This window comes from Neomonachus schauinslandi, chromosome 1 (assembly GCF_002201575.2).
Source record: "Neomonachus schauinslandi chromosome 1, ASM220157v2, whole genome shotgun sequence".
Taxonomy (NCBI): domain Eukaryota; kingdom Metazoa; phylum Chordata; class Mammalia; order Carnivora; family Phocidae; genus Neomonachus; species Neomonachus schauinslandi.
In genome coordinates this window covers 57,042,306-57,168,497 of record NC_058403.1, presented here as the reverse complement: position 1 = coordinate 57,168,497, position 126,192 = coordinate 57,042,306, and the positions used below count along the sequence as shown (strand labels likewise).

At 37.7% G+C, this 126,192-nt stretch overlaps 4 protein-coding genes across 5 annotated transcripts; 2 read left to right on the top strand and 2 right to left on the bottom strand.

Annotated features, from left to right (window-relative positions):
* Positions 1–10,175: 10,175 nt before the first annotated feature.
* On the bottom strand, positions 10,176–30,073 carry SLC35A5 (solute carrier family 35 member A5). Its single transcript, XM_021692358.2, has 7 exons — positions 29,873–30,073; positions 28,897–29,045; positions 24,505–24,603; positions 23,030–23,163; positions 20,397–20,464; positions 13,192–13,972; positions 10,176–11,647 (listed from the first exon to the last, which is right to left on the bottom strand). The coding sequence occupies exons 1-7, from the start codon at positions 29,914–29,916 to the stop codon at positions 11,579–11,581; spliced, it is 1,344 nt and encodes a 447-aa protein (XP_021548033.1). The 5' UTR covers positions 29,917–30,073; the 3' UTR covers positions 10,176–11,578.
* Positions 30,074–30,207: 134 nt separating this feature from the next.
* On the top strand, positions 30,208–57,880 carry ATG3 (autophagy related 3). Of its 2 annotated transcripts, none has more exons than XM_044914098.1 (12): positions 30,208–30,695; positions 34,222–34,263; positions 37,900–37,949; positions 40,881–40,951; positions 42,448–42,555; positions 46,120–46,169; positions 48,446–48,527; positions 51,909–51,943; positions 52,431–52,586; positions 53,384–53,511; positions 55,682–55,750; positions 57,614–57,880. In XM_044914098.1, exons 1-12 carry the CDS (start codon positions 30,624–30,626, stop codon positions 57,693–57,695), a joined length of 945 nt encoding a protein of 314 aa, XP_044770033.1. In that variant the 5' UTR covers positions 30,208–30,623; the 3' UTR covers positions 57,696–57,880. The 2 variants fall into 2 exon arrangements, with proteins under 2 accessions (XP_044770033.1, XP_044770032.1); XM_044914097.1 differs by lacking the exon at positions 57,614–57,880 and having other exon boundaries at positions 30,208–30,368; positions 30,623–30,695; positions 55,682–55,936.
* Positions 57,881–68,256: 10,376 nt separating this feature from the next.
* On the bottom strand, positions 68,257–69,222 carry LOC110582670 (primary cilium assembly protein FAM149B1-like). The gene is given in 1 exon segment (XM_044919840.1): positions 68,257–69,222. A coding segment is annotated over 1 exon segment (966 nt).
* Positions 69,223–95,520: 26,298 nt separating this feature from the next.
* BTLA (B and T lymphocyte associated) lies at positions 95,521–124,628 on the top strand. The gene is made up of 5 exons (XM_021692587.1): positions 95,521–95,622; positions 111,201–111,524; positions 120,117–120,257; positions 121,773–121,819; positions 124,392–124,628. The coding sequence occupies exons 1-5, from the start codon at positions 95,535–95,537 to the stop codon at positions 124,626–124,628; spliced, it is 837 nt and encodes a 278-aa protein (XP_021548262.1). The 5' UTR covers positions 95,521–95,534.
* Positions 124,629–126,192: the final 1,564 nt, after the last annotated feature.

Genomic DNA, 126,192 nt, shown 5'->3' with positions numbered 1-126,192 from the left:
ACAGCACAGATGTTTTCAGGAAACATCTGAACACATGTAACAAAGGAAACACCTTCTTAACACTTTTGGAAATGTCAGTCTAAAAATGATTGAGATGGCTTTGCTTTATATTGTGAGATTCTTTCATAAAGCTTGATACCATAGGAGTCCAATGATATTGGCCACCAAAGCCAGGAAAAACACCAAACCCAGCTTTGCTATCATAGCCATTTTCTGCCCTGTTTCTCTTATTTTATTGTATTTTCAGAGACAGATCAGAGGGCCAGGAAAAGGAATCCCTAAATCATCACCAGAATCTGGCATTGCAACCAGAGGTGATACTTCCAGAATTTTAGCAGGTGCCATGGAATTCCTGGCACAGAAAAGCTTGACCCCTCACACTTGACACCCCTGTACTTACTAGTTAATGGACTTATTACCATGCTGGCATCTTATATAAGAAGTTTACAAAAAAGGAGAGTATATCCAAGGGTTCTTTCTGTTTTCAGAGGTAAATGTTACTAAGTTACAATGGATAGAAGTGTAGCTGGAGTGCAAAAAACAATATTTATCTTTGAAAAAGAGCATTTATTTTTTAGATATGGCAATTCAAACTAAATATGCTCCCTCCCTCTTTCCCTTCCCTCTTTTTTTCAACAAACATCAAGTAATATTACCAACTAATATCTATGAACTTGCCCTGGGCTGTCAGTCCAATTCCCAGGCATTTAGCATCTTAACCGTGCCAGCCTCTATCGATAATTCTTATTTTTTGTCCCTCTTATTAATAATTAATGCTCTTGGTATTGATTATTAACTCTAATGAGCATAGTTATTAATAACTGCATTCAGGCCACAGTGAATATTAGTTATTAACTTATCTGTGCCTATTTGCACAAATTTGTCTTTACATCATCTGGACTTGGTTATACATAATTATATTGTAAAAGTGGAATTTGTAGCTCAATAAACTTGAGAAATCCCTTATTTTGCCCTTCATTCTCCATGAAGACCATTCATTCTTACCTGTTTTATAGGCAAATGAGGTCGACAATTCAAGTGACTTTAGAACACAGTTCTCTTATTGTGTAAACTATGCTTCCACCCCTAACCCCTCCCATGGTGAAGAGCTTTCTTCCTCTCTCCTTTTAGAACAGTCTATACCAGCTGCTCAAAGTGTGCAGGTGGGAGAACCAGGATGTTGTAATTGCTCTTAAATATTTGCCAAGGTGATGGCTAGCTTAAAATGGCCAATTAAGAAATGGAGTTCTTTACCATTGCTTCTGAAATTACACAGGGACGATTTCTAAGTAAGGGGCCCAAAGAGTCTCAATTTCAGGAAATATAATAATGAGTAAGTTTCATCTCCCAAGGAAACCAATTAGATAATAATTGAAAATTTACTTATAGAATAATATTAGTAAAGTTCTAGCTGCCCACAACCAAAGAAAGACAACACTTTCTCATAACCTGAGATTACTTTTCACTGGCACTGAAATCATAATTAGTAATGTATCTGAACTCTCTTTCCTCCTGTGAGTGGGCCAAGAAGCCATGAATCATCCATTTGCAGTGCTGTAGAATAAGCCATAGCTCAGCAAAGGGACTGAGACACATGCAGAGGAAAATGCCATTGGTAAATGTCCTCAAATCCTATAATGTGGAAAAACACAAAGTACATTTCAGTAAATGGGAAGATTAGACAATGAGCTCACCTGAATCTGTGTCTTCGGGGAGTACAGGTCGGGTCATTTGTAATCTGGGTATTTTGTTTTGTTTTGTTTTGTTTTTTAATGAAAGTGCTTCCTTCCAAACAACAGCAACAAAAAAAGACATAGTTTTTGAGAATTATTATGGAATTACGGTATGCAGAAAGAAAAACACCCAGGAGAGTGAGGGAAACAAAGTTGCTGGTTGTCACAATGCACTTCCATGAATTTCCAGGAATTGTTTTTCACTGGAGAAATTGCAGAGCTCTGGGATTTCACTGGAGAAATTGCAGGGCAGAGAGATCCTTCCACAGAGGCAGAGGGAGGCAGTCCAGACACAGTGGAATCGGTAGAACCCAGCTGGTCTCATTTTCTGGACTATAGTTAACATTGAAGTTCACACCTTCTCAACTTCTAGAGCCTTGGTGATAAAAACAACTCAAGACCAGGGGCAATGATGGCTCAATGAGCACCAATTGATGATCTCAGTATTCAATAATGTATGGAAATTCCAGAAAAAGAGAAGCTTCTTGAAAAGGACCCCTGTCTGTTTTTCTGCCACCACTAACTCCCCTTTCCCTGCAGGATTGCTTTCCTTGCCTTCTTTCTCCTCCTTGGCTGCTCTGTACTTAATGGTTTGGGGGGTGCAGATAGTGGGGTGTGGTTGATGAGTACTCTGAACTTCATGACAAAATTAAGCACAGTTAAATGCTAACTATGTCTCTTCAGTTCTCTCAAAGTTGGTGCAAATCTCCCAAAGCCAAACTTTCTCTTAGTTTTGTACATGTTATTAAGAACTCAGGAACCAAGGTTAGGGCAGTGAGAGGCAAAGGGTCAGGTGTCATAGAATTCAAGGGTGCCATAAAATGGCCACCCGACTTGGGAAAATAGCTGGTCCTCCCTCTGCCACAGACTGACCTGTGTGACCTGAGGTGAGTCATTTTACTTTTGGGACTCAGTACCTCATCTACAAAATGAGAGAGTAGGAATAGATATCTAAGTTATCATCTAACTCCATGGTATTTATGAATCTTTCTTGGCCATAGGGAGAAGGATACTAAACTCAGAGGTTTCCTCTGATTGAACTAATGTTAAATTTATAGAGAACCCAGACTTCATAGTTCAGATTCCAGTTCCAGGTTTTTATGGGAATGGGGAAATGTACTGAATAACTTCTTTCCAATATGGTGCACTGCTGCAGCTGGACCCAATGGGCTCATAACCTCTAACACAGAAACCCTCATCATCTCCATACAGCTAGACTGGAGCTTCCAATGACATTCAGGCTGGCAAAGACTGAGCATCCTGAACACTGACGAAGTCCCTCTGACAAGGCATATGCTTGCTCTCCAACACAATTTCCTAATGTGGCGACCACAGGCATCACCTCTCTGATATCCTGAAGCCTGGACAAACTGGGATGTCCCTGGACAGGCTGCAGAGAACTTAAATAATAGCACTTTCCTTCTAGAAAGAGTGATTCCCCATTCCTCCAATCTATGGGTTGATATATGTGGCAAAGATGCTGCGTGAAGGGAGGGGGTGATTTCGAGTAAGTAAAACTGACCCTGAGCAAAATTTTCTTTGGCTTTCCACCTCCTCCATAAAAATCTTTTTCCTCTCTCCTGGGCCTTTTCCCTTTTCCAGCCACTTTCCCATGACCCATTCTGGCTCAGAGATGGCTACAACTGATTAGGCATAACTGATAGGCTAAAGGTGCCACCCTTTCCAAGAATATCTACAATGCAAAGGGAAATCCTTGAGGGAGAGAGATAGGGAACAAACCACTTCTGGAAGATTGCCAATCCCTGGAAGCAAGCCTCGCTTTCCTTCCCAAAAATGTTAGAGAAAGAATAATTTCCTCCTGCAGACTTTACCGCCATTCCATTTGTCTCCTTCAGTGCTCTTTTCTATCTTTAGCTTACTTCTTTGTGATGAACACTCTTTAGAGAGCCAAAGTAGGGTAGGGTAGGCAGAGGCTGGAATACTCCCAAATTTGGCAAGACCTGATCCACAACAGCCGAAAGCCTTGATGTATGCAAAGAACCATCTGGTCATTCTGGTTCTTAATCCAAGACACTAGCTTGTAGATTAGACTCAAGTTATATGGTGACTCAAACATTTATAGTATTTATACTATTTTCTGTGTAGTCTCCTAGAAACCAGGAATATAAAACTGGAAAAAAAAATTTCCCTGCACAGAAGCTCATAGACTAGTTGAGAATAGTCATATGCACAGTTAATTATAAAATACTGTGCATGGATAATCAATATTGGGTCCTCATGTGGGGGGGGGGTATGGGGTGCAGAGGGAACCAAGGAGAGATGAGTGGTGATAGTTCTTCAGTCTTTTGCAGTCTAGAATTATAAACTGCTCTTCCTGTCAAGTCCACATGACGTGAGCAAGTGCCTCATATTGACTCCATTGTCACCATGGTCAAGGGCTTTGGATACTCACAGTGCAAGCACTGCCTCTCCTGGGAACTTCTTCCCTCTCCCAGATTTAAGAAGTTGTCTAGATATCCATGGGAAGATGGCGGCATTAATTCATTTGTAAACACCACTTTCCCTGAAATAAACCAAAATGGACAAAAAGTAGTGAATTTATAGAAGAAAACTTCATCAAAATTGAAACTAGGGAATGGCCTTAATCTTATAGCACGAACTCTGAGTAATGTGTGCCTATTTACCATCCCCAACTTGGGGAGACTTGGCAAGAGGAAAGATAAGGAAAACACTTGTAGTCCATTGCCTATGCAAGGGTCAGCTGTTGAGAGGCCAAAGATAGGTGACATGGCTGTGTCCTTATGTTCCCCCTTCTGACTCATCTAGCTTCCTAATTGGAGGAAGGAGGCTTGGGGGTGAGGGTGTGTATATGGAGGACAGAGTTGATTTACAGCTAGGCTTGGAAATGCTTTATCTTTATCTCTGGGGAGATAAGGATGTCTGGTTTTTGACCCTTGGCCAAGATTACAGCAGTGGGATTTATGATGTGCTGTTTAAAGTCTGGAACTACTCTGGTGATCCCTAGGGTCAGTTTCTTTAATGATGGTTTCCAACTGGCCTAAGGATTAAGTAAATCCAGCTGATTACATAGCCAGCAAGGCATAAAAATCCTGGAAAATTCTGCTTTGAGCTCTCCCAAAGTCAAGATTCCTCACACAGATCTTGGTAGTTCAGGCAGGAGACAGTGGAGACAGTGTGGTCTGTATGAACAGAAGAGAACCCTGCAGAGCGTAGTCATGGGCTCTCTCTTGGATTGCCAATGTCTACGTTCTCCTTTTCTTGCTGTACTGTATCCTTGGCCTTTAAATAAAAGTGTACTTTGTGGAGTCTGGTGAGTCTTTTCAAATGTATGAACTTGGGAAATTTTTGCAGGGTGGTGTGTTATGTATATATGTATGTATGTGTGTGTGTACAGATATTTAAGTATGTATTTGTATACATATATGTGTATATATAAAAATTTATAAAATATAAAATATAGCATTTTATATAGCATATTAGATGTATATAGAGTATTAAATATAACATATATAATATTATATGATATAGAAGTATACAATATAAAAATTTTAGCAGTAAATTTCACAGCTGTAGAGAAAGTTTGTGTGCTACTTTCAAGGCACTTCGCTTAACCTGACTTCTTAACCAAAGCAGGGTGCTCCACCTAAAACAGAGGAATAAACTAAAACTCCAAGTGACACCCCCTCCTCACAGACAGGAGACAGTTTTCCCCCATCTTTATGGAACTGGCCCTCAAAGCAGAAGTTTCAACCTATAAGAAAAGCATCATCTACAAAATTCCCTCATTGCAATTTTCTATGGTCCCGGCTTCCTCATATCCAGGCAAAGAGCAATTAGGTAAAGGAGATTCTACCTATGCCATTTTGTGGCAAATATGTGGCATATATTTAGCTCAGAGTGTTAAACTTTGTTTAAAGAGGAGTACACAGAAACCTTAAAGAAAGGACCCATACAATAGGCGTTCAATCACCTAGGCTTAGAACACAGTTCACCTATAAAAGAAAGAAAAAATACACAAACACACGTCCATACACAATAAAATAGCAGGGAAACATTTAACTTCTTGCAACCCTAAATGATAAAAAAAGAGATTTCTGATAATAAAAAAAGGTGACTCAAGAAATATTTTCCAGACAAGCTGTTATTCATGTTAAATGACTATAGAAAGTAATAAAAAAATGTAAAACCTGTTTGAGCAATATGACTAGAAAAAGTGTTGTTAGTAAATAATTGCTAGATGCTAAAACAAACAAACAAACAACCCAAAACCTCAGAAAGTGTATCAGCCAAAAGCCCTTTCAGAAGAGAAATATCTATTTCGTGGAAGCTTCCAGCTGAGAGATAAATTAGCATTAAAAAGTTATGAATGAGGAAATTATGTCATGAACAAATTAAGTTTAATTAGCTGTGATAATTGGGATTACTATTAATTCTTGAAAGAAAAGGTACAAAACAACAAAAAAATTGAATGAAAAATTTTACCATGCCTATGACAGCATTAATTCCAAAAGGAATCAGTCACTATTTTATGTCCCCACTAAGAGAGCACACTGTCAATTAAACATATTATTTTTCACAACTTAGAATTTTTACTTTGTATTTCTTCAAAGAGCTCTTAAAGACGAATGTACCATTTTCTGGTTACATAAAAAGGGAAACTGTAACTTAAATTAATTAAGCTATTTCTAAAACATCTTCCCATTTTGAGCCAAAAATCTTTTGAATCACTTTCTGGCGCAGAGCTGCAGATGTCTGAGGTTTTCCAGAGTTCTCTGAGCCCTTGAGAGAACTGATGATGATGCAGCATTTCTTAAGTTTCTCTGTCGCCAGACTTTCAAAAACTTTCAAGCTATTGACACCCATTTTGTAAAATGTAATACTGGCATGTTCCTGATCTTACCAGGAGGTCTCATTGGAAGATTTTCAGACAACAACCAGGACTCTTATCCTCTCCTCAAATGGTTTGGCTTTTTGGGGGGGGGGAGGGGGTGAGGGAGAGAGAGAGAATCTTAAATGAGCTCCACACCCAGCATAGAGCCCTACATGGGGCTCATTCTCACAACACTGAGATCATGATCTGAGCAGAAATCAAGTGTTGATGCTTAACCGACTGAGCCACCCAGGCGCCCTTCTCCTCAAATGGTTTTTAAGTGGTTTGTTGACTGAAACATTGTCCAGTCACACCAAATACCTGCACATGCAAGCAAAGACAACTTCATCATTATGCTGCAAGAAAGGAGCTATTTTAACCTGCCATTGCTTAAGGCATTCCAATTTTAAAGACGGTAATGTGAAAACATAGGAGTTTTAGAGTAGATAAAATATAGTATAGCAGACCTGGATAAAATTCTCGAGTTTATTAGGAAAAACTGGGAGTTGGGAGGAAACATAATATCCTAAGTTCCTCATCTCTTAGTGAAAGGAGTTGATGACTGTATTTTAATTTTTCAAATTGATAAATTTATAAATAAGGTTCTAAATTTGCTTTCTTAAATGTAAAAGTAATGGTGATGAAATAGATTAGAAAGTTTAGTGGAATAAATGTCAAATATAACAAGAAACTTTCAGACTGGTTCAAAATATCAAACCAATACCAACTTTCTCAAAAAAGTTATTGCATACTAAAGGACCAGCCAAATTACACTTAATAATTCAATAAAAATATGCAAACAACAGAAAGAATACAGATCTCATTTTCTAATCAAGTGTATGAAAACCAGGAATTAACAAAAGTATGAATAAAAACCTCAATCCCACAGCCCTTGACTCAAAACAGATTAGTTAGAAAATAATGACAATACCATATTTTAAAGTCTTTGGGGATTGGCCTAGTATGTACTTACTCCAGGAAACATTTCTACTAGTTATAAAAATGTTCATTAAAAAACAATAAATGTATTTCAAGTACATAAGATGGAAAAAGGACATAAAACAAATCTTAGAAAAATGGAACATAAAAGAAATGTCAATAAAATAAAAATTAGAAACTGCTTGTTAACTTATTTAAAAAAGAACAATAGTGAAGCCATTCACACACACAAAACTAAGCAAATAGAACTATAGTAACAGAAGAAATTAAAAGAATTTTGAGGGCGCCTGGGTGGCTCAGTTGGTTAAGCGACTGCCTTCAGCTCAGGTCATGATCCTGGAGTCCCGGGATCGAGTCCCACGTCGGGCTCCCTGCTCAGCAGGGAGTCTGCCTCTCTCTCTGACCCTCCCCCCTCTCATGCTCTCTGTCTCATTCTCTCTCTCAAATAAATAAATAAAATCTTTAAAAAAAAAAAAAAGAATTTTGAGAATGATTCAAAAATTCCTATGCAAATAAATTTGAAAATCTGGATGATTTTTTAGCAAAATATAAATGACAGAGAGGACCCAGAGTAGGACAAGGAGTAAATAGAGAATGTTGGGGCGGGGAGGGGCTCAAAAAGTGCCAAGCCTAGGCAATTCTATTGGAGAGTTCTTTCAAAACTTTAGGGAACACATAAAGCTGACGTTTTAAAAATGTTTCCAGGGCACCGAGGCCAATGGGAGTTGGCAGCTTGACCCACACCACATCCGTATGGGATTGTCAGGGACATGGGCTGATAAATCCCAGCAGGATTAAATGCATTACTAGCAATGTCAGCAGGTTTCAGTTATCTTGGCAGAAGACAGGATGGTGTTTGAAGCAAGTAAAATAGCAAGTGAGGGCAAATGTTCTGCAGGTCGTTAAGGGATTTATTGTGATTTTATTTGAGCAAAACAACCCCTTCTCACTATATTCATATTTGAATTGAAAGTTTATTGCTTTTATAGCTATGTTTCTATTTTAATTTGCAAATTTGTTTTGGTTTTCATATAAAAACTATAAGCAAGGAAGTTTATACTTCATATTACGTTTGTATGAGTTTAAATAACAGCAAAGGAGAAAAAGGCCAACACAGATCTGTGAGAAAAAAAAATTTTTTTTTTCTCTTAAAAGAGGAATATATATTACTCAATTTCAGAAAGTCAGCTGTAAGTGTTAGAGAAGGAAAGCCACTGTCTTTACTTTGAGTTTGGCTTTCTCTGCCTCTTCTCCACACTGGAGTGGTAAGAGTTGGTGGGAAAAATCAGGATTTACATAAAAGGGAAAAGAGCCAAGGAGGACCTGGGCTGTTTTAGGTCAAGTGTGTTAGGCTGTTCGGAGAAGTGTAGGGATGCCCTGCAGCTCCACAGTCTCGTCCAGCTCACATGCAACAGGACTTCCACATGGGGACTGAGAGGCAGGCTTTAGAGCTGTAAACAAAGGAATCTGGCCATGAGTCTCCTCTGCATGTGGACCATGAAAACCTATGGCAGGAGGACACAGCTGGCCAAGGATTTGGGATCCTGGGTCTAGGCCATCTTTCCCACTACAAGCAGCATCCACATCCTGCTTCCCCTCAGGATTAAGCACAGGGCTGGACCTAAGTTTGGTCCTGGGGCCAGTGACAGAGCTGGAACCAGGCTGCTGCAGGCCCAACCAAAGGCTATTCAGAAACTATGAAGCAAGCAGATTCAGCACATCAGTTGTAGGTCATAACTGCTTAGAAGGGCATCTAAAAATTAGAAGGGACTTCAGAAATAGGTCAACTTCTATACCAATGAAGGACTGTCTTCTAAAACATCCTGTTGGTACAACCTCTCCCTGAAAACTTCAGCGATCGAGAATTCACTACTACTCTCTACCACTCTTCAGGACCTTTTCTACTGTTGAAAAGAACCATTTGTTAGGAGTGTCTTGCTTATAAGGAAAGAATAACCGTCACCCTATAACTTTCACTGTAATTTGGTTCTTTAGAGTAGGAAAGACTACTTCTTTTTCCACATGACAATTGTTCTTGTCCCCAGGTTATACACTTGACTCTAAGAGCACTTGAGATGATAAGCTATGGTTTCGGGACCTCTCACCTTCCAGTGATTCTCTTTTTAAAGCATTAGTGCCCACAAAGTACTACAGCGCGTCCACACCAGAACTTTACATTTTAGTTCCAGTTTTCATTATCCTATTAATTGGTCAGTTAACACAAGTAAAGCTGTAATTACAAATAAAGTTGTTGTAAATAAGAAAATCAAGCTCCATGAACTAGTGAAATCTGCTATTTAATGTATGTATTTAATGTAGGCAATACCTTTGCCAATAATATTAATTTTTTCTGTTCCATAAGATAGATGTTTTTATATATTATAGTTCCTAAAAGTGAGGTCTTTCTATACTTGATTTCCTTACCTTTAAAATGAATTGCCATAATGATGTAATCTCCCTCTTTCACAACATGGAGGGGTATACCTATGATAAGGTGATTCTCAGTTTTGCTATTCTCAGAAGTCAAGATCTGTGGAAAAAGGAAGTTTTAAAAGTTGTTTGGATTTCTTGCCGCCTCCATTTTTTGAAATGAAAATGCAAAGAACCCCGTGTCCCACTTCACATGACAGTGATGACTCAAGGCACAGGTTTAATAATTATTTTATTTATAAATTTCCACCAATTCTTGCCTGTCATATTATTCCAGATATCACAGATGGATTATTTACACTATTATCACATGTTCATCTGCATGAAAATTAGGGGAAAGAAGAGATGTACAGACTGCATGAAAATGACACCTTAAAGTTCACATCTACAGTGTAGTGCTCTATAAACATATAGGCCTCTGAGCTAGGCCTGTCTTATCGCCATCTAGCTGCATGACCTTGGGCAAGTCACTTCTGTTTTCTCACTTTTAAATTATCTTCACCTTACTTCTCTACCTCATACTTAATTGGCTGCATGCAAAAATACCTTGAAAAATATCATGCATTTGAAGTGTCAATATTATTACTGTACTTTATTATGATGTTTCCTTGTTTTAGAGTAATACTATTAATGTTTCAGTGAAAGTCATTTGTTTGCAAAGTGACCCTCTTAAAAGGAACTCTCAGGCATTAATCTTACTGACAGTCTGTTATGATTCTGAAGCCAGTGTCTCAATTCTTAGGAATAGGGTATGATAGTAAGAATATAACAATCATTAAGTTCTAATTAATAACTAATACAGTGAAATGGCTTTAGTTCTCTAAAATCTAATAATCCAAGAGTAATGAGGTCAAACTGAGGAGGAAAAAATCCACTGTGGCTTGTTTAAATGATTTAAAATCCAAGTGAGAATCGTGGTAATTGGGAACCAACTTTTACCTAATTGAAGCTTATTTGTGTAGAAAGACATCAAAAGATAATCACTGAAAATCAAATTCCCTATGAATTTCTAAAAATTAAAATTCTAACATTTTCTTTCTGAAAAATTGCTTCTTTGGCAAAACATTTGGTACAGATTACACTGCCCTCAAATCAACGTTGGTCCAGACGGTAAGGTCCTGCCACCAAACTTCTTAGAAAGAGTCACATTGCTTTTTAACTGCAAAGTGAATATCTCCAGGACTTCAAAATTCAAGGGACAACCTAGGTGATATTTATAATGATACATAAGGAAAGACTTTAGAATGCAGAATGGAACTACATAATTGTGAGTATCTGGCAAACTGATCGCTATTTGTGTATTTATAAGGTATAGCCAACGTGATTATTACAAGTTTTTTGGAACCCTGGAGGACAAGGAAGATAACCTGGGAATGTGTCTTGTCGATTTACCAAGTACCATTAATTCAGTCTCCATACTATTACTCCCATGTCAGTTCCTTAGAATGTTTTAGCCTTTGGGTACTCTAAGCCTTGGAGGAACTGTTTAGGGAATGGTTACATATATGCAAAGAGTATAATGCTTTAGAAATGTTCTTGTTTATCAAAGTGAAAAGATAAATATTACACATGCTGAAAATGTGAAAATAAGGTTTCTGAGAGCTGCCAATCATTTGGGTACCAATTAGAAAGTATCTTCATCGGACTCAATATCACTTTTCGGTTTGGTAAGTCTTTCCAGTTCTTCTCCATCCTAAAAGGAAATATGAAATCAGTAATTACTTTAAAACACTAGAAATATACCATTTTTAATGATTACTAAGGAGAAACCCTATTGGCAAATTTATTTCATTAAACTACAACTATAATCTAGTCAAATGAAATTAGGTAAATACTTATGTTCTTGGAAAACTAATTTTAGACACACAATGAGATCACTAAAAATCGACATGCACCTCAGTACTTGAATTTCAAAACTAACAACCGGAACACAGTAAGGAGCACCCTCTGCTGGTCTTGAAGGGAAGTAACTAGTGGTTGGAGAAATAAGTATGAACTAGGCCCTTACCTAAAATCGGTATTTTTTTTTTTTACCTAAAAATTAGGGCAAGCACTATTATCAGACCATTGGAAAAGAATACAGGACTTTTGAAACTGTACTCTGGCTGAGATCAGGGCATTTGAGACCCACTCTTCTAATTTCTTCATCTTAAGAATCTGTTCTGTCTCTACTTCAGAGACATTACTGATGGAAGCTCCACCACGAACTAATAGGCAAGAGATCATTTTTGTGAAGTACTTAATATTTTTTTTAAAAGATTTTAATTATTCGACAGAGAGAGAGAGAGCACAAGTAGGCAGAGCGGCAGGCAGAGGAAGAGGGAGAAGCAGACTCCCCGCTGAGTGGGGAGCCTGACGCAGGACTCGAACCCAGGACCCTGGATCATGACCTGAGCCGAAGGCAGACGCTTAACGACTGAGACACCCAGGCGCCCGAAGTACTTAATATTTTGTATGTTCATGAACATTTTAAGTTTAAAGCTAGTTAGAGGAGTTTCTTTTAAACATATATCTAACTCCTTACTTGAATCTCCAAAAGACCATTATTAATCTGCTAATACCATGACTGACAGACCTTCCTAGAAGAATTATAAGCAACTGGCAGAATACTACTAGAAAAAATTTTTCTCTTATGAAGATCCTTTTGAAAACCACCTTCTTAATGAGATAAGGCCTGCCCCTCTGGCACACTGGGGCTCATGAGTAACTCAGGGAAAATCAAGGAGCCAGGACTTCCACTTATATTTAACAAGACTGACTCATGTCAAAGACCAACTTTTATTATGAATGAGGCATACTTCCCGACTATGGTGGGCTGGAAAGAGTAATGGACTAGGAGTCAAACCTCATGGGTTAAGTATAGTTTTTTTTTTTTTTTTATGTACTATCTATAACCCACTTAGCTTCTCTGAGTCCGTTTATTCATTTACCAAACTAGAAAGACTGGACAAGATAACCTGTGGGACATCTCCCAGCTCTGTGGCTCTAGAACATTCTAAGATACAACTAACACGTAAGGTCCTCAAGACTGTGATTTATGCTCTTTTTCGACCCCTTACAGCATTATCACGAGCCCTTGCACACCAAAGTCCAATGAATGTTTGTTGAATAATTTTTAAAAGTCACAGAAATCCAATACATCCTTTGCAAAATAAGCACTGACCAATTTCTCTTCTTGTATAACCATGTGCTGACTTTGGGAAGAATAGGCAAAAGGCAGCATCCTCACAAACTTACCCCACTGGAGCGCTCCCAGAGACTGCCGCTTAGATCTCGGACTCTTTCTTGCCTAGGTGCGAACTCCAGACCTGGAGGCTTGCTGGCTTTGTAAATAAATATGGAGAGCAGAACTGAGGGCGCTTCTAAGAAAAACTGCAGGGAGGGCCTGAAGTCAAAGACCAGGACAGACACCGTTGTGATGATGACAGTAGTGACCTGGGCCATCAAGACATGGAACATGTTATCCAGGAACTTGAGAATAAAAGCCACCGAGAGGCCCTGGAATGCAGTCACAAAAATAAGAGCGACTGAAAACACGTTGTGGCCATAGAAGACCCCGCAGTTCTTAATCTGATCACGGTTACTGCTCTGAAGGCCCAGCGTCAGTCCATTAAAAAGAATGCCAAAGAAATAGAGTTTGCTGTTCTGTATGAAGATGCTTTCAGCGAGCTGGTTCCCCTCCTTCAGTATCTTTTCATTATAGATATTGGCCATTGAAGAAATAAAACACTGGACTATAATAAGCACATGGCCCAAGCCGAGATGGATGTGACTAAAAACCACAGTTGTGGTGTTCCACTTAGCTTCAGGAAAAGTCCATGCCTTTGCTGTGCAATGGCCTTTTCTGGGGCACTCGCTCCTGAAAAGGAGGCAGGCATTGGATGGGCTGAAGAAGGCATCATGATGAAATCCATGTCCTGCCAGGTTATGCTGTGAAGTCTCCGTCCCGGCAGTAAGGGCCACAATAGACAAGAACAGAATCAAGAGGGAAGCCCATTGTATCCAGCTTAGATGCCTCCTATTCAAAGAGGAAAAACAAGATTTTACTATTGTCCCCCCTGCTCCTTTCCCATATCGACTGTTTCTACTGAAAACTCAGACGCTTAAGTACTTGGTTGAATAAACTATACCCAGTTTTTGCTAGCATTCCCAATTCAAGTTCAAAGGAAACCCGCTGGTGTCTCTGGTGCTTAAGCATGATATTTTTATTCACCTTTGTAATAAATTGTCCCTTAATGCCATTCAGTCACTTCTCCTCATTGTTAAGTTTCCTTTTAACTTTAGATTCAACTAAGTCTCCTTTTTACCTCCAGAGCTGATCGTAGACCTTTGTCAACAATAATTTTTTGCTTTGCTGTGAAGTAAGTATGGCAGATTCTCAACCTGATTTCCATGAACCTGAATTTGGAGCCTTAGAAATCCACAAATCCTTGCAGTAGGTGCCAAATCTTCTATACAGGTGAATTCTCGGCCCTGCCCCCACCAATCCCATGAGACCCTTCAAAGCTGTCAATTTTCAAAGGTGTTCATGACCCAGAAAAGATTTAAGGAGGGAGCCTGCTCCTAGATCCGTGGCTTAATCATTAAAGAATTTTACAGTAAACTACTGTTTGGGACAGTAAGGAAAAAAGTATTTTTAGTGTTTCAGTTTACAAAGTCTCAACAATGCTTTATTTCTTTACTTTTTTGCCTAACCACAAACTTGTATGATACAGAAGACATGCTTTATTGTCAATCTATTTGTGGATTCATTCAGTTCAACAGACATTTAAATAAGCAGCTACAATGTGTCAGGCTACTATGAGCCTGGGGAGATAAGACTTGATCTCCATCCCCAAAGAATTTACACTTTAATAGGGAAAGAACCTTGAAACTAAACAATGCAAACATCATGTCTGACAAGCAATACATAGAACAACTGGGGCACAATAAGAAAGGAACCTTGAGTCTGTAAATGGGAGTCAGATGTTGTTTCAAAGAAAAAAATGACACTTGAGGTGAAACATGAAAAATAAACTGAAATTTGCCAGGTGAAATGGCATTTGGCGATATATCCAGGCAGAGAGAAGAGTCTATACAAAGGCAACAAGAACGTACAATGTTGACTAAGGAAAGAGGAGCAGCTGACTCAGGTTGGGGTAGATACGGAGATCTGAAGGAGAACAAAATCTTCAAGTTTAAAGATTAGTCAGATGAAGAAGAGGGAACACACACACACACACACACACACACATACACACAGAGAATATAAGCAAAGGAAGAAGTGTAAACCAAAAGGTAAGAAATGGAAGTTACAAGAACTTTGGAGCATTTACTGGACACCTACTATGGGTCAGGCAATTTCTGTTCTAAGGAAGGAAAGAGTGCTCTGAGAGGTTAATGGACTTCCCTAAGGTCACATATTTATGAAAGAGCAAGGAAGGGATCTGAACCATGGTTTGAATGTCTTCCTTTTGGACCAACGTGCCTCTCAAGTACAATGAGTTCCCAAGGTGCATATATAGGGAGAGGTGTCTGATTTCACCAATGCTTCCATAGAGCTTCATGAATTAAAATTTTATGTGCACAGACGAGCCTAGATAGCAGCACACACGTGCACACTATCATGTCTTCTCATGTATACTTTCAAATAACCAGATCTAGCATTTAGTTATGAGGCTAGCATAGCCCTAAGCCATGAGGTCAGAACCTGTGTACTAATCACATAAATTTCTAAAGGTGTAGATGGTATGCAATAAGTGGTAGAAAGCAAATTGATTGGAAACAGAAAAGACAGATGAAAAGTATATGCCCAACTTATAAAAATCATTATATAACCGATTATTGGACATCAAGACAAATATATATTATAATTATATATAATATAATCTATAATTCCTTTAGAAGTTTTCAATTCTGACAGCTACAGATTTTCCACTAATACTGACACTGAGAAAAAAGAACCTAATTAAACAAAGCCTTATCCAAGTTAATCGGTACCACTGCAAATATTGCTCATTCAAGGTAATGTTCTAGAAGAAGGGAAAAATTATTAAGGGTTAGGCTGAAAATGGTAGATTTTCAGCAAAGAAAATAAAGCTTAATAAATTATCCCATAAAGTCAGCTGAGGATAGGTACTCTTATAAATAACTGTGCATGAAAGAATTCCCACAGTTTAGTGAATGCAACAGTAGAAACTCACCTAACTGATCTCTCCACTACCCTAGTAAACAAACCATTCGGATTGCTGATTAGAGCTGAACGCTTAGAGCTAGAAGGCCACTCTACCTGAGCGCTTCTGCTTCCAAATGACCTCCATGCTCACAAAGAGTCTCTGCTCCTGTGTTTTTGCCAGGTGACCTCATTATTGTAATTAGATATTTAATGATTACATAAATGATAAATTATGAAAAAAAGAAAAGGATTGCTCTTTTTTATGAAAAGTTGAATGCTTTGGAAGATTAATTAAAGGCAAATTACTCGCAAGATTAACCGGCCTTCAAACTGGGTGCAAACGAGCTAATTGTAAGATTAGGAAATAAATAATAAAAATCTACAATAATCTACACTAAAAGTATTTTTAAGAACTTGTTCTACTTTAAAGAAACTAAAACCAGAAAGCATGGATGATGTATAATGAATGTAGTTTCAAGAAAGAAGCCAAAAAAAACTCCAATCAGCAAATCCCACACATTTCAAAGGAAAGGCCTGAGCTCTTCAAAACATTGATGAATGGACATTTACACATCTTAAGCTGTTTAAAGTATGTGTTTTTTTTTTTTAATGATTCACCACTTTGAGTTTTCCTAATAACTAAAAAAATTAAGTCCAAATTGTGTTAGATAAGAGCATCTCTACCATATTTGGTGACAGTAAAACAGGGCAGAACATGAAAATAAAGTGGAAAGACTCACAGGACTTTAAAAAAAACTGTACATAAAACATTTCTTAGTAGCACAGTGACCAGTGGCATATTTATAACAGGAAATTATGAAAAAGAGTTATCAAGTGAATGATTTTGAAGAAATGCTTGTACCAGTGAGTGGCACTTTTTTTTTTCTTTTGCTTATGTGGAGAGTAACTAAACGTTACCATAACTTCTAAGACACCCATCATGTGTCAAAATGTTTTTCATTGATTTTTTTTTTTCCCAACAGCTTCCTTTTGAAGATATCAGAGAAATTTATATACATTTTTTAGATAAAAGTGCTTGTTTGGTTATCTTTTGCCCCCAGACCTCAATGTTCAGGTTGATACTACTATTTCCTAAAGTCTAATTAAACAAGATAGTACAACTTTGCCAAGCCTTAAGAGCAAACCAGTAAGGCTCCAAGCCATAATGCCTGCCACCAGTTTCCACTGTGGACCAGTGGCTATACTTCAAGGAACAAATCTACACATTCACATGGGGTTTCTCTTGAACATCCGGTAAGATATTTGATTGGTGCTATTTTTCTTTCTACCACTTTCAAATTCTTCCAACTAATTCTTGCATTAGTCACTGGTCTTTTTTCCTACCTGTGTAGCCTTATACTCTTTGTATGAGAAAGGTATTTGATGGCTCTGCTAGAGTCAAGTATAAGACAACAGCTTTAATATTCTAAACGTAGGGGGTTGGGGGGATAGGGTAACAGGGGGATGGGCATTAAGGAGAACACATAATATAATGAGCACTGGGTGTTATATACAACTTGAATTCTACCTCTGAAACTAATAATATACTATATGTTAACTAATTGAATTTAAATTAAAAATATTCTAAATGTAAAATGAGTTATTTATGGCAAACACATTAAGAATATGTAATAAGACTCAAGCTGCTACTCCTGGGTCAAAATTTTATTGTTAAGGGCAAAAGAACATTAAATGGTTCACAAAGAGTAGACGAATAAGGAAAACTAACAACATATGCCACCAACGACAAAAAGATCAAAATAGAACAAAGTTGATTTAAAATGTAGTAATAGATAATACAGTACTTGGAAGACATTCTCATAAAAGACAGTATCAGATTTATTATATTCTTTTAGCAATATTAAAAGTAGCTTCAGTGCTGATTTGTGAATCAGTCAAATTAAGACCCCCTCTAGGAGCTAAGTTAGTGCCTGCAAAAATAATAAAAATGGAGTGATTTTATTGTCTATTTAATTAACTTCGAAGGATTCAAAACAGAGATATTAACAACAAAGCAAATACATGTCTAAGAATATTACTGCTCTGAATATTAAGAGGTAAAATATGGGCAAAACCTTCTTGGAACTTTAGTTCGTAATGTTATTATTAAAACTAGCAACAATATAACAATGTTATTATAATTAAGTTTACAGTATAATTAGATTTAGATTTGGTTATGCTAAGAACTAACTTTCTTAATATAAATAGTTAAATGCTTAAAAATTTAAGAGGGCCATCTCTGCCCGTGTGCTAGCTGTCTTAGCCTGACAGGGGCAGTTCACTTTCAGTTGGTCCCTCTGCCTCTAACCCTGCCGCCCCACATGCTCCCTCCCCTGTGGTCAAAGCCGCCTAAATGCTGCAAAATGCCTGGTGGCTCTGGGCCCTGGGCACAGACTCAGCTTGGGATGAATCTCCTGATGAACCGGGACAATAACTCCTGCCTCCTGGGGTTGTTGTGGAGTTAAGCCTAGATAGGGGAAAGGCCCTCAGCTCAGCCCTTGGCCCAGCCCTTGGCCCTGAGGAGTCCTTATTGTGTTATCTTCTCACTGTCCAGCTGAAAGCCTGCCCGCCCTGTTGCCTACAAACCAGTCAGGCCATCCCTGGATAAGGCCTTTCTGAGAGGCCCTGACCTCTGAGCCACAGCTCATGCTTTGGAGTAAATTAAAACAAACAAACAAAAATAAAAAAAAATATTATATACAATTAAGGGCACAGCTAGAGCTATGGGCCAATTCCAAATCTGGCAATACATATTTTATGTATTTTTGCTTTGGCAAATTCAATTTTAAATTGATATAATCTTGACACAATACTTATGTATTGTATAATGTAAGTATAATACCACGAGTACCCATAAACTGTCATTTCACAGAAAAAAAATTTTTACTTAAAAAAAAGCCAACATGTTTTTGAGACCCCTTTATGAGACTCCCTTATAAAATAATGAACCTTTTATTACATGGCAGGGCCAATTTTATTCCTCCATGGACATGCATCTCCAATTTTATGACAGGAATCAATATAAAGATATTACTGTTTATATATAACATATATATATATCTCAGAAGCCAACTTTTTATCCTATAAAGTGACTTTTATGTTAATTTTAAAGACTTCAAAACATTTTGGAATTAGCATTAACTTGCTAGTTGAATTATTGTCACAATTCATAAATAAAATGAAGAACCTGATGCAAAGCAAATTTCAGTGCACTCTAACTTTTAACCTGGATGAAATATAATGTTCATTTTTTTCATCATCTCTCACATCAACTGTTAAACTGAATGCTTCTTAAACTTATCATCAAAATGCCTCAGGATAAAAGAAAGTCTTTCAAGAACTCCATATAATCAATGGACTGAATCCATCATGGATTCAACAAATATTTACTGAGTGCCTATGTACTAAGCCATTCACCCTTCTGTACACATAAATTATGAAAGCACATACTATGACATGGCACACTGAGAAATAAGAAATTAAAAGGGGAAGTGAACGCAAAATTTAAAAAAAAAAACAATCACAACAAATATAACAAGAAGTTAATTTTATTTTTATCATCATCAAGTAACAAATTAAACTGGAGTTAAATACCCAGATCCCATTACATCTTAGAATGTTCTGGCCTTCGCTTGGTAGCAGAGCCTGTTTACTTAAAAATGTTTATTTTATTCAAAGGTCTTCCTGGAGAAAGGAAACACTGGTGACAGCATTTTTAAAAAAAGTTTAAAAATCTATCATTCTTATTAATTGTACTTTTGACTAGATTCCTCATGCAAATCCTCTGCCAATCAGAGCTTAAATCATGTACCTGTCTCAAGTAGTTTAAGAAGGAATTTGCCACTCTTTATCATATCCAAACTACAAATAACAAATGCATTAACAATATTTAGGAACTCTTGGTTCCTTCCTAAGGTATAGAGATCCTGGGGGGTGGTGGGAGGGGGAAGCTCATGAATTCTTTGTTGAAAATCTGGCACTAAAAATTAAAATAAGCTGGTCAATTATTTACTTATTTATTTTTTTGAGATGCTTAACCTACTAAGCCACCCAGGCGTCCCAGAGACGCTAAGAAAAAACTTTTCATACATCTAGTTGCAAAGATTTAGACGGGCCAGCACTGGAGCTGCTTTCTAGATGGGTTAAACAATTTGTCCAAAACACAAAGCCAGTTAGGAATAAAATCCCGGCCCTGGGATTCGGAGGGCTCAGTGCTCTGGGTATATCATCTGAAATAAGGCTGTGCCGTTTTAAAGTATGATATATGATATCAGAGCTAGTTACTTACTTCAGCACTATCCTGAATAGAAGAGCTGTTGTTATAATGCTAAAATTTGAGAAGATAACAGCCATGGCCTAGAAAGAAGGAGAAGATAGAGTTACAATCCAAACAAAGTAGTGACTTCAGAAATCTCCCAGCTCTCTGGTTCACCTGATAAAAAGAGCTTTTTGGGCAAAAACCTGAGGGGTTATTAGGGCAGCTATTTCACTAGAGGATTAAATTCCATTTTTATTGGTTGTTAAACGTATGCAGATATGACCAAATTATTGTATAGGCTTTGAAAACATGCTTAAATTCAGCAAATGCCCTGTGTAAATAATCTGTATATGCAGATCTGGAAATGCTTAGAAACTCTAAATGTTCAGGTCTAGAACTAACAGCTACCTTGCTTATGAAGTATACTTTTTCAAGCTCTTCAAGTGCTTTATAGACTTTTCACACTATTTCCAGGGTTGGAGGGAAGGCAAGGAGTGTTAGGCCCATTTACACAGTAAGAAAATTGAGGTACAGGTTTTTAAGCATCTTTACTATTGTAGCAATTCAATCAGTTCTCCTGGTTGAACTGCAGTGACTCAGTACCAGTAATTCAATACCAAACTCGTATTTGACAGTCCTTTGATTTATTCATATTGTTCTCAACACTTAGAAATGTGTTAGCCAGATTTCATAAAGGTCTCTTTTCATGAATTCAGTCATATTTCACATATGAGATATTAATCTGAACATGTATATATTTTGGCTCGGAAAGTATGAAATTTCATCATTGCTCCCCATGATTGGATCTGACAATATTAACAATTTTTCAAAACAAATCCTACTTGTTTATTTCACTCTGCCTTTTTCCTTGCTGTCAGTTTAAGGTGACTGAACTCCAAAGAGTATTTTTCAGTAGTCTTATATAACCAGCAAACATGGCTACCGTGTAGGTGAATTAAAGAAATAAGAATAAATCCAATAAAAACCAGCAAAAATTCCAAGAATACAACATTGTTGTTTTTCTATTGAATTTCTTATGGGAAGCACTGTTTTAAGGATTTCTCAGTGTCCTCTGGAGACGAATGTTTATGAACCCCTGCGTAGGAGAAGAGTAAGAGCTGAGGAGGAAAGTAAGTGGCTGGTGAGAGGGAGGGGGCAGTGGCTCTGATCGATCACAATAACGGTGCACATCACCTAACCAAGCAGCCTGGCTGCCCTGGTGAGTTCTGAGACTGCTTTCCATGCCAGAGCAGAGAATAAACAAAACACCAGAGCTCTTTGCCCCAAAACTTCCATGCATCCTAACTCTTTCCAACTAGACTTGGGCACAGCAATATACAGAATATGCCATGTGACTGATTTTGTAATATCTGTGGTTGTGCACAATCAGGAAGGAAGAGCAAAGCAATAAGCTGGAAGACCAAGGAAGCTGCAATCTTGCTTTCATATTGAGGACAGTGGAAAGGGATATAAATTTAGAGCTGATCTAAATAAAATACAACGACTATGTACTCATTGATGCAAATAATTACGTTGTTGGGTAAAGGAATTCTCAGATCTGAAAAACAAAGTGGAAGAATGTTAAGAGAGAACACATTCTAATATTCAAAAGACTTACTAATAACATGGACCACACAGCTGAAAGGAACTTCAGGTGATCACCCGGCCCAGGTTCCTGCCTTTGGGTTGGTATGGTATTCTAATGTTATTCTATTTTACAGATGGGCAACTGACACAGTAGTTGGGGGTTGCTTAATTACACAGCTTCTAAATTGTGCAAAAGAATCAAACTCCTGTTTTCTACTTAGTGCTCTACTGATCTCTCCTTCTTCTCCCACTCTCAAACTGATTTGGCTATATTTAAGAGGCTTCAGATAGAGAACGAGTGCCAATAAAAATCCTATTTATCATCAAAATGCCTGCATATATTCTTTAAAGAAACTTAAAACACATTTTGGCAACAATGGCAATAGAAATTATCATTTTATAAAATATTAGGGGAAAATATACACATGCCCGAAACTGAGTAATATGTAAAAGCAGGAGACCAAATTTTAATTCTGATTACGAATGGATTTCTCAATTGGCATGGAGGATGCCAAGAGGGATGAGAAACATCCCTAGTATTATCAGGTATAGATAGCATTTATAGCTGGGAAAATGTATTTTCTACTCTTAAGGAACTTGTTGGTTAAATGATAGAAAAGACTAATAGAAAAAAAAAAAAAGATCATACAAACAGAATGCATATACTACATTAAAGCAGGTATAGGATAAAGTAGTGCACTGAGTACATGATTTTCTGAGTTAATCATGGAAATCTGTTTGGAGGTACTAAATGCTAAAGTTAATGGAGGCTGGCGACCATAGGATGGCTCAGCAAACAGGCAGACTTAACCAAGGTTACACACAGAGAGATGGCTCCACATTCACTGGCCAGGGACCAGCTCCTGCCAGTCAGCATAGCTTTCTACAGCAATCTTTAACAGAGAGAGAATGTGGCAAGCAGATTGTACCGTATTCAGATGATTCTGGTCAAACCTCAGGAAGACCACTGGGGGCAAAGAGAAACTAACACTGACAATGAAAATGATAAAAAAGATTAGTTCTGGGATTCATTTCTCTGTATTTTTCCAGTGCTATTATCTATCATATTTACTTACAGGCTGAAGGTAGGAAATGACATAGAAGACGATCAAATTATCCAGGAAATAAAGAAAGGCAGGGATGGACCACTTCATGAAATTAGAGAACTCCTTCCAGGAAGCACATCTCAAGTTTCTACTTTGATGATCTTCTAAAGAAAGAAAAACAGCAATAAACAAAGGATCTTGATGAGAATGCCCATATTTTTAGAGTTGTATTTGATTACTGATACAATTCTTTGAAAGAGGCTTTATGAACTTGCTTTCATCAGTGACTATTAGCTTTAAGAAATCAAAGGCAATGTAGGATTTCATATTGTCTCTCTTTCTTCAACCCACCAACTACCCTGCCTCATCACTGACAATCAGCAACACCCTTAGGAATACGTAATTCCTGTTAACTTGAAACATCACTTGGAACATCTCAGGATACTTAAGGTTTCTCTTACTACTATGAGAGCCTAAAGCCAAGAGAGAGAGCTAGATGTTAGAATATAGAGGAAAAAAAAAAATCAAGTATTTATGCTGGGATTTTCTTCCCCCTCGGGTGGGGGGGGTGGGGATCAGGAAAAGAAGATACCAGGCAAAAATTTATAATGTAGGAGTAGAGAAAACTGAATTTTACTAATCCTCATATGAGTTATGATCCCATCTCCAGATTTCCAAAACCTTAGGAAGGTACCATAACAAGAGAATGTAAAATAACCTGCAAAAATAGAAAATTTAAATATAAGCCCTGCAAATAACACATAAATTTCATGAGATTAAGAAATGTATTCCAACTAGAAACTCTGCACAAATTGAAACTTTTAAGAATAAAAAGAACTCTTCCTGGAAAAGACCGTTAATACTTTAAATTCTGTTTACCTCACATGTGAGGGCAGATTAAAGAATAGAATGTGCTAAGGCTCAAGAATTGGAGAACTAAGGTGGAGAATTAATACATAATACATATGAAGAGCCACAAAAGGCCAAATGTTTTAGATGTGAGGAAGGGATGAGTATCTCTGCTCGATAATTGATGAAATTAGAAGTCAGGGAAGTTAAAATAATCTACCCCAGAATATAGTCTCTCTGACTCCAATTCACTATAGTACCTCCCCTGTAGGAAATGGGGGCTGTTTTGGCAATATGCTACATATCAAATCAGACAGCCATGATTTAGAAAATCCTGAATTTGAATAAAAACTAACTCGCTGTGTGACCCAACAAAGGAACAAGTAACACGGCAGAGCAATGGCCAAGACACGAGGAAAATGTGGGCTGGAGTCCTGGCCCTGCCCCTTCCTACCCACCATTGCGTAACATTTTCTCTTTGGGCCTGTTTCTCCACTTGCAAAACAGCAGTAATCATACCTAAGTTTGTTATGTTAGTGTCCTCATATATATAAAATTAGTGGGCTAGACTAAATGACACTGAATGTTCCTTTCAGTTCTAAAATGTTTTGATTCTGTGATTTTTAACAAGTATAGAGTACCACTTCAGGACTTACCTTTCTTTACAACCCAGAATGACACAAGCATGCAGAAAACTAGCTTCACCAATTCTGAGCACACATTCACAGTAGTTGGAAGATAATCATACTTGTTTTCTGAAATGTAACAAATTTTTTTAACTATAAATTTTGTTCTACATAATGCTTATATACAGTTAATAATTTATAGTTTTTTTTTTTAAAGATTTTATTTATTTATTTGAGAGAGAGAATGAGACAGAGAGAGAGAGCATGAGAGGGGGAGGATCAGAGGGAGAAGCAGACTCCCCGCCGAGCAGGGAGCCCGACGCGGGACTCGATCCCGGGACTCCAGGATCATGACCTGAGCCGAAGGCAGTCGCTTAACCAACTGAGCCACCCAGGCGCCCCAATTTATAGCTGTTTTTAAAAGCTAGATTTTAATACTGGTTATATTAAATTTCAATCCAGTTGGCTTTGTTCTCTCTTGGATTTTTTAATCTGTTCACCTAATGTTTTAGCCATCCCTATGACATTCAGTGTTTTATTATTCTTGAATTTGATAAACAGCCTTCTGATGTTTTCATCCAAGTTGCTGATAAATATGTGGAGGAGGTTAAGGCTATGGGCAAAGAAGGCTTCGGGGTATGGCATTAGAGATGGGCTTCTAAACTGACTACTAATTAGCACTCAGGGCCTGACTCCTCAAAAGCTATGGATTTATCTGGCTGAATTAGGACCCAGCTCATGGTTCCTCTTGTGTGATTTGTCTGCCTTGCTAGAATCAAGGTACACAGTCTGTGATATTCCCTTAGAGTAGTCCCATCTGTTTCGTATCGTGGCATGTATAGAAAACGTTATTTGTTTGGCACTCTGGGATAAACAGTACCTTGGGGTAAAAGAAGGAAGCTATTAGAGCCAAGAGGCAACTGCCCAGGGCTCTGGCTACCTCTAGGGCTTGGAGGAAATATCTGACATAATCCAAACCCACTGATGAGTTGGGAAGATAGGTCTTAACTTACAAGTTAATTTAATTAGGAAATGAGGTTAGGTCAGTATGCCTTGGTCTTAGCTGTTACCTCTGTCTATTCCAAATGCTGACAAACAACTTGCTGTACAATTTTGCCAGGAACAAACAAACTTTGTTAGGTCCTATTTTAAGGAATGCATTATCCCCCCTTTCGAAACATTTGCTTGTTTCCCTTGGTCATGATATGAAAAACCAAAACTGGCCAAGTACAGAGGGAAAATGCCAGCTCAGCATTCTTTCTATCCAGAACACCTTTTTTCTTTTTTCTGTGGTTTCCCTTGACCTTCTCAACATAAGCATAGTCAATTCTTTGTTCATCTCGGATCCTGCTGCACTACCTATAAACCTTTATAGCAGTACTTGTCCCACTGTATTATAGTTACTTCTGTGTATGTCTTACCTTAGAATGTAAGCTTCTTATGAGAAAGGGCCCACGTTAGTCATCTTCATATAACTGGCAGGTAACAGTATTCTGCACTTAATAAATGTTCACCTGAATTTAATACTTGCCTGTTAAACTTTCTCCATCATTTGAAGCCTCATTAAAACTTCTCCTCCCTTCTCTGAGCTTAAAGATAGGCTGAGATCACACTCTACTACCTGCTAATAATTACTTTGGACTAATCTCTATGATACACACAAGCGAACATGCACACAACAAGAACGGGGGAGAGGCCTTCAGATTACAGCTCTCAAATTCTTGCCACTGCTCTAGAACTCACTTTGGCTTTTATTTATTTTTAAATTGTATTTCTGTCATGGTAGATCCCAAACTGTGACTCAGCATCACATTGGGCCTCCTTGCACTTACCTTCTGCCCTCATGCATACACCTTATTTACACTGCATCCATCCTTACTGGGCTCCATTTAGTCCGAAGAAAGGGGCCATGATCCATTATGACCCATTCTCCCCTTTAAAACTTTCCTTTCTCTTCAGGAACTTTGCTCCAATAAGTACTTCCTCTGTCTTCTATTAACTGGCTTCCTCCCCTTGGCCTGTAAGTATGCTCAAACTGTCCTATCCAAAAAAACCCAAAATATAAGATCCTACCCCTGCCCCAGCTATACCATACTTTCTCCTTCTTTCCCTAAAATAGCACCAACATTCATTATCTCCCTTTTAGCCACTTTCCATTCAGGTCTTATTCCCAAGCAATCTGGTTTCTGATCCTATCACTTTATTCAAACTACCTAGTCTCTGAGATTACCAAACATCTTCTAATTACTAATTCCAAAGGGCACACTTTAATCCCTATCTTCTTATGATGATACTATTTCCTTTGTCTCCAAACTCATTTCCTTCCCTTCTGTAAGTCATGTGCATTTAGTTCTCTTATTTCTCTAATGATTCTTTCTTAACATCTGAGTGTCGGCATGGCTCTTAAATGTTGGCATTCCTAGTAATTCTATCCTTGGCTTTTATTTTCTCCTTCTGCATGCTTACCCTGAATGAGCTCTCTGCTCCTATGGTTGTAAATGTCAATTTAATATTAATGTCTCCAAATCTGTATTCTGGAACATTTAATGCTCACTAAACATATCCACATGAATAACTACCTTCTTTGTATGAATTTAATTGGTATTTCCTTCACATATGTGATGTGCTAGATAGTGCAGAATATTGCAATGAACAAGGACATAGCTCCTGGCCTCATGGAAGGTACCTAACTAAAACTCTGTAATCTTTCTAAATTCTGGCCAACCTGCTTCTTTCTACTAATAGCTTCCGTCTGAGCTGAGCTGAGAACACCATCAATCTACTTAGCACCTCAAACCAGAAACCTTTGAGCTATAGAGTATTTCATGTTCTTTAGTCTCCATATTCATTACATTCTCGGAGTCCTGGCTTTTCTATGTTTAGAGTATTTTTTTTAATCTATCCTCTCTTCTCTATTTCTACCTCAAAAGCCTTGGTTAGTCTACTTCATCTATGGCTTGAATTTGCAATAACCTCGACTGGCTACTCTGCTTCCAGTCTCTTCCCGAGTCCATCCTCTATCCAGCTACCGTAACAGTCTCTCTCATTTTGTTTATAATCTTCAAGCATTCCCACCCCCCAGACTCTAGGGCCTAGAGAATAAAGTCAAAGTTCCAGCTCCTTAGCATGGCATATGAAGTCCTTAAGTATCTGATCATAACTTTCCTCGCTAGTCAAGCACGCTTTGCCCCTCTCCTCCAAGTCCTTAAACTTTTTGCTCAGTAATTCTGAAGTACATGTTCTCACAATTCATCTTTTTTTTTTTTTTTTTAACGTATCTATTCATTTTTATGGATTGTTGCTTCTGTTCTGAATACCCCTGCCCACTGGTCTTCTTGTGGAGCAACTTTGCCTTATCAGGGAGTGTTCCCTGATCCCTTTGCACTCCATACCATCCTCTCCCGGATAGAATATATCACTTCCTAATCTAAACTATCTCTGCATCTTTGATATAGAACTGCATTTATTCTACCATATTTTCATGATGTTTCACACGTATGGCTCTCCTAATAAACCGAGTTCTTGAGAACAATGTCTATGTCTTACACACTTTGAACGCTGCTACTTAATACTTGGCCTAGTGCCCGAGAGATAAATGTTAACCAAAGTAGAGATTTATATACACATCGGACTCCACAAGCAAACCATTAAGGGTCGTGATGTCATGACTTTGTGTGTCCTCAATAACTAGTGAAAGGTTCTCAATACAGCTTTGTAGAAATAGTTTATCTAAATACAAATTCCTACATTAAAAAAAAAAACAAAAAAAGAGAAGGGGCACCTGGGTGGCTCAGTTGGTTAAGTGTCTGATTCTTGATTTCAGCTCAGGTCATGATCTCAGGGTCTTGAGATCAAGCCCTGCGTTGGGCTCTGCACCACACATGGAGCCTACTTAAGAGTCTCTCTTTCCCCCTTCCTTGGCCCCCTCCCCAACACCATGCACACACAAGCTCTCTCTCAAAAAAACAAACAAACAACAAAAAAAACCCAACCAGAAGACTTCTTGAGCTAATAATTTCAAAGCTAATAATCTCTACTGCCACACTGGTATAGTAATTAAGACAGTACCTCACAAATGCCAAGTGACCATATATATGCTCCTATTTCAAAGTAAGTTATAATTACACGTACTGCTACAGACCCAGAGATATCTGTTGATTAAAGCAACAGTCAGATGTTATTATCTGTTCTCTAAAGGGCTCAGCACTGCACTTGACTAATCCAAATTTCATTCAGCATCAAACATTTTTCTTGCTCAGGAATGAGAGTTTACAGAATCAAATTTAAACATACTTTATCATTTACATGAAGCAGAGTACCTGAAAGTGTATTATCTCTATTTTACACATAAGGAGACCAAACACAGGAGACATAATGTGTGATTAGATAGAAGCGCTCCATATATTCCAAGTCTTAACTTACCTTCATTGGCTGAATATTTTACCAGTAGGATTCTACTTGAGCTTAAAGCAATGAATATGGTGCCTAACAGGAAGGTATACATTGTTGACAAGGAGCAGAACATGGGATGACCACAGCACTTGCTTTCCATTCCACTGCTTTTTAATTGCCTTAAAGAAAAGAATATATTCGTGAGCAACGCTGCAGGCAGAAAAGCATAGAACAAATACCACTGATTAGTGAAGAACAGAAAAGAACTGATGTAGATTTCCGGCTATGGTTATATCAAAACCAAGAAAACTGAGGAGAACAAGAGGAAATGGGGAAAAAATGAAAGAGCCAGAATCTGATAGGAGGGGAAACTCGAGAGACAGAAAAGGCAGTGCCAGATTATAAGTGCTACCCAAAGTAGCAAGTGAGCAACTGACACTTTGGGGCTGTAAAATTCTGCAGAAAGCAATTTTAACTTCGATTCCTATTAGCAACTTTGCTCTAGAGGAAGAGAATTTCAGATTTCTATTGTTCTCTTCAGTAGCAGCACTTCTCTAGAAAGTGGGAAAAGAGCTTGCTGGGAAAGATTTCGTTACAATAATGAGCCAAATGGAAATATGTGAAACAGTTCTGTGAATTTATACTTAACTAGTGGTAAAAGCATAAGAGAGCTTAAAAATCAATGCCTCTAAGGTCGTCTTTTTGATATGTTGAGGAAACCTCTAGGCAGGGTAACTCCTCCACAGCCTCCCACTGCAGGGATGATGCACAGGGCCTAGAACATCGGAGACAGACGAGCTTGAAACGTCAATATGGACAGCCCACCTGCGCGCAAGCGTAGAGGTCAAAGATGTACGCTAGGAAGGCAGGTTTCCCTCAACGGGGGGGAAGGGGCGGGGGGGGGGGGGGGGGAGAATCCTTCTTGTCACATGCGCAGTAGTTATCTCGAGCGGAGCGCCCTCCCCTCATACGCACGCGCACTTGTTTGTCAGCCGGGTGAGGTTACCTCTGTCCGTCCGTCCGAAGGGTTTTTAGTGGAGGAGCGCACATCCTAGAGCTGAGGCAGTAACTGTGTAACTCCGCAGAAGCAGCAGTAGCTTTTAGGGTCCATAGTTGGGGAAGCTATGGGAAGAAAAGAAAAGCCAAAAAGCCTCCGCCCAGGAGCCTCCTACTCCGGAACAAAAAGCACAATAACGTCCCAACTGGGAAAGAGCGGACCTGGTACCCATTGCGCAGGCGCGTTCAGTGTTACGCTTCCGGAAGGAGGGAAGAAGCGGCCTGAGCCCGCCCCAGCGCGCCCTTTCTCGCGTCACGTGTCGGGAGAGTCCTGAGTCACGTGAGGCCCAGGTGGCGGCGGAGCTACGGCAAGACAGAGAAGGGGAAGCCGGAAGGGGCGCGAGTGAAGCAAGGGGGAGAAGACAGCTTCCGAGAAGGCGAGGGGTGCGCGTGCGCCCGCCTCTCCTAACTCTCCCCTTGTCCCCGCCGCCCTCCCTCGCGGCCAGGTGACACCTTGGCCCGGTCCGCCGCGAACTGCCTGGGTGGCGAGCAGCGCGCGCCCTGCCCTCGCGATTGGCGCCGGCCGCCCCTCCCCCTCGTCCGGTCCGTCCCGTCGCGTCCCGTCGCGTCCCGTCCCCTTGGGTGCCGCCGGCCGGGTGCTGATGCGCGTCGGCGGCAGCGGGGATTTTTTCTGACTCCCGTCCCTTCCCTGGCTGCCCTTGCCGCCCCGTCGCGGGGCCGGCCGTTTCTCCGGCCCCAGGATGCAGAATGTGATTAACACGGTGAAGGGAAAAGCACTGGAAGTGGCTGAGTACCTGACCCCGGTCCTCAAGGTAAGCCAGGCCGGGCTTGCCATGGGCTGGTCAGGTACACGCTCAACTCCGCAGGAATTGAGGACCCGGCGCCGGGAGGGACACCGTGTTCTCCGGCGGGGAAAAGTGTAGGAAGGTGGTAAGGGTGGGACACAGGAAAGGGTGCAGCCCTACCGGAGGTCTTACCGAGCTGTTCTCTAGGGCTTTCGGGCTCTGAATTCAGGTAAACTTGGAGCGACGCTGTGTGCGCATTGCTGTCGCCACCCGTCAGAACCCGGCGCGTCTGGGTACGTCAAGTTGGAAGGTGGTCGGCAGCTAAGTAGATTTGAGAACATAAATCTTAACATTGGAAGTCTTTTAAACTTTTTAGTTTTGCTTATCTTTTTAAACACGAAATCAGTATTTGGTAGTAAAATGACATGTCAGTATTTTCTTTCAAATATCATAGAAAGTCTCTTATAATTAGGAGCTTGAAATAGTAAGTTGTGACTGAGGTACCCTCTTGTTAGATTTCAGAGGAACAAGGTGAATTGCAACATTATCTCTGTCAGCATCGTTGAACCCAACTAACAGGCAAAACTTCCCTTTCCGAGTTTTTAAAATAGCCGAAAACTCTTTGTAAATCCTGTACTTCTTTGTTAATAACCAGCAGCTTGATCCTCCTATATTTACTCTTTTTTTTCTTTGTCAATAATACAGTGTTTTTAAAGTAAAAGTAGTAACAGATTAGCTATTTTAACAGTGACTTTAATTTTCAGAGATAAATTTCTAGAAGTACATTCAAGTTTTATAAGTCTTATAAGTTTTTTGTCATTGTAACTTTTTCCTTTCTGATAAGTGAGCAATGAGAATAAATGAATAGGGAGTTCTTGCTTAAGTGCTTTTATTTTTTTAAGCTTTCAATGAAAATTTTACAGATCTTATTGTGGGGATGAAATATCCTTGGATATGGTTGGTCTTCTTTATAATAAGTTATCCTAGTATGCTAAGAAGAATAGTGGATAGTTTTACTTTGCTCCCTTTCCATGACAAAGGGAAATGTTAGTCATGTACTTTTTTTAATATTTATTTCTAAGACTGATTTTAAAATGATACCTTGTTGGGCCAAGTTTAAAACAAAAAAAGAAAAGTTTATAAATGAAAATTCCAACTCTTGCTATGCTTATATATTTTTTACTGTGAAATTCTTTGTAATTAATATTAGTCAACTTTGAAATTGAAAATTATTCTGATGTTTGAATCAAATGATTCTTCTGCATGTCATTTTTCAGAAACATGTCTACCTAGATATGCAGCATTTAAATAATATACGATCGTTAAACTCTTTAGTTTCAGAGAGAAAGAGTAAAAAAAAAGTTCCCAAATTAAATATTAAACTAATGTTTCAGGGGCACCTCGGTGGCTCAGTTAGTTAAGCATCTTGCCTTCCTCTCAGGTCATGATCCCAGGATCCTGGGATCTGGCTATCTGCTCAGCGGGGAGTCGTCTTCTCCCTCTCCCTCTGCCTGCTCCTTCTGCTTGTGCTCTCTCTCTCTGTCAAATAAATAAAGTCTTTAAAAACAAACTTCTGTTTTATTGGCCAGTTGTATTTTATCGAACTTATAACAGAATTATGTTTTGAGAAATCATTTTACTTATTCTCCAAACTGGAAAGTGTTAGTCAGTATATATTTGTCAGTATGTATTTTCAGTAATAAGGAAAGCAGAATTACTGACCCTCTCCTTGCCCGTCCCTGTTTACAGAGAGGATCCTTGTAGTTTCCTACTAGACATAAGAAGGAAAAATTAAATCCTTCGGAAAGAAAACAATGACTTACCTTAGCAAGTAGAAATTAAGAAAAGTCAAGGTACAGTAAAAGCCAAAGTCCTTACAATGATCTTCAAGCCGCTACTTGATGGATAGAGGCCCTTATCTCAATGTAGCTTTGTTCCTTGCTCACTTTTACTTGAGCTAGTCTGACCTCTTTGTTACTCCGTCAAATACTCTCTTGCCTCAGGTTTTTGTACTCGGCGCACCATCTGCCTAAAGTGCTCTTTTACGGCCTGTGCCTTGTTCATTTTTTTAAGGTCTCTGCTCAGTAGTCACCTGTCAGTGAAACCTTTGTTTTCTTAACCATCCTATTTATTATTTATTTGTTTTAGATTTTTTTTTTTTTCAATTTTAGAGACAGAGGTGGGGAGGAGGGAGAGAGAAACTCAAGCAGATTCCACACCCAGCATGGAGCCTGATGCAGGGTTTGATTTCATGATCCTGAGATCAGACCTGAGCCGAAACCAAGAGTTGGACACTAAACCGACTGTGCCACCCAGGCACCCCTATTTTTTTTTTTTTAAGATTATTTATTTTAGAGAGAGTGCGTGTGTGAGCAAGAGGAGGGAGGGGCAGACGGAGAGAGGAAGAGAGAGAATCCTCAAGCAGACTCCCCCCGCCCCGAGCATGGAGCCTGCCATGCCCTGGGCACCATGCCCTGGGCTCCAACCCAGGACCCTGAGATCATGACCTGAGCAGAAAGCAAGAGCTGGCCACCTAACCAATTGAGCCACCCAGGCACCCCACCATCCTATTTTAAATAGCCATCACTCTCCCTCCACCCCTGACCAGTTTCCTAGCTGCCTCATTTTTTTCCTTGTGGTTTTCATTACCATTTGGCTTTTTCACTCCACTAAAGTTTAAACTCCTTATGAGGACAAGGCTGAGTTTGGTCTATTTTACCTACTCCTATATCCCCCTTACTTCAAATAGTGCTTGGTACATAGTGGTTATTCGGTAAATACTTGTTGAATGAATGATGTTCATCAATGAATCCTTTCATTTTTGTAGACTATACTACAAAATCTTAACATTTAACTTAAAATTTAGAAATATTTGGTAACTAGCATCTTTGCTTTAGAGGAGAAAATATTGTATCAATATCTTGGAGATAATAATGGGAAAGGATTGGGGTACCTGGGTGGCTTAGTTATTAAGCGTCTGCCTTTGGCTCAGGTCATGATCCCGGGGTCCTGGGATCAAGCCCCGCATCTGGCTCCCTGCTCCGCGGGGGGTCTGCTTCTCCCTCTCCCACTCCCCCTGCTTGTGTTCCCTCTCTCCCTGTCTCTCTCTCTCAAATAAATAAATAAAATCTTTTAAAAAATTAAATGAATAATGGGAAAGGATTAAATGATTTATGACTTCTAGATTTTCTAGTGTTACTCAATTGAAATGAGATGTTGGAGATGTTGGCTGAATAGTAAAATTTCCCTAAACATTTTTAAGACATTTTTACTGTTCTGTAAAATAAAGACATTTGGTCATTTCACAAAATCATTGTAAGGCTTAATGTTTTTCCAAAGAGCTGTGCTCTATTATAGCACTGATCAAATTGCATTGTAATTATTTTCATGTCAGTTACCTTCATTAGACTTGTATATTCCTTGGGGTCAGGTACCAGTAATAGATTCTTTTTTGTATGTGCTCTGTTGCCTGGAAGGGTGCCAGACGAATACTTGCCCACAAACATTTTTAATTTGAAAGTGAAAAATAATATGTTATTTTTGCTTTCTTTAGGAATCAAAGTTTAAGGAAACAGGTGTTATCACCCCAGAAGAGGTGAGTGTTAAAGATATTCTGAAGCTATTATATTTTATATTTATCTGGGTGGTTTTTTTGGCTTTATAAGGAAACATCTTAAACTTCAATCTTGATTCTTTTGACTATATTAGCAATTTTATAGGGATTTCTACTTCCCATAAGAGAGGATGTAACTTCTCTCTCAGTTTGCCACTTCTCATATTTCTTTATAGTTCCTCTTTATTTAGAAATGGAGGTGGGAGAGGGAATGGAAAAGATTCTGATGGTTGTTTATCCTCCACTCATATTTGTGTTACAATTGAGGCTATACAATGGGCTCTGTGGTGTTTGCTGTTGTCTTGTCTCTGTCTATATCAAACATGAGTTTTTGTGGCTTTTCATTTGGAAACTTTGGCTCTCTGCTTGGATATTAAATTTTCTTTCAGTATTTAGCTTAAATATTTTATTGCTACATACTTAATGCTGATTTTTTTTCTCACAATTCTTTCATTTTTTCTATTAACCAAGTAATGTTGAATCTGCTTAATACTGAAACTGATGTCTGTTTTATAGATGAGTTGTGTTTTATTGAACTTTTAACATAGAATTATTTGAAGGAATAATTTGAGGAATCACTTTACTTGGTCACCAAATCTATATAATAAGTGTTCTCTTTCCTTTAGGTAGTTTGTTTTGTTATCCTTAGAGAAATAAATACTGTTCTAAACATCCTTTTACATCCCAGTTTCATGAATAGTTATGGTTGCATCAGACTTATTTTTTAGTCTTAATAAATAGCAAAGAATTTATTTTAAGTTTCACCTTTAACTTTCATTAAAAATACCACTTATTTGGCAATAGAATTTTACTTATTGTATTGAAAGAAACATTTTGAATTGGGGCATATTTTATGATCTGGCTATTGCCAGATCTAAGACCTCAAGCCTAAGAATTAACTGATCTTTCAGTTTTCAATTGTGATGGAATCTTTTGAGTCCCAAATCTTTGTGAGTTCTGAGGATGGTGCGCTGAATTGATCTTTTATCTAAAATTATCTTTATTTTTAATGAAGACACATGGTGGTATAGAAAGAACATAGGGGATTTGCCTTCTAGGCCCATTTCTCTTAATTTCTCCTTTTCTGACTTGGGCAAATCTAAGCTTTGACAGTCATGTTTCCTTGTTTGTAAAATGAGGGATTTTGGCTAGACATTCTCTAAAGGACCTATTCTACCTTAGGCACCATGAGTTTAATACCTTGAATGCCACATAAAACTAAGTTTTGATATTGTTAACTTTCTTGCCAAACAGAGGTGTAATTTAGACTTGGCTCTTAAAACTATTTGAAATCAGGAGCAGGGATGAAAGTATGCTGTTCTTCTTGCACTCTTTGGCTTTATCTATGGGAAGATGACTAATTGGTAAATAGATGGTTGGAGTTAGAGATGCAAGTCTGTGGTCATTGGATAGACTGAAGCTGTTTTAAAACAGCTACTAACCATAGAATGAATAACACTTAACTGTATCATTAAGTGGTTTATGAATTTCCTCCTTTTTTAAAAAAAATGCAAGGCAAAACTAGCTTAGCTGGGTACCAACCACATAATGCTGGATTGAGATAGAGCACGGTTACGGGATTGAGTTAGATTAGAATGAGTCTAGAGGAGGAAAACAAGACATAATTTGCTTTGGATAAAAGATCTACTGAGGTGATCTATTTATTTGTTTTCTCTTACTGTTTCTGGGCTTCTGGCTCTTATCCTCCAGCTCTCTCTGTGTTTTCATTGGGAGCTGTTGGAAGTACTGTGTTTAAAAAGAGGGGTAGGCATTATCTAATACAGAATTGCCTGACTAAAATTACTTTAATATACATATGTATGACTTAAGTAGAGTATTAGTAGTAGAATAGCTTGAAGGATAAAGTTGCTGACCAAAATGTTAATAACTGGTTCTATCTTGGAGTTATTCAGTATTGTATAATATTTAATCACTGAGAGAAAGCTACTGCAAGGGATACTGAGAATTGAGAAATTTGAGTCTGCCTTACATTTTGTTTCATTTGAGCATATGAAGCCTGCAATAATGGCCACTGTTAAAGAGGGCAGATATACACATGTACTAATTATCTGTGCAATTCTATGTTCTTCTATAGTTTTTCTTACCTTCTAGTGGTTTGTTATTTTTAAAAAAATTTTATTTATTTTTTAAGTAATCTCTACACCCAACATGGGGCTGAGACTCACAACCCCAAGGTATAAGTTGATGCTCAACTGACTAAGCTAGCCAGGTGCTCCTATTATTTTTTTAATAGATGCTACTAGAGGTGCCAGAGAATAAAATATTAGAGTCTTGTGACAAGGCAATATCATTAAAGAATTTATAAATTTTTAACTCTTTGTTTGCTTGCATTTTGTTGAATTAATACTTTTTTGGTGGTGATAAATTAGTTCCTGGTAACCACAGAGTTAAAGGTAGCATTTGGTTACAATGACCTAAAATGCTTAAAACTTTGGGAGGGAGTATTGTTTTTATTTGGGTTTTTGTCTTTACCTAACTAGTTGAAATAATAATAAGATTCTTTAAAATACAAGAATAGAAACATTTGAAAAGTTGCTGTTGGGAATATGCTGTTAAATCTTGTTAATGTATCTCTTGAAAGAAATTACTCTTAGAAAACTTACTTTATAAAATTTTTACTCTCTTAAATGAAAATAGAGTATTATATATAGAAATTCTTTTCTGAGACAAACTTTAGAAGATTAAAGATACTGTATTTTTTTGCTGTGTAATTAACCATGAACAATACATGAATTTAAGTTAGAGCTATTATGAAATAGAAGTAATTAGGAAAGTATGTGTCTGTATTGCCTGAGTTGGGACACTGCAGTCATGCTTAAGAGACTTTCTTTCATTTTCTGCTCTCAAGAATAAGCAGGATTTCTGTCTTACAGTAAGGTCAGTTCATGCTCATGTATAATGGAAATTCGCAAAAGGTTAAACTCTTTCTTCCTGAGTCTGTTTTTGATTTCTGAAGAAAAACAAAAACTTTTGCAATGTTCAGCCTGCCCAGAAAGTCTAAGGTGTTAGAGGATTCAATTTCTTAACTGTGTTGGTATTTTCTGAGTCAATCCAAAAGCTTCTGACTTTCCCCATTGTTTGGCATTACATTTTTCACTCTTGTTAACGTGAAAAAAAGAGAGAAATGTGCACTGTGATGTCATAAACTCCTTACATCATAGGCCTTTATCTATTTAGTAATTTTTCTCAAAGATCTTCATTGAGTTTTAAGCCCCTAGCAGGAATCTGTCTTCATCTTATTTATCCATAAAATGGTTTTGACATTTTAAATCCTGCAGTGTTATCTTTATTCATTTCATAATACTGTATCCTTTTGGCATTATTTAATCCAATGATAAAAATTGAATTTAAAATAAATAAATAGCACTCAGTGTTTTTTCTTGCAAAATTTAAACTTTATGGATGTAAAAAATTTTGCAGTGTAATAATCAAAAATCATCAGACTAGTAGAGCAAGTTTGGTGCTGTTTGCATTTGTATGATTATTGGGTATCAAGCTTACACAGGATGATCACTTCGGTTTTTTATCATCTTACACTCAGTGATGTTCAATTTTTTTTTTCCTTTTTCTTTTATATTCCTTTTCAATTCTAAATAGTTTGTGGCAGCTGGAGATCACTTAGTCCACCACTGTCCAACATGGCAATGGTAAGTAATCTTGAGTGAGGAATAGAAATTAGTAAAAGGTATGACTTTATAATTGTGGCAGTTTGCAAAATGGATGAGGGCATGAACCTTAGAATGACCAATTTAACTCTGTTCTAGTAGATTTTTCTGTTAAGCAGTGTTCCAGTGATACTTAAGGTAAAATAAAGGCTGACAAATTGGCTGTTATACCTATTTTGTTTTGCTCTGTTAGAATAAAAGAGACATTTTTAAGATAAATGCCTTTACTTCTTCATTAGTACTCCCTCTCTCTATAGTGTCTAGGTCTGATTTTGTGGTGGATCTTTAAAAAATAATGTTCAAGAGTTTAATAAATTTGACCAGCTCATTTTTTTCAAACTGAAATGTTTACTGAATATTTTTATAACATTAATAAATGCAGATATTTTGCAAAGTCTTAGGTTTTTTAATCATAAGACCTTCTATAAGGTTCAAAAGTATGCTCGCACTTTAGGAATTAGTTGAAAGGGAAAGTTCATGATACTCATTAAAGGCCGTAACTGGAAATCTGCTGGTAATAGACTTTTTACATTTTTGTTTTTTTCATAAACTTTTTTTATTGTAAAAGTTAATTTAAAAAAAGTAATTTAAACAACTTAGCAGATCTCATAACATATTTTAAATATTCTGAATAATAAGAGAACGTTTTAAAACAAATGCTGTTTCATTATGTTTAAGTACTTAGGGTAAAACCACCTGACTGTGGCTGAAAAAGTGATCCCAATACTGGCAGAGCTATTTTAATTAGGCTAGAATTGTTTTGGAATTATCATCTTGTTTGGATATAAGTGGTTCAACTTGTTATATCCTTTTTTCTTTTTATTTTAATTCCCTTAGTGACACTTTTTCAGTTGTGGTTGAAAGGTACAGTTTTAATTTGGGAGCAGGGTTTCTAAATAAAGTTAGAACTGATAATGTTTTCCTTCGTATAAATAGCTAAAACTATTTTAAGCCAAAGTTGGAACTCTCTTTTAGATGTGGCCTATTCTCTTCTCAATTTTTATATTTGACTCATAACCAAAATTGTTTTACAGCTTTTTATCAATTGCGCTTTATCTTTTAGAACACTATTTCTTAATGTACCAAGAAAGGCCAAAATGTCAGGTTCATTTATTTTTATGCCCTTGTCTTCCTTATATGTATTTCTGTTTCATATTTAAAATTGAGTTAATATCATAGCAGCTCTCTGATGATTTAGTAAGGGTGATTGATTTTTTTAAATTATAAATTGTCTATTAAAATTATATTTAGCTTTGTTCTAGCCTATAATTTTTATGTATTTGAAGTCAAATAGGTATATAAAATTTAAAATAACATCCATTTTATAAAAGGAACTAATTTAGGATTTTCTTCAATATAATAGATACACATTTCTTCAGGTTTCTTTGTGATAGTCCTTATTTTGTCTAATTAGTTCAGACATATGATTTATAATATTGTTACAGGAATATGTGTATATGGACAGGATCTTTTTTTAGCAGGTAGTTTATAGTTTCACTTTATGAACTGTGATAGTTGAAATAATTTAGAACTCAGTTATACACTACTCCAGCGTCCGCACTTCTGGCTGAACTGGGGCCAAAGGAACAATTCATTTTATTTATTTATTTAAGATTTTATTTATTTGACAGAAAGAGAGCACAAGTAGGCAGAGCGGCAGGCAGAGGGAGAGGGAGAAGCAGGCTCTCCGCTGAGCAGAGAGCCCAATGTGGGGCTCCATCCCGGAACCCTGGGATCATGACCCGAGCTGAAGGCAGACGCTTAACCGACTGAGCCACCCAGGCGCCCCGGAACAATTCATTTTAAACCAGTGCTAGAAACAGGTTATTTCCATGTTACAGTTTTGTGTCTACAAGTGCCATCATGACAGTATTGTATATTCTTCACTCAGAACTTCAGGCATTGCCATGTCATTATTGAATTTGACACTTGAGAATGGTTTAAAGAAGCCTAGAAGGTTACTAAGATAGTAGGTCATTTTCTGGCTTTATCTTGTGCTCGTATCTGTGGTTTAAACTTTAGACTGAAGCTTTGATAAAAGGCAGTAGACTCCAAGTTTTTTTCAGATGTTTGTGACAGATAACACATGCCACTCCAGCTCTGGCCAGTTCCATTAGGTGACCCATAGAAGAATCTTTGAACAAATTCTTAGTTAGATAGTCCAGGGTAGCTATGAAAAATCAGAAGTGGTATAGCTGGTCTGACCCACAGAGAGAGTAGTGTTTAAGAGCAGGAGCCCTGGATTCACTTGCTCTTCTATGTTCTGGTTTCCTGACCTTGAGCAATCTGACTTCTTTAAGCTAAAATGGGGATATTAATATTACTCACCTCTTAGGGTTCTGAGGAGTAAATAAAAATAATGCATGTTAGAGTTCTAAGTAAACACTCAATGAAAGGGTTTTTTTTTCTGTTTTCAGTCATTATTTTTAATATCACCATCTTGCGATTCATAGCATCTTTTTTCTCTCCGTTCCAATTTTAGGGATCTTGCCAACCACCTACTTTGTTATGTAATGTCCTACAGATATTTTTCTGCCTCTTCTTGATCTGAAGATGAGCAGTACTTGAGAATTAAAAGTCTGAGATTATACTCCCTAGGGAACAACATTTTCTTTTTGTTTAGAGGCAAACATAATAGTTGCTTAATAGTTCTATATTCTGTCTTTTTTATCTAATATTTAATTTAAATTCTCTTAGGTCTCTCTGCATCTCTTAGTACATTTCACTTATAATGCTATGCTCTTCCATGCCCTAGCATACATCACTTAATGGCATCCTTCCAAAACTAGTCCTAAAACAATTTTCTCAGGAGTGTGGATTGTGTAGTTTTGATATTTACATGTGATATCTTCTGTTCTGTCTTTGCCTTTTAAAATAGTTCTTATATTTTGGTGCTTTTTGCTCTTTTTAAAGGGCTACAGGGGAAGAATTGAAAGTGAAGGCATACCTACCAACAGGCAAACAATTTTTGGTCACCAAAAATGGTAAGAATTACGTTGCATATATTAGTGAATTTTGCACAAAGAGTTGTATTAAAAAAAAAACAAAAAACCTTAGCATTTTTTTAAAAGTTGTTTTTGAAGATTTATTTATTTATTTGAGAGAGAGAGAGCAAAAGAAGCAGGGGAGAATCTCCAGCAGACTCCTGCTGAGTGGGGAGCCTGATGTGGGGCTCCATCTCAGGACCCTGAGATCATGACCTGAGCTGAAACCAAGAGTCAGATGCTTAACTGACTGAGCCACCCAGGTGCCCAAAACCTTAGCATTTACTGATCTTAATTTATGCTTGAAGCCATACAGAAATTTGGAAATTTGATGAAACTCTGGGTTTTCTATTGCTAGAGTATTTTTTTCTGTATTTCATTTTTACCTCCTTCCTTTTTGTCACTACTTTTTGCCAAAAAGGTCTAGTTTTAAGATGTGGAGGGAAAGGGCCCAAGCAAATTTGGAATTTGGAATTTTGATTGCCTTTTTTTAAAGTTGACTTCATAATTATAAACTTTTTGGTTATTTGATTTTGATCTTCTTTAGACATAAACATTTGTCATGAAAAATGAAATTGATAACTACCTTTGACATTTAAAAGTTCCAAGCTAAAGATTGTGTCTTTGAAAGATTGCCTTTAGGAACAAAAAATGTTTTTGAAACTGCTAGTTTGTCATTTATGAAGTTAATTTTGAAAACAGCATCAGAAGGTTGTTATAGTCCCTATCTAATCACATAAAGTGCATTGATTTTTGTCCTAATTTATCTATTAACAGAAAGGGAAAATATATATAACAAATCAGTTTTTTTCTTTCCTACAGCATATGTTTTATTAGAATTGATCATTCATATCCTGCTTTTTTTTTTTTTAAATCAAGAGGTTAATAGCCATTTCATCATGTTTTTACATTATAATTGTTAAGTTTTAGGCTTATATGAATAATACCTGTTAATTGACACATATACTGTATGAAAAACTTGGCTCCAATATTGTGTAAGATGGTAAAATGTAGCAATTTAGTGAATTTTACACTGGCTTATCCATTATGAATAGCTGGAACTTAAATAAGAATTATGAAATACATATTAAAAGTTACTATAGCATTGCAAACTGGAGGTCACCTCTACCACCCCTGAGAATGACAGGTGGTGCCTTCCTGTTTTGAGAGTAAAGCTGTTAAAATAAGGTATTCATTAGCCTAAAGTTGAACAATGTTATGTCTGGCTCTAGCCTGCTGTTCTTCACAGACCATCAGGGTAAAGAATACATAGAAAATTTCCAGTAGAGCCTTTCTATTTGTGTTCTAACAAAGCCATTAGGGAAAGATAAATGTGGTCATTTATGTGTCTGTGGACTGCATACAACTCTTTAATCACTTTTATTAGAAGTGAAATATAATATTTCCTTAAAATGGACTAAACTGTCTCTTTTTTCTAATAGATTTATAGGAAGCAGATTATGTGCTAGTAACTGTGTTTGCCATTTATTTTATAGTGCCATGCTACAAGCGGTGCAAACAGATGGAATATTCAGATGAATTGGAAGCTATCATTGAAGAAGATGATGGTGATGGGGGATGGGTAGATACTTATCATAACACAGGTAAGAGGAAAATAGAATACCATATATTAGTTTAAATTGTTTTAAATGTTTTTACAATCTTTTATTACAGTGTTGATTTAAAAACAACAAAAACAAAGGATACATAAGGTACAGTTGTCCCAATAGACTTTTATCTGAAAAGAAGCAGGAAGACAAATTGGAAAAAAAGAAAAAATGCCCTTGGAGTATACCAAATTTCTATAGTACTGCTACTTCAGTTGCAAATTGAAAATACCCATATCATTTTCTTTATTTCTAAAGAAAGAAAGACAGAACTGCTGCATAGGCATACTACTTTGCTTTAGAATTCCTTATTTACGTGTCATTCCATTGCTGGATGATAAGCTTTAGGACAGGAACTATATGTATGTTTATTTTACTCAGAGAGCTGGCATTTAGAAGTATTTAATATTTATTTGTTGAATGACTGTAAGAGGATTGTAAGGACCACACTCCTTAGGTTGAGAGTCACTGTTGAATCCTCAGTATCTGACATAGTATCTGGTACAGAAGTTGTTCAGTAAATTTGTGTTAAAAGAATTGACTAAATTCAAGCCTTTTGTAAGTGTATGTTTGCAGAAGTTATTTATAAGCCTGAAGATGATTTTTTATTTCAAGTCCTAAAAACCTATTTTGCCACTATATTTATATAACTATGTAAATGCAAATTAGCATATGCTGCTATGGCTATATTAACTTAGCCATGCTAACTTAGCTATACTAACTTAGCTATAGCAGCGTATACTAATCTGCATTCACATAGTTATATAAATATAGTTATATACAATACTATAAATTAATGATAGTACTTAATTATTAGTTAATTATAATAGTTAATTTATGTAGTTATATAAATGCCATTTATGACTTAGTTTTAATGAAGAAAATGTGTTCTAAGTTTAAATCTAGAATACTAAAAAATAAGTTTTCTCCCACGAAGTCCTAGAAAGTAGCAGGTATATCAGAAGTAGTACTAGAGCAAGGTTTCTTAACCTTAGCCCTACTAACATTTTGGGCTGCATGATTCTTTGCTGTAGCATTTTCTGTACATTGCAGAATGTTTAGCAGCATCTCTGGTCTCTGCCCACTAGATGCCAGTAGTATTCACCCAGTTGTGATAACTCAAAATGCCTGCAGACAGTGCCAGATATTCCATGAAGGGCAAAATTGCTGCCATCGGCTGAGACCCACTGCAGTAGTCAGAGAGCTAAGTAATCTGCACAGGAAAAAGTACCTTGTTAGGTCAGTTTTCTCTCTACTTTTAAAAAGGGACATTGTCATGTGTTTATGATGATATAGGCATAGATTCAGGACTTGGGCTTCTTGATTTGAAACTTGTTTGTTTCTTGATGAGTTGAGTTTAACGTTAATGTCAAGGCCTTGGGAAAATAGTGGATTGAACAACTTTTTAAAATGATTTAAAGAATTATCCTATTTCCCCCACTGAGAGTGCTGGTAGATGGACTTCTTTATTTTTTGATCTTTCCAAATTTGTTCAGCTGCTCTGCTTTAGTTTTCCTGTGGTGGAAGATGTGGGCAGCACATGTGTAGGAAACTGTTGACTAACTAGAGACATTAGTTATAGCACTGTGTTTCTGATGTCAAGTAAATGACTTATTTTGATGTCTGGTTGTATTCAATTCCATAATCACTAACTCAAAATCTAGGTGCATATTTACAGAGGCATTCGTTACGGAGATAAATAGGTATCAGTGTGATTGGATTGATGAAAATCTATTATAGAAATTCAACAACTGAAAAAATGTTTGCCCTGCTGGAGAGATATCCTTAGAATTTTAGTTTAAACTATATTGTGATTTGATTAAAACACTGCTTCCAGTTGACTTAGAAGGTCTTGTGCCTGGGCCTTATTCACCTCAGTTCTCTTTGCTTCATCTTTACTTCTCATAGGTTTCTTTTATTTCTCTTAGCCCTTGTATTGGTCATGGTTCTCCAGAGACACAGAAAAATTGATGTATATATAGATACAGGTATTAGGTATAGATAGATTTATTTTGAGAATTGGCTTACATGATTGCAGGAGCTAGCAAGACGGCAGTTTATAGGACGAACTGGCCAGCAGGCTGAAGACCCAGATAAGGGTTGATTGTTTCAATTCAAGTCTGAAGACATTCTGAAAGCAGAATTCTTTCTTTTTACTGAGCACCTCAGTTTTTCCTTATAAGGCCTTCAACTGATTGGATGAGGCCCACCCACGTTATAGAGAGTAATCTACTTTATTCAGTCTTTGGACTTAAATGTTAAAATCTACAAAATAACCATCACAGCTACATCTACATTGGTATTTAACTGAGCATCTGGACATGATAACCTAGCCAAGGTGACATAAAATTAACCATCACAGTTCTTGAGAATATTACCCTCATTAGAGTCATTTGAGCTTTTCTTTTCTTTGCCAGTATGTCCTACTTTTAGAAGAGTCTAGTTTAGTGGAATACTACTACATTATTATATTGGGATGGATTGAAGAGGTTTATTTTGTTTGTATCTAAGTACTGGATTCATTGATTGTTTTGTAATACCAATTCAGCTTGCCAAGATTTGGGTTTTATTGTTATGAAATAATCATATTTATTATGTAGTAATTTGTAGAAAAACTGTGAAGTAAAAGCTTTATGTTAGAGCTGTGGATTGTGACATTTTCTATTAGTGAAAGTAAGTTACTAAGTTTGGAGATGTTGAACAGATATATAAAGGTTTTAGAAGATTAACAAAGGGGCAAAGCTTATTTTGTATGTAGGGTGTTTTTTTTTTCCTCTTTAGTGTATTTCATCCTGTTGAACTATTGAATTAAAAACACTGACATGTATTTTGAATTAGAAATATTATTTAGCTGACTTGTGGTGCCCCTTCTGCATAGTGCCACCTTCATTGAGACAAGTAGGTTCAAAGTAGTTGCTTAATGAGGTGTAGTGGACAGAACATTGAACTAAAAGTTAGCACATGTGGATTTGAATCCCAGTTTCTTCACTAACTGTGAGACTCAAGTTATTTCATCTTTGGAGACTTTATTTAGTCATAGGGAGAAATGATTTATTAATTACCTCAAAGGATAGTGTTTGTAAGGCTGAAATAAGCTATGGAAACAATAAAATAGAAAGCCCCATATAAATGTGGTGTGGTATTACTACTTCTGGATGTCCTAGATTTCTGAAACAAATAACATTAATATCTTCTTGAGAAAATTTCAATGTGGTTTTGAATAAAAATAAATATGAGTCCTGTAGTCTCCTAATGTGTTCACTTTGAGAATGAATATGTTGGGTAGAGACTCACACTGGGAAAGTAAATGAGGAATAGTGAATGAGTGATAGAGTAGAATAATCATGGTAAAATATCACATTGGTATTTTTTTTTTTTTCAATTTGAAAAGTGTTTTTGGTGTTATTCATTTTAGAGTTCATTTGTAAAATGCTACTAACATTGTCTCCTCCTTTCAGAGAAGTTGTGAGAATTTAGGTAATTTTAAGTGCTTATATGTTGCTTGAATCTGGTAAATAGAAGATGTTTACAATTTCAGTTATTTTTTTAAACTTTAAACAGGTATTACAGGAATAACTGAAGCAGTTAAGGAGATTACATTGGAAAGCAAGGTACTGGTTAATTAGTTACATTTCTAAATTTCAATGACATAGTTATTTGCATATATATATATTCTTCTTCAACCTGATTATTTTCAAGCTTTTTAAAATTCCAGTTGTTTTTTTCTTCTCTCACTTTCCTATATCCAAACTGCTGCTGCCCAATGCTTATTTTCCTTAGTCTGTTGTATGGTTAAAAAAATTTTTTTTGAGATTGTAACTACTAATTTTCACCAATTGGGAAGGCTACTAGGCTAGTTTAAAAGAAATAGCTTTTTATTCTTAAGTGTAAGTACCAGATGTTCTGTAAATCGAGGTTTTTGAGGTTTATGTACTTGCTGATTAGTTGCTAATGATAATATTGTTTAAATTTTATAGTTTCTTAATTCACTGCTATTTTGGGTGGAAGTTTTTGTTTTGAAAATTTAAAGGTAAACTTTAACATCATCCAAAATACATATTTTGACTGAGTGGAAGCTAAATCAGTTAGGTTTTATTGTATGATTTATTGTGGGGAGGGGAGTAAAAATCTATAACTGGGTGGAATTTTTCTGATTGAAAATTTTCAGTTAATTCAGACTGTCTGTATTATATTAGCTTTTCATTTCTAGAGAGAAAATGATTGCAGTTGTTTTCATATATTTGTTTGAAAAGAATACAAAATGCCTTTACCCTTATCTTTTCTTAATTATTTTTTAACAGATCTCTTAGAGGATAGGATATTTGGACAGAGTAATTGAGTTTCTTTTGTCCTTATAAAACATTTACTATAAGAGTTACTAGTTTAAGATACTCTCTTCTGTGTGTTTTTGTCATTTGGATCTTTTGGGATTTATAACTGGGTCTTAACAGGAAGTGTTAGAAACTAAAACAAGTTTTTTGGTTTTTTTTTTCAATGTACAATTTTATGCTTGCTGGGGATTAAAGTTCACTTCATTGGCCTGAAAATTCATTCTTTTGAAATTCTACTTTTTGGAGAATTTGAACGACTAAAGAGAAATCACCAAAATGGCTTTTGCTACTTTAGAAAATCTTGTTTACTCCAGCCATTAATTGTATATGCTTCACACTTTGGGAATGATAAATGGCAGAGTAGTGTGGATAGCATTTTTTGATAGGTTTATGGTAATTCAAGAATTTTTTTAAAATGCAGTAATGGTTAATATGGTACTTGTTATCCCACTTAACATCCTTATGTCAGACTAAAAGATGACTCCTTAGAATAATGTACAACTTGAATGTCTTTCCTGTCATTTCCTATTTAATATAGAATTTACATTATTTTTTATAATTTCTTACAATACTTGTTGTCCAGACCCAAGTATTAATCTTTCTTGTGGATTTCTACTGTGTTTTACTGTTTCAGGTATGATCACCATAACATCAACATGATTAAAATTTCCCTTAATGATCAGTTTGTTAGATATTCGCTCATCTAATAATTATCTAGATACTATCTTCTAGTATCACATTTGGGTGTGGTAATAAGTAATTTAAGTAAAAATTAAAAGTAATTTAAGTTTCTAGTGGTAAATAGAAATCTTCTCTAAGTAAAACTGTAAATTGGGTGAAACTAGATGTCCAGTTTTTTATACTTTACTACATTGACTTCAGATTTTTAGAATATTGATTTTGTAAAATGATAATTGTATATTAGGTTTGTCTTTGGTTAGTAGTATTCTTTTATTCTAGTGCAAATATAGCTTAAAAATTTAACTGAAATCTTACATGTTATAATAACTGTAAAGTCTTGATAATTTTACTTAAGTCATCCTAAAATATTGTTAACAAATTAGAATATGTTTGATTTATAATAATAAATGTGATTTACAAATATATACATTTTTTCTCCTTTAAATTATATGATAAATTATAACTCTGAACCAATTTTCTAATATTGGTGTTACTCCTTTTAGAGTTCATTTGTAAAGTGCTACTAACATTGTCTCCTCCTTTCAGAGAAGTTGTGAGAATTTAGGTAATTTTAACCAATGAATTGGTTAAATAATACTATTTTTTGGAAGTGCAAAAATCGTTAAATTTAGCTTAGGTGATTCTTGGTGCTTCTATGATACGTTTTATATTTTTCAGTCACAGCACTTAGCACATCACTTTTAATATTTGGTTTATGGATTTGTTATCTCCACTGGAGTAGGAGTTTCTTGAGGATAAGAACTGTCTTTACGACTCTTATTTTCACAGTGGTTTGCATTGTGCTGACACATGAGTGTTCAGTGTTTGAACTAATGGACATATTTAAGTGACTTTAACTATAATTAATTTCAAAGGACAGTATAAAACTTCAAGATTGCTCAGCAATATGTGAGGAGGAGGAAGAAGAAGATGAAGGAGAGGCTGCAGATATGGAAGGTATTTATGTTGTAGATTTTCTTTAATCACACTAGAATGTTGATTTTGGAATATTTGTAATTGATGTGGATAAGAATTGTACTCCATTTTTAGATTTTAACATTTAACAGCTTAGAGAGGATTTTATTTAGTTTAAATTTAGTTAGTGCAGAACGTACCTTGGTCTTGGACTGTTGGGCTTTACCTAGGACATAGTCTGTATAGCATTATTTCTAGTGGGATACATCTTAGTCATAAATCTTTAATGCAGTTAAAAGTTCGAAGATACAGATTCTTAAGCTAATTCTTTTTTTTAAGATTTTATTTATTTATTTGACACAGAGAGACATGGCGAGAGGGGGACACAACCAGGGGGAGCGGGAGAAGGAGAAGCAGGCTTCCCACCGAGCAGGGAGCCCGATGCGGAGCTCGATCCCAAGACGCTGGGATCATGACCTGAGCCGAAGGCATACGCCTAACAACTGAGGCACCCAGGAACCCCGTCTTAAGCTAATTCTTAAAAACTATTTCAGAGCAGAACAAAGTTTGCTCATGTATTATGTATTTTCTTTCTTTTTTTTGACCAAATAGATAGAATTTATGGTGAGATAGAAATGTTTTATAGCATGCAGTACTGGAAGATGGTGCCAAGTGGAGTTGAAGCACCATAATAGCAAGTGGTGTTTGCTGATGAGGAGGTGATGCATAGCCAAATTGCCAGAGTAGCCATGACTCAAAGTACCTTTTCTTTTTGTTTGTTTGTTTGTTTGTTTGCTTGAGAGAGAGAATACAAGTGAGGGGGAGGGGCAGAAGGGAAGGGAGAAGCAGGCTCCCCGCTGAGCAGGACTCCAGGCTCAATCAGATCCTAGGACCTGGGGATCATGACCAGAGCCAATGGCAGACACTTAACCAACTGAGCCACCCAGGCGCTCCTTTTTTTTTTTTTTTTTTTTAATTTTATTTATTTATTTGACAGAGACAGCGAGAGAGGGAACACAAGCAGGGGGAGTGGGAGAGGGAGAAGCAGGCCTCCCGCAGAGCAGGGAGCCCGATGCGGGGCTCGATGCCAGGACCCCGGGATCATGACCTGAGCCGAAGGCAGGCACTTAACGACTGAGCCACCCAGGCGCTCCTTAAAGTACTTTTCAGTTTTGTTTCCTAAATTACTTTTAAGCCCTCATTAAACCTAGCTGTATATCTGTTCCTGAATTCTAGTAAGAGTTTTGTCCTTATTTTTATGGTAAACTCCCATCCTTTGAAGAAATCAAAATGAATTACTTGTAACCAAAATTGCTTACAGCAACCTCACATACCATCTCTGTGATCAACTTCATATCTAAACCTCCAGTCCAGATCTGAACTTCAAATGTACTTGTTTATTTTCACTTGCACCTGAATGTCTTATAATTGTCAGCACCACCTCCTTGCACAAATACTTTCTGCATTCCATCTGTCTGAACTGTGTACAGTTACCCAAGCTGGGGTGGGGGGTAGGAAGAATACTATGAGTAAAGCACTGTTTTTAGAGTACAAGCTGTGGGACTGCCTTAAATATCTGACAGCCTTTTATTGTGTTTGTTACATTCCCTTGGAAAGAGCTAAAGAAAAAATTGCTTTATATGGAATTTTGCTTAAAAAAATAGTGTTGATGGTATAGCAGGTAATATAACAATTAGTATAACGGGCAATTTTCATTCCTTACTCAACAAACATTGGGCACTATAGTATCTATATATCAGGTACTGTTCTTGGTGCTAGAAATAAAGCAGTAGACAAGATTTTATGGAGATTATATTTTAGTTATGGGAGAAATACAAAAAATAATAGATAAGCAATATATATGCTATATTAGATGGTTATAAGTGTTAGGGAGAAAAATAAAGGAGGGGAATGAGACAGAGAGTCTTGGGGAAGGATGAGTGTTATTTTAAATAGGTTGGTCAAGAAAAACCTAATTGAGAACATGAGTTTTAAGTAAAGCCTGGCAGGAAGTGAGTGAGCAAGCTATTTGGCTATCTAAGGAAGAGTGCAAAGGAGCTGAGGTAGGAGCTTGTGTAGCTTATATAAAATACTGTGAGCAGGGGCGCCTGGCTGGCTCAGTCAGTAGAGAATGTGACTCTTGATCTCAGGTCATGAGTTCAGGCCCCACACTGATTGGGTTTAAAAAAATAAATACCTGTTCAGAGAGGAGCAAGCGCAGAGGCGGAGAAGTAAGGCATGGAGTCAGTGAGATAACCTTGGGATCAGATCATGTAGGGCCCTGGCTCCAACTCAGTGAGATGAGAAGCTATTAGAGGGTTTTTCTAAGTAGAAAAGAACTTAGAATGAGATTTAACATTTTAACAGAATCACTGTGAGTGCTGTATTAAGAACAGATAGAAGAGGTTTAGGGACAATAGTTAGGCTATTTTGATAATCTAGGCAAGAAATGATAACACCTTGGGCTCAAGTGGTAACATTGAAAGTGATGAAAAACAAAATTCTGGACATATTTTGAGGGTAGGGTCAAAAGGATTTGCTGCTGAGAGGGAGTAGCATGAGAGAGACAGAAATAGTCAAGTGTGACTCCAAGGATTTTTGACAGTGTCTGGAAAGGTGTCTTAACTGATACAAGGAAAATTACAGGACCGAATCGCTTTGGAGGGGGAGTTTGGGAGTTCAGTTTTGGATGTGTGCTCTTTGCAATGTACATTAGTCATTTCAGTAGAGCCATAAGTAAACAAATATCCAGGTTTGTAGCCAGGGATAAATTTGGGAATTATTAGCATTTAAAGCCATTAAGACTAGATGAAATCATCAAAGGAGTAAGTGTGGATAGAGAAAAGACAAGGTCCAACAACTGAGCCCTTGGTTACTGCAGTGTTTAAAAAAGTTGAGATGAAGAAGAATCAAGCATAGAAGATAGTAAAGGAGAAGCCAGTGAGGTGAGAGACAAAGGCAGGAAAATACAGTATTTTAACAGCCAAGGAAAGTGTTCAAACAAGGTGGGACTAAATCATCCAGATGGCCCTGTGAGAGATCAGTTAAGATGAAAACTGGGAATTTACCCCTGAATTCAGCAACATGGAAGCCTATGATGATTTTAATGAGCACATTTTATGCAATTATATAAATAGCCATGTGTATGCGATGGAGTCACTGAGTGTTCTACAGTATCATTATGCTGTTCAGTATTGCTGATAGGCTGTAGTTTGGACCAGGTGTTGGCAAGCTAACTTTCTCTGGCTCTGTCAGTTAAAGAATCTGCTGCTTTGGAGGTGTAAAATTCGGTCCCTCATACCTATTCAATATCTTCAGTTAAAAGCAAAAGCCCAGGTTTTGAATGATACTCTGAAGTGATACATAGTTTGGTTTGGGAAATTTTTTTGAACTTGATTAATCTTCTGTTGCTTTTTATAACAGAATATGAAGAAAGTGGATTGTTGGAAACAGATGAGGTTTGTAAATTGAGTTTTTAGTTAACTTTTAGTGAATAAACTTGGGGATTAGTATTTCTAATAGTATCTTGATATTTCCAATAAACCTTTATTTATATGTTTGCATTGGTTATAGCATATAATATTTTAGCTTTGGCTTTTAAGTTCTGTTTGTTTTTGAAAAAAAAATAGAGAGTGGGGAAAAATATTTTCTAAATTGTCAGATTCATACAGATTTTATTTTATTTATTTATATATATATATATTTTTAAAGATTTTATTTATTTGACAGAGAGAGACACAGCGAGAGAGGGAACACAAGCAGGGGGAGTGGGAGAGGGAGAAGGAGGCTTCCCACTGAGCAGGGAGCCCGACGGTGGGGCTCGATCCCAGGACTCTGGGTTCATGACCTGAGCTGAAGGCAGACGCTTAATGACTGAGCCACCCAGGTGCCCCTGTCAGATTCATACTGATTTTAATGGGTGTAAATTTCTCCCCCTATTGCCAGGCTACCCTAGACACAAGGAAAATAGTAGAAGCTTGTAAAGCTAAAACTGATGCTGGAGGTGAAGATGCTATTTTGCAAACAAGAACTTATGACCTTTATATCACTTATGATAAATATTACCAGACACCACGACTATGGTTGTTCGGCTATGATGAGGTAAAAACAGAAAATATATTTTAATGTAAATGTTTTAAATTGTTGGATTTAATTCCTTTGTCATTTGGTCTGTGGGTATATATTGTGGCCTTCTAAATTTTAGTAATCATTTGTTTTACAATTTCATGATTAATACTGAACTTGATTCTTATTTTGAAGAAACTATGAATTATTCAGTGTGACAGTAACACTATAAAGAATCAAACAGAAATAATCTGTTACATATTTATTGCTTGGTCCCAGAGGGTTATTCCTTCAAAATAAAAGGGAAATTAAACTTAGTTTGTTGTATTAAATTTGTTGAATATACAAGGAGGCATTTACAGAATGATCATATTGGCATGTGTGGTTTTTTCTTTAAGACAGAAAACCCTTTTTTTTAAAATTCATTTACTTAATTGAATTAAAGGATAACAAATAAATTTAACTTGTTTTAACCTGTCATTCTTATGATTATGAATGGGAAACAAAAAAGTGAAACAAAATAGACCCACAATATGAGTTGTAAAGTTATAAAATGCTTTGACAGCCATGAACTTGCTTTTTTTGTGGGATCTTTATTGCATTAGATGGTGGCTGAAGTCACATAGCATTGATATAGAGACTTCTCCTCTCTCCTCCGTTTATTGGCATAAATGGATTGTAAACTCTCCCCCAAACAGTCTGGTAATTCTAAATAGTCTGGAATTCTATATTACAAGTGATATGGGAGGTGGGGATAAATGTATTTTAAACATGGAAGTTTAGGTCTAAAAGTTTTTAAACAGTGATTTGAAAACATTTTTTTATTGTTTCAGCAAAGACAGCCTTTAACAGTTGAACACATGTATGAAGACATCAGTCAAGATCATGTGAAGAAAACAGTGACCATTGAAAATCACCCTCATCTCCCACCACCTCCTATGTGTTCAGTTCACCCCTGCAGGTGTGTGTGTGTGTGTGTGTGTGTGTTGTGTGTTGTGTGTTGTGTGTACTTCATGGATTTATTACTTGGCAATCTGTAAACAAAGTGCCCTAACAGAAAAAAATATAATAAGCAAATACAGTTCTCTTTTGTCTTTCTTAGAAATGTTCTTGTGTTTAAATGTATAAGAAAAAGCAAAAGGTCACCAATTTATTTTAAGTTCAATTCATTAATATTTTTTGCTCTCTTTGTGTGTTTAATTAGAGTATAGATCTTTGTGATTTTACTGCTATTTTTAGCTCCAAGAATAATTTAGAAGATGCTTTTTAGATTTTAAAAAATACCCATCATTTAGACATGGTTTGCTCTGTTGTGTTGTAGCCTTCTATGAATGTGGAGTATGAAGTTATCCTTGTGTTTTTCTCTGTGACCTATTTATCTCTTTTTATTGGTTAGTGAAGAGAGATGTATGCAGAGTTCTCTTTTCCTTTACTCTTCAGTTGAGAGATGTTCAGCCCTACTAAATCAAGTGCATTTTATAACTTGGGATTTTCTTTGTATTATTGTGTTTCTTCAGGGCCAAATAAGTGAAGCTGAGTCTGTATGCATGATTTGTTCAGTTATTTCTAATGGGTAGCTTTCACAAAACATTGAGAAATTCTGGTAACAATATTTTTGAGATGAAAACTTTAGTATTCCATTGACTTATTGGATGCAACATTCTAGTTTTTAAAAATTCTTTAATATTTTCTTCTCATTTTTTACAGCCTCTTGATTCTCAAACTTTACTGTATAGAAAGCCTAGTTCATTTTTCCAGTTTTTTTAATGTCAAGAGTTGTTAATATTGCTAACTGAAAAGTAATTCAAGAGTCATTAGTTTTAGTTTTGTATTATCTAAAAAGTTTTCATTTTATTTTGTCAGCTCCTGTGGTGGTTTGAGGTTTCAGGACAGTGCTTATCAAACTGAGGCATGTCTCTCTCTTGCTTGTAAATTTTAGTCTGGAAAAGAAATAAGTAGTTTAACTGGTAATTAATGTGAAACCTTTTAATAAATGACTGTTATGCAATGTAATGTAAATAGGGCAAAAAAGTTGAGGGTCTATAAGATGAGATTTCAAGTACATTTTAGGCCTTGCCATGGGCCATCTCAGGTTATGTTTTCGGATTCGCAGAGTTAATACTTTTACTCTCATCTTCTAAGTTGACAGCCTCTGTCATGAAGTTTATATTCATAAAAACTGAAGCACCATTATTTAAGCCAGAGTGTACCTAAAAGATCATTCTTTTGTGCACGGCCTTTTTCTCAGTTCATATACTTAGGCAATTACTTTGATATCAGAGCAAAGACACTGGTTGACTATGAAGAGATTTGTGGATTGGACAAAAACTTCAGATAAACATATTTCTTTATATAAAGCCAAAAAATTATTTCTAAATAGAATCAGATAGATGGTGCTTGGGTGGCTCAGTCGGTTAAGCGTCTGTCTTCGGCTCAGGTCATGATCTCGGGGTCCTGGGATCAAACCCTGTGTCAGGCTCCCTGCTCAGTAAGGAGTCGGCTTCTCCCCTTCCCTCACCCTCCCGCCATGCTCTCATGCGCTCTCCTCAAATAAAAAAAAAAAATCAGATAAATTTTACAGTATGCATTAGGACAAATTAAAAATATATAACTTGGTGACTCTAACCAACTTAGCTTTTTTAAAACCCAATTTAGGCTTATTATCTGTTAAATATTTGAATAGTCAAAATCACAGCATTATAAATATGTCTGTTTTTTTGATTAGCTGTTACCATGTAGCTTTTTTGAATTTTCCTGGTCTGATTCTTGTTTGTTTCTTAGAGCAGAGAGCTCTTGCTCTGCAATTACACCCTGGCATGATTTCCCTTTCTCTGGCTTTCTGCTGCCCTAACCACCCCCCCCAACTCTTTTCCACCCCTGTTATAGGGAAACTAGTGCTATTGTGTTTTGACTACCATAGCTTTTAAAATTTAGCCTGTGTTCCAATAAAACTGTACATGATTCTCAACAATCTGACTTGTTGGGGAGTAGGGAGGAGAATATTTTATAATTATTATGTTAAAATTAAATCACAGACACTAATAAGGTAGATTTCTTCACAAAAACTTGCTTTTCCAATTTTGATCTAATTACTCTATGCTAATAAGATTTATTTGTTCTTTTGCTTTTAGGCATGCTGAGGTGATGAAGAAAATCATTGAGACTGTTGCAGAAGGAGGGGGAGAACTTGGTGTTCATATGTATCCTTACCTATGTATGTCATTAGTGGCATATTGGCTCCTAGGATTTTTTTTTTCCTCTTTGGAAAATGTTGGTACAACGTTAGTGCCACAGTACCTATAACTTGTTTTAGCCCCTCATATGTGGAAGTCTTAGTAGGACTTTATTTGGAAAATGTTACATTGTGATAGTTCTGCTTTGTTCATGGTTAGCACATGTCCCTGTGTGCACCAGTCAGCTCTGCCTTGTTCCAGAGCCTTCGATCAATAGGTACTTTTCTAGGCAGCAGCTTGTTGCTTTTTGTTTGTCCAAGAGGCAATGGCTAAGAGCATGTGAACATAAAACCATTGCTCTTCATGGAAAAGAAACTCAGTGGGCATAATTTATTGATGAAAGAAGAGTAACCTACTAATTTAGAAGATAACACATGAGTATCTTTTCCCTAAGTATATTTCCAATTTAACTGTTATAAAAAATGTGCTTCCCATCAGGTAAAGTTAGGTTGTGTCATTCTAAGGTCTCTGAAGCAAAGAATTCAGCTTAACAAATAGGTTAATTAAAAAGTAAAACACACAAAGTATATTTCAGATATTCTTAAAGTATAGTATTTTTATTTTTCTCCAGATAAAAGCACCCTTCTTATATCTTACTATGGTTTTCCTACTTAGTTCTCTGTGGTTGACAAGAGGAATAAACTAAGTGAACTGCTGGATCCTGAAATACATGTACCCATAGCATGGATTCATCAATAGCAGCCAAAATCAATGATTTAAATGCCAAATAGTCTGAATTAATCTGGTGCTAGGTTGATGTTACACTTGGTAGTTCATGCCACTCAGTGTTAGATGTAGACTGAGGGGTCACCGCTGTCTTGGAATTACAAATAACTTAAGAATTGCTAATAAAGTGTGTTCCTCAGAGGAACACTGGTCCTGTTTGGCATTAAAAGAAACCAAGAACTTTTGGGGGGAGACGAACCATGAGAGATGATGGACTCTGAAAAACAAACTGAGGGCTCTAGGGGGAGGGGGATGGGAGAATGGGTTAGCCTCGTGATGGGTATTAAAGAGGGCACGTTCTGCATGGAACACTGGGTGTTACACACAAACAATGAATCATGGAACACTACATCAAAAACTAATGATGTAATGTATGGTGATTAACATAACAATAAAAAATTAAAAGAAAAAAGAAACCAAGAACTTTTAATCCAAACCAGATTTACTCCTGAAACCCCATGATGCATAACTTGAGCGTTCATCTCTCTTATAGGCTAGGTAGCAACTTGGAAGACTCTGTGTTTAATAATTGACTCATCAATTCCCCCAATAAAAATTAAGCTCTTAATATATCCAAGAACAGTGGAACATAGGGAAAAAATCAGGATTTTATTAAAGACAGTCCGTTGTAGCAGATTCTATGGCAAGTACACGCACTAACTTAAAATCAGTCCTTACAGAGGGTTTCCACTTTATTTTTTTCTCTTTTGCTTCAGTGCTTTTATATTCTTTACCCTGCCTTATTTTCTAACATACCCTAGCAAACTAACAGGCACTAAAGGAACCATTTCCCACTCATTTAAATATGCACAACCTTGTCCTTATTTTTATATCAAAATAATTGGGCTCCTGTGAATTCATACTTATTAGGAAGTTTGACATTCAGATATTAAATGGGAATGGGTCAGGCAGTCTTAAAGTTATAGAGAACCTCATGTTGAATAGAAACAAACTTGCATGAGTGAATTTTTTTAATATACTTGATTTAAGATTTTGTCTTCCATATTTTTTCTGAGAAATCTTTGCTTAATAAGGATAATTACAATGTTAGCTTAAATCATAGTACCATTTACCAATCTGTTTTCCTTAGCTAAAGACCTCTAGGTATCTTCTAATTTTCTTGAAGTTTGTACAAGCTGTCATTCCAACAATAGAATATGACTACACAAGACACTTCACAATGTAACGAAGAGCATAGAATCTATCCTAATTATTGTTTCTGATTTTTAAACAATTAACCCATAGATGTGACCATTGACCATATTCACCAATATGTACAATTTCTCTAATAAAGAGACTTATATGTTTATGCATTAAATAAAAAAAGTTCCACTACCAGACTTATTTGTTTAATAAAAATGAGTGTAAAGAAACTGTTCTTGCTTCTTATCAAAAGGTGGTAACAGTATTTTCTTTAAATAAGAACTCTGAAAGTGAAGAAGTATCTCCTATAGGATGATAAAAGAGTATTTTTGGTTCACATTTATGAGGAAGGCATTAAATGTATTGTAATAGTATGAACTAGGGCTAAAAATTACTGCAGGCTAGACATACCTTCCCTTTCTCTTCCTCTGTTCTTTTTATTTTCTGTCCCCTCCCCTCTTCCCAAGTCTCCTACCTGCTAATGGCCAATATTTATGAAGAACTTACTGTGTGGCAGGAAATGTGCTAATACTTACCTTGTTTCCTGATTATTTTAGTAAGTTGATACCACCAAAATTACTTAAGGATTCAGGAATATTTCTCCTGTTGTGATTGCATAGTAGAATATTAGCCTTTAAAAGGATCTCTTTGTTGTATCACATCAGTGTGTAGATCTGGATGTAGGAGTTCAGAAAGGTCAAATGCATTCTATGTGGGACAGCCAAGCAGTAGGACCAGAGTGCCCATTAGGACATTCTCTTTATACATTGCCTCTTGTCCCTGTTCCTTCTATTCTGCACATAATGGAGTGACTAACCTTGTTTTTAAGGAACCTTAGTTGTTGTTTTTTTTTCCCTCTTATCATCATTCAAGAACACTCTCTTTACTTTCAGTGCCCCTTTACTTTTCTCCTTTTACCAATTGTAGTTCAGTTCTTGTATTGCAAGGAAGTCTCCATAATAGAGATAATGACCAAGTCAGAGTTAAGGTGCTGATACAGTGTAATATGGAGATACAAATATGGGCATCATCCTCTAATACACTTTAGGTATCCTGCATGCTCATAAAGCCAGCAAGCTCTCTTCCTTTCTTTATTTAATCTTCCAAACTGATTTTACTGATATATTCTGGTTTTGAATACCTTCAGTCTAAATGATATCCATTATTAGATATTACCACATTGTCCACATTTTTTTCCCAGTTAAATCTTTCTTACCAAAAGTACAAATGACCTCAAATCTTTTTAAGTTATGAGTCCTATCTATCTCCGTCACTGCTGGGGGGCATAAAAATTTTGCTGGTCAAACCTTTTTAGTTTCAGATGTTTTTTCCAATTGAAATCTTTGTAGGGATCCTTAATACATACAACAAAAATGGATTTGTTAATGGTATGTGTTTTTGTAAGTTCATAGGAGTTTATGACAACAGTGGGTTGTTTTGATGAAATTCAGATTATGGATGACAATCTTAAAAGCCTTTGCAACCAGTTTACTTTTTATATTAGCCTGATGGTGTTTTTAAACATCTGATTTGTATAAATAGTAGCAAATGGTAATAGTTTTTTTCTTGCTTTTTTTTTTTTTTACTTTTTCTTTTGAAATTTATATTTATAGAAGCATCACAAGTCCTGTATACCCTTTCCCAGCTTCCTCTAATGTTAATATCTTACATAACCATGATATGTTTATCAAAACTAAGAAATTAACATTGATACCATACTATTAACTGCATGTTTTATTCACATTCCCTCAGTTTTTCCACTTAATGTCTTTGTTCTGGAATCCAATCCAAGATACTGCATTGCATTTAGTTGTCATGTCTTAGTCCCTTCCAATCTGTGAAAGTTTCTTTGTCTTTTATGACCTTGATACTTTTGAAGAGTAATTGAGGTCAGAAATTTTGTACAGTGTCCCTCAATTTTGATTTACCTGATGTTTGCTCATGATTAGACTGAGGTTAAAAATTTTGAGAAAAGACGCCTGGCTGGCTCAGTTGGTTAAGCGTCTGCTTTCGGCTCAGGTCATGATCCCAGCATCCTGAGATCAAGTCCCACATCGGGCTCCTTGCTCAGCGGGGAACGTGCTTCTCCCTCTCCCTCTGCTGTTCCCCCTGCTTGTGCTCTTTCTCTCTGACAAATAAAATCTTTAAAAAAAAAAATTGGGGGGGAAGAATACCACTGAGCTGGTGTGCCCTTCCTTCTCTTTGCATTATGTTAGGAAGCAGTCGGTTAAGGTGGTGTCTGCTAGGTTTCTTATTTTCAAATTCTAATTGTTTATTGCTCGTAATGGGAATACAACTGACTTTCATATAATGATGTTGTCTACTGCATCCTTGCCAAATTCATTTTTAATTCCTGGTGTTTGTTGCAAGTCCTTTTAGATTTTCTACATAAATAGTCATATCTTCTGCAATTATAGTTTTACTCCTTTCTTTCCAATCTGTGTATCTTATATTTTTCTTAACTCATTCAACTGGGTAGGACTTCCAGTACAGTGTTGATTAGGAGTAATGTGAGTGGACATCCTTACCTGTTCCTGATCTTTGGGAGAAAGCACTCAGTTTCTCCCCATTAAGTAGGATGTTAGTTGTATATGCCCTTTATTAGGTTAAGGAATCTCCCTTCTGTCTCTAGTTTGCTGAGTTTTTATTATAAATGTTAGATTTGTCTTCTGTATCTATTGAAACAATCATATAGTGTTTTATATTATGTCTGTAATAGAGATTACACTGATTATTAAGACAGCCTTACATTTGTTAGATGAACCATGTATTACTTTTATATGCTGCTGTATTCAATTTGCTGAAATTTATTGATGAATTTTACATCTGTGTTTATGAGGGATATTGTCAGTAGTTTTCTTCTCATTCTTTGATTTTGATTTTACAGTAATGTTAGCCTCATAATATGAGTTGAGAAGCGTTCTTTCTCTATTTTCTTGAAGATACTGTGTATAGAATTAGAATTTTCCTGTGAGACCATCTGGGCCTTGAGAGTTTTTGGAAATTTTAAAATACAGGTTCAATTACTTTCTTTATACTTAACTATTTATTCTTGAGTTTGATAACTTGTATTCTTGAAGGAATTTTGTTCTATAGTGGAGATAGAGGGGAAAGGTCTTGGTGGAGTTTCTGCCCCTTTTGCAGAGCTGCTGTTCCCTTACCCCGGATCTGTACCACAGTGGATACTTCTTAAGGCTCCTTCTGATCTTTTCTGTGAGTGCCAGGTAGAATTCATGGAAGAAGAGCCTATGAGACAATGTGGACTCCCCCCGGTATCTTTGGTCCAAAGGGTTCACAGTATTCTGCCATTCTGGAGTCTGCCTTCCTGTTTGCCAGCTATACCAGATGTACTGCCTCAGGTGGGCTTGTGTCACCTCTCCTTTTTCCTGCAGGGAAGACTTTGGATCAGTTGTTTCCTTTGCAACCTTAGGTCTCCTGTGGATTCACATAAAGTCTTAAATTTGAAGCTAGTTTTGTTCTTTTTTTTGCTGCAAGGATGGAAGAAATACTTTTTCCTGGTCTCTACATCTTGAGGCAAAAGTCTTTATCTTTTTTAAAACACCAATTTCAAGATATATTCATTTAAGCCAAGTGGTGGAAGAATGTTTATTCTGACCTCTGCATATAAATGATTTAAACTGGAAATACGTGATAGTGTGATAAAGACTTGAGAGCTCCCTTCAGTTGTCTAAAGAATGTAGTTTATTTTGTAGGATTTGGACTTCTAAGGAGAGACAAGCAAGAAACTTGAACCTAGATTCTCCTAAAGTATTAGGTAAGTAAGAAAAACAGGCTTATTAGAAGGAATTCTTTTATAAGCACATGAGCTCTAGTAAGTTGATTCATAGGTAAAGCTTATTACTCAAGCCACAGGATGGAAAATGCTTTGTATTTATAATTTATACTCTTTCTATGTCCAAACAAGGGAGCATATTCTTTTTTTTTTTAAAGAATTTTTTTTTTTATTTATTCATTTGAGACAGAGAGAGAGAGAGAGAGCAGGAGCAGTAGGGAGAGGAAGAGAGAGAAGCAGAATCCCTGCTGAGCAGGGAGCCCGACATAGGGCTTGATCCCAGGACCTGGAGATCACATGACCTGAGCCGAAGGCAGATGCTTAACCATCTGAGCCACCCAGGTGCCCCCAAATAAGGGATCATATTCTTGCAGTGAAAAATTATATATGCCTGAATTGAGGTAAACCTGGTCTGATGAGAGTATAGAAGTAGGCCAAAAATACCCGTAAAGGGTGAAATTAAAAACTTCCTAGAAGAAAATGTAGGAAATACCTTGTGACCTAGGATGTAGAAGTCTTAAACACCAGCCCTTCCCCCTACCCAGCATGAACCATAATGCAGAAAATAGATGAATTTTACTATATCAAAGTTTCGGATTTATTTTAAGAAGGCAATACAGACAAATTTAATAGACAAATGGTAGATTGAAAGAGGATATTTATAAAGTCTAAAACTGACAGGAGACTCATCTTTTTAGACTATGCAGGGAAGTCCTACAAATCAACAACAGAGAGCAATCAGGGTGTCAGTAATCTTTTGTATAACAAATTACCCAAAAATGTAGTGACTTAAAGCAGTAATAAGCACTTACTATCTCTTACAGTCTCTATAGGTTAGAAATTTGGGAGTGACTTAGCCCTCTTTCTGGGTCAGGGTCTCATGACTTGCAGTCAGCTTGTTGGCCATGGTTGCAAATACTTGAAGGCTTGGCTTCAGGTCCTGGAATATCCACTTCTAAGACAACTCATTCACTTGCCAGATGACCAGCAAGTTTGTGCTGGCTGGTAGCTATTTCTCACCTTGTGGACCTCTCCATAAGGTTCTTTCAGTGTCCTCAGGACATGACAGCAGGCTTCTCCCAGAGCTCAAGTCATCTAAGAGAATAAAGTGGAAACCACAATATCATTTATGACCTCAGAATTTACACACCATAATTTCCTTAATACCCAATTGGTTACACAGATCTGCCCTATCCAGTGTGGAAGGAAACTACCCAAAGACGTGAATGCCATGAGGCAAGGATCATTGTGGGCCATCTTGTAGATTCACTAAGTCCACAGCCAGGAATTCTAATTTCTTTTAAAAAGATAAAATATGTATGAATAGGCAATTTATGGAAGAAAAACCCCAAAAGCTAAGGAGTATTAAGATAAACTTACCAGAGAGATTTTAAAACAAGATGCTTCTTTATATCTGTTTAGTTGGCAGACATTTGGTTGGATAAATGACAGGCATTCAAAGACATGCGAAGATGCTGGAACCAACCCTGTGCACTGCTGGAGTGTAGACTGATAACAGCCATTTTAGGAAAGAATCTGGTAGTACTTCATCAAATTAAGAATGTCTCACTCCTGAGTATAATCAAAGGAGTGGATGCAGAAGACCTTATAGGGATGTATTAGACAAACTCAGTTTTCTACCTGTTTCTCATGTAGAACACTTTACTTCTAGTTACCAAATGTGTAAAGGTTTTTCCCCACACCAAGCAGTTTTCTGTGACACCAGTTGGGTGTCCTGCAATTTAACTTCATTCTCACTGCCTGGAGATAGTATCAGACCCACAGGTTAAGGGCTCAGTCGCACAAAACTGTGCCCACCCTACTTCAAATCCCAATAGCAAGTGATAGGTCCCCAGGTTACAACTTACATCTGATTTGGTTACAAAATTAAGCGTTCCCACGATATCCTCCTCAGATTCGATTAATTTGCTAGAAGGGTTCACAGAACTCAGAGAAACACTTATGTTTACTGGTTTATTAAAGGATATGATAAAGGATACAGATGAACAGCCAGATGAAGAGATACATAGGGCAAGGTCTGGGAGGGTCCTGAGCACAGGAGCTTTTGTCTTTGTGGAGTTGGGGTGTCTCACCCAGTGTGAATGTGTTCGGCTGACTCGAAGCTCTCTGAACCCTTTTACTACTGAGATTTTGTGAACACTTGCTCACATACGCATGATCAATCTACTCTATTTCTAGTCCCTCTCCCTTCTCTGGAGGATGAGGTGCGGTATTGAAAAACCATGAGAGACTATGGACCCTTGAGAAACAAATTCAGGGTTCTAGAGGGGAGGGGTGTGGGAGGATGGGTTAGCCTGGTGATGGGTATTAAAGAGGGCATGTATTGAATGGAGCACTGGGTGTTATACGCAAACAATGAATCATGGAACACTACATCAAAAACTAATGATGTATGGTGATTAACATAACATAACAAAATTAAAAAAAGAAAATTCCAAACTTCTAATCATGGCTTGGTATTTCTGGTGACCAGCAGCCAACCAAGAACCCACCCAGAATCACCTCAGTAGAACAAAAGATGCTCTTAGTGTTCCTTTTAGGAATTTCTAAGAGTTTTAGGATCCCGGTGTCAAGAACTGAGGGCAAGGACCAATCTATATATTATTATTATTTTATAGGGAACAGTTGGGAGGATGCCTTTGCTATATTGTTTGTGGTAACAGGAGTTGGAAGCGATCTGGCCATTTTCATTGTTGGGTTACAAGATACTATACAGCAATTAGATAAACATGACACAACATGGATCTTAAATACAGTTCTGAATAAAAAAAAAATGGGTCTGTTATTCCTTTTGCAGTTTCTGTTTTCCATTTTTATTTGGCTACCTATTAGACATTACAAACATGTCTAAACCAAAACTCCCAGTTCTGTATCCACTACCAAACACCCAACTACCACAACTGAGCTGCTGACAATAAAAACCCATTATCTTCTTCCGATCTTCTATCTCAGTTAATGTCATTACTACCAATCCAGTTGCTAAGCGAAAAACCCTAGGAATCATCTTTGCTTCCTCTTTCTGTCAACCCCTACATTAGTAACACATATCATGTCTCAGTAACAGGTCCTGTCCTCTCTACCTCCACAATGCATCCTGGTGCCTGGGATTCTGCACATTGAACCAGCAACTCACATGATTCTAATGCAGGAGATTCATGGATCACACTTTGAGAAGCCCTAAGAAACACTTTGTCCTCCTCTTAATTGAGTAAACTCTTCCTTTTTGAATAATTTTAGGGCTTGAGAGGGAAAAATTAGAAGATACTTATTTGGGCTTTTTAGAATAAAAGTCGTTTTCTTGATTCCATTATTAATCAGTGAATCAGCAGGTCTCAAATGATAATACCTTTCCAGATTTATCTCCAGTACAGTTGAACAGGGAGTTTAGTAAACAGGAGATAGCTAAGAACTGGGCTCTAGAGTTAGTATTTAATTCCCAGTTCCCTTACTTTAGTTGTGTAAACTTAGTCGGTTTGCTTGCCTTTGAACCTCCAGGTTCCTCACCTATAAGAATTGCATTTTCTAGCCATAGAGTTACTAAGGGGATTGAATAAGATAGTACATGTAAAGCACTTAGCACAGTGCTTGACCTTTAATGCTGCTGCTAGTATGATGATAATGATCACTATTGCTACCACTCTAGAACTAGTTTTGAGGTGACAAGTATCACATACATCCGGCAGAGGGCAGTAGAATAGCACAAGATTTAAGTACTTAAGCATACTGGAGATGCCAGTTACTGAAAATCACTTCTCCCTCTCCTGATATTTTTTGTTGTAATGGAGGAAGGAAATGGATGATGTTGGTGAACCTCCAATATGTGAGATTCTCATCCCTCCATTTACTGAAGAACAGTGATACACCCAGTTTATTTTGGTTATTAACCCCTTATCAACCATGTGGTTTACAAATATTTAGATTTTGTTTTTGTAATTATTTGCAGTTTCAATCTCCTAACACCTCTCTTGTCCTTCATATTAAAATGAGGGAAATGGACTAAAATTGTTTTTGTCTTATCAAGGTATAAATGATCAAATGATGTATTTAAAGCGTACAAAGTGGAGGTGCCTGGGTGACTTAGTCAGTTGAGTGTTCAACTCTTGATTTCGGCTCAGGTCACTATCTCTGGATTGTGGGAGCAGGCTGCACCTGGCTCTGTGCTCACGGCAATCTGCTTGGGATTCTCTCCTCTCCCTCTGCCCCTCCCCTTGCTCATGTGCTTCCCCCCACTCTCTTATTAAATAAATAAATAAAATCTTTTTAAAAAATGTATACAAAGTGATGATTTGATATATAAATAAATGGTTAATGGATTCTCACAACACATCCATCACCTCACATATTTCCCTTTGTGGGAGGTGATGAAAACATTTAAAATCTACTCTCTTACCTAAATTTCAATTATACAATAAAGTATTAACAACTATAGTCACCATACAATACATTAGATATTGATACATTATTCATCTTATAACTGAAAGTTAATACACCTATTCACCAACCTCTCCCTATTTCCCCCACCCCCTGGCAACCACCAATCTACTCTCATTCTAGGAGTTTGATTTTTTTTTTTTTAAGATTCCACATATAAGTGATAATGTGTGTTATTTGTCTTCTATCTGGCTTATTTCACTTGGTGAAGTGCCCTCCAGAGTCATCCATGTTGTTGCAAATGACAAGATTTCCTTCTTTTTGAAGGCGGAATAATATTGTGTGTGTGTGTGTCTTACATTTTCTTTATCCGCTCATCCGTCAAAGGACAGGTTGTTTCAATACCTTGGCTATCATAAATAATGCTGCAATGACCATGAGAGTACAGATATCTTCTTGAGATAATGATTTTGTTTCCTTTAGAATATACCCAGAAATGAGATATATGGATCATATGGTAGTTCTGTTTTTGATTTCTTGAGGAACCTCCATGCTGTTTTCTGTAGTACCTGTATCAGTTTACATTCCTACCAACAGTGCACAAGGTCCCTTATCTCCACATCCTCATCAACATTTGTTATCTCTTTTTGATAATAACTGTGTAACAGATGTAAGATGATATTTTATTATGGTTTTGATTTGCATTTCCCTAATGATTAGTGATGTTGAGCATCTTTTCATGTACCTGCTAGCCACTTGGATGTCTTATTTGAAAAAAAAATGTCTTTGTTTTTTGTTTTTTGTTTTCTTCTTGAGGGGCCTGGAGATGGGCAGAGTGGGGAGGCACGAGGGAAGAGCAGGTCTGAGTCGGGGGACCTGGGCACCCCATGGGCCAGAGGGCTCTCTGGAAGCTGGAGCAGGGCAGGCTCGGGAGGGACAGGACGGTGGGGCAGACCCCAAAGGGCATCACAGGCCATGTTGCAAGCAGCACAGTGACATGTCCGGAGTGCACAGCGCTTTATAAAGGCCACGGGGAAGGACAGGGCTCTTTTTGAACCCTTCTTGTCTGCTGCCTAGGTCAGACACAGCCACTCTTGCCTGTGTCGCTAGCCCAGGCCGGGGGAGTCGCTTTTCAAGTGGGGGGCGGGAGTGGGGGCCTCGGGTGGAGGGTGTCAGTGAGCTAGGACCATAACGCTCCAGCCCAAGCGCGTGTAGAGCGAGACGATATGGGGCAGCGCTGCAGCCGCCTGGACTCTGCGAAGCCCGGTGGAAAACCAAAAAAACAACGGAGAGGTTTGGAGTAGCCATTACAGCAGGCCCAGTGGGACTGCTCTGCCCGAGGAAGGCCCGATCTTCCCCTTCCTTTGCCCTTTTTTTTAATTGGGATATGGGGGTGGGGGGCTTTGCTATTGAATTATAGGGGTTCCTTATATAATTTGGATATTAACCCCTTATTGGATATGTGGTTTGAAAATATTTTCTCCTACTTCATAGGTTGCCTTTAACTTTTGTTGATGGTTTCCTTTGCTGTACAGAAGCTTTTTATTTTTTTATTTTATTTTATTTTTTTAGATTTTATTTATTTATTTGACAGAGAGAGACACAGCGAGAGAGGGAACACAAGCAGGGGGAGTGGGAGAGGGAGAAGCAGGCTTCCCGCAGAGCAGGGAGCCTGATGCGGGGCTCGATCCCAGGACCCTGGGATCACGACCTGAGCCGAAGGCAGACGCTTAACGACTGAGCCACCCAGGCGCCCTAACCCCAAAAAACTCTTAATACAGTAACGTGCAGACCAGCTTTACATGTAATAGTGCCAAAGTGAAAACAATCCAAATGTCCATGAAAAGGTAAATGGATAAATTATGAAACAATGGAATACTTACTAGGAATAAATTGCTGACACAATTACATGGATGAATCTCAAAATGATCATGCTGAATGAAGGAAGCGGACAAAAAGTAAATACCATGATTCCATTTATATGAAACTCTACAAAATAAAAACTAAACTATAGTGACAGAACATTTGTTGTCACTTGGAGATGGTGGATCAGGCATGGGCAGAAGGGAAGGATTACAAAGGCATGAACTTTTGGGGGTGATGGATATGTTCATTATATTGACTGTTTCGTGGTTTCATGTTTGTATACATAGGTGAATTTACCAAATTATACACTTTAAATATGAATGGTTTATTGTATATCAATTATTCTTAAGTAAAGCAGTTTTTAAAATGTATTTGCCACTTGTACATGTTTTTTCTCACAAATAATTATATTCAAAGAAAACACAGTCTAGTCATCATAGAATAGGCCTTGTTACTCATCCACTCATTCTCAAAATTTTCTCAATATCTGTTAGTGTCTGTGGGAAATACAAATATGAATCTTTTACACTAATGAAGCATATAATCTGATAAACTAGTTAGTTAGGCTTTGGAAATCATAAACAATTATATTTTTTACACTGTTTTCACAAAGATCCTTACCAGAAGCCAATCCCTCCCAATGACAACGTGTCAGCTGCTCCATATAGCTCAGAACCTTGCTCCACATGTCGTCAAACATGTGAGCAAGGATATCCTCTTTCATGCAGTAAAATAGAGCAATGGGAGGGTACCCTAATTTCTGTTTCTCTGGAGCTGCTTGTAATTTCTTTCCTTGAAACCCCTCTTCCATATCAGTGTGGTCGAATGCTAGGTATTCCTCTATTATTCCTTCAGAGAAGATTACACAGTCTTTCTTTTCTCTTTCCATAGAATACAAGCTAGGGGATTTGGCAATGGAAGATGCTTTATGAGCATAAGAAGATGAAAAATGTAACTTATTTCTCCTAATACCAAATATAGTAGAATCTCTTTCTTAAGAAAGTGTTGCCTCATATGAAGCTGAAACAACAGAAGGGGATCTAGGATACAGCCCATAACTTTCACTTGGAGTGATTATCTGCCTACCCCAAATCCTGAGGTGAGGAAAGCTACATGTCCATTTTTGGCACTCTTCTTGTAGGCTCTTAGTATGCACACTCAACTTCTGCTCATACAAGAGCTCATCAATGGCTGTGAACATTGCCTGGACTTCTTCAGTGGCATTTTGATCAAGTTCACTATAGGCCCAGGAGAAGTCCGAGCTACCTTCTGTAGAGATCCCTGTGCCTGTATAGCTTGGAAAAGCAGATCTTGAATTCCCAGTGTCAGTTGATGTAAAAGGTGATTCTTGTGTGATGACAGACTCACTTTGGGAACTTGTGTCTTTTTCATGGCTGTCATTGGTAGAAGAAATTTCATCCAGCTGCCCTGGAAGAGGATGGTGATTAATAGCATGTTTTGTTATTCCTTTCAGCTCCAAGCTTTGTGGCACCGCCTTCCGAGTGTATCTGGAGATCATCCTCCTATTCCTCTTCTGTCGTGGAGGGGGTGGACACGCCAGTGTCGGGGCCTCCAGGCCTGGCCCTCCCACCGGCTCCTGCCCGGCCCCCTCCCGCCACCTTCCGGGCCCGTCATGCCCCGTCACCTAGACTCCGGACCGCCCACACTCCCTGGGTCCAGAAGCTTTTTAGTTTGATGTAATCCCACTTGTTTATTTTTGCTTTTGTTGCATTAGCTTTTGGTGTCAAATCCAAAAAATCATTGCCAGACCAATGTCAAGGACATTACCTACTATGTGTTCCTCTGAGAGGAGCTTAATAGTTTCAGGTCTTATGTACAAGTCTTTAATATATTTTAGTTGACTTTTGTGTATGGTATAAGGTGCGGGGGGTCCAATTTCATTCTTTTGCGTGTGTATATCCAGTTTCCCCAATATCATTTATTTATTTATTTTTAAGATTTTATTTATTTATTTGAGAGAGAGGGAGGGAGAGAGAGAGAGAGCAAGAGAGCACAAGCAGGGCCAGGGACAGAGGGAGAAGCAAACTCCTCGCTGAGTGGGGAGCCCGACATGGGGCTCGATCCCAGGACCCTGGGATCATGACCTGAGCCGAAAGCAGACACTTAACCACTGAGCCACCCAGGCAACCCCCTCCCCCCATATCATTTCTTGAAGCAACTCTCCTTTCCACATTGTTTATTCTTGACACGTTTGTTGAAAATTAATTGACCATGTATGTATGGTTTTATTTCTGGGCTCTTGATTCTATTCCATTGGTCTGTGTATTTGATTTTATGCCAATACTATACTATTTTGATTACTATAGTTTTACAATACAGCTGAAAGCAGGCAATGTGATGTCTCTAGTTTTGTTCTTGCTCAAGATGCTTTGGCTATTCAAGGTGTTTTTGTACTTCCATATGAATTTCAGGATTGTTTTTTCTATTTCTGTGAAAAATACCATTGGAATTTTGATAGGGATTGCATTGAAAATATGGATTGCTTTTGGTAGTCTGGACATTTTAACAGTATTCTTTCAATCCATAAACATAGAATATCTTTCCATTTATTAGTGTCATCTCCAATTTCTTTCATCAATATTTTATAGTTTTTGTGGGTACAGATCTTTTATCCCCTTGGTTAAATTTATTCCTAAATACTTTATTGGTTTTGATGCTATTATGAGTGGGATTGTTTTATTAATTTCTGTTTTGGATAGTACACTGTTAGTGTATAGAAGCACAACTAATTTTTATATATTAATTTTGTATCCAGAAACTTTACTAAATTTCTTTATTAGTCTAATAGTTTTCTGGCAGAGTCTGGGGTTTTCTATATATAATATTATATCTTCAGACAGAGGAAATTTTACTTCTTCCTTTACTATTTCCATGCCTTTTTTCTTTTTCTTGCCTAATTACTTTGGCCAGGACTTCCACTACTATGTTGAATGGAAGTGGCATGAATGGGGATTCTTGACTTGTTCCTGCTCTTAGAGGAAAAACTTTCAGCTTTTCACCATTGAGTATGATGTTAGCTGTGGGTTTGTCATAGATGGCCTTTATTATGTTGAGATGCAGTCCATCTACACCCAATTTGTTGAGAGTTTTTATCATAAAAGGATGTTGAATTCATCCAATACTTTTTCTTCATACATTGGGGTGTTCATATTATTTTTATCTTTCATTTTGTTAATGGGTTGTAACATATTTGTTGATTAGCATTTGTTGAACCATTCAGGAATAAATCTCACTTGATCATGGTGTATGATTCCTTTAATGTACTATTAAATTTGGCTTGTTAATATTTTATTGAGGATTTTTGGATTTATGGTCATCAGAGATATTGACCTGTAATTTTCTTCTAGTGTCCTTGTTTGGCTTTGATATCAGGATATTGTTGGTCTTGGAAAATGAGTTTGGAAGTGTTCCCTCTTTTTTTTTATTTTTTGGAAGAATGTGAGAAGGATTGGTATTAATTCTTCAAATGTTTAATAGAATTTACCAGTGAAACCAGATAGTTCCTGAACTTTTCTTTATTAGGAGATATTTGGTTACTGATTCAATTTCCTTATTCATTGTTGGTCTGTTCACATTTTCTATTTCTTCATGATTCAGTCTTGGTAAATTATATGTTTCCAGGGGTTTATTCATTTTTTCTAGTTTATCTAATTTGTTGACACGTAATTGTTCATAGTAGTTTTCTATGATCCTTAGTATTTCTGTGTTATGAGTTGTAACATTTCCTTTCATTTGTGATTTTGAGTCTTCCCTGTTTTTTTCTTAGTGTAGCTAAAGATTTTTCTATTTTGTTTATTCTCTTGGTTTCATTGATCTTTATAATTGTCTTTCTAGTGTCTATTTCATTTTTTTTCCTTCTCTGACCTTCATTTTGCCTTCCTTCTGCCAACGTTGAGCCTAGTTTATTCTTTTTCTAGTTCTTTGAGGTGTAAAGTTATTATCTATTTGTGATATTCCTTCTTTTTTAATCCAGCCGTTTATTACTATAAATGTCCTTCTTATTACTGCTTTTCCTGCATCCCATAGGTTTTGCTATGTTTTGTTTTCATTTTTGTCTGTCTTGAGATGTTTTTAAATTTTCTTCTGATTTCCTTTTTGACTCAATAGTTCAAGAGTTGTTTAATTTTCATGTATTTGTGAATATTCCTGTTTTCTTGCTGTTACTGACCTAGTTTCATTCCATCATCTGATGCATACATGAGAGAAATCAGGGAAGGGCATTGTATTAGTCTGCTTGGGCGGCCATAACAAAACATCACAGACTGGATGGCTTAAGCAACAAAATTTAGTTTCTTGCAGTTCATGATCAAGATACTGACAAGTTCTGTTTCATGAGGAGTCTTTTATTGGTTTACAGATAGCTGTCTTCTCGCTATATCTTCATATGGCCTTTCCTCTGTGGTGTGCAGGGAAAGTGAGAGAGAGAGATTGAGAAATGTCTTCCTCTTCTTTTAAGGGTGCCAGTCCTATCAGATTAAGGCCTCATTGTTATTACTTTTCTTACCCTTTAGTAAAAAAACCCCTATAGGTCCTATCTTCACATATAGTCACATTGGGAGTTAGGGCTTTAACATATGAATTTGGAGAAGGAGGAGGGACACAGTTCAGTCCAAATAGGCATTTTTTAGAGATGTGAATCACAATTCCTTTAGCAAATGCAGGAAACAGGTAATTTCTTCACAGAATAAATGCTGGGGGACACTGAATAAAGAAAAAGTTAGTGTCAGCCTGGGGTGTGGAAGGCTTTTAAAGGATGTGAGGCATTCACATTCGTTCATTTACTTGGGAAAGAGTTGTTGGGCATCTACTGTATGCCTGGCACTATGTTTGGCATTAGCATATAAGATGAACAGGATATGGTAAACGCCACTGACCATCTCAAGTTGACTGGGGCACGTGGAAGTGCACACACTGTAGCCTGGAATCCTGAGCTGGTGAATCATGGATCCTGTTACGTAAATTGGGCCTGTGGTTCAGATTACGGTTTTTGTTTTAGATTTCCTGTAGGTTTTGATGTGGCATGATTAGAAACAACTACAGATTAGCTCAGAATAGTTTTGCAGAAAACCTGGCTCCTTGAAGTCCTTCTTCCTGACCAGCCTTCCAGCCTCAAAACACAGTAATACACTTCAAAACATAAGGAGTGGGGGAGGCTCCCAGGAATAGAAAATAGTTCTTTCTCACTTAGGCATGAAAAGTGAGTATGGGCAGAATGATAATTTAGGCCATTTCAGTGTCAACTAACATTTAAACACATACAATCTAGACTTTGTGGGGCAAATGTAATCATCTTACTTTACAAACAAGGGAATATAAGCCCAGAGAAGTTAAGAGGCTTGCATATAGTCACAATGCTAATAACAGAACTGGAAATAGTATCCTGTCTTTGTGTCAGTTCCTCTTAGCACTCCTTGGATATATTGATATTTATACTTACCACAATCTAAGTACAGAAATTGAAAGTAAGCTTTCAGAAAATTTCACAGCAGGCTGACATTGCCAAAACATCCAAGCTCTTGATCATTTGTTTTTTTCGTGATTGACTCATACTGATTTTACAGAAGTATTGGTTCCAACAAATCGGAAAGAAAAAACTTGTCTTTCATCACAGGTTGTGAAGCACTGCTGTGCAGTGTGCCATCTCTCACAAGTAGTGTCTGGTGGTCTGGTGGAAAGGGTAGGTTGATATAATCTATACTGTGGGGCAGCCTAAGCCCTGGGAGACGCTGGCATATGCCAGAGAGTTTGCACCAGGTCCCTGCCCTACTCTCCGTTGATTCCTCTTGCCCTCGCCAGATGTCAGCCTCTCCCAAGGGCCTGTCTTCGATTCCCTTCTTTTCTTCCTCTGCACACCCCTTGAACTCTCATTTATCCCCTCCCACCCCCGAGTTGCATTATGAGCCTGTCTCGCAAAACTGTTTCCTGCCCAGCCCCTCACTGTTTCCAGTTTCTCATTTCAATTGTCCTGCTCCTCCCAGTCAACATAGTTCAAGTTTAGGAAGCACAAAATTCTCTCTTCTCCAATCATAGTTCTCTCCAATCACGTAGATTCAGTTATCCTTACCTGCTTCAAGTTTCTCAACTCCTTAGCTAATCATTTATCCAAAATCTATTTTGAGTTTTCATTCAAAATATTTCTGGCACCTCCTTCCTTTCCATCCCCACTGCCACCATGGCAGCTCAGTTCTTCAATGACTGCGATGGCCTCCTCACTGGTCTCTCTGCTTCTGCATGCTCTTTCTTTGAATATCTTTCATGTACCCTAAAATGCTCTTTAGTTGGTAGAACTTTATCCCACTTGAAAAACTTTCAGTGACTCTCTCTTAATAAGATAAATTTCAAAGCTTCACAGTGATGATGAAGGCCTGTCCAGTTGCTTGGTCCCAATCTATCTGCCCAGGCTTGTCTCTCACTCCTCCATCACATACGTTCCTCTCCAGACAACTGGAATTTCCTATTGTGATTTAAGACAGTCCCTGTACTTTCCTATACTGCATTTCTGTTCCAGCTATTTCCTATACTGCATTTCTGTTCCAGCTATTTCCAGGCTAGCATGATCTCCCTCTCATCTCTGCCCACCACATGCCACTCATTCTTTAAAGACCAGCTCAGATCTTATTCTTCTCTCTCACCATTGTCAGACGTGATATTTCTGTCTACCGAACTATAGAATTTTGATTGTGTCTCCATTGTGGCACTTAATTTCTTACCATTTTACATTATAGTTATTTGTGTACATGTAACATCTTTCCTAGATTATCCACTCCATGGGAGCAGGGTTCAATTTTATGCATGTAACTGATACGTTGAATAAACAAGTCACATGGATTATAATCAAAACTTCACTTTATTTTTATCCTTCATCATTCCTTCCATTCCTTCAAACTTTATTTAGTAGCAATAAGCCTGCCCTGACTGGGTAAAGGCTTCAGCAGGCTCATGGATGTTCTGATCTTTCCTGAGTAATAGATTGTCCTAGATTCATGTTTGCAAACACAGTCATGATTCAGTATCATTATGCTTGATCCACTGTAGAAAACTAAACCCTCAAATTGATATGAAGTTTTCTCTCTTTGTCTTGCTAGAATGGGCACCCTGCTTTCTATTCTCTCCCTGCTCACTTCTTTCCTCACGCTTGAGAGATTTTAATAAATTGCAGTTATCTATTTAAATGCTCAATTGTCCCACTGTTGGCCATTAGGAGCCTCTTCAAGTTTGCTCCAGATCTTTCTGATATAACCTAGTAATCTTTCATAGCTTCCTTGCTCTTTTTCTGACAAGATGTTCTAGATTTATTTTGTACATTTCCTGTTCCAGACCCTGAATTAACTGTTTCTCCAACAGGCCCTGGTTTTGCGTTGTTGTTTTTGTTTGCTTTGTTTTGTTTTTAATTGGGAAATTGTATGTCAAGACCACAATTCCGGTAGTAGAGATGCTCATTGCTACAGGGTTGGTCACAGTTTTTAGGCTTATTGGGTGGATAGAGCTTGGAAAGATCTCCCTCCTTCCTTCTCTCCCTTCTGTCTTTTTTTCCTTTCCCCACCCACCTTTCTTTCCTTTTTTTTTTTTTTCCTATCCAACTTTCTCCTAGCTCTGTGCTTTTATATATATATATATATATATATATATATATATATATATATATACATACTTTAGGATAAAATATTTAATACCTCCATCCAAAATTTAGGAATGCTACAGAGTCTTTGACCTCCACATTACATCTGTATCTCCCTTCTTTCACGGAGACTCATGATTCCCAGAGACATAGGAATTGGTAGAATTAGATTATCCTATAAATACATATTTACTTTATCCTACATTACACACATAATAGTCTTAGATGACAATATTTTGTCCATTTCAGGAAAACTGTTTATGTTTTTAAGTATTTTTTCTCTTGCTTTGTTTTTTCTTCATGAAGGATTTATATTAATCCCATATTAGATCTTTTTTTGTTGTTTTGGGGTTTTTTTATTTTAATTTTTTTATTTTATTTTAATTCTAGTGTAGCTAACATGCAGTGTTATATTAGTTTCAGATGTGCAGTATAATGATTCAACAGTTCTATACATTACTCAGTGTTCATCATGGTAAGTGTGCTCTTAAATGTCCTTCACCTATTTCACCCATTCCCCCTACCCACCTCCTCTCTGGTAACCATCAGTTTGTTCTCTGTAATTGAGTCTGGTTTTGGTTTGTTTCTTTTTTTCCTTTTGTTTCTTTTGTTTCTTAAATTCCACATATGAGTGAAACCATATGGTATTTGTCTTTCTCTGACTGACTTATTTTGCTTAGCATTATACTCTCTAGATCCATCCAGGTTGTTGCAAATGGCAAGATTTCATTCATGGCTGAATAATATTCATATATATATATATATATATGCCACATATTCATATATATATACACCACATCTTCTTTATGCATTCATTTGTTGGATACTTGGGCTGCTTCCATAATTTGGCTATTGTAAATAATGCTACAATAAACATAGAGGTGTGTATGTCCTTTCAAATTAGTGTTCTCATATTCTTTGGGTAAATACCCAATAGTGTGATTATTAGATCACATGGTAGTTCTATTTTTAAATTGAATTTAAATTTAAATTTTTAAGGAACCTCCATACTGTTTTCCACAGTTGCTGCACTAGTTTGCATTCCCACCAGCAGTGCACAAGGATTCCTTTTTCTCCACATCCTCGCCAATACTTATTGTTTCTTGTGGTTTTGACTTTAGCCATTCTGACAGGTGTGAGATGGTATTTCGTCGTGGTCTTGATTTGTATTTCCCCGATGGTGATTGATGCTGAACATCTTTTCATGTGTCTGTTGGCCATTTGTTTGTCTTCTTTGGAGAAGTGTCTGGGTTTTTTGGTGTTAACATTATATCAGTTCTTTATATGTTTTGTATACTAACCCTTTATCAGATGTATCATTTACAAATATCTTTTGCCATTCAGTAGGTTGTCTTTTAGTTTTGTTGATTGTTTTCTTTGCTGTGCAGAAGCTTTTTATTTTGATGCAGTCCCAATAGTTTATTTTTGCTTTTGTTTCCATTGCCTCTGGAGACATATCTAGAAAAAAGTTGTTATGGCCAATGTCAGGGAAATTACTGCCTGTGCTATCTTCTAGGATTTTTATCCTTTTAGGTCTCATATTTAGGTCCTTAATCCATTTTGAGTTTATTTTTGTGTATGGTGTAAGAAAGTCCAGTTTTATTCTTTTACATATTGCTGGCCAGTTTTCCCAACACCATTTGCTGAGGAGACTGTCTTTTTCCCATTGCATGTTCTTGTCTTCTTTGTCAAAGATTAATTGACCATATAATTGCAGGTTTATTCCTGGATTTTCTATTTTGTTCTATTGATTTATGTTTATTTTTGTGCCAGTACCATACTGTTTTGATTACTACAGCTTTATAATATAATGTGAAATGGAATCATGATACCTACATCTTTGTTTTTCTCTTTCAAGACTGCTTTGGCTATTCAGGGTCTTTTGTGGTTCCATACAAATTTTAGGATTGTTTGTTCTAAACCAAAAATGCTGTTGGTATTTTGATAGGGATTACATTAAATCTGTAGATTATTTTGGGTAGTATGGACACTTCTAACAATATTTGTTCTTCCAAGCCATGAACATGGAACATTGTAATTTCTTTCATCAATGTTTTATAGTTTTCAGAGTACAGATCTTTCACCTCCTTGGTTAAGTTTATTCCTAGGTATTTTATTATTTTTGGTACAATTGGAAATGGGATTGCTTTCTTAATTTCTTTCTGCTGCTTCATTATTAGTATATAAAATGCAGTGGATTTCTGTACATCGATTTTGTATCCTGAGACCTTACTGAATTCATTTATCAGTTCTAGTAGTTTTTTGGTGGAGTCTTTAGGGTTTCCTAAGTATAGTATCAGGTCAAAGAGTGAAAGTTTTACTTCTTCCTCATCCAATTTGGATGAGTTTTATTTCTTTTTCTTGTCTGATTGCTGTGGGTAGGGCTTGCAGTACTGTATTGAATAAAAGTGATGAGAGTGGACATCCTTGTCTTGTTCCTGACTTTAGGGGAACAGCTCTCAGTTTTTCACCATTGAGTATGACGGTAGCTATGGGTTTTTCACAGATGGCCTTTATTATGTTGAGGTATGTTCCCTCTAAACCTACATTGTTGATGGTTTTTATCATGAATGGATGTTGTACTTTGTCAAATGCTTTTTCTGCATCTATTGGAATGATCATATAGTGCTTATCCTTTCTCTTATTGATGTGATGTGTCACATTGATTTGCAAATATTGAACCACCCTTGCATCCCGGGAATAAATCCCAATTGATCATGGTGAATGATTTTTTTAAATGTATTGTTGGATTCCGTTTGCTAATATTTTGTCGAGGATTTTTGCATGTTTGTTCAGCAGAGATATTGGCCGGTAGTCCTCTTTTCTTGTAGTGTCTTTATCTGGTTTGGTATCAGAGTAATGCTGGCCTCATAGAATGAATTTGGAAGCTTTCCTTCCTCTTCTACTTTTTGAAATATTTTAAGAAGAATAGGTATTAACTCTTCTTTAAATGTTTGGTTGAATTCACCTGTGGAGCTGTCTGGTCCTGGAGTTTTGTTTGTTGGGAGTTTTTTGATTGCTGGTTCAATTTCATTGCTGGTGTTCAATTTTCTTTCTTTTTTTTAAAGATGATTTATTGTGGTGGGGGGACATGAGCGGGAGGGGAAGAGGGAGAAAGAATCTCAAGCACACTCTGCAACGAGCACAGAGCCTGACTCAGGACTTGATCTCAGGACCCTGAGATCATGACCTGAACTGAGACCAAGTCAGACGCTTAACCAGCTGTGCCACCCAGGTGCCCCAGTCTGTGCAAATTTTCTATTTCTTCCTGGTTGAGTTTTAGAAGTTATCTGTTTCTAAGAATTTATCCATTTCTTCTAGGTTGTCCCCTTTGTTGGCATATAATTTTTTATAATATTCTCTTACAATCCTTTGTATTTCTGTAGTGTCAGTTATTTCTCCTCTTTTCATTTCTGATTTTGTTTATTTGAATGCTTCCTCTCTCTCTCTCTCTTTATGGGTCTAGCTAAAGTTTTATCAATTCTGTGGATCTTTTTGGAGAACCAGTTCCTAGTTTGACCTGTTCTATTGTTCATTTAGTTTCTCTTGTTTATTTCTGCTCTAATCTTTATTATTTTCTTCCTTCTACTGGTTTGGAGTTTTGTTTATTCTTTTTCTATCTCCTTTAGGTGTAAGATTAGGTTGTTTGAGATCTTTCTTCCTTCTTGAGGTAGGCCGTACTGCTATAAGCTTCCCTCTTAGAACCACTTTGGCTGCATCCCAAAGATTTTGGACCATTGGGTTTTCATTTTCATTTGTCTCCCTGTTTTTTTTTATTTCCTTTTTGATTTCTTGGTTGACCCATTCATTGTTTGGTAGCATGTTATTTAACCTCCATGTATTTGTGTTCTTTCTAGATTTTTTTCTTATGGTTGATTTCTAGTTTCATAGTGTGTGGTCAGAAAAGATGTGTGGTATGACTTCAATTTATTGAATTTGTTGAGACTTGTTTTATGGCCTAATATGTGGTCTATTCTGGAGAATGTTCCATGTGTACTTGAAAAGAATGTGCATTCTGCTGTTTCAGGATGGAATGTTCTGAATATATCTGTTAAATCCACCTGGTCCAATGTGTCATTCAAAGCCACTGTTTCCTTGTTGATTTTCTGCTTGGATCATCTGTCCGTCTTGTCCCCTACTATTACTGTATTACTATCAATTACTTCTTTTATGTTTGTTATTAACTGTTTTATGTATTTGGGTGCTCCCATTTGGGTGCATAAATATTTATGATTATTATATCTTCTTGTTAGATTGTCCCCTTTATGATTATATAGTGTCCTTTGTCTCTTGCTATAATCTTTGTCTTAGAGTCTATTTTGGGGGCGCCTGGGTGGCTCAGGTGGTTAAGCATCCACCTCTTGGTCTCAGCTCAGGTCTTGATCTCAGGGTTGTGAGTTCAAGCCCTGCCTTGGAGCCCAACTTAAAATAAATAAGGGAATGAATGAATGAATAAAGTCTGTTTTGTCTGATATAAGTATTGCTACCTCTGGCTTTCTTTTCACACTCATTTGCATGAAAAATGTTTCTTTATCCCTTCACTTTCAATCTGCAGGTCTTTAGATCTGAAATGAGTCTCTTGTAGGCAGCATATGGATGGGTCTTGTTTTTTTATATATTCTGTCACCTTATGTCTTTTGATTGGAGCATTTAGTCCATTTACATTGAAAGTAATTATTGATAGATGTGTATTTGTTGCCATTTTGTTACTTGTTTTATGGTTGTATTTGTAGTTCTTCCCTGTTACGTATTGGATCTTCTTTGCCTACTTTCAATTGTGTTACTTTCTCACAAATCCTTTTTACCTATTGATTTCTTTTGAATTTAAAAACTTGTCTCAGATTCACCTTCTATTTCATTAAGGCATTCTGTTGTGCTAATTCCCTCTTGCGTTCTTTCTTGTTAGGTCTTTGTTTTTGAAATACATTTTGTTATTTTATTTCTAATTATTTTTTGAATTGTCACTTCATTTGAGTTTTTCTGATCTAAATTATGTTGTTCTTTCATGTCTTATGTTATATAATTTCTTTTAGCTCTTTTTGAATCTCTTCTGCAAACATATCTTTTGGTTATGCAATGCTTTCATTGTTTGTGGTGAAGTTATTCTGTTTTTTATTCTCTTATAATTTTGTATGGGATTTGACCTCAATACTTTTTTCTTGTTTTTAATTAGTTTTTCCAAATTTTTAAAAGGAAGAATGATTCAGTATAGCTTTTCTAACTTCAGAATGCTCTATTTTCTTTCTCTTTTTTATAAAAGTCAAAAATATTGTGGCTTGTTTTTTGAATTCTATTTCCCTTCCCCACCTTTACATGAACTTTTTTCTCTTCATCCTCATCATCTCTGTCCTCTTCTGCTCTGATGTCACTCCTAATAGCTACTACTCAGCAGAGGGCCCTGTTGTGGGAAGGAGCATGGGCCCTGTTTTGAAAGTTCATGGGGACTTGACTTCTCTAGCCCTCTAACAACTGGGCTCCTGTGGTTACCTGCTGATGGAGTGGACACAGCCATCCCAGTTTCAGCTGCTATTTTCCATTTGGCCTGCTGCATGCTCCAATGATTTAGTTCTGTTAGCTATGTGGGGATTCTCTTATTCACATATCTGAGAGATGCCTATTGCATGCCTCTTATTCTTCCAGTACAGAGTTGATACCATGTAGATTTATGCCTGTTGGTAGTTTGTCTTCCTCTATGGTCTGTGGATCAGTTTGTTATCTAAGATTTTTGTTTATTTGGGGTGTGTGTGTGTGTGCGTGTGCATGTGTGCATGTGTGCATGTGTTTTGGTAACTATTATTTATGAGTTTTGGTTTTGCTGTATAATTGCTCTATTTGTTTTGGTGTGGGGATTTGGAAGGATTCAAAAACATGCTGCTGCCACCCTCAACTTCCCAAAATGAACTATGAACTCCTGAATCATGTTAAGAACATAACATTTTCCAAAATTTATTCTGTTTCTCTTAATAAATCTCATTCAAAAGGAGGGGGCTCCTTTGATTTTTCAGAATTATCTCCTTTTTTAAAATGATGTTAAAAAAATGGTGGCTTGCTTTTTGAATTTTGTGTCTTTCCTCCACCTTTATGTGAATATTTTCTTGTGTGTAAACATTATCTTTACATAGATATCCTATGGTTTTTATCCTCTCTTCCTCCATTTCTGCATTCTTTTCTTTCCCTCTTAAAACAAAAACTAATAAAAGGATTGTGCTCTCTAATTATTGACATATCCAAGAAGAATTGCAGCAGATGGTGTCTGAGCCCCACCTATATCCCTCACCCTCACTGTTTTGGTGAATACTGCCCAACTTCCAATTGCTGGCACCTATATTTCTTTGCTTACAGGCTTTCCCTAGCCATAAGAATCTGCTTGGTTTACGTGAGCAGCAGGCTAGAAATGCCAATGCCCCTCTTGGGAGCAGTCTTCAACTAATGACTTATGAGAGCAGATGGATATAATAGAAAAATGGCCCACTCAAAGATGTCCATATCCTAATCCCCTAAATCTACAAATATGTTACCTTACCTGGCAAAAGTTATTCTGTAGGTGTGACTAAGTTCATGATCTTTAGAAGGAAGATTATCTTGGATTATCCATGCAGGCCCAGTCTTATGACATGAGTCCTTAAAACTGAAAGAAGGAAGTTACAGTCAGAGAGCAATTTGAAAATGCTATGCTGCCGGCTTTAACGATGGAGGAAGGGGACACCAGCCAAGGGATGCAGGTGGTATCTACAGGCTGAAGTGGTTCTCCTTTAGACCCTCCAGATCCAGCCCTGCTGTCACCCTGATTTTGGCCTAGTATGACCCATTTTGGACTTCTGACCTTCCGAACTGTAAAATAATAAATTTGTGTTATTTTAAGTCACCAGGTTTATTATAGGAGCAATAGAAAACTAATAAAATGGTTACATGCCCCAGCTTCCTCAGTCCTTGAGTGGGATGACTCTGAGGCATTTTTCAATTTTGGCTCTCAGGTGTTCCCAGAGGAGAGGATTAAGGGCCTTATTCACAGCAGTAACTTGCTAGAAAACAAACCACTGATTAGTTTCCTTCTCTTTCCTGTCTTCTTCACTCCCCTACTACATTGGGAACAAATCCAAATAAACTGTGCTTGAGTCCTCAAATTGGGTTTTGCTTCAGGGTGAACCCAATCTAAAATGGACCTTGAGATGGCTTTGTTGAGAGACTGGTGTAGGTACTTGTTCAAATTCTTCAAGTTTGAATCAAAGAAGAGAGTTTTATACTTATCATAAATTTTCATCATTTCTAAGATGCAGTAATGCAGGTTCCTTGGGAAGTGGGGTGGAAGCCTGAAACTCAGGTGGTCACAAAGCATAGTCCCTATCTTTGTTACAGAGCCCCCCCCCCCTTTTTTTAAGACATGATCATTGTGTGGTTCTTCAGTACTTAGTGTAAGACCCAGCATTCTGAGTCTCCAGAAAGGATTTCTAGGTTCTCCACTGCCCCCAGGGAATATGAATCTAAGGAGGAAGTTTGAGGCAGATACTGCAGATTGGTTCCTTCTGCACCAGTTTCTCAACCTTGGCACTAATGACATTTTGGGCTGGATAATCCTTTGTTGTGAGTTCTGTCCTGTGCATTGTAGGATGTTGAGCAGCATCTCTGGCCTCTATCTACTAGATGCTACTATTATGCCTACCCCAGTTGTGACAACCAAAAATGTATCCAGACATTGTCAAATATCCCTAAGAGACAAAATTACTCCTTGGTGAGAACCATTCCTCTATACAAATGCAACTGCTTTGTATCCTGCCTTCCAGTACTCTGGAGACAAGCAAGCTGAGGACCACATTCCCCAGACCCTCTTGTAGTTAGGATTCTGTGGGTCACACTTGGAACGTGGAAGTGAACATCATGAGGCAGCAGCCATGTGACTTTTCTGACAAACACCATCATGGAGGTATTTGTTTTGTTTTGTTTCTAGAACAGCAGTGGGGAAGGCCTAGTCTCTGGCTTCACAGATACTGAGTAGTGGCAGCAGTGTGATTCTGTCATAACAACCCTATTGGATAACTAGATATGGTTTTTGGTATTTCTTCTCACTCTGTAGCCCCTAAGTTGGTTTTCTGGTGCTTCAAGAAATTTGAAATGAGTCCTTTTTTGATTAAACTAGCTATAGACAATTCTGTTATCTAAAATACAGTCATTCCTCTCAGGACAGTGCACAGAAAGTGTCACAACCCTAAACTGTAGCTTTGGCTATAAAAGGGAAGTAGGGAGAAAGATTCTAAGGATTTAGATTTTATAGACTGGAAAACTTGTGAACCAAGTTATATATCAAACAATCCTTGAATGGCAGAACCCATGCTAGCTATGCCTGTAACATTAACCAAAATGTTAGGAAAAATTCAAAATATTAGTGTAAGTGTGCTGATTCCTGCCGCTTTTAGCAAAATTCTGCAAGGTACAGATCAACTCAAGGTGGTGATGGAAGGAAATAGCACTTGGCTACGAGAGGCCATGGGCTTGTGGCCTGCAATCTAAGTAGACTAAACCTTCAGTAATTTGGAATCTTGCAGAGTTAAAAAAAATCCACCTGTGGCATTTACCCAAAGGACTTAAAAACTTATGTTCACACAAAAATCTGCACAAAGATATTTATAGCAGCTTAATTCATAATTGTGAAAATTTGGAAGTAGCCAAGATGCCCTTCAGTAGGTGCTTGGATAAACAAATAGGTACATCCAGATAATGAAATATTATTTGGCAGTAAAAAAGAAATGGGCTATCATTTCCATTTTCATGGAAAAATATAGAGGAATCTTAAATGCATATTAAGTGAAAGAAGCCAATCTGAAAAGGCTACACACTGTATGATTCCAACTACATGACATTATGGAAAAAGCAAAACTATGGCCATGGTAGTTACAAGGGGGTAGAGAGGAGAGAGGCCGGGATGAGTAGGCAGAGCACAGTGATTTTTTAGGGCAATGAAATTAGTCTCCATGATACTATAATGTCATTATACATGTGTCAAAACCCATAGAAAGTACAACACTGAGTGAATCCTAATGTTAACTATGGGCTTTGGTGATAATGATGTGTATTGTAACAAAAGTGTTGCTCTGGTACAGGATGTTGATGGTCGGGGAGGCCGTACTTGTGTGGGGGAAGGGAGTATATGGGAACTCTCTGTACTTTCTACTCAAATGGAAAAAGGACCGATTGGTGGAGGCTGTGATGCACTTCCAGATTCCCTTCAGAACCGAAGCACTAATTTCTCCAGCTGCTGAGAGTGTTCCTAGCTGAGAGTCCTCAGCTGTCAATCTTGTCTTGGAATTTGCTAAAGAGAAGTACTTCACCAAAGGACCTTTCCTAGAGACAGCTTATATCCAATGATTGGTCAATGCAGGTACATAAAGTCCGTGTCTTCTTAACCAAACTACTCTAAGGGGCTGAACCAGTGTCAGACCTCCCTTGGGTGGCTGAGGACTTTGCTGAGACTGCATTACAGTCTGGGGGCTCCCTCTTCTTAGTCCTACTCTCTTCTCAGGCCCTGCACTCACTGATCCCTGGAGCACTCTCCAATAAATTTCCTGTACCCTAAACTCTGCCTCAGACTCTGCTTCCCAGGGAACTTAATCTTCAGGGACTAGGAAGAAACTGCAGAGGACAGAGGCTGGGGCACCAGATGCACTAAACAAGGAATTTGTCCACTGTTGTAGCAGGGGACACTCACTCTTGACCTTCCTTTTCTTTATAAATTTTTCTGTGTGTGTGTCTGTGTGTGTCTTTTTCCTAAAAACTGAAAAGAAATCATACTGATGTTTTTGCCCTTGGCTTCAAGTAGTCTTTACATAATATGGAGCACTGATGCACCATGGCCTAGAAAAAAGATGCAGAAACATGTTATTTTTATCAAAATGGACCAAATATTATTCAATTAGAATTGATTACTATCATAGAGTAATTTAAGCTATGAATACTATATTCTTTCCTCATTTTGGCAGAGTAGTTTTAAAAGTGGGACTCCCTTATGTCTTATTATTACAAGTAACACTTCACTCAACAATCAAAAAATTGCATATGAAAAATTTTAAAAATACCATCATGGGAATGTTGGGAACATATAGCTTGCCTTTCGGGTCATAGATCATGGAACCATGAGAAGCTACATACAAATCTGATGGGGAGAATATGTGTCTTCCAAATATCTTGACTTGAACAAGGTAGCAAGGCGAGATATTGGTATTGTCCCTTTTGGAGAAGAAAATGTGTTCTTCATAGATATTTAGGTGGCCAAAGTGGTGGATATGGTAGCGACAGCTTCAGCCCATCTTTCTCAGTAATGGAACCTAGAAATATAGTTGGGCATTTTTCCTGCCTGAATAGATGCTATTTACAAGTCTTCCTTGCAGGAAGATGGGATCATATGATTAAGTCAGGGTTAGTGTGTTGTAGGTGAAAGGTTGGTATTGGATTTCCAGAAAAGGTCTCACTCATCCCCATGGGCTGCTTCTTTTGACCTTCTGCCTCCCTCTTTGAGCCCGCAAGTCAGATATGATGACTGGAGCTGAGACCATCCAACTTGGACCATGGACTTGACCTTCTGCCTCCCTCTTTGAGCCCGCAAGTCAGATATGATGACTGGAGCTGAGACCATCCAACTTGGACCATGGACCCAGAAGACAGATGTCAAAGTTAAGAAGTGAAGAAAAAGACAGGAGACATGGTCACTGAAGAAGGAGAAGCCAAGATGTTAGCCCTATCCTGCTTACCTCTAAACCTCTTTTGCATGTGAACAACAATCTTGTATTTTATTTAAGCTATCACAATTTTGGATTTTCCTACTATATACGCTGAACTTAATTCAAACTGATACAGAATTCAAGTGAGGTAATCCTAAAACAGCCTCTTGAACTGTCATCACTCTTCCAAGGGAAGTTGAGGGATGGGCTGCCTGGTGTCCTTAATAGTTATTGGGTACACTGAGATTCATAGGAGATAATTAGGCCCTAAAACATCATAGCTTCTTATAGTTCAGCCACATCGTACTGTTTCTAAAAGAAATTCCATGAAGGTTCTATAGTGATTCAAGTTTTCTCTTGTATTAGTGTAGAATATTTGCTAGACATTAAACATTTTTATATTTACTGGGAATTTGTGTGATGGAGAGCAAAATAATGTCGCTCATTACTTTTCTATTACCACTGTAATAACCACAGATTCAGTGGCTTAAAACAACACAGATTTATTCTCTTACAGTTCCAGAGGTCAGAAGTCCAAAATGAGTCTTACAAGGTTAAAGTCAAGATATCAGCCAAGCTGATTCTTTCTGATGGCTCAGGGGGAGAATCCCTTCCTTGTCTCTTGCAGCTTCAGGAGACTGCTGACGTTTCTTGGTTTGTGGCCACATCTCAATCCCTGCTTCTGTTGTCACATTGCCTTCTCCTCCATCTCTGACTCCCATATCCCTCTAAGGATTACATCAGGCTCATGGGGATAACCCAGGATAATCTTCTCCATCTCGAGGTCCTTAATCAAATCTGCAAAGTTACTTTCGCCATATAAGATAGCAGAGGGTCCCGGGTTCCAGGTTTTAGGATGTGGACACATTTGGGAGGTTGTTTTTCAGCCTACCACACTCACTTAGACATCTTGATTTAGAAATCATCCAGGAAAGGTTTTTTCTAATTTAAAGGCAACAGAAATTATTAGATATGTTTACTTTTAAAAAGGTAACTTCTATAAATCAAAAGCTACTATTAAAATGTTAAAAGGAAAAAAACAGACTATTTGCCTAAAATATAACAGGCAAGGTGACAAGAGTTTAATATAGTCAATATATGCATTATTTAATTAATTAATGTATGTATGTATGTATGTATGTATGTATGTATGTATATAGTGTTCCATGATTCATTGTTTGCATGTAACACCCAGTGCTCCATGCAATATGTGCCCTCCTTAATACCCATCACCGGCCTAACCCATCCCCCCAACCCCCTCCACTCTAAAACCCTCAGTTTGTTTCTCAGAGTCCATAGTCTCTCATGGTTCGTCTGCGCCTCTGATTTCTCCCCCCTTCATTAGCGCTCACCATAGCACATACCCTCCCCAATGTCTATCACCCGGCCACCCCATCCCTCCCACCCCCCACCACTCCAGCAACCCTCAGTTTGTTTCCTGAGATTAAGAATTCCTTATATCAGTGAGATAATATGATACTTGTCTTTCTCTGATTGACTTATTTCACTTAGCGTAATTCCCTCTAGTTCCATCCATGTCATTCCAAAGGGCAAGATTTCATTTTTTTTTGAAGGCTGCATAATATTCCATTGTATATATATACCACATCTTCTTTATCCATTCATCTATTGATGGACATCTTGGCTCTTTCCATAGTTTGGCTATTGTGGACATTGCTACTATAAACATTGGGGTGCACGTACCCCTTCGGATCACTACATTTGTATCTTTGGGGTAAATACCTAGGAGTGCAATTGCTGGGTCATAGGGTAGCTCTATTTTCAACTTTTTGAGGAACCTCCATACTGTTTTCCAGAGTGTCTGCACCAGCTTGCATTCCCACCATCAGTGTAGGAGGGTTCCCCTTTCTCCACAATATATGCATTATTAAGTTAAAAAAATAGTAAGAAAGCCACTGACTCCAATATCTTGATAAGCAGTTAATTGCACATGACAACTCACAAATGATAAAATACCCCAAAATCTGTTCATCTTCATTAAATTTAAAAACAAGAATAAATTAAATGTTGTACTTTTAAAAATATGATGATCAGAACAAGACATTTTTCATGGTAAGGGTGCAGTTAACCTAGATCTGGATAATCTCGTAACTTGTCTCTAGGAATGTACATTGGTCTTTGAAGTTATGTAGCCCTAGATATAAAGAATACTAAAAATGTTCATATGTTCAACCCAGTAATTCCATTTTGAGGAAATCAACCAAAATGTGGCAGAGCAAAAGTGTTCATCTTTATGTGAAAAATTGGAAAAACCTAAATATCCCATAATAGGAAGATGGCTAAATAGTCCCATAATTATAAGATGGCATATTATTCATCTATTTAAACATATGTTACTAAAGTATATTTTTTTCTAAGTCATTTGGAGAAATGCCTATGATAAGGGCAGGAAGAGCAATCTTGCCAGGCAGCTGAGAAAGAAGCTAAAAACCTGCGTAAGGATCAGGAGCGTGTGCCTACCTCCCTGGGCTCTCTGAGTTTCCTTTCAAACCATTATGTTGGACAATTTAGAGTTGAAGTTGACCCTTGAAAAACATGGGTTTGAACTGAGCAGGTTCACTTACATGTGGGGTTTTTTTTTTCAATAAATATATTGGAAAATGTTTTGGGAGATTTGGGACAATTTGAAAAAACTCGCAAATGAACCCCATACCCTAGAACTATCAAAAAAATTAAGAAAATGGTATGTCATGAATGCAGAGGTGCTAGTCTAGTTTATTATTTACTACTATAAGATATACACAAATCTATTATATAAAGTTAAAATTTATCAAAACTCACAAACATTTAACAGGCTGGACATAGCACCATGCACAATTGAGAGAAATGTAAACAAACATAAAGACATAGTATTAAATTGTAACTGAATAAAATATACTGTAGTACATTCTGCAGTGCTGTAATAATTTCCTAACCACCTTCTGTTGCTATTGCAGTGAGCCTGAGTGTTGAGAGTATCCACTTAAAATGCCCTGTGAGGCTAGTCATCTCTGTGTGAGCAGTTCCTCTCTCCAGCAAATTGTACATTGCAGTAAAGAGTGGTCTCTCCTGGCTCTCACTATTAATAGTTAAGTTGTGGGAGTGTCAAAAGTTATATTCAGATTTTCGACTGTGTGGGAGGCTGAAACCCCTAACCCCTATGTTATTCAAGGATCAACTATATAGTTATTTGGGTTTATTAACACCAACTCTAATCAATACTAAAGGGATAAATGACCAAAAGGTAGTCAGTTACCATTGGCACAGCTCTATCAGAGGTTAAAATATGAATACTGCACTTTTGGACCAGTTGGTGAATGGCACCTAGTTTGCTGCCCTGAGCCCTCAAGTACTCCCTGTTTCTTCCCTGACTTCCTGCAATCTTTCCTTGGGACCTCTCATTTTGGATCTCCTAATCATTGAGCGACTAAAATGACTGCCCCAGCTGGGGCCTCCAGAAAGCTGTTCCAGCTCTGTAGCCAGCATTTGATCTAACTGGTACCATACTGGTTATGAAGTGTGTGTATATATATATATACATATATATATTTCATTTCAGGACAAACTTCTCCCAAATTTATTTCTTCGAACTTACTCCAAAATAAAGCTAACTCCATTGTGTTTTGCTTTAAATTACTGCTTACTTCATCTGCATGGGTTTTTTTTTTTTCCCCCCTCAAAAAGCCACATAAATAAGGAGAGGACCTTGCCGCTAAGATAAACGTGAATGAGTATATGCAGTGCAGTGCTGAAAAAGCTTTTTACTTTTTTTGGTTCCGATTTCCACAATGCTCTTAGCTACTTTCACTGTTATAGTTAAAAGAATGTGAATTTTCCACATTTCTGCCTCTTTTGCCTGTGTTTTCAATATTTTCTCCATTGATTGGCTGATCTTTACAGTTTCTCCCAAATTGACTAACTTAATCCTGCTATTTTTACTAACTAGCTTTCATGCCTTCCTACCTTCTACAGAATAGATCCCCCCTATGAAGAATACTACTCCCTGAACAAGGGGTAAAGGGAAGCAAAATAAGAAACATATTCCATATTATCATAACTATGCAAAATTAATGTGTTAGACTGGGTTCTCCAAATGCAGCCTCCAAAATAGGATGGAAATTGTAAGGATTAGATTAAGAGAGATGCCTGTGAGAAAAAATGGGGAGGTATGAGAGAAAAATGGAGGGGATGGAAGAAAGACCACAAAGTAAGCTTGATCCCTAGTGATGGGGAGAGGGAAGTAGTTTGGGTGGAAGTATCCTAGACTACTGTGTACTCTAAGGAAGTTTTGGCAAGGCTATATGGGAGTCCTTAAGCCATAGTTTGTCATTAGAGGAGTCTTGTTTCTCAGAAATGAACCTGCCTTGATACTTCCATTGTCTTTGGTCACTGGCTGAAAGTCTTGGCCTCATGGCACAAATGGGGTGATGGATTTTGGCATGCAGACCCTGGGGCTCCTGTTCTATTACGCTCCTTGTAGTTGGAAATCTACAAGGTATGCCACCCTTCTTTTCCAGGTAGCCCCCCCCCAATTCCTCCTGGAAGAACAAGTTAATGGCTTCAGACTCTAATATTTGGCTGAGATCTGAAGCTGCAGGCACATCAAAGCATACACACATTCACAAAAATAAAAGATAAAACAATTTGCAAAGCTATGATGGATCCCCAAGTTGGTTTCATGAGGAAGCAATGAGATAAACATACACAATAGCACAAAAATATAGTACAAGTAAGTACTATAAGCACATACAAATATAGTACACACAGGTGCATAGGATATAAGGGAAGTCAACTTTCTCTTTCTGTCCAGGCTGCAAAGATACCAATAAACCAGACATAGGAACAATACAGTTTTCTGTCTGAGTGGGAGGAAAGAAAGGAAAATGCATTTGTCAGGATCTTAGTTTTGTGCCAGGCACTGTGGTATGTGGTTTCATGTATGCTAACTTCAAATATATAGTACTATTTAAGTCCCTTATTGAATACTCATAACAACCTTTCACGTAGCTGTTATTATTCCTGCTTTACAGACTAACGGGTTTCAAGGAAATATTAGATTCAAAGTTGAATAACTTGTCTAAGATAACGCATCTAGTAAATGAGAGATTCAGAATACATTCCAAGTCTGTCAGTAGGAAAGTAAAGGGGAGAAGGTCATTCTTGGGCATTCTCTGTACATACATTTTTATTTATTTTCCCCCAAATCATCTTCAGTCTGCTAAGTTTTGCAGCTGAGGGTATTTTATATTGTGTTTTGGGTGAACCCTATCCACCTCACAGTGCAGGACAATCCTCTCACCAAAGGGACACTTCAAGGAGTAAAGGGGAAAGGTGCAATACCAAGTTGGTCTCTTTGCCTGTCTCGGGGTGTGGGGCCAATGACTGATCCTTTTCTGCATTCCATTTTCAGGGAATGGTCCCTGCCTTGGTTACCTGTCCAGCCCTCTAGTGCTGCTGTGACAGCACCACTGTTTTGACCCCTTCCAGTCTTTTGGATGTTTAGAGCGCTTTCCCAATGTGGGCCCTTCTTTATATCTCCTGCTCTTCTTTACATCTTCTGCCCTTCTAAAACTTCTAAATCTTTCTGCCCTTTACTTCTGAGGCCTCCCTGCATGGCTGATCCATCCTTGTGAACTTAGGGGGAATTAAGACCATCTTTAATCTGCTACATTTCTTTGCTAATCAAAGCTTTGTTACCACACTTATTCAGAGTCTCAATCTCCATGCAACAAGGACTCCCGTTAGCAAATAAACATATTCAAATTGTTCCGCCATCATTACTTCTTGGCTTATGAACATAGGGCTTCCTGGTATCCATCTTGTCCAAATTAAAGCCCATCTTTGGTTTAGGAATAATTATAGATGTAATTTACTGATCACTTTGCATACATTATCTCAGTTCACCAACATAACAGATGGATGTTATTACCATATGTGTTCTAGAGAACAGGAAATTGAGATGTGGAATAGATTTAGTTCTCTGGAAGCAGACATTGAGATAGATTAGTGATCAGCACCTTTGAAAGTAAGGGGGCAGAAGCACGACTGGGCAGAGGAAGAAGTCAAACTGTGATATAGGCCTGACATAACCTTGGCTGACAACCTGGAGCTTTGGGTTGAGTATTGCCCATCAGCATCCCATGGGAGCCCCAAATGGCCAGCCATTTTTACATTTTCCTTTCTCCATCACTGGATGCAGACTGTCGTGGAATAGCATGACCTTGGACAAGGTGAGTCTCAACTTGGCAGTCACTAACAAAGTTTATACCTGGAAGCTGTCTGCCAACTGCATTCCCCACAGCCAAGAGCAAATCTGTCCTTGAAGGGGCACCCAAGTTGTACATCTCTGTGTCTAGAATAAACTCTAAGAATCCAGGAATTTATTAAAGGTTTTACAGCTAATAAGTAGCAAAGATTTGGTACCAAGTCTTTTGTGACTCAAAATCCGTGTCTCCCACCAATTCATTCTTGGTTTCCAAATATCCATTCAAATCAGCTACCAGAATCACTTTGGGGGATTTCTTTAAAATAGGGATATGTGGCCTCAATCCTGTGAGATTCTCATTCAGTGGACATAGATGGGATCTGGGAATCCCAGACCCCTAGTGTATAAAAAGTGCCCAGACTGATTCTCAAGTACAAGCATATTTGGAAACCATTGCTACAAGAATATTGATGAAGAGACGACACCAAGCAGAAGAATGGAAAAAGTTTTAAATGCTGGACTACATATGTGGCAGAAGCTATGCAATGTTTTTGGGGGTGCTAAAATTTTTAAAACCAAGGTTCATCCCTCTGGGCTGATGTTGTCTAATGTCAGTGGTAAGCTCTCTCTAGGGTCCTGCATCTGTTCTGTGTTTGCTGTTTCTCTGACCCTCCTGATGTAAAAACATTGGAGAAAGTACAGCTGCTTCATGATTCATGAAAGCAACTGAATCTGTAAGTGAATTGAAGAATTTGCTCTGTATGTAGCTCCTAAAATATTTGGAAATGAATTTTAAGAAGCCCAACTCTACTTTGCTTTTTGTCTTTCACAATAAAATTGGAGATAGATTGATGCTTTTAAAACTGATTCTAAAACACAATGCAATCACTTTTTTAAATGTAGTAAATTCTTCAAAAATGTAGTAAATTCTTTAAATTTGCCCCATTTAAATAAAAAGTACAATTTTTTAATCAAACAGTACTTAATTATAATGGGACAAGGGTCAGAATAGAAATGTAATTGCTAGATGAAGTAGAAATTTAAAGCAAAATTGACTTGTAACTGAGCTAACAAACTTTGGAGCCAGGATTCTTTCATTTTTTTTTTTTTTATTATTAGAAGGAAGACAGGAGTCAGATTCTGAGGGAGAGTTCTGTCTTCAGCGGGACTCTCAGGACTCCAGCTGTGGAGGAATAAAGAGCCAGTCATGGTGATAAAAGTAACAAAATAGATATCTTTAAAAATACACTAGATGTTACATAAGGTTTTTGGGGGTTTTTTTCCAAATTTTGTCTCATTAGCATGGGCTTTTTTAATATGAAAAAAATCCTTAAAATAGTAGATCAAAAAGGTTTTATGCTGAGATAAACAAAGTGTATATGACTTGTCTCTGTTTTGGGACAATATCTTGGGATCCTTGGCTATATGACTTTTGACTTCTGGGACCATTTTAAATGGATCATGAGCCTTGCCTCAGCTGCCACAGGAAGTTTGCATTCCACCTTGAGCATGGGAAAGAAAGTTGTGTAAATGCTGGGTAAATATTTCACAGGATGTTTCCTCGGTAAGTAATGGATGTCCTAAGGTACAGTTGCTCTGTGTTAAACTGCGGTGGTTGAAATACATGAATATTTCAGTTCCAACACTAAAGACAGATACGAGGAAATTATAGTACTGGTTCACTGAGCTCTTTAAAATCATTCATCTGGGGGCCTCCAACCATCACACAGTGTCTGTTTGAATCAATAAATACAATGATAGCTGTTTTTTTACTTTATTTTATTTTATTTTTTTAAAGATTTTATTTATTTATTCATGAGAGACAGAGAGAGAGAGAGGCAGAGGGAGAAGCAGGCTCCCAAGGAGCAGGGAGCCCGATGCGGGACTCGATCCCAGGACCCTGGGATCATGACCTGAGCCGAAGGCAGACGCTTAACCATCTGAGCCACCCAGGCGCCCGATAACTGTTTTTTTAAACTTATGTACTTAGAATCATTGAAGTTCGGCCTTGGGAGAAAATCACCAGCCTCCAGGAGAAAGACTTACAAAATCAGCTTCTGTCAATGACCACAGATATCACAAATCTAGATTTCCCATTTGGAATCTCAAATGGGTGAATTTAATTAGCTCCCATAATTAGAAGCACAGGGGTGCCTGGGTGGCTCAGTTGGTTAAGCGTCTGCCTTCGGCTCAGGTCATGATCCTGGAGTCCCGGAATTGAACCCCAGGTCCAGCTTCCTGCTTGGTGGGGAGTCTGCTTCTCCCTCTGCCCCTCACCTGACTCATGCTCGCTCTCTCTCACTCTCAAATAAAAAAATAAAATCTTAAATATATATATACATATATATATAAATATATAAAATTAGAAGCACAGCTAATTATTACAAGTGGCCTTGGAGAAAACAGTCCACCTTGACCCTGAGCTATTTGATCTTGAACTTTTCCATTTCTTCCTTTTATTGCTTCTCTTCTATTTCATCCAGACAATACCCACATGAAAAATGTTGAAAATGAAAGTTTCCTTTAACTGATATTCAAGATGTCATTTAGCTCGGAACTTTATTATTTAGAGAGAGAACATGTAGCTAATATTAACGATGATCTTGTTCCATTGATATTTATCTACAGATTAAAGACACCTGCCCTTCCCTCATCTGTTGAGGAAGTGCTTCCTGTCACTCATATTCTCCATAACCTCAGATAAATCACTGGTATAATCACAATAAGCATTCTAATCTTGCCATGACATGATGTTTAGGAAGAAAAATCTAAAACCTTTTACATAAAAGAAGTTTCATAATCTCAAGCTATGAAAAGGGGGAAAAGGCATACTTACCATAGGTACTTTTTACCATGAATTCCCTGACCTTAATTTGATTAAAATCTCAACCTAAAGATTGCAACAATATAGATTTCTTTAGAGTTTGATTTTTCATGTCACTCAACTTTGAATGAGAAAAACCTCAATGTGGGGCAGAAAGGGTGGTAAAGCGGAAGGAGAAGTTAAGGACGGAGCCGCTCTGCAGATCAGTGTTTGAAAGTGAACAGCCGATTTGACGAGCAGCAAAAACCACAGAATATAGTACCACATCGTCTTTCTGTTCACTTCGTTTCACACACGATTCAGGCTCTTCCTACTGTCTTCTGCCACCTCCTTGCTCTTCTTTACTTATTTCACTGATGTCACTGAGGTAGGTAACCTGGTGCAATCCTGAAGAATTCAAGGGAGGAAGAGAAGTCTACCTGTGAAGTTTTTCTGTCCCTGATATGCACAGGAAATGAAGACGTTGCCTGGCATGCTTGGAATTGGGAAATTGTGTGGGGTGTTCTTCCTGATCCCACATCTGGGCATCTGGAGTATCAACGGTAAGGCACCTATGTAGATAATCTCTTGTTTTTTTCCCAGGGGGTGGTGGAGGGACTGTCTCGCTTGCAATGTCAAGTGGATAATGGTGGATGAAACATGTAGTGAGATTTGCTCACTGAGCACGTTCTAGAACATCAACCAAACAAGAGCATGGTTTTCAAGTCATAGCTTGGCTGATTTTCTTAAAAAACATGTTCCGATGGTGAGGAAAGAGAATTGGGCAGATGTTATAAATAAGGTACAAATTTATCACTACTTCTAGCAAAAATGCTCTGGATGCCATCCTGATGATTGAATAGCTTGGCTTTTCGAGACGGAGGCAAACAGAGTGCTGTAGTGTTCAGCTGGATGGGTGTTGGATAACTGGGCTTGTACCTGACTCTGTGGTTACTCTTGAGTAATGTCACTAAATAGAGTTGCCCTATTTGCCTCAGTGGGGTGTGTGCCTGGAGAATACCGAATGAGAAAATGCTCAGAAATCGAGGATTAGAGCATTCTGTCATTGTTTCTATTAGGCTCAAAGAGAACGGTTGCTACTTGGGTGTCATGTGGCATAGAAAACAGCTTGAGGTCTGCATAGATGATGTGTGGCCACCTCTGCAAAGATTTTATGAGGGCAAAAAAGCAATTTCTTCCTTCTAGTGAGTTCATTTCCTCCCTTACATGGACACAGGGGCCCATATATTGAAAGACTGTAAACAGCTAGCAGAAGTTTCTGATTTTCTCAGGTCTGATTTCAAATCTTCTGCCTGGTTATTCCCACAAACACACATACTCTTATCAGTTTGTGCGCTGTGGTTTTAAGCTGGAAAATATGGTGACTGAAATCCTCTAGAATGTCATCTTAAATTCTGGAACTTCTTTGGTTTGGAATTTGTCTCCGTGGATGTTAGGATGACACACAACCAGGTGCAGAATAAAAATTCCCAGGCACCTAAGCATTGTTATGTGTGCGAGTAATTTACATTGATGAGGTTCTTAGATGGCTGGCTGGGTTTTTAATTTTCATTAAGATGCCTAAAATCACACAGCTATAACTGGAGTCATATATTAAATAGAATTCATACCAATTTGAAGAGCACATAAACTATCCTCTGTGAAATTGAGGAAAATAATGTTCAGTGCTGGGGCGCCTGGGTGGCTCAGTCGGTTAAGTGTCTGCCTTCGGCTCAGGTCATGATCCCAGGGTCCTGGGATTGAGTCCTGCATCGGGCTCCCTGCTCAGCAGGAAGTCTGCTTCTCCCTGTCCCTCTGCCCCTTCCTCTGCTTGTGTTCTCTCTCTGTCAAATGAATAAATAAAATCTTTAAAAAAAGAATGTTCAGTGCTGTATCACACTGGGAGTGGGGTACAATTTCTATTCCCCTCCCAATGTGTTTACAAAGCTAGACTGGGGCCAGGGAGGTTAAGACTGGGTTTGTTTACTGGCTCTGCCACTTACTGTGTGACCTTGGTGAAGTTTCTTATCCTCTCTTAGCCTTAGTCTCCTCACTTGTAAGATAGAGATAATAATTATACCTAAAATATGGGCCTATTGTGAAGACTATAAATGCAATAATATGAGTGAAGTGCCTGGTATAATAAGTGCACATAATAAAAGCTGGTAAATGTTAATGGTGTTTTGCTGATATTATTTTCACCAAGCACCCCCCACAAAATTCAGTTAAATGGGAAATAAGTGTTAATGTTATCGTTTTAAATAGTTGAGCTTTTAAAGCTTAAAAAAAAAAGTAAATAAATAAAATACACTGCACAATATATTTGACCCCAACTATAGAGAATCAAATTATTTGGAAAATGAAATGGAAAGCCTCAAAGTGCCAACCAGGTTTACTGTAAAGCAGTTGATAGATTGAAGCATTACTTGCATTAAATTTAAGATATAGGTTGAGATAAATGTTTAGTGAGAATTGTTCTCCCAGACAGAGCTGATGGCTCCATTCCTTAAAACCACATTAATTTTAACCTATTTATCTTGGGGATTTTCTGTGATTTACTAAATTATTGAGTTCTTTACACTGGCACGGCTTCAAAATGCCTAAATATTTTTTTAATTTTTAATTTAATTTTTCTTTAATTTTTATGGATTTCTTTCCCTCCACTTAAAAGCAATATGAGATCTGTGTGCCTCTTCTCAGGAATGAGGCTGCATCTACCATAAGGTTGGAAAAAAATGTTATATTCCTATAAACTTCTTGTTTAAGGTCCTTCTTTATAATAAAATTATGCTTGCTTGCTTTTTGTGTTTCTCAAAAAAAAAAAATTAGAGGGAACTCTGCCCCTTGGTATCTGGCTATGATTTCGATCTCTGTCTTGATGAAAGGAATAAAGGCGTCCGCACCTTCCTTTCATGCACAGATGGGCAGATTATACTGGGAAGAACGAGGCCGCAAGTGGAGATGCATCACCAGGGAGCAGCTCGCAGCTGCGAGGCTTTGGACCACTTGTTCAGTTGAGGATCAACCAAGGATTCTGTCTTCAAGCAGGCCGGAGTCCTGCAGTTAATGTCTGGGTACCACTTGGCACTATATATGGCCTGAAATGAAGACAGTAGGAAATCTTTGACTGACCGCTGCTTATTGTGATAAAAAAAAAAAAAATCCTAATCTGATCTAGTACCAGAGGCCACTTATGGTTTGGCTCCATCAAGAACACATTAGTTAGGTCTGAGTCTCCATTTGGCACTTGTCTATGTCCTCTTTCTCCTTCACTATGATAGTTGAGTATGGTCCATGGATCCATACCCCACATCCCACTCAGATTGTCCCTTCACTGGGAACTGGCCATATCCTTGGGTCAGAGCAAAAACAGGGCAGAAAGTGCTCCGCACCTATCATTTTTTGAAGTTCCTTTTTGATAACACAGTGTCTTTTTCAGGCTTAATGTCATGGCTCTAGCTATTTGTTCCTATTGAAATGTGTACCCGGTGTGCTGGAGGTAGAACTCATTCTTCTGCCAAATGCTTGTGTATTGTTATTACCAAAATGCCTGCCACAAAATATGATTATCTTTTACGTAAATGTCTAGGAAAATAGTCTGCAGCTAAAGGACTTCTTGGATTAAGGCATGAAAAGATTAACCTGTGTGCTGATAAGAGCCTTGAATAGGCTTTCCTAACCCTGAGTCTTTAATTGTTGCTTCCTCTGTCCCACTATCAAAATTTCCTCTGTTGTAGTGTTGAAGTCAAATGCTGCTTATCTTGCTCCCCTGGGGCTTTCCTACTTAATTTTCATTATTTGTGAGTTTCATCTTTACTTACGAGTTCCAAATTGTTGAAGGAAAAATGTTCAAAGGTGTTCATAATCATGTCGCCAAATTAAATCCATCTTTTGCTGTGTTTCTTGGAAAGGCAGTGGCAGAGTAGTTAGGATCAGGGACTAGAGCCAGACCGCCTGGATTACTGTCCCCTCTCTGCCATTTACTGTGACTGTAACCTCTCTGGTTCTGTTTCCTCATCTCAGCAATGGGGACAATATTGACACTGATCTTATGGGGTTGCTGCAGTAAGTGAATTAATTCTATACAACACTTAGAACACATTAATTTTAACCTTTATATCTTGAGGACTTCCTATGATTTACTTGACACATCATTAAGTGCTGTGTCACTTTAGCTAATAATGTTCTTTTAGTCCAAAATTTAGCTTGATAATTCCCTTCAAGTAGGCTTGGGAGGCCATCTCTTGTTTGGGGTTGAGAAAAGTTGTCTATAAATAACTCTTGATATCATTATCTACAATCATCCACAGTTACCAAGCGATAACAAAGCTTTGGTCGTCATGTGACTCCAGTGACATTGCCTTTGTGAGCTGTTCTATCGTATGCACTTTGCTTCTCTTTTCTAATAGCCTCCATTCCCTTACCTCAAAATAAGCTCAGTCTTACCCACCTATCCTTTCATGGTCATGGCCTCTGATTTACATGCTTGTCTCTATGGAAGCAATTACGGTGTGCTTGTGCCCACATGTGCAGGGGTATCATTCTCAAATGCTCAGAATCTAAACTTGTCTAATTTGAGGCTCACTTTGAACAGAGTCCAGGAGAGTGTTGGAACGGCCATCTGGGCCAGTCATAGGGAAACCCCAAGTTTAGCTGGTAGAGCTAACTTCTCCTTTTCTCCTTCCTGTTAGCCATATTTATCTTGTGAACACAGCCTGGAACTCACAAATGTCATTAGCAGCTCATTGTCCAGAAGTGGTTATAAGGCAGGCTGGGGCACTTAGGTTCTAGCTGGGTGGTTGTGGCCTTATTTAATTTTCTTCTACCATTTAGAAGAGGAGAATTAATATTGGGGAACAGCTGGCAGTTTCTGCTCACATGGATATTGTTAATTATCTTCTAGGGCTTTGAAAATGCCAGTGAATCTCTGTGATCTCTGTGGTAGAGTGCATTAGGAAGGGGAGGAAGTACCTGAGAGAGAAGTAGAGGCAGACGTTCCCTGTGTCTTTACAGCAACACAGAACCCATGCTTACCCTGAGCATCCCAAGTAACCACATTATCACTGAAGGCAATATTTAGAAATACTTATGTTGATTTCTGATGCAATGACAAAGTCTCTCTTTGATGCTACTGGCCACAGCTTCTAAGGTATGCTTCTAAGTTTTTCTGTGCTGCTTTTCTTCCAGAAGGCACTGTGATCAAGGTAGAGGGCCTAGCATTTCTGAAGGACAGGGCCTCCTGGGAGCAGGTGGTCAAAGTCTTCTGGAACTATTGTCTAAATTGTCGATATGAATCATTGTTCTTTAGGGCTCACTAAACTGGCTAAAAACGTTTGCTACTCCACAGAGAGAATTGCAGAATTGGCCAACCAACACTCTACTAGATATTCATTCTTGTCAAATGGGGTGGGCAGAACTCTGCAGAAATGGAACACGTGTGAATCCTTTGGCTGTGGTCAGTGACCAGTAGGGTAGAACCACAAGGGGACATTTGTCATTTGGTAGAGATGTAATGGAGGAGTTACTGAAAGAAAGCTTGGAAAAGTATATAAAGACAAAGGTATTTTTACTTCCCACTTTTGACCAAGGCCAGCCTTGCTGGTTAGAGTAATTCTTTCTTCTTTTTTTCTTTTTTTCTTTTTATTATTTTTTAGATGGGGGAGGGGCACAGAGAGAGAGAGAGAGAATCATAAGTAGGCTCCATGCCCAGTGTGAACCCCGACATGGAGCTCGATCTCATGACCCTGAGATCATGACCTGAGCCAAAATCAAGAGTCAGACACAACTGACTGAGCTACCCAGGCGCCCCTGGTTAGTATAATTTTGTAGGATTTCATCTATCATACAAAAGGACATTTTTCTATGGGATATACTGCCTTTTCTATGTCTATTATATTTGTTTGCCCAATGCATACGCCAGTCATTATGCATGACTGCTGATCCTTGACTCAGCTGGGAATAACTGCTCAGAGCAGAGGTACTTGGGGCAGACCTTCTGGTTTCCATCTTGTCTCTGCCACCTGCAGGCTTTGCTCAACTACTGTGCCACTTCCCTAAATCCATCCTAAGGAATAATAATATCCGGTATTTTTTTGTTGTCTATTACGAGCCAAGCACAATGCTAAGAACTTTTGCTATGTGTTCTCATTTACTTCCACAACTACCGGCAGATAAGAGCTTTCGCTTTGGAGTTAGCCAGGTCTGGGCTCAAGTCCTGGTCTTGGCTCGGACTCCCATCAGCTGGTTGTCTTCAGCAAGTGGCCTAGCTTCTCTAATACTTCGTTTTTCCAGCTTAAAAATTAAGATAACAACTCTAAGTGCCTGATAAGATTTTAAGGATCAAATGAAACGATATATGTATGGTACCTAAGAGTGAAAATCACATTATAAGAACTCAAAAATATTAGTTACGTCCTTATCTTCCCCCCCATCAGGAGGACCTAGGGTGGGTCTGCAGCACTTTGATAATATGAGGTGCTGTGTGCCTGTGAGCAAGTGACAATGAATGTGAAGCAGTGATTCTGGAGGTGATCCCCCAAATGTGAGTTATGCCGCTATCCATGTGCTGTGTGACTTGAGGATGGCTAATGCTCTCTGTGGGTCCTGTCTTTTAATATCTCAAGGAGAGGAAATGGCACAGGTACTTTGTGAGCTTTGCTGACTGTTAGACAAAGCTATGGCAAATACTAAAATGACTATTTCAAGACAAGACAATTTTAGATTTATCCCAAACTAGATAAAACCAAGAAATGGCTTAAAGTCTTATACTGCTCAATAAAACGAGATTGAAAAGATAGTCTTCAAATTTTCCCCCAAATAGTCATATCACAGAATGAGAAATTCTAGCCCTAAAAGAAATTGCTTCAAAGTGTGCTAAATAAATACCACATGAAAGCAAACTTAAAGTTTTCACATACTGGTACAATGAGACTTTTAAGGAGGAAATGGTAATAGAGATGATTGTGAAAATCCTCTCAATTTTCTCATTTCTTGTCCTTTGTTTTTTAAGCCATGGGAATGAATTTGGATTCATACCATGTGCATTCTTGTCGTGAAGTTAATTCTTTAATTCTTTCCAGTTCCATTTTTCTAAAGGAACTTTACATTAATGTGAGTCTCTCTCTCTCTTTCTCTCTATGTGTGCATGTTTGCATGTGTGTTTTTAGACAGGGAAGAGATGCCCATCCCCTTCTAAAGACCAATACCACCAAGAAACCACTGACTTTTGTTTGTGTGTCTGTGTGTCAAGTATTCAATTTGGCCTTTTAAAGTTCTTTGGTTTTTTGAGTAAGATTGTAAGCACTGAGATTACTAGCAATTAAGAGGTCCACTATTCAACAAAGCTTCTCTTCCTGTAAAAAAATAAAAAAATAAAGACCAATATCAGACAATATCCGCAGAGAAGAAGAAAAACCTGAACTATTATTTCATACTATATCTATGTCTTGGATCCATATTACATGGCATGTTGTTTGTCAGGTAGATGTATGTGAATATCTCTCATCCATGGTAGGGACTGAGGCTCTCAGTTTTCATTGTACCCCTGAGATCATGACACAGGGTTTGGCTTAGATTACCAATGGTCACTCTTTACAATAGAAGCTCTGTTTTAATCTTGCACGCATACATCAAGTTTCCCAGGTGTTCCTAGCACTTCTGGGGATATCTGACTTATGTAGGAGGTTTGTTTACCAGAGTTAAAGTGGTAAGCTTAATGCACACTGCAGAATACATGAAATCAGTGATGTCTGCATTTCAACACTTCATCTCATGTCACCTCATGATTTGCGGAGTCTATGCCCGCTAGTTTATGGTCAGGAGTGTACCACATGGGCTTTCTGATGCAGTGCATGTGATTCCTTAAGGTGTCCAGGAACCTTTCAGAACCTCTGCTGTGTGATTCCATGGCTGCCATTGCTGTGCATGAGTTGGTCTTGACTTTGTTCAACCTACTGCCCCAGGGGACCCCTGAACCTATACCAATTTGCAGGGGAACAGGCACTTGCTTCCCTTCCCTGGGGGTCATCAGATCTCCCCTGCTGTCCACCACTCAGGCCCTCGAAAGTAAGGCAGATTGTACCACCGGGAAAGTTTGTTTTCCTCCTCGGGAGACTTGTTTTCCTCCTAAGTCTGAAGACTTCCCTCCTTCTGTAGCCTCCTCACCATGTACCTAAGTTTTGGAGTTTTATCTGTGTTTGTCTATCATGGTATCTTCTGACAGAAGCTGAAATCCTGCTTCACACCACAGAAAATTATTGATGTATTACACCTTTCATGATCATTGTGGTTTTCAAAAATTATTTATTGACACTTTTTTAATTTAATTTAATCTTATTATGTTATGTTAGTCACCATACATTAATACCCATCACCAGGCTAACCCATCCCCACCCCTTCCCCTCTAGAACCCTCAGTTTGTTTCTCAGAGTCTATAGTCTCTCATGGTTCATCTCCCCCTCCAATTTCCCCCTTCATTTTTCCCTTCCTTCCCCTAATGTCCTCCATGCTATTCCTTATGTTCCACAAATAAGTGAAACCATATGATAATTGACTTTCTCTGCTTGACTTATTTCACTTAGCATAATCTCCTCCAGTCCCATCCATGTTGATGTAAAAGTTGGGTATTCATTCTTTCTGATGGCTGAGTAATATTCCATTGTATATATGGACCACATCTTCTATTGACACTTTTATGTTTAACTCTGTCATAGCTCAAATGAAGGCAGTCTGCACTCATTACAGTCATTCATTTCTTTCAGTAAATATAATCGTTTTGAACTTTCCATGCATGTGTAAGAATTTTTCAATGGAGCAAGAGTGAATCTCAGTTGGGATTTTCCTCGTGGTAACAGTTATAATCAAGGTGCATGGTCTTTAAAAATTAGAAATAATTGTACTTCACATATGATTCATAATCATGAAGCTATTTTTTTTATGAGCTAATAGCTTTCACAAATTACCTACCCTCCCTGGCTCCTGATGGTATTTACACCTGCAGCTACACTTGCTCAACTGGAAGGTACTGGCCCGTGGGGTTATTTGTGGCTGGCATATCTTTCTGATTGGCTGGCTGATCCAGGTGTCTGGATGACCACAGAGTATCACTTGTTAAATATTTTGAATATCACCCCTCAGTGGACATAAATCAGGCCTTCCCACACTGTATACTTGCAAGGTCTAGTTTTTCTTTAGTGGTTATAGCTTAACCACTATGGTGTATGTTGAGATGCATACATTCTTCACCTCTGCCCTGTAGGCCACCTTTGTAATAGCTCAGATGTATCTGCTCTGCTCCCTTAGTGCATAGATAGCATTAGTCAGAGTTGTGAACAGGAAATTTTTCTCTTCCTGAGCTCTCTTTGTTCAGTCTCAGGCTACTTCAGGCCTTCTTCCTTTCATACTAAGCCCACCTCGTCCTGCAGAGACAGGTACTATCTCATCAAGAAAGTCATGGACCTGATAGGAGGACAGATGCATAAACGCATATTTAATTATAAAGGAATGCTGCATGTCACATAGAACAGCATGGGACACTCACAGAGTGGGGGGATGTCCAGTGGACTTGGGTTGCTGAAGGATGGGGGTGGGGTGAGTTTGCAAAAGCAAGTAGGGGTTAAATTTTATTTTTTTTTATTTTTAATTTTTTTTAAGATTTTATTTATTTATTTGAGAGAGAGAGAATGAGAGAGAACACATGAGAGGCGGGAGGGTCAGAGGGAGAAGCAGACTCCCTGTCGAGCAGGGAGCCCGACGTGGGACTCGATCCAGAGACTCCAGGATCATGACCTGAGCCGAAGGCAGTCGCTTAACCAACTGAGCCACCCAGGCGCCCGGGGTTAAATTTTATTTGATGGAATCTGGACACTTCCTGCAGGCATTGAAGAGTCTCTGAAGGGTTTAAGGCACAAAATCCTTCTATTGGATTTTCATTTTGAGAATGAAAACTGTGACAGTGATGTGGAGAATAAATGGGGTGGGGGGGAGGGGAACAAGGCCAAGTTTGGAATGTAGAAGACTAGTTGGTGGGCTGTGAAATAATCCACATGAAAGGAAATAAGACCCAAATTAAGGCAGTTTTATGGAAGCAAATTGGCAAGACATTTTAGATGCTGAATCAATTTAACTTGATGACTGATAGAATGGGACAGGAAAGAAGAAAGAAACCAAGAGGGCTCCCAGGTTCTGGCCATGTCACAAATAGAGCTACTTTTAATTATCACCACATACCAGCAATTCTGAATAATATCAGCGATAAAATACTCCTCCCCTCAAAAATATCTTTGGTCTAAATTCTAAATAATTACTATAGTTATTCCTGGGTTTGAATGATATGTATGTAAGTTTCAAATTAGCACATTTTTAGTACTTCCCCTTTGATAAACATTGCATTCTACACAAAAGCTAAGTCAGATAATTTCCCAGTTACAGAGTTGGCTCTGGACACACATACAGATTCGTGAGTTCATTTCATGAGTAAATTTATAATGTCCAGAATCACCTGAGTTTGCTCAGGTGTTGTGTCTCTGATCCCTGAGCCCCTACATATTTCTTCATTTCAACAGTAGATTTTAAATAAATAACAACACCACAGTGATATGGAGCCAAAGAAACAGAATGTGAGCCATTTCATTGCTTTCATTCTGTGCAACCACTTTGAATATTTATTTGTTTAAAATCTAAAAGTGAACAGGACAAACTGTGTGGTGTAATTTGTTTTCAGGTATGAACTGTAGTTTTGAAGTTTAAAACTTCATGTTTTATTGAATAATATTTATACAACTGAAATGTGTTCTCCTCAAAGTGTTGTTTTAAAATTAAAGAATGAATCAAAATAAAACTTCACATTTGTGGTACAATTTAGTAATTGCCTAAATTGTATCTTTTGTAGAATTTCAGTTTTAATAAAATTCATTTATTAGCTACTGGAAAATTATTTATATGGACTACTGTATCAGACTGTAACTAAAGGATGAAAGTTCATACTGTTTAAGTAGTTACAAAACTATTAAATAACTTGGTGCATTTTTCCCTTTTTGATTTTAATATTTTAAACATTTTTTATCTTCCATGGTTTTATGTATGAAGTTCAATGAAAGGAAATATTCACTGTCTTCATTTCTTTTCTGGCCATTTTATTGTTCGTTTCAACTCATGATCTCTGAAAACATTTTTCCATATAGAGGAGGGGGGTTGCTAGAAATGGTGCACTCTGGGCATCAAATATGCTAGGTATACCCTAGTCATGGAATATGCATGCTATAATACACAGTCATGGCTTTCATAAAGATTTATAAAATGTAAGTCTTCCAGGGCACCTGGGTGGCTCAGTCAGTTAAGCGTCTGCTTTCGTCTCAGGTTATGATCCTGGAGTCCCGGGATTGAGCCCTGCATCAGGCTCCCTGCTCAGCGGGAGTCTGCTTCTCCCTTCACCCCTCACCTCGCTGGAGATCTCTCTCTCCCTCTCAAATAAATAAATACAATCTTAAAAAAAAAAACAAACTATAAGTCTTCTGAAACCTCTAGTGACTTAAAAAGAGATACTTCATCATACAAAAGCCAGAGGATGATAGAGGTTTCATCCTTTTACTGAATATGTTTATTTGAATTATTTTTGGCATTGAAAATTCCCCACCATTAGCTATGAATGTTTGAGAATAACAGCAGGAACAACTAACGTTGGCAGATACATTCCATCCAAAAGCAACTGTGTTCCTCACCTCTGTTTAGAAAATGCTTTTTTTACAAGACAAACCCCCCAGGGACAGCTTTTGATTTCCTGAATGTCATGAAACAGCCATGCGTGATTCAGGATGAGCGAAGTGTCAACATGGATGTCTGATGGAGAATTCAAATTGTGCCACTTAGTTCTGTGTAGCTTTCCTGAGCTACAAACATCCGTTTGAGTCTCAAGGGGATGGGAAGTGTTAATACGCTCTTTGAACAAAGAGCGAGTCCTCTTGATGACTTTTAATGCCTGTTGGCAAGACTGCATTAATCTATTCATTCCCCCATTCAAGAAAAATCCCTGTCCAGCCAATGTGGTAGCCAGTGATCCTCACCCTGCTGATAAGAATATGCAGGAACCCCAGTGATGTTTCCACAATGCCACTGGGAGTCAGTGATGTGGTCAGGACCATCAGCTGGCTCTCCTCCTCTCCTACCCCTGCTCTGTGCACTCCCCCCATGCACATAGCCACATAGGCTGGGACTAGAAGAGATGTTCACTTGGGCTACTAGCATTGGGTGACAGCCTGATGGCTAAATGGAAAGGCAACATAGACTTAGAGCTGGTGTTATCGTGTCAGTCACACACTGAGGGAGGTGAAGTTGTGGATGAGTTTGTGTAGGGGAGGATGGTGGGTAAGGATTTTCCTGTTTTCATCCTGTTTTACAGAGATTGAGGTCCAGGGAGACTGGGTGGCTTTCTCAACATCACACAATATGTTAGTATTTGAGAGTATTTGAGCAACCATGTCTGAACGGTTATTCTAGTTTTTAGGTATTTACATGACTTTTATAGATATCCCAGAAGAATCAGACTCTGTATTTTCTCATGGTGAATAAGTGGAGTTTAAACATGGCCCATTTAATGCTTACTGCATTTATTCTGAAACAACCTGTGGTCTCCACGTCACTATGTGAGAAACCCATGATCCAAGTGTGTATCAATTCCCTGAATCTGCCATGAGATTCCTCCTTCTCTGCCTTTGCCCTTCCATGTGCTCAGTCTTAAAATACCTCCCCTGTCCCTTTCACTGCTCTGATTATCGAAGGGTTACTCGTTCACTACTGTTCAGCTCAAATATAACTTTTCCATTAAGCCTTGTCCCAATAGTCCCAGCTGAGGTTAATCCTCTGCACACCCAAACAAAGTCTGCACCTCTTTATAGTGTTATTTCATTCTCCCATCTGTCAAGCATTTTTATTTCCCATTGGAAAGCAAGCCCCTTGAAGGAAGATACCTTGTCTTATTTATTTCTATACCTCCCCCCAACAACTAACATACGAGGACTTCCAGGGTCCCTCTGAGCCCTATTTTCAGCTCAGATGAATTTGAAGATAAAAAGAGTGGTAAGGTAGATAGTAAATTTATTCTGGGAAAGTGGCTATGTTAGTTACTCTCATCTCATCAATTAAATGCTAAGCTCCTTGAGGGCGGGAAGGCCTTTTCTACAACCATCTTGTTGTTTTCCACAATGTTGGCACTGAGTTAGTTCTAGGCTCCATAACCTCTGACTGACTTATCTAGATCCAGGTATATGAAAAGCAAAGTTAGGAGGCTGAGGTAGTCTATTAACTTCAGGGGGAGGAATGGAGTTCTGGAAATGTGAGTTTCACTTGGCTTTTCAGCCTCTGGCCTCTTAGCTTTCTTGTTGCAAGTCTAACCACATCCAGGTGTTATATTGTTAGGCACTTCCTTTTGGTAAATTACCTTACCCTTTCTCTTCAAGTTTTTGAAAACTTCATCCTTATAAATTGGCTTTTAGTTTGCTTTCATTTTTATTTTGAATTTTTGGAAGCAACTGAATTAGCAAGTCTTAAAGTGAACTTGTTTGAGGTTTCAATGCATTTATAAATATAAAAATATTCACAAGTTTCTGAAAGTTCTCCACAGTTCTCAATCTGGTTCCTGGAAACTGAATCAGGTTTCTGAACAGAGGTTGATGAAATGTGAGCAGAAATTATACTGAGAGGTTTTTTGGAGGTTAGGAAATAGCTTAAAATGAGAATAGTTATGCTGGCAAGGGTGTAGAAATAAAGTGGAACATTCAGCTAAGTAGAGCAGCGTGTGCAAGGCAGGGCCAAAAGCTGTCTTTCACCTCAACATCCGAGTTGCCCTTAGCCTGCTTTGTCCTTAAAAGCTAGTTTAGGCTATCACCTCAGTTATGCTGATGTAAGACATACATCTGTTCAGAAGAACGCTTGGAGATGAGTGAAAGAAATTAATGAAGGGGATGTATTGGATATATTGCTGAGAGGGTAGTTCAAAAGGGGGAAAGACATCCAAGAAAACAAACATAAGGATGTAGAGAAAGGAACTTAAAGAGAAAACACTCTCAAGACCTTAGCTCTAATGGAAAAACAAAAATGTATGAACCACTATAGCATTCTTAACTAAAAGGAATCTGGCTGATTGTAGTTATTGTTTTACCAGCACAGGGAGTCAGTTCAGTAGTAGAATATTCTATGATTTATATACACTCATGATGTAACTGATACAAAAAAATTAAGTGGTTGTCATAAATTGGTGCCATTTTTCTTGCTCATGTGCATGAGTCTCCAAAGGGACAATATAATCCAACAAATATCAAAGAATGAATACTTCTACATAAATATACATTCTAAGTAATTGAAGTTTGCCCCTTTTGAGCCAAAATGTTTTTTGACATGACCATTTCTGATGAAATTCTTTGTAAAATGGATTGAGCTCTTCTTTGTTTCAAAAAATAGATATATTAAGCCTTATTGAAGGTTTTGTTTGTTGATTCAATCTTCTCATTATGAATATAGTTATTACTCTGTATTATATAACACAATTATGCCCTCTAAGCTAATTAGGAAATGATAATGGAATTATAAAGATTATGTATAAAGTCAGATGAGTTTGGGTTCTTGCAATATCTATTTTGCTTGTTTAGGGAATAATTCTTCTTCATGTATCTTGGTTCACAGTTACATCCTAGATGTTGAGGTTTCCAAGTAAATACTTTCATGGTAAGTTAAGGGTAACAGAACTTATTCAACAGTAATAGGTCATTTTAAAAGTTCTTTTTTCTTGGCTGCAGATTTTATATGCAACTGACAATTACTAACAGAAGGTTCATAGACGATAACAGAAAATCTGTTTCCAGGGAAAAGCTCTCCCCACCAAAACAAAAGGAGGCAACTTCCTGTATGTTAGGCCAAAAGACAGAACTTCCAAAAGAGATGCATCGCTGTTCCTCCCCCTTTGAAGACAAAACATTCATGTTATGTCAGAACATCCTATCATCCAACAATTATCTTGAGTTGCATGTGTCCTACATAGAAAAAGTCATGGAAAAAATTGCAAGGCAGCACTAAAGCCTTTGTGAAACAAGTAATGAATATTTCTAATGCCAAGTATAATAGGGAAATAATTGTCTACAAAAGTTCCTCTCTCCCACTTATTGGAATATATCAGAGCTAGTAATAGAAAATGTGATTATTACTCAAGAAACAATAACAGAGTAATGGTTAATGATTTAAAGAGTAATGAACTCTAGTATGAGTTTGAGTCTTAATTCCCCTATTTATTAGCATATAACTCTAGGCAAATGTTTTACTACCTCTGTAAGATAGGTGTCATAATAATATATTTTTTTGTTGTGAAGATTAAATGGGTTAAAATATTTAAAGTGTTTTTTTTAAGATTTTATTTATTTGAGAGAGAGAGGGGATGAGAGAAAGCATGAGTGGCGGGCAGGCTGGGAGAGGGAGAAGCAGACTCCCTGCTGAGCAGGGAGCCTGATGTGGGGCTTGATCCCAGGACCCCAGGATCATGACCCAAGCTGAAGGCAGACGCTTAACCGACTGAGCTCCACCCAGGCATCCCTATTTAGTGTGTTTTGAACAGCCCCTGGAATATAATAAATTATTGACCAAAAATTGTTATTATTATTTGCTACCATTGGAGTAGCTACAAAATAATAAAATAAAATAACATTTTATAATAATAAAAATGTCAGTAATATTTTGGAAATTGAGGAAATTATTCAACAATTGAAATTATTTTTTTCAACAAATACGTATCGTGTGCCTACTATATACCAGACACTCTGCTAGTAAGGGTTAATATACTAAAAAAATGTTATCTGGAGTGGCTGGGTGGCTCAGTCGGTTAAGTATCTGCCTTCAGCTCAGGTCATAACCCCAGGGTCCTGAGATTGAACCCCATGTCGGTCTCCCTGCTTGGTGGGGAGCCTGCTTCTCCCTCTGCCTCTCCCCCTGCTTGTGAGCTCTCTCTCTCTCTGTCAAATAAATAAATAAAATCTTTTTAAAAAAATGTTATCTGGGAAAATTATAAAATCATACTTGAGAAACCTTTGGCAGAATCTGCTGAGTGGCAAATATCTGGTCTTTCTAGAGCATATTTGATTTTAATTTTGTTTTCATCTTTCAGGGGAAAAATCATGTAACGAACAACTGTATGTAAAGAGATATTCCATATACACTGTCTCAGCAGGGAATTCATTTGATCTGAAATGCCCTGTGAAATACTGTACTAACAGACCTAATGTGATCTGGTGCAAGCTCGAAGGAAAAAGCTGTTTATCTCTTGGGTATAAACTTCAGGGATACACAAGCTGGAATGAAAATGAGAATATTTCAGTTTTTATTCTGCATTTTAATCACATGCTGCCTGGTGACACCGGGTCATACCGCTGTTCTGCAAATTTTTCATCTGGACTTGTTGAAAGCCACTCAGTAACCATTAATGTGACAGGTGAGTTCTACACCAAGACTATCTCATATTGGAGGACCCAGATTCTCAAGCATTTATGTTACACACTGAAGTCATGTAAATCGGAAAGTTGCCACACTCCTCAGATTGTGATCTGTGTGAGCAAGTGTGTGTGTAATTTTGGGGTGAGGTACAGAAAAATAGAGAAAAAATATAATAAAAGTTATTGTTCTTGCCTTTAAGGGGTATAGCATTTATTTGATAAATCCAATACTAGGCCACTGAAATACGGAAAAAATTACCAAGTGAATACCAATAGTAGTAGACAGCTCTCTATTCTTTGTCCTCTTTTCCTTTTATTTTTTTCTTCTACTTACCAATCCTTAACTTTTATTGATAATAAATCCTTGAAATTATATTTGTGGTGCTCAGACAATTATACACTTGTTAATAATTCATAGATTGCACAGAGAACAAACTGCACACAAAGAAACCAGACTCCCTGATGAGTTTTGAGGATGTTCATAGCTTTAGCTGCCTCCCCAGTCTCTCCCAGAGGCCCTCAATAGGCTCAAACATCAGGAAAACAGGTTGAGGTTAAGTTGGGCCAAACCAAACTGAATAAAACAAACAGAGAAGAGTAGAGGAAAATAAATGAATATGTTTAATTTATGAAACTCCCACATCATACTCCATGGTAAAAGAGTGAAAGCTTTTCCTCTCAGAACAGGAAGAAGAGGAGCCTGGGTGGCTCAGTTGATTAAGCATCTGCATTTGGCTCTGGTCATGGTCTCAGGGTCCTGGGATTGAGCCCCACATCCAAACCCACATCCAGCCCCACATTGGGCTCCCTGCACAGCCTGATTCTCCCTCTCCCTCTGCCCCTCCCCCTGCTCATGCTGGCTCTCTCTCTCTCTCTCTCTATCTCAAATAAATAAAGAAAAAAATCTTAAAAAAAAAAAGAACAGGAAGAAGAGGCTATCTGCTTTTGCCACTTTTATTCAACACTGAACTAGAGGTTCTAGCCAGAACACTTAGGCAAGAAAAAAGAAATAAAAGGCATCCAAATTGGAAAGGAAGAAGAGATAGTTTCACTTCTAAAATCCACAAAAGCTAGTAGAGTTAATAGATGAAATCAACAAGGTTGTATGATCAGCTAAAAAAAAAATCAATGGTATTTCTATACAATAGCAATGAACAATCTGAAAAGGAAATTAAAAAAACAATTCTATTTATAGTAGCCTCAAAAAGAATAAAATAAATTTACCTGGGAGATTTAAGACTTATACACTAAACAAAACATGGCTGAAAGAGATTAAAGAAGATAAAAATAAATGGAAAGACATGCCATTCACATTGGAAGACTTAAAATTGTTAAGATGGCAGTATTTCCCAGGGTGATCCACAGGTTCAATATAATTCCCATCAAAATCCCAACAACCTTTTTTTTTTTTTTGCATAGATGAAAAAGCTGATCCTAAAATTCACAAAAAGTTAAAATTACCAAAATACCAAAAAAAAAAAAAAAAAAAAAAAAAAAAAAAACTTGCAAAAGAAAAGCAAAGTTGGAGGATTCACACTCCTTCATTTAAAAATTTGCTATAAAACTACAATAATCAAAACAGTGTGGGGCGCCTGGGTGGCTCGGTCGTTAAGCGTCTGCCTGTGGCTCGGGTCATGATCCCGGGGTCCTGGGATTGAGGCCCGCATCGGGCTCCCTGCTCCACGGGAGGCCTGCTTCTCCCTCTCCCACTCCCCCGGCTTGTGTTCTCTCTCTCTGTCAAATAAATAAATTAAAAAAATTAAAAAAAAAAAAAACAGTGTGGTACTGGCAAAAGATATATATACAGATCAATAGAATAAAATTAAGAGTCCAGAATAAATCCATACATCTTTGGCCAATTGACATTTTTTTTTCTTCCAAGATTTTATTTAAGTTCAAGGTAGTTACCATATAGTGTAGTATTAGTTTCAGGAGTAGAATTTAGTGATTTATCACTTTCGTATAACACCTAGTGCTTATCACAACAAGTGTCCTCCTTAATGCCCATCATCCATTTAACCCATCCCCCCCACTTCCACTCCAGCAACCCTCAGCCTGTTCTCTGTAGTCAAGAGTCTCTAATGGTTTGCCTCCCTATTTTTACCTTATTTTATTTTTTCTTCCCTTCCCTGATGTTCATCTGTTTTGTTTCTTAAATTCCACATATGAATGAAATCATATGGTATTTGTCTTTCTCTGACTGACTTCTTTCACTCTAGTTCCATCCACATCATTGCAAATGGAAAGATTTCATTCTTTTTGATGGCTGAGTAATATTCCATTATATATATATACCACATCTTCTTTAACCATTCATCAGTCAGTGGACACCCTTTGATCAGAATTTTTGTATCCTTTGGATAAATACCTAGTAGTGTGATTGCTGGTATGTAGGGTAGTTCTATTTTTAACTTTTTGAGGAACCTCTATACTGCACCAGTTTGCATTCCCACCAACGGTGTAGGAGGGTTCCTCTTTCTTTGCATCTCACCAACATCTGTTGTTTCCTGAGTTTTTAATTTTGGCCATTCTGACAGGTGTGAGGTAGTTTAAGATAAAATGCTTCTGCACAACAAAAGAAACTCAACAAAACTAAAAGGCAGCCTAGGAATTGGGAGAAGACATTTGCAAGTGACATATCTGATAAAGGGTTAGTATCTAAAATCTATAAAGAACTTACCAACTCAACACCCAAAAAATTAATAATCCAGTTAAGAAATGGGCAGAAGACATGAATAGACATTTCTCTAAAGAAGACATACAAATGGCTAACAGACACATGAAAAAATGCTCAACATCACTCATCATCAGGGAAATATAAATCAAAACCACAATGAGATGACCAGTTGACTTTTAACAAGGCTGCTGGGACCATTAAAATGGGAAAAGGATAGTTTCTTCATTAAATGGTGCTGAAACAATTGGATACCCATTGCAAAAGAATGAATTTGGACCTCTACTTCACACAGCATACAAAAATAAGTAAAAATGGATCAAATATTTAATATAAGAATGAAAACAATAAAATATATGCTTGCATAAAATTTTAATACTATGTTTCCCTATGGAAAACATAGAAGTAGATCTTCATGATCTTGGATTTGTCAATTTTTTGTTACATCAAAAGCATAAATACATAAATAAATTGTACTTCATAAAAATTAAAAACTTTTATACATCAAAGGACACTATGGAAAGAATAAAAAGACAACCTATGGAATGTAAGAAAATATTTGCAAATCATATATCTGATAAGGGACTAGTACCCAGAATATATAAAGAAGTCTTACAACTCAACAACAAACAGACAAGCAACCAAATTAAATTGGGCAAAAGACTGAATAGACATTTCTTCAAAGAAAATATATAAATGGCCAATAAGCACATGAAGGAATGCTCAATGTCATTAGTCATTAGGGGAATGCAAATCAAAATCGCAATGAGACACCACATAACACCCACTAGGATTACTAGAATTTTACTTTAAATGGAAAATTACAAGTGTTGGCAAAGATGTGGACAAATTGAAACCCTTATACCAGCAATGGTGGGAATGTAAAATGATTAAGCTGCTTTGGAAAAGGTCTGGCAACCTTTCTTAAAAAGGTTAAACATAGTTGCCACAAGACCCAGTAATATCCAAGTGAAATGAAAGTATATGTCCACATTAAAACTTGTACTTGAATACTTATAGCAGCACTATTCACAAAAACCAAGAAGTGGAAACAATCCAAATGTTCATCAACTGATAAATAGGTAAAGAAAGTGTGTTATATCCATACAAAGGAATATTATTCAGACATAAAAAGGAATGAGGTACTGATATATGTTACAAAATAGATGAACTTCAAAAACATAGTGCTAATTAAAAGAAGCCAGACACAAAAAGATTACTACTGTATGACAGTTTATATGAAATACCCAGAATAGAAAAAATCCATAGAAAAAGAAAGTAATTAATGGTTGCCAGGAACTGGTAGAAAGGGGTAATGGGGAGTAACTACTTAATGTGTAAGGAATTTCCTTTGGGGATGACGAAAATGTTCTGAAACTAGATAGTGGTGATGGTTGCACAACTGTGAATGTCTTAAATACCACTGAATTGTATGCTCTCGGTGATTAAAATAATAATAGTAATGTTAATATGTATTTCACCAAGATAAAAAAATACTTGGATCAAAGAAGATCACCCTTTAATTAAAAGAAATGAGATGGAGCTTGTTTTGTGGCCCATAAACTGACCTTGAAGATTATTACAAAAGAGAAATTTCAAAGAGCTTTGGTGCACTGCAGCATGTCTGAAATCTACATGCAGACTTAGGCAGTTACTTCTTCTGTGGACACCATTCACTTGAATGCATACACTGTGTTTTTAAAAAATTAATTTATTACTTTATATGCACACTTTGGAGTCAGTCTTTTAACTCCCTTAAAGTAGCCCAATGAAGGAATCCATTTAAATCCCTTTAATATCTTTTAAATAACTTTAAGACTTCTGAAAGCAGCCTAGTAAGGGAATGTACAGTACTCTAGAGCTAGCTGCAACCCTCTATTATGAAGCATAGAAGTGTAGAAGGGATTTATGGCAGAGTTAGAGACTCTGCTTTTGCAAATGTGGGGTCAAAGACAATGCTAATTGCCAGCGAATATCCATGCAATGGCTTATAAACCTCTTTGGAAAGGAAGCTGTGTCTTAACCATCTTTGCTTCTCTACAAATAGAAGGCATAGTGTATAGCACATGGTAGGCACTCAATAAATATTTCTTTATAATTCTTAAATGAATTAAATGACAATCTATGCAAAGTGAAACAATTGCCTTTAATAATCTGGAGAAGCTTATACTGAAGATTATGGAAAGAATGCTTTCTGGAGAAAATTGCACTATTAATTCACATAATGAGATATTGAATTTTTAAAGAAGTATTAATTTTTTAACTGGCAAAACAAATGATAAAAATAAGCCAAACTTGCAAAACATTACTCCCAGGATATTAATTACATGATGAAATATACAATAATTGAATGCCATTAGATTATTTATATAATGTGTGTTAATATAATGTATAATAAAATTAAATGCAGTGGCATTGAGTTCACATTCCTTGGAAAAGCTGCCTTCTTGTGTAATTCTCTTTTCCTTCATGGGAACCAATACCCTTCTATACAAGAGAGAGGAATTCAACCAGTGTCAGGGGCAAGCCAATAAATACTTCTGACATGGAAGTGTCCCAGGGGGTATTACTGTGTCTCCTCTGTCCCATATTGGGGTCATTCCATGGCCACTACAGATGGTTGCACAGTTTGTAAAGTGGTAAAGGTGCCTGTTCTAGGAATCAAGTTGGGGCTAAAATTAGGATCGACAATCTGTCTCCCTTGGGGAGGAGAGGGCTGAAGAGAAGAAAAGCAAGAGGGGCAGCTTCTCCCTCCATCCCTGTGATCCCTGTGTCTTGGGGGGATGCGCTTGTTAGGATCATACTGGAGAGGAGAGGTGAAGATGGAGTGGTGAGAGGGAAAACTACATAGGAGACATGAAGGGCCTTTTAAGTTTTCCTTTGGAGATTTCTATTTGCCTAATTTCGTACTCTCCTACCTTTCTTATCACTTTGGGAACTAATGCTCCTGACCAAGGGGATTCCCCAGGACTTTTCTTTGGCCTTCTACTCTTGTCTGTCGGCAACCTTCGGTCTGGGATTGCCTCCCTGCTCTAGCTTCATGAGCATCTCAAACCTTCATTATCTTCCTTCCAAATATTCCAATCAGCCGTATGGACTCTGTGGCTTTAGTGTTTCCTATTTTGGTCCATTTCAGCCAAATATCTTCCTAATACACTTAATTTGCCTAATAAATTTCTTCCATCATGCCACTCCTCTATTGAGTCTTTGGCAGAGCATCCTCAGGGTTTCCAATGTTGGGCTCGCATTTAACCAGTATTCAAGGCCTCCCACAGTCCATGCCCACCTGCCTTTCTGGATTGTTTCTAGACTCCACTTTGAGTCTCTGCTCCAGCCCAACAGCCCTACCTGCCATTGCATGTCTTCACCATGTCCTCTCACCTTTCATAGGGAACCCATTCATCTGCCTCCACCCACCACAATTCTGCCCTTCCTGTCAAGCCCAGCTCATTTCCCAGTTCTTAATGAAGCCTTCCAGGGCTCACCCTAAGCGAAGTGATTTCTCTTTTCTAGCATATTTCATGTCATTTAAGCTCTGTGCCTCTTATTTATCAGACAATTCCTTGTACTGTAGTAATGTGTGGAAATGTTCTTTATCTCATGAAGAACTATAATGTCCTGGGAAGCAGAAACTGTGTCATATTTTTCTGGGTCATCCTTGCTTCCAAATGAATTATTTCAGAATTGGCTTTGAACTGGGCACGTATTTTCCTTTCACGAAGTGATGAAAACAAACATAATAGGGAAAAAGTCAAAGAAAAATTCCTTTTCCTTCTGTACCTGGGAATACTCCGTGAATTGAGTACTGAAGGAGAAAAATATAATCTGAAATTATATTTAAGGATGATGCTTTTCATAAAAACAACGTCAAAGTATGATAAAAAATATCTCATTTTCTCCCCTTGAAATATCTCTTTTAGGGGCTATTGCGAATTTTCCTGTTTTCGTATCTGACTCTCCTTTTCTTTTTATGGTCAAGTTAAGAATTGGCCCATGTAAAAAAAAAAAAAAAGAAAAGAAAAAAAGAGTTGGTCCATGTAAGAACAGGGCCGTGGCAGAGTCAGGGCTTGGATGCTATTGGGAAAGCAATATTCTCCCAGAATGAAGAAAAAATGTTTTGCAAAGCAAAGCTCCAGGAGAAAAGTTGACAGCTGGGAAACAGTCACTGGAATGTACACTGACCTGCAGCTCCATCCTCCCCAACTTGCCCTTGGTCAGTCCCCCATTAGGAAATTCACAAGGGCAGGTTGTCATCCTCTCAGCAGAAAAGTGGGGGTGGAATGAGTGGGCACGAAGTGGGAGGCACCATCTGTTTCAGAATGATACTCAGCATGTCATCAGAAGCATCCTTTCCTCGCACTCACTTGGAGCACCTGCTGAATGAATATCTTGTTTTTCCAAGCTGGAAGGTGTCACACAGGCTGTATTCTATCTTTATACTTAAGTAATGGGGAAGAGGGAATCAAACCAGACAAAGTTTGTCTTGTATGTACAGTCTTTCATCAAGCCTCAAATTAAACCGAGGGACTTATTTTGTGTCCGTGATCCTGAGGTGATGATTTGCCAATTGTGCAAATTCCCGTGAGCTGGGTTACTGGGTTCTGTTGGTGTGTAAATGTGGGCATCCCCTCAGATATTAGCTCTGACTCTGGACACGCTTGAGTATTCTTTTTACAACCAATTTCACTTCTTTATCTTGATTTTCTATTTCAGAATGGACTAGAAATAATTCAGAATACCCTCTGATAAGTAAGTATCAAACTAGTCGGATAAAATTAAGGAAACTAGATTATTTGGTGGTCGGAGAAATAATAAAAGTTGGATTTTCCTAACTGAGTGGATTTGTTCGTATTTGGTTATCTATGTGGGAACTTTTGTCCCTATTTCTATTCATAGCCTTCCCCCAGACAGCTGTGTCTGTCATCATTGGTAATGACTTGGCAGCTGTCCTTGCCCAGGCAGCAGCTGCAGCATAAACAATGCAGGATTTCATACCAGTCTGAATTACATAACCACTGTTTGCCCAGCCTCAGTATCTCCTGACCATCTTTACAAGCCAAGCACATGTGGAAGCAAATGGATAATGATGTTAATATATTTAGAAATAAAAATTTCCTGCATAAAAAATTTAACATATATACAAAATTAATGATGTGTGATACATTCTGTTAGTTTTCTCTTCTGCTGCAATTCATGTTTCTAATTTTTTTGTGCTCTATTAAATTGTTTCATGACTCGTCGGTGAATTGCAACCTAGCATGGACAAACAGAACCTTAATGCATGTTAACATTGATCATAGCAATGACCACTGGCTGTATGTCCAGCAAAGCGTATTTGGTGATAACAAAGGTATCTTGAGATAAGAAAAATACTTAGTATTTGGAGATCCCGGGGAGTTATGAGACGACAAAAAGCCTTTGTGTTAAAGGAACTGGAATTTAGTATCAGAAACATGTTGGCTTAAGTCCCAACAGCAACTCACTAGCTATCTGACCTTGGGCAAGTCTTGGAACAATAACACTTTTATCAAGGCATGAAAATGGATAAAAATAATGGCTTCCTTACTTTCCTTTAGGAATGAATATGAGAGTTAAGTAAGACGATGTCAATGAAAGAGCTTGGTGAAGTGCTTGCTGAGAGCTGTTTTGGGTATTGTTTTAGAGGGGATTAACCCTAGCAGAATAAAAAATTCTTACAAAAGATGAATTATAACCCAGAGCCACCCACATATGCTCATCAATAAAGCAAGAGGTGGGTGAGAACACTGAGGCCCAGGGTTCTTGGGGAAGGCTTCTGGAGGAGAAAGAGAAGCATCACCTGGAAATCTTCATTTAAGTTGTGACGGTGCAGAAGGTATTACCGATCCTATTATATCTCCAATTTCCTAACTGTTTTTAGCATTGACTCACATTTCAGATACAACCAGTGCCTCAGGACCACCCTCCACAGAAATGACGGATGATAGACAATGGATGCTTTATAGTTTGCTTCCTTTGGGGGCATTGCTTCTGCTCATTACCTGTTTCTACCTATTCTGCTGCCTTAGAAGGCACCAAGGTGGGTTCCATCTTCCATCTGTTGCTATGTGCCACACATTTGGGGTTCAGTTACTAGAGCTGCTTAATTTTTAGTTGGTTCCTGTTGTTTTCTTTCCCAATATTCTGTGAGGAACCATGGATAATGATTTCCATGGGGACAACTCATCCTTCCACCAGAAAGACAGATGGATTAATTCAGGTCCCTTCCAGTCATGGTGAGACACGGCCCCCACAGCACCGTGCTCTAGGCAGGGGTTGTGATAAGGAGGGCACATGGCTGGGACTTACCCATTCTACTTGTGTCAATCTTAAGTTAATGGGACAAGCAGCTCTTCTAAACTTTAAGGGTATTGAAAGGGAGGTTTAAAATAATCTCTCAGATCAACATGTCTAATTTGAATTAGTCTCATTCTCTTTTTCACAGCCACACCACATCATGCCAATCATACACACCCTTGTCTAAACGAAGACCAAATGTCCCCAAAGGAAATTCCTATGTCTGTACTTTCTGATGCCATCATAAACATGCGCCTGAACTGAACCATCACCCAAAATTACAGCACTTGAAAAATGTGGGTTTGGCTAGGATGGGAGAGGTGTGACATCTTAGAAGCAATTCCTTTCTGCTTTTCTACGAATTCCTTCAGAGTCATGAGCAGGCACTTAATCAGAGTAAGAGAGAGGTGTGGGGAGAATGCTGATGTCGCTCTAATCTGAAACACCCCAGCTCTCTCTCTGTCTTTACTGTTCCCTCTGCCATCTCCTCCCACCATTTGCCACACTGGAAGCTGCAGTGTAGCTATAGAAATGAAGCTAGACAGAGCATCCTTTATTTCTGCCACAAGAGAAAGCTTTGTCTGGGCAAAAGTACTTCTGGTATTTTGTGGTAAGGACTTCCGGAGCCCAGAACCTTCTCAGAATACTGAGGGAATCCTCTGTAACCCTAACTTCACATCTGCAACTCCAAGACTCTTGCCATGGTCCCTCCCCAGCTTTCACCATCTTTATTGAGGCTGCTTCAGAAAACTTTAGAAAAAGAGGCAGGGATAAATCCTTTGACCTACCACATCTGGAGTGAACTGGGCCAGAGGAGATCCTGGCCTCTGTAGGTGAGGGAATAGCAGTGTGTCTGACATCGAGTATAGCATATCCCCAGCACAAGGATATCCAGCGTGTTTAAAGTGATGTACTAGATCCTGCCCCTTCCTCTTGGATATGCTGTAGGGCTCTCTGGAGTAAGAAGTAAAGAACCAGTGAACAAAAGGAGCAGCATGAATGCACACAAACTGAGGCATATGTGCCTTGCTGGTCACAGCAAATAAGCCAAAACTAGTAATAACACTGCCAGGCCATGCAAGTGGGTGGACATGGGTGGGGAGGCATCCCACCTCTGCTCTAGACACTGAATTTCAACCTAGCAATCAGATTCCAGAACGCATATTCTTACCACAACCTCAACTTACAGGGAATTGGGGAAGAATTTTGTGTTGTTCTTTACTCTTCTTGGTTTCTTATTTTTCTTTTTCAATTCCAGCAGAACAAAAGAAGCCTTCTGATACAGCAGGAAGGGAAATTAACCTGGTATGTTCTATGTATTTGTTAAAACAAATGCAATCTATGTTGTACCATGTTCATCTTAATATATTATTTTAAATTTAATAAGGCTATGTAACACTCACCCTGTGCCAGGAACTGTCCAAATGCTCTCCGTATATTGACTGGCTTTAAAAAAATGTGTTTATTTTACATTTACCTCCATCTGCAGCAAAGATTCTTCAGGATTAACAAGACTCATAATAAGTGGCCTTTTGGAAAGGCATGAGTGGCAGTGCAGACCAGAAGTAGAAAAGTCAGAGAGTGGATTATATAAACCTTGGCTCTGCTCTTGGCCTGTTATGTAACCTCAGGTTCTTCATTTATTCTCACAAAAAATACCTTAAAGTCTTTCTGGAAAAGAGTTGAGAGTTAATGAAAGAATGAACCATAAATTATCTCATAAAATAATGTGTGATTTCTTCCTAGATCACCAGCAGATAAAGAAGCTTGACCGGAAAAAGTTATTATGCAAAAGTCTTTCATAATGTGTGTGGGCTCATCAAGGAAGAGACCTCCCAGGCAAAGCCTAGGGCATTTTGGAGGCAGGGCCAAGTTTTCCTACAAGTTCTTGGAATATAAAATTAGGCTTTTTCTTTTGGGTTCAATGTTGTGTAAATATTGGAACTCAAAAAAAAAAAAAGCAAGCTGAGGCAATACATTTCTGAAAACATTTTATGAAGTTCTTTAGTTAAAAGCAAATAGTCATAATTAAGATACTGTAAAGGAGCTTTGTGTGTGAGTGCATGTTTCAGGGTAGAAGGGTAGAGATAAAGATGTAGTAACCTTCTCAAAAGTTCCAGAAGTGCCAAAGGCAAATATCACCAATGATTTTACATATAATATTAAGTGACACTCAGCATCCCCACCAGGTTGCCCACTTTTAAATCAAACCAAATGCATTCAACTTCGAACTCATATTAAGTTTTTAGTAAGCGGCAATAGGCAACATTGTGTTGGGTGCTAAGGTTTTGTTTCTTCAAGCAGGAAAATTTTCTTAAATGTTGTTTTCTTACTTCCTGTAGTGAACACCAATGAACTACATTCTGTTACCATCAGGACTGAGATCTATGAAACCATTTAAAATGATAATCTAAATAGTTCCTTGTTAAATTAAGCCCAGGTTGGTTAAAATGTAGTCATAGTTCTTCCTGTGTAGGCTGGACAAATTATTTATGATCTGAAGTTGAATTCAAGAGGGATTCTGTGTGTGTGTAATTATTAGGGAATTTTGTTTTAAGATGTCTGTGTCTTTCACAGGAACTCAGAGCTTTGTGCCATTTGAGTTGGCCAACATTTCAGAAAATAAAGTGGTGTAATATTAAATCTTTGAGACTAAAGCTTTCTTAGGAAGGGACTTGCATTGGAACCAGTGGAATAGAAATCCAAAGGAGAGAAAGGAACTGGTAAAAACATGGCAGGTACATATAAAAGCCAAGGTTCTTGTCTTATTCCACAATGGTCCCTGGAGGGTATACTAAAAAACACTGAGCTGTGTATTTTTTTAAAGTGCTTTGTAAACTGCAAAATGCCATACAAATATAGAGTAGGATAGCTGCTTTGGTGTTTGTCATCTCTATCAACCACAGTGTGGCACACCAGCTTGTGGTATCTGCCCACTTGACTGAGGTGCCATGGGATACAGTCAGCCACAGAGCGCCATGTTTTCTTTAACCTCATTCATTTTAATTAAGGTTTCCATGGAAACCAGCCATCTTTTGGGAAGGGAGACAGAGTTGACAGGGACAAGGGAGTTGACAGACATATATATTGTAAAAGTACAACAAGGATCTTGTTGACATATTGAGGATTTATGGCTACTTATTAGGTCATGTGACAGTTTTATTCTTCAGCGCTTCTCTGGAGACTTTAACCAGGCTCCTTCAAGTGGAGGTTGGGGCACTTTTCAGCTGAGTCAAGAGACTGGGGAGGGTAAAGCGATTCCTGCTTTGTTCAATCATTCAGCCTTAGTGTTATTTTCTGGACAGCCACCTCATCAGAGGGAAGCAGGATACTCAGCAGCTAATACTTAGCTTCTCGGGATAGGGCCAGACAATAACTTGTGGTAGAATTCTGCCAAGGAGGGGTAGGAGATGTACTACTTCACATACAAAATGAGGATGACAAAGGACCTGACAAGGCATGTAGACTGTCAAAGACAGTGGACTTCATGCCTTCAAGGAGTTAGGCCAAACTTCAAGAACATAAACTGACTGACAAAACTGGTATTTAAAAATTGAAATAACACCTCTTAGCATTAAAATGGTATCTTCATTTTTACCAGGTAAGGTTCTTGTAGAGCTAGAAATGTTCTGTGACTTCAAAAGTGACTAGTAAGAGCACAAAATAACTACTTGGGAGGAACACAGTGGTTCTAAGCCTTTCATCTTTCAACAAGTGAGAATCTGCTACAGATGTAGGTGTCAGCAGCAAAAGTGAGGAAGAGTAAATTATCTCTGTTGGTGTATTAACTCAATTTAGCATCTACTTATAGTTTGCTAATTGTATGCACTATCACATCCTTAGGTGGTAGTTAAAACAATCTTTTTTTCTCTTATAGGTTGATATTCCCCAGCCCTTTAGGAGTGAGCAATCAGAAACTTGTACTTATGATAATGACCCCTGGTTCAAGGTCCAGGAAGAGTCTGAAGTTTATTCTAACCCATGTCTGGAGGAAAACAAACAGAGCATTGTTTATGCCTCCCTGAACCATTCTGTCACTGGAATAAACCCAAGACAAGCAAGGAATGTGAAAGAAGCACCTACAGAATATGCAGCCATATGTGTGAGGAATTAAATTTGATCTTGATCTCCAACAGTGATCACTGAATGATCAGCATGTCAATACCATTATCTGAGCCCAACAAAATGTCCAATAATATTCCTTGACCTGAGAAGTTTCACTTCAAGGAGGTTCATGTTGGTGCTTGGGTCTTAAGGGTCCATAGAACAAGTGACTAAAATTTCTCCCAAAATACTGCAAGGGAACTTTTTTATATTATAGCCTTGAACAACACAAAAACCCTTCCCTCAAAAACTGACTGGTATTGTGAGTAGCAAGGTAGTAGAACTTTTAAACTTAGCTACATTTTACCCAATGTACAAAGTTAGTATATTTTTTGGAGGATAAGAGACACATGTAGGCAAGAGAGATTTGTGTTATCTGGATTAGTTCACTACACTCTCTTGACAAAGAAAGAATGTCCCAATTTGACTAACTAACCATCAACAAAGTAACGATGGTATGCTTATTTCTGGTCATTCTTCCATGATGAGAAATTTTCCTCTGTCCATCTCATACTGGGGTTTCTTAAATGTAAAGAAGAAATCATTTTAGACTTGATATGAGAAAAGAATGGGAAGGATAAATGGTGCAATTAAGATGTGGAATACACCAACTAATGTAGAGTAGATGTTGCCCATCCCTGACAAATGGTTTTATCTACCCTGTTACACTGCTAAAGAAACATAGGTAGTAATTGAACTATTGATGTGTGGTGCGTTTATAAACAAAGTTGTGACTCAGTGTTTGGGTCACATGGACTAATGTATATAAATGTGACGTAATGCTGCTAAACTAATATACTTGGGGTTGTCTAAATAAATATAAAAATTAGTGAAAATAAGTATCATCCAGCAAGTGCAGACTGATAGCTTAAACTGCGTCATGGCTAACCTGATAGCAAATGAAAAGCACAGTTAATGGAATAGCGAAAAGTCTGGAATATTTCATTGGCCAAAACAGGTCGCCATACTTTCATTAAGCACTTCTGTATCTTGCTGCTCTTCTTACTAAGGAATCAGGGCAAATCATACATAGCAAACATAACAATTCATTTTAAAATACTGTAGTTGCAGCCACTTGAGTCCAGCAAGAGGAGATGGTTTCAAAGTTTCTGAATTTCCAGAGTACTTGAGTCTAATTATTTCAAAAATAGCCTACAACTTTTTTCAACAGCTTGAGGCTATTAGGATTCTCAGGTGCTGCTACTAAATAAGGCAATACACCTCATACAAAGTGGACAGCAAAGGTTGGGATCCATTTGAACAAATAGGTGAGCTGCTGCACAAATGAATGTGGTGTGTGTGTGTGTGTGTGTGTGTATAGAAGGAAAACTAAGTGACTTACAGAAATGGTAAAAAGAGAAACCGGCAAAATTGTTTCAGTTTCCTAAAAAGTTCAGAATACTAGAAAAAATGGATCATTACAGAAAATGTACGAAAATAGTGTTTGAAATTATGGTGATGGGAGTATGATATCCCATAAAATTTTTTATCCCATAAAGATAAAACTGGGAGTTTGTGGTGGAGCTTTTCTTCTGGAACAACACTGGCATTAAGATTTTGCTCCTTAGATTGGG

Excerpts from the sequence above, each read along its gene's own strand:
- BTLA (XM_021692587.1), top strand. The coding sequence starts at position 95,535 with ATGAAGACGTTGCCTGGCATGCTTGGAATTGGGAAATTGTGTGGGGTG. Across the intron at positions 111,525-120,116 it reads AGTAACCATTAATGTGACAG|ATACAACCAGTGCCTCAGGA; the intron begins GTGAGTTCTACA and ends CTCACATTTCAG. Across the intron at positions 121,820-124,391 it reads CAGGAAGGGAAATTAACCTG|GTTGATATTCCCCAGCCCTT; the intron begins GTATGTTCTATG and ends TTTCTCTTATAG.
- ATG3 (XM_044914097.1), top strand. The coding sequence starts at position 30,624 with ATGCAGAATGTGATTAACACGGTGAAGGGAAAAGCACTGGAAGTGGCT. Across the intron at positions 34,264-37,899 it reads GTGTTATCACCCCAGAAGAG|TTTGTGGCAGCTGGAGATCA; the intron begins GTGAGTGTTAAA and ends AATTCTAAATAG. Across the intron at positions 53,512-55,681 it reads TGTTCAGTTCACCCCTGCAG|GCATGCTGAGGTGATGAAGA; the intron begins GTGTGTGTGTGT and ends TTTTGCTTTTAG.
- SLC35A5 (XM_021692358.2), bottom strand. The coding sequence starts at position 29,916 with ATGTGCGCTCCTCCACTAAAAACCCTTCGGACGGACGGACAGAG. Across the intron at positions 29,046-29,872 it reads CTTCGGACGGACGGACAGAG|GCAATTAAAAAGCAGTGGAA; the intron begins GTAACCTCACCC and ends CTTTTCTTTAAG. Across the intron at positions 20,465-23,029 it reads TCATTTCCTACCTTCAGCCT|GCCATGGCTGTTATCTTCTC; the intron begins GTAAGTAAATAT and ends CCTTCTTTCTAG.